General features: G+C 38.8%; 7 protein-coding genes across 13 annotated transcripts; 5 read left to right on the forward strand and 2 right to left on the reverse strand.

Annotated features, from left to right (window-relative positions):
- Positions 1-11,629: 11,629 nt before the first annotated feature.
- Positions 11,630-27,402, reverse strand: si:ch211-183d21.3 (serine/threonine-protein kinase SBK1). The gene is made up of 4 exons (XM_038300932.1): positions 26,776-27,402; positions 14,831-15,072; positions 13,325-13,527; positions 11,630-12,956 (listed from the first exon to the last, which is right to left on the reverse strand). The coding sequence occupies exons 1-4, from the start codon at positions 26,808-26,810 to the stop codon at positions 12,135-12,137; spliced, it is 1,302 nt and encodes a 433-aa protein (XP_038156860.1). The 5' UTR covers positions 26,811-27,402; the 3' UTR covers positions 11,630-12,134.
- Positions 27,403-36,403: 9,001 nt separating this feature from the next.
- LOC119793700 (retinol dehydrogenase 13-like) lies at positions 36,404-45,116 on the forward strand. Its single transcript, XM_038300931.1, has 7 exons — positions 36,404-36,540; positions 38,171-38,289; positions 38,360-38,515; positions 38,599-38,703; positions 41,103-41,315; positions 41,431-41,532; positions 43,354-45,116. The coding sequence occupies exons 1-7, from the start codon at positions 36,476-36,478 to the stop codon at positions 43,674-43,676; spliced, it is 1,083 nt and encodes a 360-aa protein (XP_038156859.1). The 5' UTR covers positions 36,404-36,475; the 3' UTR covers positions 43,677-45,116.
- A 2,440-nt stretch (positions 45,117-47,556) lies between these two features.
- decr2 (2,4-dienoyl CoA reductase 2, peroxisomal) lies at positions 47,557-56,224 on the forward strand. 5 transcript variants are annotated; one of them, XM_038300911.1, is made up of 10 exons: positions 47,557-47,618; positions 51,066-51,164; positions 51,272-51,340; positions 51,426-51,477; positions 51,563-51,698; positions 53,454-53,578; positions 55,152-55,245; positions 55,331-55,435; positions 55,558-55,746; positions 55,948-55,982. In XM_038300911.1, exons 2-10 carry the CDS (start codon positions 51,067-51,069, stop codon positions 55,980-55,982), a joined length of 903 nt encoding a protein of 300 aa, XP_038156839.1. In that variant the 5' UTR covers positions 47,557-47,618; position 51,066. The 5 variants fall into 5 exon arrangements, with proteins under 5 accessions (XP_038156839.1, XP_038156837.1, XP_038156836.1 ...); XM_038300909.1 differs by having other exon boundaries at positions 47,561-47,786; positions 51,063-51,164; XM_038300908.1 differs by having other exon boundaries at positions 47,561-47,786.
- A 3,425-nt stretch (positions 56,225-59,649) lies between these two features.
- rab11fip3 (RAB11 family interacting protein 3 (class II)) lies at positions 59,650-93,463 on the forward strand. Its single transcript, XM_038300978.1, has 14 exons — positions 59,650-62,267; positions 69,873-69,966; positions 74,286-74,356; positions 77,468-77,640; positions 80,754-80,951; positions 83,073-83,210; positions 86,116-86,151; positions 86,278-86,371; positions 86,496-86,740; positions 86,916-86,997; positions 87,121-87,258; positions 87,396-87,551; positions 87,648-87,788; positions 89,869-93,463. The coding sequence occupies exons 1-14, from the start codon at positions 60,687-60,689 to the stop codon at positions 89,980-89,982; spliced, it is 3,261 nt and encodes a 1,086-aa protein (XP_038156906.1). The 5' UTR covers positions 59,650-60,686; the 3' UTR covers positions 89,983-93,463.
- Positions 93,464-96,793: 3,330 nt separating this feature from the next.
- telo2 (TEL2, telomere maintenance 2, homolog (S. cerevisiae)) lies at positions 96,794-109,309 on the forward strand. 2 transcript variants are annotated; one of them, XR_005282134.1, is made up of 21 exons: positions 96,794-97,467; positions 99,121-99,392; positions 99,482-99,550; positions 102,813-102,960; positions 103,045-103,147; positions 103,233-103,301; positions 103,406-103,547; positions 103,661-103,797; positions 104,013-104,098; positions 105,084-105,191; positions 105,265-105,353; positions 105,445-105,536; positions 106,059-106,175; positions 106,277-106,348; positions 106,435-106,596; positions 107,460-107,551; positions 107,623-107,722; positions 107,846-107,910; positions 107,980-108,095; positions 108,638-108,920; positions 109,181-109,309. XR_005282134.1 is itself a non-coding variant. In XM_038301082.1 (20 exons), exons 1-20 carry the CDS (start codon positions 97,127-97,129, stop codon positions 108,757-108,759), a joined length of 2,502 nt encoding a protein of 833 aa, XP_038157010.1. In that variant the 5' UTR covers positions 96,794-97,126; the 3' UTR covers positions 108,760-109,302. The 2 variants fall into 2 exon arrangements, 1 of the variants encoding a protein (XP_038157010.1); XM_038301082.1 differs by having other exon boundaries at positions 108,638-109,302.
- Positions 109,310-111,971: 2,662 nt separating this feature from the next.
- Positions 111,972-140,434, forward strand: ift140 (intraflagellar transport 140 homolog (Chlamydomonas)). 2 transcript variants are annotated; one of them, XM_038300990.1, is made up of 30 exons: positions 111,972-112,100; positions 112,596-112,749; positions 112,869-113,090; positions 113,197-113,318; positions 114,997-115,127; positions 115,220-115,395; positions 115,547-115,638; positions 115,724-115,830; positions 115,948-116,099; positions 116,188-116,391; positions 116,475-116,547; positions 117,908-117,999; positions 118,100-118,227; positions 118,325-118,442; positions 118,559-118,680; positions 118,768-118,903; positions 119,063-119,194; positions 120,170-120,393; positions 134,693-134,870; positions 135,171-135,361; positions 135,444-135,539; positions 135,653-135,785; positions 135,915-136,058; positions 136,135-136,263; positions 136,397-136,579; positions 136,665-136,868; positions 137,265-137,477; positions 137,646-137,812; positions 139,579-139,720; positions 139,933-140,112. In XM_038300990.1, the coding sequence occupies exons 2-30, from the start codon at positions 112,603-112,605 to the stop codon at positions 140,110-140,112; spliced, it is 4,338 nt and encodes a 1,445-aa protein (XP_038156918.1). In that variant the 5' UTR covers positions 111,972-112,100; positions 112,596-112,602. The 2 variants fall into 2 exon arrangements, with proteins under 2 accessions (XP_038156918.1, XP_038156919.1); XM_038300991.1 differs by lacking the exon at positions 111,972-112,100 and having other exon boundaries at positions 112,603-112,749; positions 139,933-140,434.
- tmem204 (transmembrane protein 204) lies at positions 124,137-132,831 on the reverse strand. Its single transcript, XM_038300992.1, has 3 exons — positions 131,768-132,831; positions 130,802-130,957; positions 124,137-124,850 (listed from the first exon to the last, which is right to left on the reverse strand). The coding sequence occupies exons 1-3, from the start codon at positions 132,021-132,023 to the stop codon at positions 124,606-124,608; spliced, it is 657 nt and encodes a 218-aa protein (XP_038156920.1). The 5' UTR covers positions 132,024-132,831; the 3' UTR covers positions 124,137-124,605.
- Positions 140,435-143,050: the final 2,616 nt, after the last annotated feature.

A 143,050-nucleotide genomic window follows, 5' to 3' on the forward strand; every position in this document is an offset into this window, starting at 1 on the left:
AGAAGTTATTAGAGAAACTCCAGTGCAAAGATTGGAAAGCAGTCGAAAATGATGACCCATTGGCGGCAGAGCCGTTGTGTTACTGGATAAAAAACTACGGTTTTAATGGTAAATTGAGCACCACAAACATAAAGGAATTGCAGCAAAAAATAAAAACAAAAAGCAAAAATAAAGACACTTTGATGGCAAAAGAAGGTTACATGCAAACCATGGTCTGGATGAAATTGGCAGGACAGAGAGAAGAGGGAGAGTGCAGAGCTAACAGAGAGAGGGAGGAGAGACAAAGAAAAGCAGTAGAAGGAATTCCCTCTCCAAAGAAGGATGTGGAAGAATGTGTAATTCAAGAATGGGTAAATCGTCACCACATAGAGATGAGTGGTGCAACACTCCAAAAGTATATAAACCACGCCCTGCATGCAGAGAAAGTCATAAAAAGTAAAAAGAATCACAATAAAGAATCCACTGTGTTTTATCAGGAGGAAGAGGACACTGTGTTTTATCAGCAGTCCAGAGGTAGGGGCCGAGGCCGTGGAAAGGGAAGAGATTTTGGATCACGCTCAACTGATAATTCCAGAGCGTGTTGGTCATGTGGAAAAAAAGGCCACATAGCTAGACACTGTCAAAGTAAACCACAAAAGCAGGAAGCTCAGCATGACTAGATGATCAACCATTTTCTATTAGAGAGATAGAGGGTGAAAATATGGATGTCTTAAACCTAGAAGATTTTTTTTTTAAAGAAATGTTATAGACCAGAAATAGTTCTGATGGTCCAGGGCACTCCTGTTAAATTTTGTGTGATACAGGAGCCTGCAGAACCACAATAAAAGAACCCATACCCTTGCACATACCCATCGTAAAGATGATTTACCTGTAGGTCCATATTCAGCATTATTACAGCAAGCACAAGCAGCTGCACAAGCAGCTTTACAGCAAGACCCAAATGAACTTGGTGCTGCTGCTGCTGCTGCTTCTGCTTCAGCCCCAGTCTTGCCAGCTCCTAAAGTTGAGAATCTACCGGCTTATTCTCCTATGCCCAGCACCTCCACAAGGGTTACCCATTCTGGGGGACCTGTGGGGGCTTGGTCAAAAGATATGGGGGGAGGCTTAATCTCCCCACAGCCAGCCCCTGAACCCAAACCTGAAATTGAGTGTTTCCTTTAATTGAGCTGCCAAATCCTTTGGCGGGTCAGGGGCCAGCTGAAAATCCATTTTTTCCTGTCATGATGGTCTATAGGCAGGGGCGGATTTAGGAAATTTGGGGCCCTGGGCATGGATGGGCAGGGGGCCCCCCCTGACAAGAAAACCTATAAAACAGTCCTATTCTACAGATAGAGAAATGTTAATAGAATAGACATTCATTATTTGTTCTAGGTTTTGTCCCTCTGTTCTTGTCCTTTTTTCCTCTCTATTTATCAGCCTTCTGATGGCATTTTAGCCAAAGCATTTTTATCAAAAACATAATTAATATGCATAAATAAGGATTAGTTGTATTAACTATACATGTGAATAGCACCCCAACAGTTTTCCTGTGTGACAGTGGTGCATGCAGAACAACTGTTAAACAACAAATTCCAGGTGCTGGCCAAGGACCTGAGACTGTCATAGTCCGATTAGTTCAAGGTCATTTAAAGGCTGTGCAGAAGATCCAGCTTGTGTGGTTGAGAGACCCTGAAGGACTCTCCTGCCGGCTGTCTGTACTGACTTTACCTGAATGTCCAGTTAACCTCTTAGGCAGGGATGCTCTATGCTTTGCTTAGACAGAGGCTGGGCATCCCATCCCTGGTAGGGACACTATTGGTCTGGTGTCATTGGTACTATGCATTATGCATGCCTTTCTTTTTTTATGCTTGATATGAGCATCAGTACTGATGAGAGGAATTCATTGTTTAAAGAAAAAAGGAGCATTTTGCTACATTAATAAACATTTTTAAGCACTACACTAACTAGATGCTGTTTATCAATGTTGGAGTATCACCGGCTCTGATGAATGTGGAATTAGGACTGTTTTCCACTTTGTAAATGATTTTATTTGAACAACTGAGACAGACGGTAAATACAGTACTTTCTTCTAAATATATAGAATCGTGCAGAGTTAAACCCCACTCTTATATTTTTACCTACTATGCTTCATTAAAAATAATAACTTCACTATGAAAGTTGAACATCTGGGCTGTAGTTACTCTGTGTTGCCCATCTCATGTATTTTATCTGTGGCTGAAAACATGAATCATATTCATTGTTTATTTACATATTCGTAAACAAATTTAGTGATTCATCATTAAATGGAGTATAGAGACTCTAACACATAATATACATGTAAAATCTGGCTTTCTCCGACAGAGTAACCCACTTGGATCAGTAATCATACCAAAACTGTAAAATAAATTTATAAACATTTTGCAAATACGATATAAAATGTTTTTGTCTGTCAATAACTTCCGTCCGGAGCTCTTCAGGAGGAAATGTTTTGGTTTCACCTGGTTTAATGTCATTAGTAATCTTCTTTACAGAACTTTTGGCTAACCAATTAATCGAAATAATTAACGATAGACTGATCGATTTACGAAATAATTGTTAGTTGCTGTCCTAATTTCATCGTAACATTGCATTAAACATAACATTTCTTATTAAATACATGTGAAGTGGGGATGACATTCAACGAAACAAACATGTTATTCAGCCAAACTATCATAAAATCCATGATGGCCCCTATATGTGACCAGAACATGAACCAATCCTTCCAAATAAAAAAATTTCTTTGAATGAGCTGCTATATTGAGTCATGATTTCACTCATGTCTCAAACTGGGGGATTGTAGGATTGATTGAGCATTGAGCATCATTATACAGCATATGGATTTATATTTTATGCAAAAAACTTTTGTAAAGCATGTCTAATATGTGCTAAACATAATCTTCAAGGAAATTTAAGACCTAAAAAAGGTGCTTTCCCTAAACCTATTTATCCTTTCAATTCTGTTTGGTTATAATAGATTTGTTTTCTAAATGGATTGCAAGAAAGTGATAGTTAGATCAGATGAGTAATAAGTAAAATCACTTTCTTAATTATTCTGTGGAACCTTACCATACTGCTTAGCACTCTAGTAATTCTACTGTGGTACCTGTTATAGAATACGCATTTGGTCTCCTTCACCGACCTTCAGAGGAAGTCCATCGTACAAAGGGGGTTGTATTTTTAGTATACAACCGTCTCAAACTGGTGATGATTGTACACAACTCTGCCGAGAGGTCATAGGAAGTAGACCACTGTGTAAAAGATTACCCATAGGAAACTTTTTGAAGTTTGAACCTAGATGATGTTGCAACTTTTCATATTAGTTTTGTTTTTAGCTCTCACTCAGGGCAAGGATTCTTGTTGCCCCCATGAGCCAGCTATTTGTAAAAGGGACGTCTATCTCTGCTATAACTCTACTAGAGTAATCAGTGTAGTGACTATTCCTTTTCAAACATTCTCGCAAAGATTTAAAATTGACCCGGGAGATTGGCGAGGTTATGATTTCTACCTATATCCCCGTGTAGTTCAAAGAACTCAAAAGAGTTGGGGAGACGTTTTCAGAACCACTGGACAGTGGAAAAAAGGATCGTATGGATGGACATCTTTAGCTAAGAAATGGATGAGTAGAATATCAGGGTTCACTGTTAACCATGCCTCCAAAGTTTTCACTATGACAATAAACTCCACAGCAGAACCCCTTGAGAAGGAAGGCTGTTCTTCCTCATTTCTATGTGCACGGTCTAGTGAAACCGATCCATGTTGGACATTGTATCTGTGCTCTGCAAATGTTACACAAGAAGAAAATGAGATACAAGGGATTCTTACTTCTGCCCAAGGTGAACAGATAAAAATTCAAAATATTAATGACCCGCTTAAAACGGATGAATTGTTTCAAGTCACCACTGGAATCTCTGGGCAAACAAACAACTGGCTTTTAATGGCAGAACAAGCAGCTAAAACAGTGTCCACTGATTGTCTTGTGTGTATGGGAGCCAGGCCGCTGTTACGTGTGGTTCCTGCCACCATAACTCCTCAATGTCTTCTAAATATAATGAATTATACAGTTCCAACTGATAATTGCACCTATTGGGATAAGATCTATCCCCTGACCACAGATGAGAAGAAAAAACCAATCTTTTTGAAGAAAGTGGCTGTGGCAAATTTCACCTGTGTAAACAGGACCGGAGTGGGCCCAAAATTGGGTACACTAAATGAAAAACAATGTGCAAGCATTTTACTGGTATCCACCTTTTTTAAACCTCAATCCCGCAGTGACATCTGGTGGTGGTGTGGAGATGACAGATTGTTTGACAGACTTCCATGCAACACCACTGGATTGTGTGCTGCAGTCACCTTGATTTTACCTGTTTCTATTACTTCACTCACAATGGATGAATTGTTAACGACTGTAAACAGTATTTTACCACATACATGGCATACTAGAAGAAGGAGGGCATCTGAAAATGCGTGGAGTCCAGATGACCCTACTTATATTGACAGTATTGGAGTACCCAGAGGTGTTCTAGATGAGTATAAACTAGTGAATCAAGTTTCTGCAGGATTTGAATCTTTCTTATGCTGGTGGTGTACTATAAATAAAAATGTAGACAGGATCAACTACATCCACTATAACGTCCAGAGGCTGGGAAATAAAACAGAACAAGGCTTCTCCGCCATCCATGAACAATTGTCAGCTACCTCTCTGATGGCTTTCCAGAACCGTATTGCTGTTGACATGTTGTTAGCTGAAAAAGGTGGTGTGTGCTCTATTTTTGGAGATCAGTGTTGCACCTTTATTCCCAACAACACTGCTGCAGATGGCAGCCTCACAAAGGCCCTTGAAGGCCTTCGCTCTCTTAACAGCAAAATGAAAGACCATTCTGGAGTTGACACAAAAATGTGGGATGGATCTGGAGACATTTTTGGTAAATACAAACAACTGGTACTTTCTATTTTGATGTCTGTAGCTATATTTGCCGCCATCCTGACCTTATGTGGATGTTGTTGTATTCCATGTATTAGAGTGCTGCTAAATAGACTAATTACCACTGCAATACAACCCATTAAAACAGAAATGTATGCCCTTATGTCCACTGAGGAACACCTATCGGATGATGAAGACAGCGAAGAGGATGAATTCTCTTTACACTTTCCTGACTTTTATCCTAATCCCAACGACAATAACCCACCAGTTTAAAGTACCTCTGAGTGTACCCTTTACAGCTAAAAAAAGAAAAAAGAATGATTTCTTAGTTGAAAATCTGAAAAGAAGTAACTATTGAATGATAAAATAAATAGCTTAAAGTGAATAAACAGGAGGGAAATGTTGGGTTAATTAATTGAACATAAGTTATTCTACTTTAATCATATTACTTTAATCATATTATACTTACACATTTTGTTATCTCTATCTTACTCATATTACAAAGAGTGTTAAAACATTTAGTTTTGTTTGCTGTGTCATTAATGTTTTTTAAGTCTGTGCAGGAGGGATGTTGACTGCGACTGCTGTTAACAGATGTCGTTAAGGGTGTGGAGGAGAATGGAGAACTGTGCAACTAGATAAGGAGAGGGGTTCTCCTTATCCTCTGATGTTGTATGATGTTGTACGAAAATTCTGGTTTCAACTGGGTTCTGTTCCCTCCCCCTTTAGCGGTTGAAACCACATTGTAATCAGGGCGTTTTTTCAATAAAGGGCTTGGAGAGCAGATACTGCTTCAGAGTGGGTTTGAAGTTGTAACTGAATGCAGTTTCTGATCCCCTCTCCTTGCAAGTAAAATATACTAAATTCTCTGTGTCATTCTTTGTGCAGGTTGCTGAATAAGGTGTTTGGTGTTTAAACCTAACAGCCGTAGATGTAATAAGCCTCACCAGTTGGACTTCTCTACCCTGATCTACTGGGTTTATAGAAAATATCCTTAAATCCCAACATGATTCATATCATTATTGTATTCCAATCTGTCTGGCCTACAGGAATAATTTGACTTCCTTTACTCAAATCTGTAATCCCTATTTCAGTTTTCATTTGTAGTAGTAATCTTTCTTTTATTCCCATATTTTCATTTTTTTAAAGAACACATGGTGTTAAAATATTTCTGTGGTGCTCTTGTAAGATTTTCTGTTAGGAATAACCATCTTTCTTTCTCCCCCAAAATGTCTTTTTAATCTGTGGAGTTCCGTAAACTTTAGTTCATTATTATCTCTTTTTTTCAACATTTTGAATTAGCTGGAATCATTAAATTGTCTTTTAACATTAACCTTATATTTTTAAGCACAACTAGTTGCACAGGCTTATCAGTTTAACCTGGATTATTAACTGGCTTTCTAGCTTGTTATCTTAAAAGCCAACATGACAGAGTAATATAAACTCCATCAGAGTTCCATATAGAAATAAGTAAGGCTCAAACTCGCAGGCTCCAGAATGCATCCAATGACCCCACCTAATAGGCTGTTGCTTTTAGCTTTGGTCACAGGATCACAATCAATTAGTTCTTTTGGAAAACTGTAGAATTTACTTAGAGAATTTTTTTCAAAGATTTACAATTAAAACCGCATCATGACAAGCATTTAATTTAAGCCATTTTTCCTCCTTCCTAGGATCCTGGAACGAAACAGGACATTGAACGGCCTCCCAGTCACCTCATGTTACCCTCATCAGCAGCTGCTCAGAGGACTTAACACTTGATCTCAGGGAGACAGCTGATCCAGAGAGATCGCTTCCCTTGCTGTTCACTCTCATGGACCATCAACTGTAGGCTTAACGTCCAGCTTTCTCCAGCGCTGGGAAGCAATTAGGTTTAGCTGGCTGTCTTTTAAAAGCTGCAGCTAAGAAATAATCCAGCAGCAGTGTTGGACCTTACCGGGTCAGTTCAGCCCAGTCAGATAAAAATGATTCTTCTGTTAAAGGCTCTCGGTGTAACCTGACAGAAAGCTGTGGAAATGGCAAACCGCTGGTGAAAATCTGTTCAGATAATTTGCTGTAAATAAAATCTCCTGAGTTGTGAAACCTGCTGTATCATATTTTGTTGGTGTCTGACTGTAGCAGGACCTTGACTGTTACCACCAGGCTGCTGCAGCTGGCTAAGGTCAGAGAACAGGCATATCACAAAGGACAATCTTCTGCTCCCTACACAAACATGGTGTGTCATGGCTGACCTTTCCTTTCTCTGCCACTGTCTGAACCAATTAGCCTTCCTCAGTGGCATATACACCAGCACTTGCTCTCCTGCTGTCTAAACTCGCCTTGATAACAACTTTTGCTAACTCTTCCTTTCTGGCACATCAGCTGAGAGGCAGCAAAAAAAGGAAGCGCTGACGATGACGAGGACGGCAGATAACTCCTATCTACAGATGAGCTAATTGGGCTGTTTTCAGATGGAAGCTGGCACCATTAAACCAGTCTGGAGGCTCAGTGGCGAAACAGGCTCTGAGCCAAAGCCTTGGGAAATTATATGTGATTCACGCTGACCTTCATCTAATGGGATGGGGACTTCACAAGGCTCAGATGAGAGTTTGCATGGAAAAAAAAAAAAGAGTCACAGTATTTTTAAATATGCCTCAGAAAGACCCAGGAGCAATAGAGTTTGGTGCATTAATTTATTTCAACATATATTAACATTTCGTTGATACCTCTTTTGTCTTAAGGATACAGGCTGTACATTTTTTATACAAACTGGAGGGCAGAAATACCTTCAGAAATACCAAGCGTAAAGGGAAAGCTAGGAAGAGTGGATCATAAAATAATTGTACATCTATTCTTATTTAGCTTTTTCTTTTCCTGCGATAACAGTCCAGAAGAAACAAAAGTTCACATATTACCTAGTGGTAGTTGTCTGTTACAAAATGGTGCAGAGGAGAAACATATAAAAGAAAACCCAAAGCGAAACCTTTTATTTTAGTATGTGATGCAATGTTTTATGTGGTTCTACATCAGGTGAAATAGATGAAGATTTTAAAATGCCTTTAGGACTGGATGCTGTTTCTTTATATGTTGCACAAGAGTAAGACAAAACAGGTAAAGTTGGTGAGTTTTAACATTTTCAAGAGTTTGTTTTTTTTGCTTTTCTAATAAAGGCTGAAAAAATGAGTCTGGGTATTTTTTTTCTCTCTGTAGCCTCATTATGCAAGTAACCAGACTAAAATATCTTAAGTCAAAATATTGACGAAGAAAAGTCTCAAGCAGCCCCTAAAGCAACAGACAATATGGCTGCCATGCTAATAAAAACATAGTGAAAGTTCCGGGACTAAACGAGAGGAATAAAGGATAAGGAATAAAGGAAGAATAAAGGAAAGGATAAGGAATAAAGGATAAAATGCAGATCCTTCAGAGGATCTGCATTTTACTCTCTCTTGTTTGTTTTTTTTTTTTTTGTGAACTTTTCCCAAAACTTAAAAAATAAATAAATAAATAAAATGAGAGCAATTGATTATTATAGTTTTTTTGTTTTTTTACTGGAAAGATGTACCTCAGACTGTTTGGACCCGGCACAAACATTCCCCCAATTATCAAATTTTCCTCTCACCACCTTTTAAAGGCGATCTGAGACGCTTCAATCAGCATTGGTTTCTCAGCATTAGAACAGCAACATGTAGAGAAACACTGTTTAGATCCTCATGGCTAACTATAAAAAAATTACCCGCTAAGAAATAAATAATACACGCATCACCCTCATTTCTGGCTTCATGCTCCATGACAACATGAATTCAATTTTAATTTAAATGTAATTTCTCTTTGGGATTAATAAAAGTTTTTTATTCAATTGAATAGTAGTTTTATTCTCTGTCACAATATGAAGACAGAACAGGAAGTGAATGATGACAGAATTTAAGCTGCTGAAAAAGCACAAAAAACAAGCTTTCATGAAACACGTACAGACTTTAATAAGTTCAGTAACTCTAATGAAGAGATGAGTGTGGCTGGGAGGGAGGGGTGCATGCAACAAGTAGACTCATTAGTGTTCAATTAGGAATGATGCTCAAGATAAGGACAGACTTTAAGATGGGGTAGCTCCCAGTGGTGTCAACAAACTGACAGAGGGGATGAGCTGTCCTGGCTTGAACCAAGAAACAGACCAGACTGACATTAGTGAGAAACATAAAGGTAATGAGAAGCCTATACCATTTAGATGCATTTTATAATTAGAAGTGTCTGGATGAATTGAAAGCTGAAGCTGTTTTCACACGCTCTCCATCTATAAGTTCCTTTCACGATGTCAGCAGGGGACACAGTGATCGTCCTTCCGAGAGGGTCAACCTGATCAAACTGGCGGCAGAGACACCATGTTCAGACCATTAAGATGTCAGGCTGAGATAAAGACCTCATTAGCTTAACCCAAGTGAATAGGTTGAATAAGAGCTATTAGAAGGGGAATGGAGATTATGGTCACAGTTCAATGCAGAAATCTAGAGTTGAACCCAGATATTTACATCCATCCTACAAAAAGACAAAGTTATTCTCATCATTTACAATTAAAACATACTGAGGTTTCTAGTTTCAGGTCATTTATGAAAACCAATATTCATTCTTTTGGCCAAAAGCAAGATTGGAAACATAGTTTTTCTCCTAAATTAAGAAATTTACCTGAAGTCACTCTGCTTTTAAAGTATTTGGGAAACCCTGGATTATGATATGATGGCTGTTTGAATCTGGCGGATTAGCTTACAACTTTTGAGTTAAGTGAATTGATCATATGTGGAGACGTCTTAAGGCAACACCTCAAAATAATAAGATAGGCAAGATTTTTTGGAAGAGAATAGTTGACTTTCTTAACTGTTGTTTATCCTTTTAGATCCCTGAAGTTGCCATTTTTTATTCATTCAAACCCTTATTGGGATAAAAGCATTGAAACCCTGGGGATGTACGGCCATAATACTGTTTGGGAAGGAGGTGGATTCTGGTAAACTAATGGTTTTGAAGCTGCAGATGAGAGAGCATCACTATTCACTGCAAAAATACATTTGAACCAATATTGCTTAGAGGCCAGAAAGACAACAAAAAGACGGCATCATTGAAGGCAACGGAAATCACCATTTGAAAAAACAAACCATTTTTAGACAAGTGAGGTGCCCTGTTTAAAATAAAATGGAGGTTAAAAGGGGAAAAGTCTAACCCCCTCCCACTAGTGAAGTAAGGCAGTGGTGGCATTATGCCGTGGGGGTTATTTGCTGTAAGAGGGATTGGTTTACTTCATAGATTATGAAGTATAATAGTAAGATGAAGACAGATAAAGGGTAAATACTGAAGCAAAATCTAAAGAAATCGGACGTTAAAATGGGTCACAAAACGGGACCATGTTGCTGAGCGTGCAACTGTCATCAGTGTAGAGCAGCTCTGATTTTGGTCCCATTAAAAATGAGAGTAGAAACAGCAAAGGCTTTTTTGAAGCAGACGCGGTTTACAAACCTGACCCAGTTACACTCGTTCTGCCAAAGTTTCAAAAAAGTAATTATATATTCGAAAAATATCTCATTATCTGACATTTTGCAAGTAGAAATAATATTGTTAATTCAAATGGACCTAAAAGTAGGAAACGTTTAGTCTAAATTTAAAACAAGTGTATTAACAATGTCCTCGTAAATATCTGGTTTCAGCTGTGCTCATTAACCTGTGTGGAAAAACAAAAGGTGCAGTTCAAACAAAAGAAGCATAAATGATCAAAGTAATGGAAGACACTACAGTTATACAAAGCAAATGGTCTAAGTCACGAATCTTCTTATTTCTATCTATGATATTCCATTTGATCATGTTCTGTTGCTACATAGACTCCATGAACTGAAAAAGCCTCCACTGTCATACAAAGAGTCCAGCTACATCGAACTACCTGATTACATGATGAACTCCTGCAAATATCGACTTATGTACAAAGTGTTTTCTAACAGTAATTAACCTTTACAAATAGAAAAGATATTGTGCTTTTGAAACTTTTTACACTCACACACACTCACACACTAAATTCATTTTCTCCACCTCCTCTTGTTCATTTAGAGAAAGCCTGTTTTTTTTTCCTAGCATCTCACTAAAAAACTCGAGTCCCACTGAGAGTCATTCAAAAGTGCCAGATGCAACTTCCAGCCTCCACATGTGTTTGAGTCAGTGATTAAACAGGAAGTTTTTCCACTGAAGTGTCCTGAGTTGATTCTTATTACAGAGAATCCGTCTCTCGAGTCTAAATACCGTCATAAAGACACGTCTCATCCACACTGCTACATTAAGGGTTTTATTTTTTATTCATCTTTTCTTTTGTATATTTCTCTTAAATAGTCTGGTTTTCTTTACTGGAAGTCAATGGGAAAATGCAGCCAAATGCAGGATCTAATTAGTGGCTTCTTTCTCACTCATCTATCCAATTATTTAAGCTAAATCTCCTTTTGCTCTGCAAAAATATTCCCAACCTGTGAATTTTCTTCCACAGTTAATCATGTCACAGCAACATATTTCAATGTAATCCTTTTTTTTTCTTTTTTAGATTTTATGGAAATGATTGCTCAAGTTCACATAGAGGTGGTGGCATCATAGTGTGGAGATATGCTCTTCTCGAAAAAAGAAACGAAAGAAAAGCAATCCCGAAAAGCAGTAGATTGCTTTCAGTTTACTTTTTTTTTTACTAACTTCGTATGATCAATCACATCAAATCCCATTAAAATACATTGAAGTTTGTGGCTACAACGTGAAAAATGTGAAATGGTTTATTAAGTGTGGTGATTACCACACTATGTAACTTTAGCTAAGTAAACATTGAAGTTCTGCAACATGGAGGGAATCTAAATTTAGAGTAATTAGCACCAGCACAGATTGTTTTGGGGGGTAATGGGTGATGTGGAGCATTGAGGAGCATCAGTGGCCTGCTAAACGCCGTCTGCAAGGCTTCTCTGCTCGGGAAGCAGTCTTTGGTCACAAATCAACCCCTAAGTGGAATTGACTTTCATTGACAGGCTGTCCAAATGTGTACCGCTGATTGATGGTGTCCATTTAACAGAATGGTACTGGACCCTGAGCTTCTCTTTTAAGGTTTGAGTACCTCTTTTGTTTCACCGTGTCTCTGTGGAAGTCATTAACGCCTTTTCTCAGCTTTATACAACTATAAGAAGCCATCTGCTTCTCAGCTCTCACATCAGAATGTTCAAACGCAGATTTCTATGGCTGTCGCCATGACCATCTGGCTTTTGTTCTTGTCTCGGCCCACAGTCTGGTGCTGTCCCGACTCATCTCTGGGAGAGAGTGGGTCGGAGAGGACGCTACGTTTAAGTGGTGCTGGGCGGAGACAGGAGGTTCCTGGAGGGGTGGAGGGCTCCTGATGTCTGAGGGAGGAGCGTGTGGATGACGAGGACGACGTGCAGCTGCCCGTACAGACTCCAGAGCTTGACCTCTCTCCTCTTTTCGCTCTGTATGATGCTCGGCGCCTCAGTTCGCTGACAAGCTCGTACTTGATAAAGCAAAAGACGTCCTTGACCCCGCAGCGTTTTTCTGGTTCAGCAGCCAGCAGCCTCTGAAACATGCGTAGGGCGTCGTCGGTGAAGCGGCGCCACTGAGAAGGGTACGTTCCCACAGGACAGCCTGCCTTCTGCCAGCGCCGGAACTCCTCGTAGAAGGCGTCGGCCTGCATTGCCGCCTCCCAGGGGAAATTGCCCGTGAGCATGCAGAAGACCAGCACTCCAAACGCCCACACATCCATACTGGTGGTAACCAGGAAGCCTTCGGCACGGTTAGCGCGACAAACCTCTGGTGCCGTGTAGGGGATGGTTCCGCTTACCCGTTTCACACGGCAACCCACACGTCGGGTCATGCCGAAATCAGCCAGCTTGATGCGCCGACACTCGCGGTCAAAAAGAAGCACGTTCTCGGGTTTGACATCCCGATGAACCAGGTTTTTACTGTGCATGAAATCCAGAGCCAAACCGAGCTGCTGCATGCAGCGTTTCACCATCTCCTCTGGCAGACCCACCTGCAGGAGACACCAAAGAAAAAACTTTAACCCTTATCCTACTGGTATTAATCTTATGTTTTCCTTTCACATCTTGAAGATCGTTAATCTCATTTAAGCTTCAAAAAGAGATAACCTAAGTAAATGAAAACTGTTGAAAACTGACTGTAACATGACTCAGCAGAAATAATAAACACTCATTGTTGTCACAAACACTTGATGGTAGTCGATAAAAAACAAGAGTTTATGTTTTTTTGTTTAGGTTTTTTTCCTTTGTTTTTTTTTATGCAGCATATTGTGAAAATAATATTTAGCATGTTATGTTATGGAAAGATCTACTTGAAACAAGAGAAAATTCAGTTTTTGTTCTTGACATCATACATATGTACCTGCGGCGGAATGATGTCAAAAAGGTCCCCGGAGGGGGCATATTCCTGTCCAAAAACATAGCTGTCCTCCGTCTCAAACAGCACGTCCAGGACTTTGATGATGAAAGGGCTGCAGTTGAGAGAGCCGGTTAAACTGTACTCCCGCAGAAAGCTTTTCAGCTTCGTCTTGCTCTTGGTGACAAACTTCAGCGCGATTTTGGTGCCTGAAAAAAAGAGAGCCTGTTGGATCTTTGAAGTCAACATGTTGCTACTAAATATAGCCTTATTTTCTTGGAGAACTACTAGAACGTTTAGAAAATGTTTTTTCACAGTCGCCACTTAATCTGAGTGAAATTGGACAGATTTCATCCTCTAAGGAAACTTCCCATGAAAGAAACGACTTTGTGTTGGTCTATTATGCAAAATCTACCTACGATACTTTAATGCTCATAGCTAAAACCTTTTTATTAAAACAATTAAGTATTAAAATACATTGAGAGAACATCTAAAGTGGTACAGAATAAAAGGAGTAGAAGTACTAATTTTGCTAAAGATATATAGATAATTAATAATTGATTTAAAAATGCTGACATTTCCAAAATATAGAAATATTTACATCTGGTTGTGATGCCAACATAAGCATGAAATGATTCTGCACCAATAAGATAAGTGGCTTGAAGTTCAGGAGTTGCCAGATCCTAACGTCTCTGTGATGGCCTTGAGAAAGGGCTTTTTACTGCGTTATATTTCTAAAATTCAAGCCAAAAAATAAACAAAGTAGAAGCAAAGTTAGGGTTTTTAAGCATTGGTGTTAACCAGGCTCGGACTGGTAATCTGTGATACCAGCCGGTCAAACTTTCAGCGTGCGAGGGCCGGCCCTCCTTAAATCATATCGGCCCCAACACTTCCCAACAGTGAAATTATGTTGGAATATTTTGCAAAAATTTGTTGCGGTGCATGATGGGGTTTTGCATCTATACGCTAACGTTTCCCATCTTCCGCGCTAGTTTAAGATAAAGAATGTTTTTCTTTACATTTATGGCCTTAGAAATCAATAGACTTTGGTACTAACTAGGCAAGATTTTGCAAATCCAGGCGGTTTATGGCGGCACTGTAATAGATGGAAAAATGCCAGGGCAGAAAATCATTCCCAGTCCGAGTCTGGTGTTAACTTAAAGAAGCAAAAGGAGCTTAAAATTCACACTTAGGTTTCTGACTGCCATTTTTCTTCTGATCAAGTAGGTTAAATGTTTGCTAATTAGCATTAACTGATCTGGCAACTTGCTGGTAAACAGTATGGAATGAGAACGGCAAGCAGGACTGCTCCACTTACTGGCCGGGAAGAAAGTTTGTGGTTGTAAAATCAGAAGATAAGGACATTTTTAGATAAATCTATTTTTTCAAGGCACCGTGTTATGCATAAAATGGTACATCGGACAATTACAGCGTGTCGTAGATCTCCAAATGAGTGATTCTGACTAAGAATATAGGTGGATCGCATATCTTTTGCATTTCAAGCGGACTCACCGTGTGTCCTGTGTGCCACCAGGTCCACCTTGCCGTACGTGCCCTTCCCCAGCTCTCTGATGTGCTCATACTGTTTGGCTACATCAGCTGCAGATAGCGAGGTGATGGCCAGTGCCTGCATGTCCTCCACCGGGACCCCACCACAGCAGCTGGTTTTAGATGTCGGGGACCCCCCACCGCTGCCTGCCCGCCCCGGTCCGGATGGAGATAGGGACAGGCTCGCCTTAACATTCTGTGGCACACTGGTGAACAACAGTGATAAGAATAAAGTCAGACTGTGACGACGAAAGAAAGTTTTCCTATTTATAAAGCAGTGGTAGGAGTTTTATTTTTTAAGCACAATGGTCTGACATGAGAGACCCTCAGCATTAATGCAATCGATCTGGGGTAAGCATCAATATGAGGGGAACTTTCAGGAAATGTATCAGACTTCCTGCTGCAGAAAGATGACTCCCCTCAGCTTTTACATCTAGCAGATCTCAGACAGCACTTACTGGCAAGCAGCTATGGAAAAATCAATAGGCAGAAAGACGAACAAATGGCAACAAATCCAAAGCCGACAACTTAATACATGCTTGCAAGAAGACCACCTACATATGTAGTTACCGTGATCGCTGTAGAAACAGGGGAAGCAACAAAAGAGGAGCTGCTCGGTTTTAACTCTTCCCCCACTTGTTTTAAGCATAAATTATTGAAGCAGAGAAATATTATCAGAATGCTTAAAGTGAACTCAGACGTGATTGTTTTCATCGCGGCTACTGTTTCAACAATAGCTAAACTAAAACAAATGACACACATCCCGCTAATGATATTTCAAACCATCTCCGTCTCTTCATGCACCTTTCCTACACACCCAATTAAATATAATCATCCAATCATGCACAGCATGCACGCACACAATACTAATAGGCACCAAATCAGCACAGTCCATTCTGCAGATAGCATTTTTTCATCCCATCATTCAAAGCTAAAAGCTTTGCTTTTGTTCCTCTTCTTTCCCTGCAGCCAATTTCACAGCAGCGCTGCTTTAAAGCAGTTTCAAAGCTCCTAAGAAGTGTTGTAAATGTGTCTGCCACTCACTGGGTACCTCTGGTGGAAAAAATTGAAATAACGATGCGCTATGGAAGTGAATGTGGATGGGAAAACATGGATAAGAAAGTTTTATTCAGGAGTTTAGAGAGTAAAGATCAGGTAGGAGGAAGGAGATAAATATAGTGAAGGGACGGAATCTAAAAGAAGATCCAATCCTTCACAGCTTTGTGTTCTTATTATAAAATCAGAAATCTGTAAATAGGAAGGATGTTCTGGGAACGGGAGTCCGCTACTCTTGGCCAACAATGCAGAGGATTATATAAGACAGGATGAACTTTTCCACCAACTCATTCTAAGGTTTCTTTAACTGTATTGTGGCTCAAGAAAACCTGATCACTGCCCCAGTTTACTACTGGTTCCAGTTTGGTGATTAAACATTTAAACAGGCAAACACAGTGCTAGTTTCCTTTCAATCCACCTCATGTGGCCCTGTGAACTAATTCATCGCAACCTGAGTGGAGTGCAGGGGCCACTTCATTACCAGCAGAGCTGCCTTTCACTCAGCTGCATGAGTACAATGTTCAACACTTACCGTAAGCAGGCCTCCTAATCACATTACTAGCTCTGACAAAGACAATTCCCACTCCTCCATTTCCTTCTAAAAACTGCATTAGGAGTCCTAAAATGTAATAAAAAGGTTAGTCCTCTACATACCCTGGCCAAAAAAGTGGAGCAAAGTGCCTCAGAGGTACACCAATGTAGTGATGTTATATCTAAGGGATGATTGTGTGGAAGCATTTGGCAGAAGAGCCAGGGGTGTTCTGGTGTACCAGTCCCACAGAGACACTTCATCGAAGGCCCTTTGTGCTCTCGCCTCTCAGAGGAAGCAGCTGCAGGCTGCAGCACAACTGCAGCATTTGTGCCTAACTGCTGCTTCATGCCCCAGTGGTCTGCACACAGTCCTCCACTCCGCTTCTGTGCTCTCAGGCGACCAAGAAGAGGTAGCAATCACACGCTCCACATACGGATGAGACTCACCGTTTTATACCTGAGCTTGAGCGATTCGCTCAGCGCACCCCTCCTCCTCCGCTGAACTGTTGAACCAGATCTGTTAATGTTGCCAATGTCATCAAATGGGAGGAATGCTCACTAAGCCATTTTCAGTATTTTTATTACAACACAATGGGGTGCCCTTCATAGTTACAGAAATTGCTTATTTTGTGAATTTAATTTGTGACTCTGTTGGAGATGAACGTCTAAAAGATGCTTTATAAACAAAGATTAAACAATTTCAAATCATTCCTTTCAGTAGTGATTATAAAAATGAGCCAATGAAAAAATTATCTATTTTTTGTTCCTAAATCTTTGCAAAGCGTAGCAACAGATTATTTTCCACCCACGGTTGAATACATGGTATCAAAGAGTTTGGGCCTGATCTTCTACATAAGGAACGTAATATTTCTCTTGCAAAAGATCACATATAATAAGAAGGAACTATCATGAGCTGGGTCAGACCAACCTGTTCACATTAAGAGGTTGTGAAAGTTTGAAGCCATGGATTTGGACATAATAATGATAATTATAACAATATTTATAAAACCAAATAGAAAATATAATGAACTTTAAAAATAAAGTAGTCAAAGTACTTAATGCAACAGTAAATATACTAAAAATATGGAAATAGTGAGAGTTAAAGACGAAAATGTAAATATTTATCATAATAAAGGTGCATGAAAAAAATCATAAAAACTGGTCTCCGTCGCCAATTTAACCACTATTGTGAATTTTGGCATCTATTAAAACATACAACATTTTTTGCTGTAAAAGCCCCGAACTTCTAGAATTAATTTGAAGCCTGTTTGATGTTGGTAAACAAAAGAGAATAAATGGTGCAGCCGGGATGGATTTAAGCAAAATTGTATTAAAATAAAGAATGAATATTTCTTGCTAACTAAGCTATGAAAGCCACTGCCTTTGTTTCCCATCGAGTTTAATTTTAGCTGAAAATCTCCAATTGGCTCAGAGAAGTCAAGAGCCAGTTTGCTTTTGGCAACGACAACAGAGTAAATGATGCCGCTTCCAAAGCCCTGAGGCCAAGATTCATGGAAGTAAATTTAGATCTCAAAGAATATAATCAAAATCCATTTTCTGTAGATTCGGAAAAAAACATTTTGACGTATGCAGAGAATACATGACTGGGATGCAGACTGAAATCAGCAGCTACTGGTTCATTCCTTCCACTTTTCATCCTTTTCTGCCTGTTGCAAACACAAACAAGCAACTAATGAAAGAAATAAATAGACTGCAGATCCTTGCTTCATCTTTACCCCTCTTTGCTAAAAGATTAGCCATTTTGCTCTTAGGAGAAGAGCCACTATGGAGAAAAACTGATTTCTCAATTTGTCAAAACGCCGAATATACTCTGCCTCCAGGTCAAAGAGAGAAACCCAGCGTGACCAGAGCCCTTTCTCTCTCTGTCCTTCTGTAAATAAAATAACTGGATGCAGCGGAAAAAGCCCCGTAGATATCTATTTCTGTCTGCTTGTCTTTTTTTGTTTGGTTAGAGCACATCAGTCAAACATAACTGGGATTTTCTCAAGCTGTCATTTTTAGCTAAAAAAAAAAAAAACCTTTTCCCACTGAAAAAAAATGTAGATTTAAAAATAAAAGTGTTTCTGTCAATCAAAGTAAGAAAACAAAAAAAAAACTCTGCAGCACTCTGAACAATCAGGCCGGGCAACAGAAGCTCACTTTGACAAATCAGCTGTTCTTTGCTCTGTCAGGCTCCCGTATGGATCCCTGCTGTTTTACAGCGCTCCAGATTCACCTTGCCTCTACTCTCCTACTCATCACACTTCTGTCTCACACTCTATTGTGTACCTCCTGCTGGGATGACCAACGATCCAGGAAGGACTCGACTCAAGGTGAAACGCTCCCAAACTTTGAAAGTAGAGCCTAAATATATGCAGGGACAGTCGAAGGACAAAGTAGAGGGCACAGGTGACTCATATTGGACGGTGTTTGCTTTCAGTAATTAGTGTCACTACGAAAACGCCTCCCCTCTCCCGTAGGATGACGTGCATTTGCAAATTTGTTAATCTTTTGAATGAATGCAGGAACTGGTAAACCCCTTATGGACACATATGGCTGATATAATGGCTGACAAGATATAGAGACCCAGAAATGATCCCAGGCAGCAGTAGCAGGTGTGTTACTTGTCGACAAACTTAAACTATAAGCATCTGTGACATCATGGTGGCCCAGATTTATCCTTGTACATGGCCACAGACTTGCATAATTGGCCTTTTGCTCCTATTCCCTCAGTTTGTAATGCAATTAGGGAATGGCATTTAACAGACACTGCAAAGGTCAAACTGAGATTTTGCAAAAAAACTTCATGAGATAACTCGAAGTCAAATCAGTCCCTCATCCCTCCAGAATGAATGGAGAGCAGGCATCATTATATGCTGTGCAGCAAAACTTAGATTCATGTGACCTTCGTTATTTAAAAAATTCATGAATACATGGAAATTCTTTAGCTGCTTTTATTTGGCTTTTATTCTGCTGCAACCTAAATGCAACAGGGAGCGTTATCACAGATCCTTCCTCCCAGCAGCTGCAAGACTCAATAACCATCACTGTTCCCAACAACCACAATAAGTTGTTAAATTAATGCTAATTTTGCACAGCTTTTATCTTATTCAGTTAAATAACTTGCTGCTGTCATTTTGTCATCTCTGATGTTGCTGCTATTTTTCAAATATCCTTTACTGTAAAAATGTCCATATCTATATGGTGTTGGGATCTGGAGGTCTGTCCATTTTTCTCCACCAGAGGGCGTTCTAGGTCTTCTGGAGCTGGAGCTGACTTCACCACCTGCGGCTCGTTTGCTCATCAGGAGACCAGTATATAAGGAGGCAGAGGACATCACTCCGACGCCAGAGTGTTTTGCCAGTTATGGTTAGCAAGCCTGAGCCAACCTGCCTGTCTGAATCTCTGACGCCCAGAAAGCCTGAACCTGAACCTAATCCGTTTTGTCCTCTCTGCTTCCCAGGTTGAACCTGCCTGAAACCTGAAACCTGGAAGAGTTTCTCTGCTGGAAATCTGTCAGTCTGATCTCTGAAGAACCCTGGAGAATCAAACCTGTCAAAGACCTGCCTGCCCGCTCTCAGAAGAATCTGAAAGGGAAACTCAAACCTGTTAACTGCAAACTCTCAAACCAAGCTCTGCCTCTGCCAAGCCCTCAGCCTGCCGACAGCCTCTGGACCCTCCTGGTTCCCCCTCTCTGCCGATCTGCTCAACTCCAGATCAGGTACAGACCTGCACTCTCTAACTCTGCAAATTACCTGGACTTCAGCTAACCACTCTGTCCCCCTCTGCAGTGAACCCAGTCGTGACCAGTCCTGGTTCAAATAACCCCTTGGATCAGTTCTTTATTCTCTGTGTTGTTCAATAAACCTTTGAACTTTTTCCCTTGAGTCCGTGTGTTCTGCATGTGGGTTAGAAACCTTTAACCAAACATGAAATGTTGGTTATTTATTCTCCAGCTGCACAATTTGATATTGTTTAAACACTTTACAATACAGTATTTTATTGTTTACCTTTTAACTCTTCACTATTATGTTATTCTTATACATTTTTCTAAGGTCCACATTTGTGTGAAAATTTTCTCTATAATTTTTTGCCTGCCTTAAACACCAGAATTTCCTCATTGTAGTACAATAAAGGAATTTTCTATTCCGCTGTATTCTATTTTGTGTTCACCTATATCATTGAATGTTGGATCTGAATGAGCCTGATATCCTTCATGTTTCAGATGCGTCACTGCTCCTGCACATTTGATTCAACTCTTCCTCATTAAAAAAAAGAAAAGATCTGAAGAAATCTGCTCAAGTCAGGGCTGGGAAACATCAAAACATCCTGGAGAGTGATCATCACTCAGGACCTTAAGAAACACCTGAAGAACATCTGGGCCAGAAACAAAACATCTGGATTTATAGTGAGACTGCATTGATATCACAGTCAAGATCAGCCACTTCTGTAAATTACATTGGTAGCAGGTTTTGTAAAACTATTGAGATTTTTTCTTTTTCTCCATTCATGCACAACTTTAAATTAATTTAGCCCATAAAATATTAATAAAATATAACAAAGTTTCACAACATATAAGAATGCTAAACTGAAATAAGAAGAAAAGTTAGTCCAGCTAGAGAGAAAGTACTTTTTCGCCATAAGGATAACTTAAAGCTTTCTTGAAATTAGGTCATCTTTCACAATTTGATCCCCTCTGATTAGAAGATGTTATGAGAGTTTTTTTTTCCAGTGATTTGCATCCCACTGCATTTCCTCCGGCAGTTTCCATCATCGTCAGACTTTAAGATTAAGGCTACAGCTACCAAAATGTCCCCTTAGGCACCTGATTATGAATGCCAATCATAATAAGAGTCATCACCATCACCCTCGGTTTGTTTTGCTGCACTGGCATCAGCTATCTGCAGAACACACTATCCCACCCCATCCCCCAACACCATTATATTTGCACAACCCACTAACCTCCGCCTATAATAGAGAGCCTTCGTCCGAGGAAGAGGAGATGAAGGAGAGGAAGTGTGGAAATCCAGCGAGACGAGAACAGAAGCACCCCTTCCTTATAGCACATGGAAAGTCTCCCTTTGATGTGAAATGCATAAGGGGGGGGAGTTCTGATGCCAATATTAATTCAATAATATGGGGGTGTCGCTAAATGATGTAAGAGCAGTATAAGGTTATTAGTTATGCTGCTCGTACACAGTGGGCTCCAGATATAAAGTAGCTAATGTTGATTAGTTAAGCTGCTCCCTCTTTCTCTTTGAAACTAAAACAACTGTCCTGGGTTAAGTCTGAAGCTGCCTCTGCTATGGAGAGCTGTTTTTAATCAATCAATTCAATTCAGATCATTCACTTAGTAACAATTCACTAAAAATTATACCATCAGACATTTTACAAACAGGCCCAATTCATATTGGCACGGTCCAATCATAGAGTCCAGTTTAGTCTTAAGAGTCAAATTGACTAAACTGTGCAGTTTTCATATGTTGTATACCAAACAAAATCCTTAAGGTCAGTTTGTTAAAAAAACTCATTTATTTTTGCTTCAAATTGCATAGACTAAAGCCCTTTGCATACTTACGAATACCCAATAATTAACTGGATCAATTATATGTGTAAATAAAATACCTAGTATTATACCAACTAATTAACTGGGGCCATTCTAGTGTGAATAAAGCAAGTTAAGGCATTCATTTGCATGTTTATCCAAAGACTTCGTAGTGAAGCTACCCAATAATGACCCCTGCTACATGTTTGTTAACCTTTGGAACAACAGCGTGCCTGACGAATGGGTTGGCAACGTTTTATCAAGCAAGCAGCCAAGTTTTTAATGATGGCTGGAAACTTGTTGGACCTAAAAAAAGAAGATTTTCTCTGCCTGCGTGGAGTGTAATAGGACAGTAGATGTTTAAATCTTTCCCTGGTGTCTACCACTTGCTTCTCTGTAAAATGCACTAAGATGAATTAATGAATTTCTTCTGTAGCTTTCTTCTTATAGCTACTAAGACTGTAAGAAATACTGATCGGTTTTTACTAATCAGCTGTTTGACGGACGGGCTTTCAATCTAAAATTCCTCTTTAGAGGTTAGCTTGATCAGTTAAAGCTATATCCCCTGTATTACCGCCACCTGCAGGTGATGTTTGGTAAATCAATCACATCAAGCTGTTAAAAAGCTAAACAGACAGGTACTGGGACTGGATTGCATTTATGACACACATTAAATAAAATTTGGACTGAGATCCCAGGCAATTTACTGGGACTTATGTGTGAAAGGGGCTTAAGACTATGAATTCTGAGAATATAGAAATGCCTTGGAATGATATTATGGCTTTGAAACCTTCTTATAGGTTAACACTTAACATCCAAGTTACATTGAGCCAATTGTCTTGATCAAGCCTATTTGTCCTGTCATGCAAAGGACTATGGGCAACTGTAGGTTATAATGCTAAATGAATTGGCACTAGGGAGCATACTGTTCTGGTCCTAGCTCCTTGTAACTGCCATCACTATTCAGATAGAACTTATTATGGGGGCCGTCGAAGATCTTCCCCTACGGCTGAAGTGTCCTTTCCAATTTAGAGTATTGAGATCCTGCCAATATCTCTAAACAGCCAGTTTGCAAAAACACTCCTGGAGAAAGACCTTTGTTTAGATGGGAACAGAAAAGAAGTTTGATTTTCTTGTGACTCAGGATTTCTGATCGGGAGCTCGTCTTTCGGTGCCAATCACCTTTCGTGACCTAGCCTGGGTGCCATTCCGAACTTAGTCCCGCCCACAAGGTTTGAGGTCGGGAAGTTCGGTCTGGCTCTGCTCCATAGTAGCGCGAGTATGATCGCCCACCCTCTGGCGATCCAATCAAATTGTCAGGGCGGGCTTTATAAGATGATGGATCAACAGTAACGTAATCAACCACGTGACCAAAGCGCGCTTTGGTGACAACAACAATGGCTGCCGCTGGAGAGTTGAGGTAAGTAGATTCTGCTATTAGGTCTGTTCTAGAAGATATCGACAGCAAATTAATTTTAAAAGAGGAACAGAGAAACGCGATCAAGGCTCATCTTCTTATTCTAGGCGTGCAACTGCACGCTTTGATTTTTGTTGACAACAACTATGCATCACTTAACATACGTCACGCACTCCGTTGCTCTTATTGGTTGTAGGTCTATCCAATTGAGTGCAGAGGCATTTTTTTTCCTGGTTCGTTCAAAACACGCCCCATAATCACAGCTCTATGGAGCAGTATCAGACTCATATTCTGACTAGAATTGAGTAGGACTACGTCAGGCTACTCGTGACCCCCTTGTATTCTGCACGACACACAACACGAGATTTTACCAAGATTCCGCCTGATCCACAAATCGTCCTAAAAACGTCCAATAATCGCACAGTGCATGCAGCGCGTAACCAATACCTCCAAGCTGTTTACAAAACTGATCAAGGACAGTGTTTTGGTGTGCCCATTACAAAGCCCTAATCTTAACAGTAGAGAAATGTACGCAGAGGTGAAAAAGATGTGTGAAAGAAGTGGTCAACAAACCTGACCAACTTACATCAGCTCTGTGAGGAATGGGACAAAATTCCAGCAAACTGATTGAAGGAAACCCAAAACATTTGAACCACATTCAGTCCTTTTACCCCTTGGTTGCACTGGAATTGCTTTCAGAGCCGAGCGACTGCATGGTTGGACTCAGATCACATCAGTACTGGATTATCATGTTATATAGTGTACTTGTATGCTTTAAATAGAACAATAAACCAGTAAAGTGTTTATTTTGCCAGTACTAAAAGCAACTTTTGTGACTGCTTTTATCCAATAACCTCATCATTTTTCCTTTGGATATTTTGTTGAACTCTTTGTGAGTGAAAATATTTAGTTAATTTTAGTTATTTTTTAATTCTATGGTCATATTTATTATCGCTGTTTACTCACTGTATGAACAAAATTTATTAATTACTAAAACTTAGAAAATGCAATCCAGTTTTCTTTTACTTGTGAACTCGACCGGATCCACTTTTTTTCCCATCAACTGACTTCCTGCCAGAACGATCCGCTTTGCTATAGACTGTCACAGAGATCGAGTAGTAAAAATAAAACAGGCTCCTATTTTAAAGAAGCGGTTACACGCTCAGAAACTGCCGCAACTGGAGCCACTCTGACTATAATGTCTGCAATCAGGAGTGACTGCGATCAGGAGCAATCGCATACAGTAGAACCATGGAACCGGGAGGTTATTATTTCAGACGGTAAAAAAATTTTACAGTTGTGGTCCATTTTATACAGCAAATCTAAACATTTGGTTCCTAAGAAATTTGGATTTATTCATGCAACATAAAATCATTTAAATTGGATCTTGCTGTTGTGCACTGCTAGGTAGCTGAGTAAAAAAATTAACAAAATCAATATTTGGCTTATAGCTATAAAATCCCAAAGCACGATTGAAGATTTTTCGGGCTATATTGGAAATTTATTTCAAAATCTTCCATTAGTGTTTCTCTCATTTAAACTTCATCTAATGAAGATACCCGAAAATATGCCAATCAGCTGGCTTATCGAAAACTTTTCGCAAGCGTTTAAAATTATATAAGCATCAATCATCATTCCTCCTAAAGGTACAACAGTTTATACAAAAGGTAATAGACAATGATAGAAGTTCTTGATACAAATGAAAGTGCAAACAAAGTGATAATGTCAAAATGTATTATCTTTACTTGTGGTTATCATACCATGATAAACATACCGAACCATTCTTTAGTCTATGTATGACGTCAGCATCATCTGTCTCAGGAAGCCGAGCTAATTGCATTGAGTTATTGACTTTACAAAGAGGTTAAGATTTAATTTAAAAGAAGCCCCAATGGTGTAGAAGCACAATAAATGCTTAAAATATTTCATGTTTATGACAAAAATAAGGTGGCAGTTGTTGATGTAGTTCAGTAAGACTTGTTTTCACTGTTCATAACTTATTTACATGGGTTCGTTTATTTCCACCCTGCAAAGTGAGTCAGGTACTGCATTTAAACAGCCTACAGCCAGGAAGTCTGTGCAAAAGGCTCATTGCATTATTAATAAAATAAAAAATATTTTATGTTCAACTAATATTCATAAACATTTAAGTTCAGTATGTAAATATTCATTTCTTTTGAAGGGCTATGGGTTGTTTATTCCTGCTGAAGCAGGTCAATTTTCTCCTTATTAGTCTGAAACTCATTTTTTTCCTGCTATATGTACCATCTCCTTTGAACATTCAAGCTACAATTGGAGAAGACAATTTCTGGTAATATGAAATCATGTTTTTCTGAGCAAATAGAGATTAACCTGCTGCTCCTCAACAGTAACATGTAGATTATTGTTGTGAACTCATAAACATTCTTAAATGTAAATTATTTATGTAGCATCAGGGAGGGGCTGCCTAGTGAGAGCGACTTTGCCTATGAATTGCATTAGACTGACCTTTTTTGCACTCGTTTAACAAAACAAGGTCTGCAGGACCAAAGAAAATATGAACCATTATGCTTGTGCTCCCTCTGCAATGTTTTCATGATTGTCAGTGTGCAGAGCCATTACCAGCCTTCAAGGTTTTACTCTTACAGGATTTGCAAGTCAGCTGCTTAGTTAAATGCATCAGACATGAGGAAGTACCTGTCTGGTCTGGATTAAAGTATTACTGGTCCATTATTCTGTAAGTCCATCCATCCTAATCATTTAGGAACAGACATGGGCAATCACAAAGCAGGCAAAAGAAAATGTGTATTTTGTTTAGAAATAAATAAAGTCTTAGCAAAGAGGTCATTAAAGATAAGAATGTGTAAAATGTCTATTGATTGGTAAACAAATCAGATTTTTGTTTCTGTTTATTAAATGTATCAAAATTGGGATTTTACACCATTTTTGGTATGTAGATATTGCATAACTGATGTGCTTTCTTATTTAAATAAAAATGCTTATAGCCTATACTTTCACACCACCCCTCACTGACATAAACAGATTTCATCTTTGAATTCCTTCATTTTCTGTTCTGTCTCTCTTATGGGTTATAGCCTATTTAGGAACATGTGCAAATTCACCAAAATTTGTGTCCTGGAAGAAAACCCAGATTATTGCATTTTTTGCACCCTATGAAGAGTATAAATTCACATTAAAATAAAGAAATACGTTTTAAAATGGGGGCTGATTAAAGGTTATTGGATTGTACTTAATAATAGGGAGAATCCTGGTATGTTATATTATACATTAAATGATCTATATTTTCCAGATTTTGTTTTTCTTGACGGTTTCCTCTGACCTAGTTTGAGGCGCCTCGGGGCGCATCGGGGTGTTGCTCACCTGCTGGCGACCTGTCTCTCTCCATGGTCCTGCATCCGCTCGGTGAGCAGAGCTTCTGCGCTCTGCTCGGATCAGCCTCCACCCGATCGGAAACGACAGATGGATCTTGGCTTTCAAATAGCAACAAAAAAAAAAAAAATGTATTCGGAATTGAAATGAAGAAAACAAAAGTTCTTATCCCTGTTTTCCCTACTTCTTTGAGACTTTCTTTGAAGAAATCAAAGCCACATGTGGGGCTTTGAGCTGCAGGACGCGGAACCCGTTCCGTCCACCGTTTCAACCTGCCAAGCAGCAGCCAGAGGGGGCTGCGTGTTTATCTTCCGCTCCTCCAGTGGTCTGCATGACCCACTTCCACTTCAGCAGCAGGAACAAACATGCATAAACAAGAAGAGGAGCCCATTCATTCACATCGGCGCTCCGCAGGAGTGCAGCTCTGATGTCGGTTGCGCGCTCAAACAAGTCCGCATGCTTTCCTGCTCATATTGAACCCTGTGTTTCTGTCACCGGCTCGTCCGTCCTGCAGGACTTCACAGGTGGGGAGGGCTCTGATTTAGATGATCTACCTCTACTGGTCCTACCATTTAGCTCTCTCATTGTTCTCCGTCTCCACCCTCTGGCCAACTACATGCGCTCCATGCGCTCACGTGTCCTGGGTCCTAGCGCCGGGTTACATCAGTCCTTCAATGGATTTTATCTTGTAGGACAAGAAGCCTCTCCAGTGGTTCTAGGTTAAATTTACAAGGGGGGTCAGGGCGGGGACTACGGAAGCGTATGAGGTCACGGAACAAAAAGAATAAAAAAAAAAAAAACAAGAAAAGAGTGCATCACCAAAGAGGTTGCAGACTACTTAGATGCAAACTGTGATCCTATATTAGCATGACTGAAGCTTAACTGCATGTTGTATATATTAATATGGGACCTATGGGGACAAATCATTTCCTTCTCTTCTGCACATATTATAACTTCAGTATTATAATATTAAAACTTGTCTAAAAAGTAACATTTTTTTAGAATAAGTGTATTAAAGTTAATTGGGCTGCTCAGTGGCGCAGTGGATAGCACTGCTGCCTTGCAGCAAAAAGGGTCTTTCTGCATGGAGTTTACATGTTCTCCCTGAGCATGCATGGGTTTTCTCTGGGTACTCCGGCTTCCTCCCACAGTCCGAAAACATGACTGTTAGGTTAATTGGCTTCTCTAAAGTCCGCATAGGTGTATATGTGTGTGTGAATAAGTCCTATTTGTCTCTGTGTTGCCCTGCGATGGACTGGCGACCTGTCAAGGGTGTACCCCGCCTCTCGCCCATTGACAGCTGGAGATAGGCGCCAACACCCCTCATGACCCCACTTGGGATAAGCGTGTAAGAAAATGGATGGATCGATGGAAGTTAATTGGGATTTTTTTATAATTATCATTTTAAATCATCATATTTCATTGGCAAATTGTTTAATTTAACTCAATTCAGTTTATTTCTACAGCGCCAATTCACAACACATGTCATCTCAAGGCACTTTACAGTTCACCAGATCATACAAACAAATTGATTCAAAGTTTTCTATCTAAGGAAAACCAGATGATTGCAGCGACAGTGGAGAGAAAAAACTCCCATTTAACAGGAAGCAACTTCCAGCTGAACCAGTCTCAGTGTGGCCATCTGTCGAGGCCGATCGGGGTTTCAAGGAGACGGAAGCAGAGATACAAAAAGCAGGAAACACACAGCCAGGCAGACGAGCTCTGAGCCAACTCCCATGTCAGAGGATGAAGAGAGCACATCCAGCCTGTCACAGTCAGAGAAACAGGACTACACTGGAAAAACAGGCCAATCTCCAACATCTATAAATAAAGGTGTTGATGGCAGCAGCACAGCTGATATTTCTCTCCAGGATGGAGTCACAGCCAAACTGAAACAGACGAGGCAAAGATACTATTAACTTGATCAAATCAGAGAAAATAGACTTATTTCAAGAAACATTTGCTTCATTATACAGTAGTTCTAGCTTTGTAGTGTATGTTTTCAGACAAGGGGTGTGATGGCATCATGTGCAGCCCCTCAGTAAATGTCTGATAATTATTTTCATTTAAATGCATCACTTTATATTAGTTCACAGTACTAGTATTTACATAGCATTTCATTATTTTTACGTATGTGATTTGGATTTGGGCTGCTCAGTGGAGCAGGGGGTAGCACTGCTGCCGTGCAGAAAGAAGGTTCAGGGTTTGATTCCTGGCCTTGGGTCTTTCTGCCTGGAATTTGCATGTTCTTCATGTGCATGTGCGGGTTCACTCTGGGTACTTTTGGTTCTCCAAAAAATCATGACTGTTTGGTTAATTGGCTTTTCTAAATACTCCTTAGCTGTGAATGTTGTTTGTCCTGTTTGTCTCTGTGTTGACCTGTAATGGACTGGTGACCTGTCCAGGGTGAACCCCGCCTCTCACCCATAGACAACTGGAGGTACCAGCACCCTTCACAGCGCAGCTTAAGATAAGCGTGATGGAAAATGGATGGATGGATGGATTTGGTCTTGTTAACTATTTGGGTGCACACATTTGGATGACTCATTTTGCCATTTTCGTTTGTGTGGTTTATTTTAAACTAATATATTTTTCTCTTGAGTTGCCACTTGCTGGGAGGCTGCCATGTGGGCTTGGCCGCGCCAGAGTCCCAGCTGCAAACAGTCTCCTAAATGGCTCTGAGACTTGATTGGACTCTTCCATTTATTTTAGAAGAGGTGTGGTAGGTTAAATTTGTTCATCTTGTTAGGCTTTTTATAATTAAAATTGGAGAGTTTAATTACTTAAGTTATTTTCTCTCATATGTTGCTGATTTTGTATTAGTTTGATTTTTGTATTTGTTTTATTAGGGTGACCATATTTTCATTTGGGAAAACCAGGACACCTTGGAGCGGGGTGGGGGGGGGGGGGATTTGATTGAAAGAACAAATGTCTCATCATCGTGATTTGAGGAAATGTTACTTGGCGCAGAACAGTGGTGAAAATTGGAAGTTCAGTTTAATATAATACAACTCTGTGAATAGTTCCGTCTGAAATGAATGAAAATAGTTGTTTTAATGATTATAGAGTCAGATATGTGGCGGTAATGTTTGGTTTATCTAAAGGTTTTTATCTGTTACTGTGTAAATTAGTTTGGCTGTATAATTTAAGGACAGATTCTAATAGATCTGCAGAGTGGGGACTATAAATCTGATAGGAGTTAAATTTTTTTATTGTTGTTTTGCACAATATGCTTAACTAAGTATTTTTTGTTGTTGAATATTAGAGATTTTGCAGATATATTTTGTAGATACATTGTTTAGATTTACTTATATATTTCTAACCCTTTTATAGAATAGAATAGAAAATCCCTTTATTGTCCCACAATGGGCAAATTTACAGCATCAGAAAGATTATTGAAAATGGTCACACAAATGAGGACCTTAGAAAAATGTATAAGAATAACATAATAGGGCAGAGTTAAAATATAAACAATACAATTCTGTAGTGTTTTAACAATATAAAACTGGAGAATTAATAACCAATATGCAGCTATGGACATTTTTACAATAATGGATATTTGAAAATAGCAGCAACATCAGAGCTGTGCAGAATGACAGCAGCAGGTTATTTAACTGACTAAGGTTTCTATCATTACATTTGATTTTATTTGTTCCTGCTCCCGGTGGTTGGAACCTTTATTCCACTCTGGATTCTTGTGAGAGTAGTCTTTGTTCACTTTAACTTTAAAAAAATAAATAAATAAACAAACAGTTTTGAAAACCTCGGTATTCATTCTTTTCCTGCTTTGTGTGTAAACTTTCACGGTTGCTAGGCAACAGAGCATACGGCGGTAAAACCCGCTGAAGGGTGGACCTGTTCGAATTTACAGCCAAAACTCTTCCGGCCTCCTTATTTTCAAGGACTTCGAAGGATCCAGTCTAGGTAGACCGCGTCCTTGGAGGACACGTCCTAGGTTTTCGAACAGAGCCTCTGATTAAGAACAGGGCTGCCCGCTCTGATGCGGCTCAGGGATTACGTCACACAGAGCGTCGTGCGCAGTGAAATCAGGACATTTCCTCACTTTCTAAAAAAAACCCGGGACGCCCAGGACAGGACGTGAAATACGGATATGTCCCGGGAAATACGGACGTTTGGTCACCCTAGTTTTATAAAAGTATATAATGTTCTCTTGTTTCGAAATGGCCTGGTCAGCCAGTTTATAATGTTCCCCTTGTGCATCAGTTTGTTAGATCAGTTAATACTTAAGTTTGGTTTTGTTTACCTCATTTTCTTTTTGTGCCCAGATATATGTTTACAGGTGCTGGTCATAAAATTTGAATATCATGAAAAAGTAGATTGATTTCAGTAATTCCATTTAAAAAGTGAAACTTGTATATTATATTCATACATTACATACAAACTCATATATTTTAGATGTTTATTTTGTTTAATTTTGATGATTACAAATGACAACAAATGAAAATCTCAAATTCATCATATCAGAAAATTAGAATATTGTGAAAAGGTTCAAAATTGATGGCCCCTGGTGCCACACTCTAATCAGCTAATTAACTCAAACCACCTGCAAAAGCCTTTAAATGGTCTTTCAGACTAGTTCTATAGGCTACACAATCATGGGGAAGACTGCTGACTTGACAGTTGTCCAAAAGACGACCATCGACACCTTGCACAAGGAGGGCAAGACACAAAAGGTCATCGCTAAAGAGGCTGGCTGTTCACAGAGCTCAGTGTCCAAGCACATTAATAGAGAGGCGAAGGGAAGGAAAAGATGTGGTCGAAAAAAGTGTACAAGCAAGAGAGATAACCGCACCCTGGAGAGGATTGTGAAACAAAACCCATTCAAAAATGTGGGGGAGATTCACAAAGAGTGGACTGCAGCTGGAGTGAGTGCTTCAAGAACCACCACACACAGACGTATGAAAGACATGGGTTTCTGCTGTCGCATTCCTTGTGTCAAGCCACTCTTGAACCACAGACAGCGTCAGAAGCGTCTTGCCTGGGCTAAAGAGAAACAGGACTGGACTGCTGGTGAGTGGTCCAAAGTCATGTTCTCTGATGAAAGTAAATTTTGCATTTCCTTTGGAAATCAAGGTCCCAGAGTCTGGAGGAAAAGAAGAGAGGCACTTCATCCACGTTGCTTGAAGTCCAGTGTAAAGTTTCCACAGTCAGTGATGGTTTGGGGTGCCATGTCATCTGCTGGTGTTGGTCCATTGTGTTTTCTGAGGTCCAGGGTCAACGCAGCCACATACCAGGAAGTTTTAGAGCACTTCATGCTTCCTGCAGCTGACCAACTTTTTGGAGATGCAGATTTCATTTTCCAACAGGACTTGGCACCTGCACACAGTGCCAAAGCTACCAGTACCTGGTTGAAGGACCATGGTATCCCTGTTCTTAATTGGCCAGCAAACTCTCCTGACCTTAACCCCATAGAAAATCTATGGGGTATTGTGAAGAAGAAGATGCAATACACCAGACCCAACAATTCAGAAGAGCTAAAAGCCACTATTAGAGCAACCTGGGCTATCATAACACCTGAGCAGTGCCACAGACTGATCGACTCCATGCCACGCCGCATTGCTGCAGTAATACAGGCCAAAGGAGGCCCAACTAAATACTGAGTGCTGTACATGCTCATACTTTTCATGTTCATACTTTTCAGTTGGCCAACATTTCTATAAATCCTTTGTTTTTATTGGTCTTCAGTAATATTCTAATTTTCTGATATGATGAATTTGAGATTTTCATTTGTTGTCATTTGTAATCATCAAAATTAAACAAAATAAACATCTGAAATATATGAGTTTGTATGTAATGTATGAATATAATATACAAGTTTCACTTTTTAAATGGAATTACTGAAATCAATCTACTTTTTCATGATATTCTAATTTTATGACCAGCACCTGTATTTTGCAAATAAATTTTCTACTATTACTTTTCTCAAACTTGCCCGTGCTTCTTTGATTTCTTTTGGCTTGGTCTCTTATGAGGGGCCAGGACCAGTTCTACAGGGGCACTGGCCCCTGTTAGCCTCTGTCTAGAACCGCCCATGCCAAATGGTGTATAAACTTTGTCATTAAAATAAATTTGATTTGCATTACACAACATTTTCGTTTTCTTCATGTTTTTCGTCATGAAGAAAAATAACTTTTTATAATTTTGCTCTGTGTTTTTTATTTTCTTTAAAAAAGCAATAAATTTACTTTCATAAAATGGGTAAACCAGTTATAATTACATAATGGCGATAAAACCAGACATGTTGTTGTTAAAGTTCCAACAAGTTATAAAAGTATTTAAAAAGGCTAAATATTTTTCACTGACTTCTTCGGCTTCAAATATTATTTTTATAAGTATTAATTGTAATATAAATACTGCAGCTTTTTTACTCTTATTTATGAATCCATTTATGATCACACAATTCTGAACCCATAGAAAATCTTCTCCTTCAGATGATCTGTTTTCTACAATTTGTTTCAAAACAGATCTGTGTGATATTTTAAACAAGCTGCTGAAGTGAGAAAATATTCTAGCTTTAAATCTGAAAGCATTAATGATGTTTGTCCTGTTTTCTCACCTGTACATCGACTACATGAGTTCACCACCAAGTCCCACCATACCCCCAGCTGCATTCTGACAGGTCTTATAATAGTCACTGAATTTATTGATTTATAAAGCCATCAGTTTAACCAAATCTGCCTGTATGCTTCAGTTACATTGAAATATTTTGTTATTTTTTACTGAAAATAAACTGGATTCATTTAACTGTTTTGTGAATAGTATTATTTATATCTATATAACTGAATTACCATAATAAATGGCTATTGTTGATCGATTTGATCATTGGTACTATGTGCAAAATAATTAACCAGCTGTTTCTTTCCACCTAACAAATATGGCTGCTGTTCTTATTGCTGCATTCAGGTCTTCCATGGTGGGGACAAACATGTGATGTTGGTAGAAAAGTTTTGCTTGGGTTATTGTACAAATAGGGCTGTCATAAATCATTCTGAAGGCAGAGCTTTGTACATTAGCTGGCACAAAGTGTCAGACCCATATAGGCAGACACACATATGCACATACACACAATCACACACATCTGCAGCAGCAAACCTTGCCAGTTTACTTTCTTCCTCTCCTTTTTTACTTTTTCCAGACACGGGACTCTTGTCCCAGTTTATACGTCTGTATGCCACCAACTTTCTCCACCGTTTGCATATAAAGAATGTCCTTGTTTTCAATTGTATCTCCAAGTTATGTTAGTCAGTGTGCTTATTGCACCAGAGCTATCAAGGTGGAAAGGATTTTCATGTCTTTCATGTCTTTTTTGCACCATAAAACTTTTTTTTTTCTTCTAATTTTAGCTTTGAATTGAAAAAAATGAAATGAAATTAATGGCAAAAAATAAAAAATAGAATTAGGAGCAAGAAACCATATTATTGTGGTTGAAAAAATACAAAGAGTATGTTTAGCATTATTCAATTCAAATCAATTGAGTTTATTTATATAGAGCTAATTCACAACACATGTCATCTCAAGGCACTTTACAGTTCAACAGATCATACAGTCAAATTGATTCAAAGTCTTCTATCTAAGGAAAACCAGCTGATTGCATCGACTCATTGACTCTGATGCAATCCCTCACACTCGGATGCAATCCCTCACACTAAGCATGCTTGTAGCAACAGTAGAGAGGAAAAACTCCCCTTTAACAGGAAGAAACCTCCAGCAGAACCAGGCTCAGTGTGAGTGGCCAATCTCTGAAGCGACTGGGGTTAAAGGAGACAGAAGCAGACATACAAAAAGCAGCTGTAAAAGGCAGCCCCTTCCAGGAAACACACAGCCAGGCAGACGAGCTCCAAGCCAACCCCCACGCCAGAGAACGTAGAGAGCACATCCAGCCAGTCACATCTAAAGAAACAGGACCACACCGGAAAAACAGGCCAATCTCCAACATCTATAAACAAAGGTGTTGATGGCAGCAGCACGGCTGATATTTCTCTCCAGGATGTCACAGCCAAACAGGAACAGACAAGGCAGAGAGAGCATAACATTAGAGATTAAACTAACAATTTTTGTAGAGTGGAGAATAGCGATAGAATGAAGCAGAATGATGAAATAGGGATCTCTATGTCCTCCAGCAGAGATAGCTCAGGATAACCTGAGCCACTCTAACTATAAGCTTTATCAAAAAGGAAAGTTTATCTGCATTTTGTTTAAAATCCTTACAAAAGCAGTTGGTCAGACCAAAATGTTGTCACTGAATCCTTTTTTAGAATTGTTGAAATAAAACATTAGATCACTCTTGAACAGCACACATGCAGCTGTAAAGAACTGGGGCTCCTTTAGTGACAGAATGATGCCTCCCAGGTGCACTAAGGAGCGTTAGATTGCTGCACCCAGCTGCTGTTAGACTTTATAACCTTCACTTCTCCAAGCAAGCATAGTGTTTATATTCTTGCTCTAATTTACAGTCTTCTGAAAAAATGCATATACCACAGTTTGTATACTTTTTTTAAAAGACTGTACCCAGTTAATACAAATCCCAAATATGAGCATGATATTAATTAAACTGTAACTACTGTTCCATTTTTCATATATGGTACCTTAATATTCACTCTATAGTGCTTTTGTATTGTTTTGTATGATTTTACACTTGTGGACTAGCAGCAGTCCCAATCTGCCCACCATAGTTTGGCCCCACTTTTTTTAGTGTTTCTCTCCTATAGAGATATTTAATGAATCAAAACTAAAAATTCTGAGGTTCTAAATATTTAAACCTGATCTTATGTCTCATTACTACGGAAGAGCGTTAGGGCCACTGAAAAAAACGAAAAAAGTTAACTGATTTTTACATTTTATTTCAGTATAATATGAGAAAAATGTCAGAATTCTGACTTTAATCTCAGAATTTTGGATCTTAATATAGATGGGCACCATAAGTGGGAGCACTCAGCTTCACTGACAAAGATGTGAGTTGTTTGGAAGGGCCAGTAACACATTGGTGAAAAATGACAAAATGAGTCAACTTTTTACATGCCCAAGGGGTCCAGGGTGATGCCATTTCATTAATGCAAGAACAAAAGGTCATTAAAAAGAGAGAGTTACTGTAGTCTCTAAAACAGACATGGCTACAGCTTGATTCTAACATGTTTGTTATTTGTCGGAATTCAGTCAGAATTCTGAGAACAAGTCAGAATAGGCTCTATGCACAGCTCCACTACTTCCTGAATTTAAGGCAGCTCCTTTGTTTCCTGTCTTTCATGATTGGATGCACTGATTAATCCAGGTGTGTATGACCTAAGTAACTGGCCAGACACACCTGGATTAATCAGTTCGTCCAGTAATGAAAGACAGGAAACAAAGGAGCTGCCTTAAATTCAGGAAGTAGTGGAGCTGTGCATAGAGCCCATTCTGACTTTTTTACCATATTAAACTGAAATAACATTTAAAAATCAGTTAACTTTTTTTATTTTTTTCAGTGCTCCTAATCTCTTCCGTACATTACTTAAAAGACTTTCAACAAAATCCTGAATCCAAATGCCCCATCAGCCAATGTGAAGTTTCAAGTTAGGAGGACTACGTTTCCCAGAAGGCCACTGTTAGGGCTCGCTGATGACGTAGAAACTGTGCGACTGTAACCTTGCGGCTGCGTTATGTATTTAAGTTTTAAGGGATTTTTTCCGCAGCAATGAGTAGATTTATTTTACCGGTTTCTGTGTTCGGAACAGTGGCCGGATGCGCTGTTTTACTTAAGTGAGTAACTCATAATAATGTGTCTGTTAGAGTAAGGAGTGGATGGAATCAATATACACATAATGTAGGCTGCCACATCTGTAGCTGATAGACTGATATATGCAGAAGTTCCCTTTAGACTGTTGTTCTTTTGCTCATTGTTTTAGTATGTTCTTGCCCCTTTAAGCACCAGCTCTTTATCTTTCAATTATTCTATTTTTAATAACGCCGGATATCAAAAGCATGTTTTAAAGATACTATCCTGTAAAGAAAAAAAGGTTTCATTGTTAGTTACCATATTTTATACGGAAGAGGATAAGGGCCAACGACGAAAAAATTAAAGTTTTTAAAATTTATTTCTGTATAATATAAGGAAAAAAGTCAGAATTCTGACTAAAATCTGAGAATTCTCCTTTTTTTCTCAGAATTCTGACTTTAATCTGAGAATTCTGATTTTTCTTAGAATTGTAACTTTTTTCTCAGAATTCTGAATTTTCTCAGAATTCTGACTTTTTTTTCTCAGAATTCTGATTTTAATCCCAGAGTTCTGACTGAATTCTGACAGCTAACAAACATATCAAGCTGTAGCCATGTCTGTTTTAGAGATTAGCTCTCTTGTTTCAATCACCTTTTCCTCTTCCATTAATGAAATAGCATCACCAGGGACCCCTGGTGCTCGTAAAAAGTTGACTCATTTTGTCATTTTCCACCAATGTGTTAATGGCCCTCCCAAACAACTCACATCTTTCTCTGTGAAGCTGAGTGCTCCCACTTATGGTGCCCATCTACATTAAAATCCAAAATTCTGAGATTAAAGTCAGAATTCTTAGAAAAAAAAGAATTCAGAATTTTTTCCCATATTAACCTGAAATAATATTTAAAAATCAGTTAACCTTTTTTTTCAATGCCCTTAATCCTCTTCCATAATTATAGGATCAATAAAGCCCTCTAACAGAACCTGTCTGACAACATGAAGTAGGCTAAAATTGATGAGAAACAAACTACTTGTTGTATATCAGGCTTTGATCAAAGAGCTGTTTCTGAGGTGCTGCACCTCAGCTTTAAGACTTCAGTTATTTTCTAACGTTTCTAATGTTTTATTACAACGTCCAACCTTTCTGTGTTAGCCAACACAGAACAATAGAAAATATGGAGGTGAATGATGCAATTAAATTATGATTTTCTGCCAACTTGTCACTTTTCATTGAAATTTGAATTGCAGCTTTTTAGGGATTATTTCTGCGAGATCCAGACATATTGAATAGGATTTTTTTTTTGCCATTTGTCTTTTTAATTAGTTCCAGTTTCATCTGATCGGCTGCAGATCCAATAAGATTTGAAACAAATTCTTACTGAAGTGTATATTTGGGCTTTGACTGTGTCTTTCTAACACATTCATATTTTTTCATCTAAACCATTCCATTGTTTTTCTGTATATTTTTGTAGTGTAGTAGTTTTGGCTATATTTGTAGTGTGGTTGTCTTCCACCCCAGTCCCAGGTCTTATGAAGCCTCTAGCAGGTTTTTCTTTTTTCCAGGAATGTCCTTGATTTGATGCAACCTTACAGTCAACACTGACCAGGTTGACTGTAAAAAAAAGAAAAAAGCACCATATTTTTTACATTCATTTGACATTTTAATTCATTTTACAGAAACCATGTGACAGGAGGCCGTTGTCCCAGTAAGGCTACAATCAAAGGAAAGACAGTAGTGATAACAGGAGCTAACACGGGCATCGGAAAGGCGACGGCTCAGGAACTTGCCACAAGAGGTCTGGTGACAGTTCTTCTCTGCCTTTTATATTTTTTTGTTTCCTGACGCTCTGTATCCTGCATCATCAGGGGGTCGTATCATTATGGGATGCCGTGACATGGAGAAGTGTGAAACGGCAGCGAAAGAGATCCGAGGAAAAACTCTGAACCCTCATGTTTATGCTTGTCACCTGGACCTGGCCTCCATGAAGTCCATCCGAGAGTTTGCAGAGAAAATAAACCAAGGTGCTGGAGATGCATATACTGGAGAATAAGCCAAACTTTATTATAAATGGTTAAATATATATTTATTTTTTATTTTACTGCAGAGGAGAAGCGGGTGGACATACTGATAAACAATGCAGGAGTCATGAGGTGTCCAGCGGGGAAGACGGAGGACGGCTTTGACATACAGTTCGGGGTTAATCATTTAGGTACTTTGCCTGACTCAGATCAGCTCCCACAGTGCTTTGCTAAGGTTTTAACATTTTCAAATTCAATTATATTAAATTTCTGCGCTGAGACTGCTGCCATGCCAACCCAGTCCGATAAAACAGAAGGAAACAAGTTTAAGCTCAAAGGTTTTTGTATTTTATGTGACATATAAACACACAGTGTTGGCTAATTCCTAAGTGGTGAGAAAAGGAGAAATGGATTTCCAGACTTTATTTTACTACAACTATTCTGAAAAGTGTGGCTTGCATTTAAATTCAACCCCTCTAGATGCACGCATCAAGAGTTACAAACATGGCTGCTGCTCATTGCATTCTGGGACGGCAGGCCCTAAAAAGTAAGCACCATATTTTTTGATTACAATGGCCAACTTTGATAAAAAGGAATCATTAAGCGTATAATTTGAAATGTAAGAATTGTGTCTTCCCAAAAAAGTTAAACAACGAACCACTGGACTTTGTTTTCCCAGTTTGAAGATATTTCGCTTCCCATCCAGAAAGCTTCCTCAATTCAAAATGTCTGGAGTAGCGTTTGAGTTCCCGGCTTATATAGTAGCCCAAACAAAAGCCAAAACATGCAAATTGAACCTAAAAACAGGTCTACCCCTTAGTAATATGGAGTCGTTTAGGTCGTTGGCCTGCAAAACCCGATACTGTCCCATGCCTCTGAAAATTGTGTGAATTGTGTCTTTTGTTTGTTTTTTTAACTTAAATTATGAGTTCAAAAGAATTGTGGACAAGGAGATTATGACGGAAGATTTCAGCTTTGTTAAACTTTTCACTGCTGTTTGTGCATCCAGTAACGATGCCGTTTTGATGTCCAAATCCTGTTTCTAAGTAACAGAAAAAACTGGTCATGCACTTAATATTAGGAATGCAACTTGTTGTTTTTGCCTATATTACATGGGAAAATATAATAAAGCTGCTTCATAGCACAGTTACAACTTAAGTCTGTGCACAAATGTTTACTAAAACTTGATTATGAATATTACAAATTAAAGCTCGAGTTTGCCAATTTTTAAATTCACAAAATAATGTAACACAGTAAACACAAACTTGGTTTTAGGTTAACTTTTTCCAAATATGTTTTAACTGGAACCTTTTGAGAGGGGAACTAAGCGTTCCTCATCCAGTGAACTGAGGCGCTTTGTACCTGCATCAGGGTGCTGCATTGTTTTGGTGCTCACTTTTTAGGGCTCCCTCTCCCAGAATGCTATGCGTGGAAGCCATTTTTTTTAAACTCTTGATGTCTGTATAGCATCGACTCTCAGCCTTTCTGGAAGACTGGAGTTTATCCTCTCTACTCCCATCATTCCGCAGATGGGAGTAGAGAGGACCTGAGGATATTAACTTTTAGTCTTGGCTCAGATTCTTAATCAGATTTAGTTCTGGGATTTGACTGGGCTGCTTCATCACGTGAAAATGATGAATATGCTTTGATCTCTAGACCCAAGGCTGTGATACAAGTACCACTAGGGGACCTTTGTTCACTTTAAATGGTACTCTGTTTTCATCATGTAAAGCAGGTGAATTGTAGGGTCGAGCCTGCTTGTGATAACAGTGCAGATTGCTACAAAAGCTTAAAAGGGAAATCCAGTGGAGGATGTTGATTTATTTATTTTTTTCTTAATTTCTAGGGGTTAAAAAAAATGAAAAAAGCAGCTTCTGTTTTTGTGCAGTTTTGAAATAATCTCACTCTCACACTTTGGTGGCATTTTGAAAGTTAAAATTCAGATTTTACTTGATAAAAACCATCTGAGGGGAGTGCTGGTGGCGCAGTGGTGCGCACGACCCATGTGCGGAGGCCTTAGTCCTTGACGCGGCTGACCCGGGTTTGAATCCAGTCTGTGGTCCTTTGCCGCATGTCTCTCCCCCTCTCTCATAGCCCCTTTCCTGTCAGCCTACTGTCAGAAAAACAAGCCACTAGTGCTTTATAAACTCCAAAAAACCATCTGAGATCCACTGATCTAACTCATCAGGTTGTAGCCCTGGCTGTGGAGGTCAATCAGCTGCGAGTCTTCTGCTACATCCAACAGATTTTCTTCCAGGATTATAATGGATTTACTTCTATCCATCTTCCTATCAAGCTAAAACCTGCTCCTGGTTAAGCATCTCCACAGCATGATGCTGCTGTTTCACTATTGGGATGGTGTGTTATTGAGAACTGCTGTGTGGGTGACTCAGTTTTATTTAAGCACATCAGTGTTAAGTAGTCTTAGCATAAGTGCATGCTACACTACTTATTCAATAGAAATCATCAATATGAATTTCTGAAACTAATTGAAATATTTATGTGGTAAGATTACTTTTGCAAAGCACTGAAAACTGTAAGAAAGAGCCTAAAGATTTCTGCTCACTCCTAACCTTTAGACTTCCTCCAGGCCACTTCTTATTGACAAACCTCCTGCTGGAGAAGCTGAAAGAGTCGGCCCCCAGCAGAGTGATCAACCTGGCCTCGCTCGCCCACATCGTTGGAAAGATCGACTTCAATGACCTGAACTGGGAGAAGAAGAAGTTCGACACGAAGCAGGCGTACTGTCAGAGCAAGCTCGCCAATGTTCTGTTCACCAGGGAGCTCGCCAAGCGGTTAGAAGGCGAGTCTGCGAGCTGCTGCATGTGTGGGAGGGAGTTGGGCCTGCTGTCCTGCTGGTGATCAGCTGTAGAATGCATTGTCCTAAATGCTGGTTTGTATGCGTGTACCTGCAACAGGCACCAGAGTGACCGTGAATGCTGTACACCCAGGAGTCGTAGCCACGGAGCTCGGGAGACACACCGGTCTGCACCAATCACAGTTCTCCAGCTCTGTGCTCAGTGAGTCATTACTGAACTTATGTAGATAAGATGGTGAATTCTCTTCTGATTCATATTAACAGCTCACTCAGGCTGTATAGACTCTGATTTGAAGGTTTGACAGGTAGTTCCTCTAATGTTTGGAACTGCAAAAGCAGAACTCTAAAACCATGTTTACTTTATTTAGTGATAGAGATTTTATTTAGGTAAAAAAACTGCAACGACTATCAAAATGTTTTTTTTTTTTTTTTTTTTTTGTAGAAAACTTTCTGATATGTACCATGCATTTGTTTTTAGACCTCTTTAGTCTGATACCCCTAAATAGAATGTAGTGCAAACAAATGCATTTAAAGATCTAAAAAAGCGCTTCATATTGTCAGATCAATAAACCGTTCTAACCCCTAAGTCTGTTGTAATATAAACTAGGGCTGCAACTGATTAATTTCCAAATTGATAAATCTGTCGATTTATTTATTGATCAATCAATAATCTGTCCAGGTTTGGTTGTGGTTTGAGGACCCAAGTGCAGGGACGCTGAGGATATTTCTTGCAGTTTAATGGGGAAAAAACAGTAAGCAAAGGCAGGAATCCAAAAAAACCATCTACTAATGTAAACCCAACCAGAACCATGGAGACATCAGGGGAAAATAATCACGAGGAGCCAGGGAGAGACGAGGTAGGACAAAAACAGCATTGAGATCCAGCAACGACAAGGAACCAACAAAGAGTGAGAGCAGAGGGAGAATATATGTAGCTGACTGAGACAAAGGCAGGGCTAACGAGCTGACAAGGAGCAGGTGTGAGAAGACAACGAGGGAGCCAAGGGGAAAGGAACACACACAAGAGGGCAACAGAGGAAAACAGAAAAACCTGAGGACATAAATCTAGAAACTACAACAAAATAGGAATTAAACCAATAAAACTAGAAAACAAGGAGCAAAGTAAAGCACAACAGAACCAAGACCATGACATAATCGAATATAAAAAGGTTCCTTAAAGAAGACATTTTGAAAAATTAAACCAGGTGAAACATATCATGTGGATAGACGAATAAGATTTTTATCTTAAATGCAAATCTTAACTTTTTTTTGCTCTAAGTGGGTTGCTCTCTCAGCTAAAGGAAGGTTTTAGAGTCTCTATACTCTAGTTAACGATAAATCAAATACTAAATTAGTTGATGATTATTAAAATAATCGATTAATCACGATTAATCCAATGAATTGTTTCATCTCTAGTGTAAACCTTGCAGTGTATCTCTGGCCGTATGTTTACAGTGGTTCTGCTGCAAGTTGCCCCTGTCTCCTGTTTTCTGCAGCTCTTAACAGGTCATTTTCATTGTTGATTTAGCGTTATCCATTTTCCCATAAACTCTGTAGGAATCCTGTCCTTCATGCATGATGCTGCCATCGCCGATGGTGTGTTCAGGGTGGCACAAAGTTTAGCATGAAAAATGCTGTGTTTAGAACACATATGTAAAGGTTCATGTATTTAGTGCTCCCTGCAATTACCCCCCCCCCCCCCCCCCACTCTGTATTAAAGAACAAATTTGTGTAGTTATTGGTTTTCCTGTCGCTGAATCACGCCGCCTCAGCCGTTGCTCTTTGCAGTCCCTCCTACGTTAATATGGGCCTTTTTTATTTTCCGTTTAAGGATAATCTACTATCTGCAAGGAGATTAAAAAAAAATATTTTACTTCTTTACAAGTCTGAACCACTTTGTGTTAAACTGTGTCCAATTCTAATAAAATCTGCTATAATTTGTAACTTTAAGGTACAGATTTGAAAAGCTAAAGGGTGTTTGGATACTATTGAAGTGATTGTAACCCTCTGATGTCCTTCACAGGCCCCTTCTTCTCTTTGCTGGTAAAGAGTCCAGAGCTGGGCGCTCAGCCCAGCGTCTTTCTGGCCGTGGCTGAGGAAATGGAGGGTGTGACGGGGCAGTACTACGATGTGATGACTGAAAAGGAACCGGCACCCCAGGCCCTCGATGATGAGGCGGCTCGTAGGTTGTGGGAGGTCAGCAGCAGGCTGGTGGGCCTGCAGGAAAGTGGACAGCCATGCGAGGCAAAGCCATCGGTGGACAGACAAAGCAAAGCCGGGCTGACAGATTCAGCACAGACACTGGGGCAGAAACTAGAGCAGGACGTCAGTACTGTTGGATCTTAGCTCTGCTTCAGCTTCAGGGGATAATCGATCTGGACCCACTTTCTGACATATGAACACTTTTCTCTCTGAGGATGTTAATATCTGTGTGTAAAGATGGCCCTTTGTTTCACAGAAGGAATACTTAAAATACTTGGACATATAAACTCAATAAAAAGACAAAAACAATCCAATGTTGATTCCAGACGTAAACTCAGGGATTTAGATCAGTACTTCCTCTGATTGTGTTTTCTCAATCTTTTTGTAGCAGAGAATTAAGAAGCATAAAGCTGGTAAAAACTGACTCAGCTTATGAAACATTTATTAAATAAAGACATTCTGGCTTCATAAGGAAATAAAAGCCAGATATCTTGAATAACTTCCATCACTATCATGGGAGGAAGGTTGGATTTTTATGCAATAGAAGAACACCTTGTTGCTCAAAGATATCAATGATCTCATTCTTAATGTGATTTAAATTGATCAACAAATCTAAAAAAAAGAAAATCCCTCAATCCAAATATGGAATAGTTTGTGATGAACTAAACACTCCAACAGTGGGGAAAAAGGGTTTATATGACATGTACTTCCTTTTTTTGCACATGTATGAGCGACAGTGGCCCAGAGGTAAACATTACTAGATGTCTTTTCAGCTGTTTAGATTGTAGCCTCCTGCTGCCACATCGTGGTGTGCAGCTGAGCAGGGCACCTTATCCTCAAGTGTCCTACTGCTCCTCCAATCACTGTATGAAGGACTCTCTAGTGTAAAGTGTTGGTATGAAACTAGAGGTTTTATATATATGTAAAGTTGCTGCCTTCAGCATCTTCCCATATTTTCTGTTATCAACGCTAAAAGTCTCAGTAACTGAATCTGTGAACCGTTCAAATTTTAGCAGCTGGATTTTTGTAACATTTTTGCCTCTTTTATGCAGAGGATTGCATCATGCGCTTCTGTTTGAGGCTATGTCTGACCACATTGTCACCTCCATGAACAATAGACAATTTTTACTAAAGCATTGGTAGTATTATTGTACTACAGTTTTCTCTTTCATTTATATATTTTTGTGTATTAAACAGGACTACAAAGGGTGGAGAGGTCTTATTTATATATTTATATATATTTTCCTTTCTAAGGAATTACACAAATTGAGATATCTTATACCATTAGTTTATATATCTGCAGTTAACTCACTCCACTGAAGCATAACTCACATTTCATTTTATTTTATTATTTTTTTTTTATTGCTCTCATTAAATCATCAATCAGACCATGAGTATGCAACCTATTCACCACCAAAGAGTCATTTTGTCCTGAATCCGGTAAAAGTCATTTAGAGACGTAATGTTTTACAGGATATTTTAATAAAAACAGCCTATTGTAAATAAATATCTGCCAAAAGAAATCTGTTTCCATCTAAACAAACAACAGTTTATTTGTATTTTTAGCTTTTAAAAATGAAAAAAGATGAAGCATGGATTTTTCTTCTATAGGGATTATTTGATGTAAAAAAAAAAAAAAAAAAAAAAAAAAAATATATATATATATATATATATATATATATATATATATATATATATATATATATATATATATACTATAAAAACAAGTTCAAAGCTAATTAAAAGGCAAATAGCTCTAAAACATATTTGTGGTTCTTTTAATGTCATTCTGTGATGAAAATTCAATTAAAATATTTACAAAGCTTCTAAGACTGGTGTTTGTTATCACAGTACATTAATGAGTTGTTTATATAATTTTTTTAGCCACTTTTAAGAGCCAGTGTGGAGGGTCCAAAGGGCCACATGCAGCTCTGGAGCCGCAGGTTGTAGACCCCTGGTTTAGATTGTATTACTATAAAGGTTTCTTCTTCAAATAAATGTGTCTGAACAAACTTAAAGAAGGTGAATATTGTGTTTCAGAGTCTCATTCTGTACTATATTTGCATGCAAAGCCAGTTTCTGTACAGATTCAATAAAATAGCGTTGGCCTACAGCGCCACCTGTCTGCAAAACATTAATTTCTCATACTTGGAAATAGATTGCATGAAACTTTAAATGCCTAAATTTTTTTCCTTTTTTTGGCTTAAATGACATGCCTTTTTACTTTGATCATTTTTTTTAGATAATTATTTAAGTGGGCTATTCAACATGCATCTAAAGATGACTGACTGTTTGAAATCCATCATGGCAGATAGGGGGCAAAGGAGACTTAAAAAGGCTAAAGAAATGGACGTCTAACATGGAGAGAGGCTGTCCAACAAATCTGTCTGAGTTCAAGACCTTAAAGTGCACAAACTGATGAGCACTTCTGCTCAGGATGAATTTTAATAGAATAAATCCATTTACAGAGGCACTCATCTTCCAACCCAGAACCTCTCAGACATGCAGCTGCTCACATCCTTGAACAGATTATCCCAGATATCCATTGCATGGAGCTATTTTTTTTTCCTCCCAGTGGTAACTCCCAAAGCACAGATCAATATGGATCATTGCACTAATGCAGACTGATGGGCATCGACCGGGTAACTGTAAACTCAGAATTGTTTGGTTCGGTGTCGGTTTACAGGTGGAGACCCTCTCTGGTGCCATGACGGAAGTTGGTTATTACTGGAGATGGAGGACACTGTTACTAAGTTTGCTTTCTTCCATCGACCCAGTGTTTTTGTGATTTGTTTGATGATACAATGTAACTTTATTCTAATATTTTTCAGCAATAAACATGATTCTGTTTTGCCTCATTTTGCTGTTTTATTACAAATTCAGCAGAAGGTTCAACAGTTTCCACAGACCTAATTTAATGTGACAGGACAGGTAAAGGTTATCTCAGAGATGTACCATTCTAATCAGGTTATAATATTTTTATAATATTTGACCATGATAATCGACTCCAGAACCTTTAAACTAATCAATGCAATTTAACTAATAAACAAAATGAATACATTTAAAATACTTAGTTTATCCTATAAATGCTTTTGTCAGCTTCTTACATCTGGACTTGGCAATATTTTCAGACTCAATCTCTCAGCAGCTCTCTGAATAATTCAGACGAAACACTTTTTAAATCTATAATCTCTGCAAGAAATTGCATGCATTTTTCACAAGTTCGTCCTATTAAGTCATTCTCTGGAGGAAAATAGGGGGAAAAAAGGTGCATGGATAAAATGCATCATTTTGAGGTTTAAGAAGCAAAGCCAATTCAGGGGCTTCAAGAGCCACCACACATATAGGTGGATCCATGAGCTGCAGCCGTCACATCCGAATTTCATCAGCTGCAGTATGACGTCTCCATTGACCATGATGATTTGTGGAACCATGTTCAAAAATCACTATATCAGGAAATCGCTGTATCTTGGCTTAACCTTAACTCCATAGGGAATCTATGAGGTTTTGTCAACAGAAAGATAACAAACAGCAGAATCAGCAATCCAGACAACATCAAGTCCATTTTTAAGACAACTTGGGGTTCTATTACACTTCAGCCGAACCACAGGCTAATAAACCCCATACTGCTTTGCATTCTTCCAGTAATTCATGAAAAAAGGCCCAAAACAAATACTGAGACAATTCTGTAATAAAAAAAAAATTGTTTTTCTAATGTTTTTACATTTAATCTTTTTTTTTTCTTTAGTAGAAACACACAACGTATTGGTTTTCATTTGGTTTTAAATCAACTAGATACGCCTAAATGTCCAAAAATCTTATTTTTTTATGATTATTAATTGCAGTTCTGCTGAACTGTTTCAGTTTTTAAATCATTTATGCTAACAAGCGTTAGTTGACTTTATTTTGTATTTTTTGTGGTTGTTTTTTTTTAGTTTTAGACGCAATTTAACATATCAGCTGGAGTTATATCAACATGTATGAATTTAAAGGAAAAAAAACTTCATTACCCACAATGCATTAGAAGGAAGGCTGTGAAAACACGTCCAAGGTCCATGTTGTGGAGGAGCTCCTGCAGAGCCTGAGGTCTGACTTTGTGAAGGTTTTTTGTGACCAAGTTGTGCTTTAGTTCTGTTTAAATTCACTTAAGTTAAATAAAAAAAAAAGCTTGTTTGGAAGCCGAAAACAAGCAAAAGAGTTTCACGTATTTCCTTAAACTAAACCGACAGAAACGTCTGGACCGAAAGGAGCTGTGTGAGTTTTAATATGTTGATTTTTAGCTTTTATTGTGACATTTTTACTCTAAAAACTCTCAGTGGAGATAAACTGCTGCAATGATTGGTGCGATCTGGTGGTTTTTCTTCTTTACATACAATAACAGACATAAAATGCCTCAGCAAATTGTTCTCCCTTTAAATCTTTTCCACATTTTCTATAATAACAGCTGTGATTTGTTGCTGATTTTAAGGTGATGCACACAATTTTAATTTTTTTATGTGTACTTCATTGTTATTTTTGTTTTTCTTTTACTCATTTTTTTCTCTTCTTTGCTGTGTTCTACTTTTTTCTAATCTTTGCACAGATTACCAGTTGGATTTAGGTCTGGACTTTGACCGAACCATTCTATCATCTAAATCTATGCTCTGATCCCTGAAACCACAGCTCCCTAAATGCTTTTCAGCAAGTGCCACCAGGGGCAGAGCTAGATGGGGAGCCAGGGGTGGCCATGGCCGCCCTTATGCTACCTTCACACCGACTAAACCACACTGTACGATTAAACCGCAGGGTTTAGTCGTACAGTGTGAGCTCACAACTCACGATTTACACTCACCGGCCACTTTATTAGGTACCCCATGCTAGTAACGGGTTGGACCCCTTTTTGCCTTCAGAACTGCCTCAATTCTTCGTGGCATAGATTCAACAAGGTGCTGGAAGCATTCCTCAGGGAGTTTGGTCCATATTGACATGATGGCATCACACAGTTGCCGCAGATTTGTCGGCTGCACATCCATGGTGCGAATCTCCCGTTCCACCACATCCCAAAGATGCTCTATTGGATTTAGATCTGCTGACTGTGGAGGCCATTTGAGTAGAGTGAACTCATTGTCATGTTCAAGAAACCAGTCTGAGATGATTCCAGCTTTATGACATGGCGCATTATCCTGCTGAAAGTAGCCATCAGAAGTTGGGTGCATTGTGGTCATAAAGGGATGGACATGGTCAGCAACAATACTCAGGTAGGCTGTGGCGTTGCAACGATGCTCAATTGGTACCAAGGGGCCCAAAGAGTGCCAAGAAAATATTCCCCACACCATGACACCACCACCACCAGCCTGAACCGTTGATACAAGGCAGGATGGATCGATGCTTTCATGTTGTAGACGCCAAATTCTGACCCTACCATCCGAATGTCGCAGCAGAAATCGAGACTCATCAGACCAGGCAACGTTTTTCCAATCTTCTATTGTCCAATTTCGATGAACTTGTGCAAATTGTAGCCTCAGTTTCCTGTTCTTAGCTGAAAGGAGTGGCACCCGGTGTGGTCTTCTGCTGCTGTAGCCCATCTTAGAGATGTCCCGATCCAGGTTTTTGCACTTCCGATCCGATACCGATATTGTTTTTGGACTTCCGATCCGATACCGATACTGGCCGATACCAGCCTATCTGAGCATGTATTTAAGTTTAAGTTAAAGTATTTTAGCCTTAGTTGTAAGACTCATGTTGAAAAGGGTTTTAGTACTCTTGATAACATCTAGCTAGCTAAATTAGGTGAGATTGAATAAAACACAATGCTTGGTAACAACAAACTTACCTGTTTATTAAGAGATAAACACAAACTGGACAAAATTACGAATAGCAATCTGAAATTGCACAGTGAACAGTAAAACCGTAAACAGTTAAAGGTGCAAGTATTACTGTAAGTTTTAATAAAAATGCAAAACAGGGGAACACTGGCGCAAAATAGTGGAATGGATCGTTTCAATCGGCGAAACTGGAAAATACGGACCGGATTAAAAAAAAAAAAACTGGATCGGCATTTTACATGCTTTGCCGATACGCATTTTTTTGCCAATATCGGCGTCCCGATCCGATACGTGGATCGGATCGGGACAAGCCTAGCCCATCTGCCTCAAAGTTCGACGTACTGTGCGTTCAGAGATGCTCTTCTGCCCACCTTGGTTGTAACGGGTGGTTATTTGAGTCACTGTTGCCCTTCTATCAGCTCCAACCAGTCTGGCCATTCTCCTCTGACCTCTGGCATCAACAAGGCATTTCCGCCCACAGAACTGCTGCTCACTGGATGTTTTTTCTTTTTCGGACCATTCTCTGTAAACCCTAGAGATGGTTGTGCGTGAAAATCCCAGTAGATCAGCAGTTTCTGAAATACTCAGACCAGCCCTTCTGGCACCAACAATCATGCCACATTCAAAGTCACTCAAATCACCTTTCTTCCCCATACTGATGCTCGGTTTGAACTGCAGGAGATTGTCTTGACCATGTCTACATGCCTAAATGCACTGAGTTGCCGCCATGTGATTGGGTGCTTAGAAATTAAGTGTTAACGAGCAGTTGGACAGGTGTACCTAATAAAGTGGCCGGTGAGTGTATATTTGGCCGGACGCTCTCATTGGATCTATCTGCTCACACTGTACAACTAAAAACCACGTCGGACTCAGCTTCGCAGTGAGATGGAGCTGCTCTTTAGCTCTCTATCCTGAAGCCAAATAATTGGAATGGGGATATAAATCTCACTATAAAAAAACAACTTATTTACAGAGTTTCTTAGGTAACTGTGTGGCTGTGTCTGCTTACCACAGCAATCGTAGCCCTGCAATCACAAATATTACTCTTGAAGAATACACACATTGAAATACAGCTTTTTCAGGACAACCGGTAAACAAATAAGTTTAATTTATATCACTTAACATCTCATAATAACCCCTTTTAAGCATCGTTAAAACAAGCTGACCATTCCCCCAGATTGTGGAGTTTTCACTCATCATGGATTCTAATTGCTCCTCCACGTTGAAAGGAGCCAGCTGAGGTGGGTCGGGCATCTGTTCCGGATGCCTCCTGGTCGCCTCCCTCAGGAGGTGTTCCAGACATGTCCCATTGGGAGGAGGCCTCGTGCAAGGCCCAGAACACGCTGGAGGGTGTATGTCTCTGAGCTGGCCTGGTGGCACCTCAGGGTCGCCCCAGAACAGCTGGAGGAGGTGTGTGTGGATCGGGAAGTCTGGGCATCTCTGCTTAGACTGCTGCCTCCGCGACTCGGCCCCGGATAATGCGGAACAAAATGGATGGATGGATTCTAATTAATCAAATTTCTTATTCTGACTAGAAACTTATCATGACTAAAGGATATGATAAATGCCCAACTCTTTCCTCCATCAAAATCTTATAGGATAAAATCTTAAAACATTTTGATTTGTAATGTATCAAATGTTGAGAGGGGTGTGAATACTTTGAAAGCTTCCGTATCTCCTGGATTTCGCATCTAATGAGATGAGTTAAGATTCCCTCTGTTTTCAGCAGCATGGCAGAGCTCAGAAAAAGAGAAGAGCTGCCTGAAGATGTGAGCTCAGATGACTGCTTGGCTTCCTACACACACATCTACAGTCCGGAATTACTCAAGTAAGCTTCTGAAATGTGCAGTTAACTGTCCTGATTGTTTTGCTTCACTCAGAAAGATGCTGAGGTTTTGTTAAACCATCTGATGGAGAGTCGGTTTTCTGTTTTAGAGATCAAGTGGCTTTCATCACCGGAGGCGGATCTGGAATCGGACTTCGTATAGCTGAGATCTTTATGAGGTGAAGGACTAAAGTCCTCACAGTATGTGGGCTTTCCCATTTGTTTCTTCAATGTCTCAATAAGTTATTTTCTTTCTTCTTACAGACATGGTTGTGATACAGTGATTGCCAGCAGAAACTTGGACAAGCTAAAAGAGGTTTTCTTCTACTTTGCACATTTCTGCTTGAATTTTATCTATGGGCCAAAAGCTTTGTGTTAAATAGATAAAAATGTGTTTCTAGGCGGCGGTAAAGCTGTCGGCTGCGTCAGGACGACGCTGCCTCCCTATGCGTATCGACGTGAGGCAGCCGGAGAGCATCATAGCAGCTGTGGATGAGACGCTGAAAGAGTTCGGCCGCTTAGACGTCCTGATCAACAGTTCGTAGCTTATCCTGCGTTGCCTTATTGTGACAGATCTACTTAGATTCTCAAAAGTTGATCAAATCTTAATGCAGTGCAGCGAGTTCACTAAGAAATGAGAGTAAAGTTATGAAAAGGAATTTATTTTAGACAATTTGACAAACAACAATAAATGGATTGAACATAAAACCAAACAATTTCCAAACTTACTAAATTCACCTAAACATAAATATAAACAAAACCTGTCAGTATATACAGCCAGAGAACTGACATCGATTAATCGAAATTGTCTGAAAAGAGGTATGGAGAAGTTAATCTTATTTTTCATACCCCCCTCCCTCTTTTTGCACTTAAATTAACTTAACTTACATCTGAACAGTTTTTGTTTGCCTATTTTTCCCAATCTGAACCTATATCTTCTATCATTATACCTTTGTTACCTCAAAAGACTATTACATAATCACAAGACTATTGTTTAAATAAAATTTTATACATTTTTATTAGTTCATAGTAAATAAATACTTGCTTTTTAACAAAAGAAACTTGCCACAGTAAGAGTCAACTCCTAATCTCATGTTTAACCCGATTGTGGTAAAAGGAAAACTTTTATTGTTCTTGTTTTAGCAGGTTAGAGCATAGAGAGAGGGATCTTTGACCTGCCCTCTTTGCACAATCTCTCCCTATCATCCCGAGTCCTGTCTTATTACTCTAACTCATAGAAGTTTCTTATTTGATTTACATCTGGTTTATATATATTTATTTCCTGGTTTATGAATGTAAACATTTATAGCAGTGGGACTGAAAATTTTCTTGTTGGTTGTTAATAAAACTAACCATTAAGGTCTAATGGTTGTTTAGACCCAATGACCCCATGATACCACTCTGACCTGCAGTTCTCCAGCAGTGAGCTTTGGACTACACATTTTTCCTTCATGTCTTCACAAGATCCAGCTCAGTTTTTCATAGTCCCAGTTACTTAGGACTTTTTAAAGTGCAGATACGGGAACTTTTAGGTACTAGTAGCAATTTTCTGACTAATAAAGATCAATGTGTGTATTTGCACATCTTGACCTTCTACTTTAAAGGTAAAAATAAGCTGCCCTCTGTCTCTGATCAAAAACAAGAAGTCATCTATTAAGCATTCAACCTGTGCCACTGGGGATTAGGTAGTAGCAAAAATAAGTAGAACTTAAGAACAATATTTTTAAAGTTAAGAAATACACTAAAAGAGAAAAATAAAATTCAGAAAAGGACAAAAATATAATGTATTCGTTAAAAAAAGACCTGTTTAGATAAAAATAAGAGATGTAAAAAGAAAAGAAAAACAGGAGCTGGTTGAAAAACAGTGCAAAAAGCATTATTGCATGGAGAAAAAGTAGGTCCAGAGTAGGTTGACAACTGAAACCAACCATTAACATCTGTGCAGATTAAGGGAATTGAGGTACAAAACACCTGTTTAATAAACGAGCAAAGGTGAAATCAGGGTATGCATGAGAAAAAAACAAACAAACCTTGACTTTACTTGTTGGATGGTTGTAAACATTTACTAAAACATTTTTTTACTGTGGCATCTTCCCACCAAATAAAAAGATCCAAATAGCACATCATGAGGGGTACCAATGCAGCACAATCTTTCATCAATTTCATTTCTGCATGCCTACTTTTAAAGTTACTTGAACATTTAAGCAAAGTAGTGTGATGTTCTGTTAGTTTTATTGTTAAAAGACCTGAAATGCCTTATTCTGACAGTAAAAAAAATGTTACTTAACACAGATGCTGCTGGAAACTTCCTCTGCCCTGCTTCTGCGCTCTCCTTTAATGCTTTCAAAACTGTGATGGAGATAGACACCATGGGGACATTCAACACCAGCAAGGTGGTGTATGAGAAGTGGTTCAAGGTACGTGACTGCCTCCCTTCCTTCTGATGCCTCACACATTGTTTCATAATAACAAAAACATTTTCAATACTTCAGAATAAAAAATACATAAATGTGCCTTTTTTCACCTAATAAGAGATGCTTTGGGAAATTGTTTAGTGACTGGAATCAGAAGATTTTTCAGCTTAATAAGCGATATGGAAACTAAAATATCCCATCATGTCTGTCCATTGAACACAACATATGTTAGTCCTGACAATAATAAATAAAGGAAACATTGTTAGATGATTTACTCGTATAGCAGTTAGGGGTTTAAAGTGAAACCAGGGGAAAAAGAAATCCAAGAAGGTATATTAAAATATATGTTCTTTGTATAGAACATTAAAACGTTGTTTGTTCAGTCTGCATGAGAGATTAAGGTTTTCAGCAGGGAACAGGAAGGCTAAGCAGAGTAGGGCTGCAACTAATGATTATTTTGGAAATCGAGTTATCTGACGATTATTTTTTCGATTGACATTCGGATAGCCAAAGGTTCCTTAAAGAAGATTTTTTTTACTAAATTAAACCGGGTAAAACAAAAGACATTTCTACTTGAGTTCTGGATAGAAGAAAATGTTTTTTTCATCTTAAATGCAATATATTTATTTATTTTTAATTATTTTACAATTGTTGTATAGTTACTACTCACTCTGTTAGCTAAAGGCATATTTTTGTTTCTATACTCCAGCTAACGGTTTATAGATTACTCTATTAGTTGAGTATTATTTTAATGATTGATTAATCATAATTAATTCGATTAATTGTTTCAGCCCTAAAGTAGAGTTCTCTTGTTTTATATTTTTAAAGTGTATTAAAATTTTTGAAGCGTTTTGGAAATGTCAAAGTTAAGGTATGGAGATATTCTCCATACATGCTAATCTTATATAGGATGCTGACAACAGTCTGAAATGTCGGCCCTTCACTAGGTATTATATTTATTTTGGTTTTCAATTATTTGTAAAGCCTTGTTTAAAAAATATTTCCATCTCACATAAACAATGTGGTGCTATCTTTCTGCTCCTGATATAAATGTTCAATGAGGTTCACAACAGGTAGAATGGATAAAAATAACTGGTGCCGTAAATAACCATGAGCAGAAATAAGAATCTATTAACACATTATTCTGGTCTATCTGTCAGAATCTGCCCTAATAAATGCATAAAATAAAATAAAAGCTTTTACAATGCAGGAAATTGACAGGCAACCTTCTGTGATCACAATAGTTTACAAACAGCAGTTTTCTGTTGCATAGTTTGAAAAAAGCGGTTATTTAAATATTGTTTTCTTTTAGCCTTTTTTCTATTTTGTTTTGGTTTTTTATGTACTTTTAGTTTTTTTCCGCTGTTTTTGTTTTCTATCTTCACTCACCGGTAATCTCAGCAAAGGTTGCGGCTTGATGTTAAAGAATACTGTCATTGAGGTAGACTCCATGAACTTCTCACTCTCACCAATAGAGGGCAGTAGATAGCTTGAATTGTTGAATGTTTTGCTACCATTAGATTAAGAGTTGAAGATCCCCTGATGTGATGTTAAACATGCTTTCCTCTGTGTGTAGGATCATGGAGGTAACATAGTCAACATCTCTGCCACGCTGGCGTACCGAGGACAGGCCCTTCAGGTGCATGCTGGCTCTGCCAAAGCTGCAAATGGTGAGAGCTTTTCTTTTATATCATTTTCTGCATTTATTTAAAAATCAGACACAGATTACTAGATGTTGCTTATCTGGTGTTTTAGATGCCATGACCAAACACTTGGCTGTAGAGTGGGGGCCCAGTGCAGTTAGGGTCAATGCTGTGGCCCCAGGACCAATCTCTGGTACTGAGGGTTTTCGGCGACTTGGTAAATATTGAAAACTTTTATATACATTTTTCTCAATCATAGTGAGTTTAAAAGCCCTACATTGAAATGTAATTTGTGAAGGGATTTTATGAATGTCTTTTAATGTTTTACTGAATGCCCAGGTGGTTCTGGTGCAGAGGCTGCAGGTTCTTTCCAGTCCATTCCTCTGCAGCGAGCTGGCAACAAGACAGAGATGGCCCACTGCACTCTTTTCCTGGCCAGTCGAGCCTCTTCTTACATGACCGGGGCCGTCCTGGTGGCGGATGGCGGGGCGTGGTTGACCTCGCCCAATGACATCTCTGCGCTGTTGGGTATAGCCTCCTCTAAATCTGCTAAGCTCTGAGCAGGAGCTCTCATGTCCTCCTGTCCTCCTCCTGGCCCAGGGGTGTAGGAGGAGGTACAGCTGGAGATCCATGTGGAGAAACAGTGTGACTGATGATGCTGTCTCTGATTTAGCATCAAGCAAGCAGAAGTGGGGATATTTATTAATCATGGTTATTGTATTCCTACAGGTTACTGGTCACCAGAAAAAAGGAAGGACAAGTGATCAGGAGAAATCAGGACCTTTCTATTATAATGATGCTGTTTTTGGACAATAGCAAATGTTTATTAAGCCTATAGGTGCCTTAGGTGTCTGTTGCTAGATTTAGAAAACAAATTAAATATATAAATATTATTTCATAATGGTACAAATGAATGAATGAATTGTTGATAAACATCATAGTGGACAGTATTGTAAAATATTTCCCTCACTTTTATTGCACTTATCAATAAAAGCCTTTCTAACCAGTTGTTGCTTATGACAGCATTCTTTTTTCCACCCATCCTTCTCAGGTTGTTAATAACTGAAACTTATTGTTTTTAATTAAAGCAACAAAAAGTGTATTAATTAATCAATTTATTATTTTACTAACTTATCAATTTAATCTAGAATTAAATAGAATTAAAGCTTAAATTAAATAGAACCGTCATAAGGGAAGTTTTGATATCCTTTTTTACCAGTTAGATTGTTTTTTTTAGAACATTCTGAATTACTTTTATTTCACTTGATTTTAACATTTGGCTTACTTTTAATAGACTGTTTTGTTTTATTAAAAATGCTGGAGAAGTAGATATGATTTATTGTTTGAAGGACTTTAAACTTGGGCAAAGAAGGTAAATCAGGAGAATCTTTATAAAAGTAAAATGCAAAATCAAAGAAATTACCATTTTACTTTTAGCCTTTGTCAGAAAGCCTGTAAACATTTCTTCAAAAGGATGACTTGATTAATAGTGAGAAGCTAGGTCAGTTTCAGAAGGTAAAATTTTATTTACTTGACGTGCAGTACAATGAACAGTCAGAAGGGGGTGCCAGAATGTTGTAAATATATAACATTAGATGTTGATTTTTATTTATACATTAACAACAATAACCAATCAAACTTGAATATCCAATAAATTTAGTCAAATATTTAAATCTTGACTATTTTATAATTTGAGGACCTTCTAATTCAACCTTTAACTGTGATTTCAATGCTTAAAGATCTGAACTTGGCGCATCCTTTCTTTAAAGGTGGTCAGACATTTGTATATTTTTTCCATTTTGGGAAATGGAGAAGTGATACAGTGAGACTTAACAGGATATGTATTTTTGAACTATTTAGAGGATCCAGTTACATCCTAAGAGAAAGCAGAATCTAGCTGATTACCAACTGTTAGTTAACCAGAAGGAAGACATGCATCTTTTCACTGATTCTGTGGCTTTTGTGTCACATTTCGGTTCCAGGGGGCTCCACGTTACTTTGCCGTAAGGAAAACGGCCACGAATGGTGAGGCTGTAACCATAGTGATGTCTTTAACTTTTTTTTTTTTTTTCAAAACTTATAACTGTATTTTTATATTGTTTTGTAACAGATTCCTCCTTGCTTAGAGGCTCCTTTGTGTTCATTACTTGTTTTACGTTGCATAAAAAAATGTTCTCTTACCAGCTTCAGCCAGTATCTTAGGTGTTACACTTCTTTTCAGGTTGATTCGTACATTTTAAACTAAAAATGTTTTTTCGTGGGCAGAATCTCTCTTATTCCTGAATAATATGGCCTGAAATTCCATTTCTTTTTAAACTGAGTATAATTATTTAAATAGATAAACATGGACCCTTCAAGGATCTGGAAGTAGTACCAAAAGGAATAAGCAGATCCAAAAAAATCCACTTTTTTTCATGATATCTTGGATGAATTTTTTGGATTTTTATCATCATCTTACAGAAGAAAGCAGTGATATTTAGATGCTCTATTAAAATATATATACAGGACTGTCCATGTTTAAATTAATGCTGTAATCCAACCTACCAGTGGCTTACAATCTCATAATAATATATCAGGGTTTGCAATTGTTTAAAAGCATTTTATTCTTAATTTCTTTTAAATTGTTATTGGATGTAGTAATAAAGTTGCATTATCACATATAATTCTTGAGAATGATTATAAAAAATAACATCTAATCATGATCCCAGAAAATCCTGTTCTCCTTTTATTAGTACTCCATCTGTCCAGAGAAAAGTGGGTAATTACTGTAGTTAAAGGTTGTTGGCTGCCGACTCCTCACACTTAAAGAAATTCAGAGTTTTCCCTCCCTCACTCATAAAATAAATAACACTTGTCACTTAGTTCATGGTCTGTATTAAATGCTCCTGTTAAGAAGATGTTACAGATCAACTAAAGCAAGAAATGGAAGATTCAACAACATTTACTCTATCAAACAGCAGTAGCTGAACTCAAATATGCCAGAATATAAAGGAAGATGAAATACGGTAATAAGGATTCTGCAATCAGTATGAATATGTGTTCATGTCCTTTTTTCATGTCTTTTACAAATTGCTTCTGTTTTTGTATTTATCATAATTTATTTCTTTGTCTAACCAGATACATTTTTTTATGGCTTAAAAATCTATCCTGAATTTTTCTACCCAATATGATTCAATTTTTTTTTTTTTTTTTTTTTTGCACACTTGTTCCAGATCAAAAATCACAAATGACACACATTACCTTAAAAAATAGATTTTATTTTAATAACTCCCATTAGGATATGACCTAAATAAAAATAAAAAATGTTTGAAGTTAGTGGTGTTACATAATGAGATAATTTATTAGTTATTAGTACACATCAAAGAACAAAAAAGGATGAATTGATTTCAATCTCAGCTATGGAAGCCCATGAACTACATTGGTGAAAAATAAATTCAGATTTTTCACAAATTAAATCTTTAACAGAAAATTTTACTAATCTCTATCATCAACTAATTGCCAAGCAATACAAGCAGCTGGACCTGTGTTAAAAAAGTGTATTTTCTAATCTAAATCAATTCTCATATGAGAGCTCAGTAAAACCAGAGATCTATTTTAATAAAATATATTTGTTTTTTCACTGTCCTTACAGTCTTCATTAACTATTATCAGGAATTTGCAGTTGATCGTTGATATAACACAAATATCAATATGTTCCACCATCACACAGTAATAACTCAGGTAACAGCTAAACAAAATATTTTTTTAATAACAGCGATTCAATATAATATCATACCAGATCATATCAGATCAAAAATAATTTATATATATATATCCTACATATATATATATATCTATATCTATAGATATATCTATAGATATCTATATCTATAGATATAGATAGATATCTATATCTATATATATATATAGAGAGAGAGGGAGAGCGAGAGAGAAAGATTATATATATATATATATATATGTATCTATATCTGTATATATGTATATATACCCCTATATATCTATATAGATATAGATATCTATACATATACATTTCTCTCTCTATATATACACAAATACACACATGTATGTATATATATATATATATATATATATATATATATATATATATATATATATATATATATATATATATATATATATATATATATACACATATATATATTCACTCTCTATATCAAATATCTGATCAAATATTAGATTAAACCCACCCTGGACCCCCTTGGAAATTTGAGAACCGCCACTGATATAGTTCAAGCCTAAATTAAACTACCTGATACAGCAAAAAAATATATATAGTCTGGTTTAAAGTCATATGGTGAGTGGAAAAAAGGTTCCGTTTCCCCTAGAGCCTCTGACACTGCGGGGTATTTGTACGCTTGCGTCACACGTCAGCGATGAGTGTATGCGGCTGGAGGAGGAGGAGGAGGAGGAGGAGGAGGAGGATGGGACGCTGCTGATGCTGATGCGAGAGCTCTCGGTGTCTGTGATCAACATCGACCGAGCGAACCTCCTATAATTCAGCCATTTGGTCTTATTTGAACTGCCCACTGGTTCGGTTTATGTCTAACTAAACGAGAAGCGGCGATACGGAGAACGACGCTGGAATTAAAGGGAGGAAATAACGGTTTCTACTCGTCACTCTTCTCCTGGCCTGTGACTGACACAGGTGGACTGACGCTGCGAGGGAGGAAAAAAAAAGAGAAACGAAATGAAGACATAAAATTGGACTATAAGTCTCGGATTAACCTGATACCGAACGGACAAAACCAACATTTTTTTTTTCTCATACGGGTTTAAAAGGCTGAACTCTTTATCGTGTCAGTTGGCTAGTGAGCTAATTCTGTAGCTAGCCGGCTAACAGCTGCCTCGACCGACGGCCGGAAGGTAGATGCTGGAAGGAGGAGTTAGCATTTAGCAGCCCTCTTTAGATCCTATTGACCAAACACAGCTTCAGCCTACATTTAGATTAGATTTAAACCCAACAGCTGGAGCTCGTTACGGCTTTAATTAACAGCTTTTTACGTGGATTCTTCTGTCGGCTTCATAGCTAATGTTGACAAACACCCGCAGCTGAGGTTATTTACTCATTCAGAGGTGGATGGTTCCCATGTTTTAGGTGGTTTAACAGTGAAAGTTTGCTGAAATTGGATGTGCTGAGTCTGACACCCAGCAGCGAACCTGCCATGACAGAAAAACACATTGTGAGTCAAATGCCACCATTGTTAACTTAAAATCCACTGAACGTGTCTTCTGTTTTAAGGTGACATTGTAGATTTGTTGGTTTATACTACTTGTTTATATCAAAACCACTGATATTAATGTTTTATTTGGGATATTCTGTTCTTTTGATGGCGTAAAGAGATTTCTGATATTTACTAGAAATGCAAAGTCCCAAATAACATCATGGCAGTGAAGCTAAAAAGCTGTTTCCTAACCACTGCAGTCAGATAAGTTTCTGGGCGGTGTTCATGGAGCCAACAGTTGTATCTGGCCCTCTGGGGCACACTCAGTGGGAGCCAGAGCAGCCATTTCCTCTGGGATTTCAAACAGGGAATTCAGACAGTGGAGGTGTGCTTAGTCCGAGCGAGACTGGTCAGGTGGGTTTGGACTTCAGGAAAGGAGCTCAGGATGAAACTCTCCAGAAATGTGTGGAAAATCCTGCTGCACTGGAAGACCTCTTCCAAGTCTCTGCCTTTTCTTGTGAGAATTTAAAGTTTGAAGGACAGCCTAGCATTTCCCAAACTAACTCCTACTTGCAAGGTTTGACTTTCAAAGAAAATTTTGAAGGACTGGATGAAATTACTGACAGTACTTTGTCATGGCTCTTCTCTCCAGCTTTGGCTGATGTAATAGAGAAAAGCTCTGCTAGTAAAGAATTGACTTTAGAACCAGAGTCCCCTGCTGAGAACTCTGATGCGCCCAATGATCAGGGTGACCTAATAAGCCTCAGTGCATCAACCTCTCCTCTAAATATCTCAAGGAGGAATTCTGAATCTAATGAAGGAGATCAATTTCTGCTGGTTGATCTTTCGGATGTACTTTCCGGTCTCTCTCAGGATTCCTCAAATGAGCTAAACCCCCAGGTTGTTGCACACGAGCTGCCTGAAGTGCAGCAGGCAGATCTCCCTCCCTCACAGAGCAGGAAGACTTTATCACCTGAAACCAGAGACAAAGGTTTATTCCCTGATCAAGTGACTGATCTGCCTATAACCTGCAGCGCTGCTGAGCGAGGTTTATCTGAGAACTGCCATGCGCCTGATCACATCAGCAAACCTTCGGAGGGTTTTGGAGGACCTGTGCCTTTGTTGGATTTAGAGGTGCCAGATTTTGACGGCAGCCTGTGCCCTGCCACCCCTTCCTCTGTTGTCTCACCTGATTTACCAAATGTATTGACTGGCGTTTCAGCAGAAGCTCCTGTTTTTGGACCTAGTCCGTCAGAAGAGCAAACTCAAAATGAGTCGCGTGCTTTGGGTTTGTTGGATGGACCCTCTTTCCTGACACTGCCTGTGGATGAGGATGCCTGCGTTCCCAATGATCTCGCCAGTGAGAGTCAATCTGTGGAAAACGTTTCTCTGGATTTGATGGAAAACCAAAATTTCTTTGATGCTAAAACTCAGTCAGACCAGAAGGAAATGGCTTTGGATCTGTGCTTGACTGGAGAAGAGGTTCAAGAAGACTTATGCAACTTCCAACAGCAGGAGGCTGTGAAGGGAGATACCATTCTCAGTACAAGAGCAGAGGAGAGGCTGGTGGACACAAACCCGCCTGAGCTTTCAGAGCCAAATCAGGTGGCGTCTTTTAAACCGCCAGTTCAGGACATAAACAGTTCTTCTCCAGAGGCTGGGTGGATGAGCAAACAGACTGTGGAGAAGATCCCTCCCTCTGAGATGGTGAGAGATGACTCACTACCAGTGGTCCCAGCTGTTAATACGAGACAAGAAGACGCTTCTCCGCTGAAAGCTGTGTTCGACGCCTTAGACCAAGATGGAGACGGCTTTGTTCGTATTGAGGAGTTTATGGAGTTTGCGGCCGCCTATGGGGCGGATCAGGTGAGAGAGCTTTGTGTTTGTGCTGATTTTCTTTTCAGGGCCTCGTCTGAGCCTTGCATGTAGAGTGGAGCGCCATGTAAGATGATCCACAGCTCCATTTATTATTGATTTCTGAGTGAGTCTAAAGGCTCTACTGCAAGAAGTCTGTTTTATTCAGTCTCTTAAAATTAATCAGTGGCTTTCTGCAGTTTTATTGGACCAAATATCTACATCATTACATGTAATATTTAAAATCTTTTATTGTTTTTTTTTTTTTTTTTCTTTTTTTTTTTTTTTTGGACTGATAATACTGCTGCATATTTGGGAAATCGGTTATTATTAGCAGGGTATATATATATATATAATTTTTTTTTTAAAGTTACAATCTGGGTTGAAGTTCAGATAAATCTGCCAAGTATATTGTTAGTCATGAATAGAGTCAGGCCCAACACTTCTTAATATGTCTCCTGACAAAGACTCATCTTTTCCTTTCATTCCGTGCTCTGGAATAATCTCTTACGGTGTGACAAGGATTAATCTTCCCATCTACTGCCCTCAGCCATTTCTTCTTTTTTTATCAGACTAAATTTATTTTTATTACTCCAAATCTGTAAAATACCTGCTTATTTTAGGCTGGCTTCAAATCAAAACTAGCAGGTCACACGATCTTCAGTTTCATTTCCCTTGTTATTGTGGCTGAATTTACAGTAATATGGAGGATATTGCAGATTTTGGAAAGGCAATGAGAAAATGTATGTAATCTAAAACAAAGCTTCATGTAAGGATTTAAGTTTTGTTTTTTATATCTTTGATACTTTGAAAATCTTTGACCCACCTGATTTTGTTTTTTTGTTGTTTTTTTTTTTTTTGTAAGCAACTCTCATTTAATTCTCTCTTTGAGAATCATAATACTGCTAGATAGAACATCATTCCAAACAAAAAAAAAAATGTTTGAGCCTTTCTGCCTTATTAGTTGATGTTATTTATATTCTGGATAAAATCACACAGATTTTTGAAGGGTTATTGTAAAACAGATTGTTAATATGACATCTGAAACTAATAATGATTAGCACGGTTAGGACAGAGAAAATGGCCGCCCCCTTGTTTATACCTACCACCTCAGATTAATTAAAGCCTGCATTTTATGCTACAGAAGATGGTAGGAAATATAACATCTTTGCTATTTTCTGCTCTGCCTTTTTATTTTTTGAAAGGGATTTTTCTCTCCTTCAGCCAGAATAAACGAAAGGCACAAAATAATGACATTTTGTTGTTTCCCCTGAGTTTTAACACATTCGAGGAAAGTCTTAACTGTGTCTCCCTGACTCGGTAACAGCGTTTTTATTTAGTTGTCAGTGTAACATGATGTGACTCGTGTTGGTGTATTGGCTAATCTAAAATAAAAATAAAAACAACTAGCCAGCTAACAATCAGACTTTTAAGCTAAAACTCAGTGAGATGAATTGGATTCCTAAGCCTCAACTAGTTATTTAACACACTTTGGTCACCCACTAAAGTTTTTTAATCCCCTCTCCTGGTTGAAAGCACCGGGGGGGCTAATTTGGCCCCACTTTAGACATACTTCTCAGTAGTGTCAACCAGCATCTCTGGACAGCAAAGCTTTTACCGTCATAGTTTAATGTAAATGGAGGGGGGTAAGTATGGATTTACGTTTCCTCTGTATGGGTGTCGTCCTGCTTTAGTTCCAAATGCTTTCTTTTTTTGGTTCCCTCCATCTACAAGTCAGACCTTAGTCTGTTAAAGAGATTGACTATTTGTTCTATAGTTAATGTGTTGGTTTTACAACATACATTTTAAGCATGTTAGTGTTTTCTCTTTTTATTTTTTTACATTTAAAGGCCAACAAGTTTTGTTCAGAATTTCTGGAATCTGCCTGACATCTTTGGCACTCTTCATCCAGACATGCAGATCACAGCAGAGTCCGCTCTGGTCCGCAAAAAAGGTTGGCACTTTGCACGGAGATTGCATCTTTGCTTTCACATTTATTCCAGCTGATGGAAGAGGAGGGAGGCATTTGCTGCTACAGCACTCTTCATATTTGACTAGGCTTTGCCCTCATATGTCCTTGTAGTGCATTAATCTGATGATAACAACAGTTTTGAATAACATCAGTACCGAAGCATGTCCTAAGCATGTCCTATCTACAAAATTATGCTTTGGGCAGTTGAGGTAGCAGAAACACGTTGGCGAGTGATTCAGGAAAATCATAGGGAACTGTAATGAACACTCGTATAAACTGATGGATGCTGATCAAAGCAAGCCCTTGGTGGTGAAAGAACTTTCAAATATAATTTACACTTTAGTAGATGTTTTTTTTTCTTGTTAGGTGGAAATGCTATCTTAAATCTTTTTGCGAATTTCCCTGTAACCTGTCAGGCTGCATGAAATTATTCATCCAGTATTTGCATGAATTTGAGATGGTTCTGTTGGGATAAATATGCAAATGTTTCCTTTGGAATTAAGCTCAGGATGTGTTTGGGAATTATGGAAGCTATATTTATGCTTCACGTACTCTATTTTTAATATTTCGTTCGAATATGATTATCATGTAACCTCCTGGTGCATTTGAAATATTGTTTGTCTGCTGTTAGGCTTTTCCAAAGCACCCATGATGTCCAACATGTGTTAATTTATTGCTCTACTATGAATTACTCAACAGAATCTTAACCAGCATAGTCAACAGAACAAATCTGTATTTTCTGTTCATTTTGTAAGAGTGAAACAACCCTAATTATTGTAGTTTGGTGATGCTGGGGGGTAGATCAATCTTTTGACCTCATCTTTTGTAGATGACCCTCATATGAAAGTTAGCCCCCCTCTGCAGCGGGAAAATATCCTGCAGCTTGCATCTCGTTAGTGCATTTATCTGCTGGTAAAACCTTTCCAGCCACCAGTCTCACCAGTTTGACCTCAGCCATTCACAAAAGCTAGTGAACTGAATTGTGGCAGAGTCTCCCCTTTGATTAGTCTCTGCCGCCCCAACTACGGCCAGCATGCCCCCTCACCCGCTGCACCTCTAATCCACAGTGGAATGTCCCATAGTTACTAACATCTTCTTTGTGGTTTATTTTGAGTTATTTTCCCTCAGTGGTTTACATTTTTTTCTGCCTTTTGTTCCAACATTGCAGTCATTTTCTCCAGCCTTTGATTATAGTTATCAGATTTTCATGTCGGAACTAATTAGAAATCCCCTCTCTGGAAGCCTCTTGCTTCAGGTTATTCCTCTCGGTGAGGTTTTGCACAGCAGCGGTCTGTGTGGAGGCATTCAGGCGTGCCCCGGCACCGATTAGACACAAATAGAGGAAACAGAAAAACCACAATGCTTTTGCTGCTCCTCTAACCAATAGACCCGCCTGCTGTATTTGAGTTAAGTTCTCATCCGTCTAAAACTAAAAGCCTATTTTACTTCTGAACATATTATTCTGTAATGGGCCATTCTCACCATATAACCTTAACAAAAAAAAAACAAAACAAACATTTGAAACAAAATGTGAATGTATAACTTTCTTTTATTTACAACGGTCATCTTTCTGCTTGCAAAAGCAGTAAACAAAATAATTTTGCAACAGTGGTAAAATATTTAAAAATGGTAACCAGAGATGTAGAATAATTTGCTGCTAAATTATCTTTTTGTGCAGTTCTGAGAGTCAGGCTGCCTGCTCCTGTGTTTGGCCCTCTGAACATTAGGCTATGCTGCTCTTAACTTTAGAACTGAGTTGCTTTCTTTAGATCGTGGTCTTAAACAGGGGGTCCGTGACCCCTTGGGGACCCGTGGAGGTACTGCTTGGAGGTTGCAATAGTTGCAGGGTTTTTTTTGTATATTCCCCCCTGCGATTTTTTTCCACTCATTGAAATGTCTTTAAATACACATTAACATGAATTGGACACTGTAGTAAACAGATAAATGGAGGCAGAAGATGTTTTTCAGTCATCAATGCACACTCTCAGCGACACACAGGAGCTCTTTCAAGCTGGGCACCGTTTCATTCACAACACCTGTCCCATCAACCAGGAATCAGAATCATATAAACTTTAATAATCCCAGGGAAAAATTACTTTCGTTACATTACTCCATATGTAATAGAGTTACTATAAAACATTTTGATATAACACAATTTCATGAAAAATATATATAATAAAGGGGTCCCCGCGTCATCTCGCCATCAGTTTGGGGGTCCTTGGCCTGGAAAAAGTTGAAGACCTCTGCTTTAGATGATGTAAGGCATGTTTTCTGGGGATCATTTTCTGTCATCCCTCCTTCAACTGCAGGAATCAAGGCTTGATTTGGGGGGGCGATAAAGAATCGACCGCCTCTGTTGTGACGCAGTGCTTTCTGGATGGACCCTGAACTGTAGCCGAAGTTTTGTGCTGTTGAGCTGCTAAACATTTACTAGTGGAATAATCCCCTCAGTTTACTTCAAATAAATGACAAACTTTAACTTACCTATATTAAAAAATAGCTTAACATTCAGGTTTGTTTAAAATAATACCCCTTTGTAAAAATGTTAGATATCTGAAATTGCAGACTTTTTGTACCGTCAGAGTAGAGAATTGATCTAAAACCATTGTAATTTTAAGGGATCTAAACCAATAATTTGACAGAACATTTTGGTTTATAGTCCTAAACATTTGCAGCCTTTTTAGAATTGTTCACATTAATCATTGCTTCAGTGTTAAACAAACCAAACCCTGAAGCACCTTCAGCTTTGTTGGCTTTGATAGGTAAGTAAACATTGGTGTCTACTTTGGTGACATTTATTTAGGGTTTGTTTCATTTCGACCTTTGCTTCAGCGTTTAGTGACTTTAAAGTGAAGCCAATGTCATACAATATACCTGGTGGTTATGGGTTGTTTTTTTTGTTTTTATTGCAGGATTTATTTTATTTTTTGTAATTCTTTGTTGTTTTTTTTCCCCCCAATACTTGACATCCTCTCCTCTCTGCCACATACAGTCAGTAGTTAAGAGAGAAGTTCAATTGAAATATGTTTACACAAGTTTGAAGTGGAAATCTGTGGCTTTTTAAACCCTAACCACTATGAAACGGTTTATGCTGCTTTTATCTGGTGTCTCTATTTTAAATTCAATTCTTAATTCAGCTGTAGTAGTAGGCGTACATCTGCGCCCCCAGAGTGTTAGACAATGTCAGGGACCATCTTTTTTAACAGTCTGGTGTTGGATCAATGGTGGAAAAAATTATAGTCCTTGCTTACGGGAACGTTTTTTAAAGCTGTAGTGAATTAAATCAGAAATGGAAACAAATTTATGAATGAAATTTTTTTGAGATGTAGGGCCTTCCAGAAATCATTCCAGACTTATTAAGTAATCATTTTGACTTAAAAACTAGATACAAAAAAATAATTTCTTGTTTAGTAGAGGTTAAAGGGATGAAATGAAGGGGAAACGAATGTAGTCAGTGACTGAGCTCTACAGTGTTACAATAAAAGAACATAGTTGTATATTTGACCCAGGTCTGCCCTCCCTGTGTCCCTGTTATTTGGTGTGCCTTTGGGATTCTGGGGCTGGCATCTCCTCTCTATCGATCCTGGGCCCCGTAGGGCAAGTCTGGGGCTGCACACACCTCCTGTTAATCATATTTTCCTTCTGGAGAAGCTTTGTAAATCCTTTATACATGAGCATGCCCATGCATACACACCCCTGAGTTTGGTTCTGTGGATACACACTTATACTAAATGCTAAGCTCTAGTTACATATTTAGGCCACCCTAAATAATAATGTGTAATCATCATAGGTTTGGCCATCCACACATGAATATCTAAGGGAAACCTGCTGCTCTGGAAGCTTTTTTTTTTTAATGTTTTTTTTGGTTGTCTTCATTTTGCTGTTATCTTCTGTTTTCTTTCACCTCTTAGCTCATACAGGTGTGGAAGCAGACTTCTAGGAAGTACTTCTGTGTTCTGTTTTTCTGTCTCTCTCTCCACTAAGCTCCTATCCCCTCTTTCTTTCTCAACTCTTTATGTCTCCCTGTCTGTTGTGCTCGATTTTACTCCCTAAATCATTTTCAATAAAGTTTCATATACGCCTACCAAGCTGAACCTGGTAACGGTCATAAATGATCTGCTTGTGAAAGCAAATTTGTTGGGCTTTCATATATCTCTGGGACATCTATTCCCGCAGCTATATTGGCAAAACGCGACACAAAAAAGCTTGTATTTACCTCAAGGTTTTAAATTCAAATGCAGGAGAAATGCCCAGCTGTGTTGTAGTGGGACCTGATGCTGCTGTATTCTCTTAATAACTTGGATGTAGGCCATGGTCGGTTTCTACACTGTAATTGCTTAACACTGTTATGTTGAGCTTCCTGGAAGCTTTTGCATTATAGAGAACTGACCTAGTATCTATAGAAAAAGAGCTAGTCTAACTGTATGCTAATTATACCGGATTGTTTTGATAAAGAAAAAACAACTAAACTGTCACCAGGGTGTCATGTTCTCACCTCACAGCAGAGGTGTTTCTGAACAGGAACATGTTGACTCATCCTTGTAAGGTGGAAAACTAAGTGCTAAATGCAGACGGTTATTGCTGACCTCAGTCATACATTGCTTTGGTTTGTTTTAGCCCTTAATTTAGCCCACATGATATAAACTGAACCTAAAGCAGTTTACTTCAGCAGATTTGTCACTTGATTCCAGCTGAAGCCTAAAACCACCAAACGCAGATCAAAAGCTTTGCTTGTTAATTTATTAGGATTTTAAGCCCTTTGCCCTCTTTGAGTCGGAGCTCAGCGTTGCTAAGGCGATCAGCTTGTTTTTATTTGTAACTGATATAAGGAACCTAGAAGAGGAGAGGCATATGTTTGGTTCAGGTTTGTTAGGGAGCTATATCTTAATCTAATGGTTTTAAATATTCCCCCCCCCCCCCCCCCCTTTTTTTTATGAATATACTTTAAGCCCTCAAAGGTTGTTAGATATGACTTCCCAGGTGGCGTCTTTGGGGGATTAATTCCCATATCCATGTAGAAAATAACTGTAGGGATCGGTTGCCTGGATACTGGTGGAAGGAAGATGCAGTATGTAGGTGCTCTTATGTAACCCATTTTCTGCAGCCTCTGCTTCTTCAGTGCTCAGTTTATGGCAGGAATTGGAAGTCAGGCAGCTGTGTGTGAATGGTTCTTTTCTTTGGGTAATTCCACTTCTGGAGACTTCTTCCTAGCAGCTTGTTTTTATGCAACTGTTGAAATTTCAAATGTGTCTATCATCCGTTTTCTTGCCCCAATGTAACTGGTTTAAAGCCCTTGCCCTTTGAACAGTGTAAACATATTTTTATGATGTCACCATTACACCCAATTCAGTAGAATCAGCAAATTCTGATCTTCTCGAGGCTAACAGCCTTTTATTGGTGACTTTCTGCTCTGTAATCAGAATATATTGCTATCTAAGTGAAATGATGTAGAGTTTGAACATTTTATATCTTACAGCCTGATCTTATGGAAAGATGTTTACAATGTGATCTTTGCTGATGACTTACCTGTAGTAGCATTATTTCATGAAAAAATGCTTAGATAATTTACATAATCTGAAAATGATATAATTTTTTTTCTACTGCTGCTTTGTTGATGCTATAAATCATTTTTTTTTTCTTTTCAGGTGAAGGATCTAACAAAGTTTTTGGATCCCAGTGGTCTTGGAGTCATCAGTTTTGAAGACTTCCACCGAGGAATCACTGCTATTAGTAATGGAGGTGAGATCAATGGACCCTGTCTCAGTTTCTGATTTACAGTTTGTAGTTTCATTTAATGTTCCAGTTTTCTTTACAAAAATGGAGCAGTGTGTTTTGTTTTTTTTTCTTGATCAAAACTGAAAGATTTTTATGACTGCTTTGGGAAAAAAAACAATCTCACCGCACTGATGCTTAAAGTGCTTTTGAGTTGTTTGAAATAAAGTTGGAGGAAATTCAGAAGGTCAAAGAGCTTTATAGTAGTTCTTCAGTGATTAATTACGGCTGCTACTGCTACCTTAGCTAAATGCCCAGATCTACCCCACTGCCATTAGGCGCTCCTTTCCTCTTTCAAATATGTAGCGATCCAGATTTCCTCTGTCACACTCTGGTGTTTCTCTACAGCATCACTAGGTGTTTGGCCCACAGCAATATGCCCCTGCTACAGTATGTCTGAATCAACCCATCCTATTGATTTCTAGGATTCCATTCCAAGGCTTTCTGGGTTGAATAGCTCTGGTTACTAAGAGCATGAATAAGTCATGATCTGGAAAGTGTGAGCTGCAGAGACACATGGTCTGATTGGCAAGATTTCAGGGGGGAGTGGCAGAGAAGAGGTTTGGACAGCGTGTCCCTTTCTGCTTTAATTATTTACCCTCCTCTCTGCAGCCTGGCTTCTGAGTCAACTCTGTCTTAAAATCACTGTTGGATCTTACAGCCGTATGTTAATGCATGAATGTTAGTGGTTTGGCCAGAGTACAAATATGAAACTAGAATAGGGTTTCAGCTTTGGATTGTCCTATGACCACTGTTACTGCATCGGAACAAGCTGCTTCCACTTAGCTGACAAATACTCCTTTCCTTTAACCTGTAGCTGAACAAACACTCACTAAATCTTCTGGATCACTTTACCCCCATCGTTCCCTCCTCCAAAGGCAAAAGAATAGTAAAATGAGCCAAAACCAGTACTTCCAGCCTGAGCTGTTGTTTAAGTATCGACATCATGTACTCCCTCCCCTACTTAATTTTATCCCTGAAAAGCTTTCTTTTAATAAAAACGTTGCTACAGGCCGTGGAAATGCCTTACACCCTGCTGTGACTGTGGAATGTCTGAAATAGTGAAATCTGCGGCCTCTTAGTTTGATGGATGCCAAGAATTTGCAGGTGTTGTTCAGACGACCGGTTCTCTAGTACCGTTTCAGTTTCCCAGCCTGCAGTGCCTTTGTGCCTTGAAAAGCAAAGGGTTGCATAAGACCCAGGGACAAAAACGCCCTCGGGTCTGCGGGCACACTGGAATCACTGTCTGTTTGTGTTCTTTTCTCCCAGCAAGGTGCTATTCAAAGCTCTGTTTACTATATACAGCAGCCGCAGTGGCTGATGGAACTTTCATTGGTGCCGGTCAGGTTACCTCCTCAGTTCCTTTCAGTGTAAGGCCTTTATTGACAAATAAAAAGCTGATGGGGGATTTCTTCTCATCACATTTCTGCAGTTATTGTGCCTCAGATCTTATTGCTGGGCTCTGTGGTTCTCTTGAAACACAAACATAAAAGTTATAAAAGGTTTGCCGTCATGCTGCCGACTGTAAATATGTCAAGTAAGACTTTTAGTACCCAACCTATTACAGTGTGTTGTAAAGTGTTCATGGTGGCCTTTTCACATTACAGCCCAAAACTTCAGTGTGTTTATTTGCTATTTAATGCAATGGACCTGCATAAAGGTTTGCATAATAATGTGAAAGGAAATTGTTTTAAAACATTTTTTTCCCATTAACCTCAATAAGTGTACTCTACATTAACTTTTTTTTTTTTTTTTTTTTTTTTTCTGTTTTTTTTTTTTTTTTTTTTTGTTTTCTGTGGGTTTTTTTTTCTTTTTTACAAACCAGCTAATTCTCAGATGGGAAGGATAGCGTCTTTAATGAAAAATTAACACCCTGTCGATATCGTCAGATTTAGGCTTTGCCAGGGTCATTTTAACATCACATTCTACTGTAACCCGTGCTGTACGCTTAGGATTAAAGCTTTGCAAAAAGATGAACCTGCTCTGCAGATTTTCAAGTGTTTGTCTTTTGCTACCAGGAACTCGGTAGATCCAATAACATTCAGGGTTATACAGGTGCTGGTCATAAAATTAGAATATCATGAAAAAGTAGATTGATTTCAGTAATTCCATTTAAAAAGTGAAACTTGTATATTATATTCATACATTACATACAAACTCATATATTTCAGATGTTTATTTTGTTTAATTTTGATGATTACAAATGACAACAAATGAAAATCTCAAATTCATCATATCAGAAAATTAGAATATTGTGAAAAGGTTCAAAATTGATGGCCCCTGGTGCCACACTCTAATCAGCTAATTAACTCAAACCACCTGCAAAAGCCTTTAAATGTTCTTTCAGTCTAGTTCTATAGGCTACACAATCATGGGGAAGACTGCTGACTTGACAGTTGTCCAAAAGACGACCATCGACACCTTGCACAAGGAGGGCAAGACACAAAAGGTCATCGCTAAAGAGGCTGGCTGTTCACAGAGCTCAGTGTCCAAGCACATTAATAGAGAGGCGAAGGGAAGGAAAAGATGTGGTCGAAAAAAGTGTACAAGCAAGAGAGATAACCGCACCCTGGAGAGGATTGTGAAACAAAACCCATTCAAAAATGTGGGGGAGATTCACAAAGAGTGGACTGCAGCTGGAGTGAGTGCTTCAAGAACCACCACACACAGACGTATGAAAGACATGGGTTTCTGCTGTCGCATTCCTTGTGTCAAGCCACTCTTGAACCACAGACAGCGTCAGAAGCGTCTAAAGAGAAACAGGACTGGACTGCTGGTGAGTGGTCCAAAGTCATGTTCTCTGATGAAAGTAAATTTTGCATTTCCTTTGGAAATCAAGGTCCCAGAGTCTGGAGGAAAAGAAGAGAGGCACTTCATCCACGTTGCTTGAAGTCCAGTGTAAAGTTTCCACAGTCAGTGATGGTTTGGGGTGCCATGTCATCTGCTGGTGTTGGTCCATTGTGTTTTCTGAGGTCCAGGGTCAACGCAGCCACATACCAGGAAGTTTTAGAGCACTTCATGCTTCCTGCAGCTGACCAACTTTTTGGAGATGCAGATTTCATTTTCCAACAGGACTTGGCACCTGCACACAGTGCCAAAGCTACCAGTACCTGGTTGAAGGACCATGGTATCCCTGTTCTTAATTGGCCAGCAAACTCTCCTGACCTTAACCCCATAGAAAATCTATGGGGTATTTTGAAGAAGAAGATGCAATACACCAGACCCAACAATTCAGAAGAGCTAAAAGCCACTATTAGAGCAACCTGGGCTATCATAACACCTGAGCAGTGCCACAGACTGATCGACTCCATGCCACGCCGCATTGCTGCAGTAATACAGGCCAAAGGAGGCCCAACTAAATACTGAGTGCTGTACATGCTCATACTTTTCATGTTCATACTTTTCAGTTGGCCAACATTTCTATAAATCCTTTGTTTTTATTGGTCTTCAGTAATATTCTAATTTTCTGATATGATGAATTTGAGATTTTCATTTGTTGTCATTTGTAATCATCAAAATTAAACAAAATAAACATCTGAAATATATGTGTTTGTATGTAATGTATGAATATAATATACAAGTTTCACTTTTTAAATGGAATTACTGAAATCAATCTACTTTTTCATGATATTCTAATTTTATGACCAGCACCTGTAAAGTGGCAAACTGCAAAGCGTGTGACTACTTTAACATGGCAGTAAATTTATTGCTTGCATACTAGTTGAGATCACTAAAGAAAGCATTTCAGAAATATTTAGCAATATTTTCATGGTGGAGAGAAAAGCTGTTGACAAATATAAAGGTTTAAATTGAATATGATGGCTCCAAAACATACAGGACATTTTAAATTTTTTTGTTTTTTGTTTTTCAACTGGTCCACATGAAAACTTAGTTAGCTTTAAGGTTGGATTTATGTTGATAAAGGGTAGAGTAGGGGTCTGGCCATTAAAAATGAAATGTGAATGTGAATAAAAACAGTTCAAAGCAAAGTCCTCACAAAGATGGCAGGGCAAAATGTAGGTGTGTGTATTATGGGCTAAAGATGAAGCATATTTAAAGAGACAGAAGTTTTAAAATATGTTCTGCTGCCTTTAATGCTTTTCTCTTATGTTTAATAACAAACAGAAAGTAAACAGTCTAGGATTCTGGACTAGAACACTCTCCTGTCTTCATATTACCTGTTTGCACATCAACAACCGGTCCCTATGTTTGCTTAGCCTCTTTTACGGTTTGACTCTGTTGATTCTGCACACATTAAACCTGCTTCCCTCCACTCATATCACCAGGCCCAGAACCACCGCTCTACAGCTACACTCCAGGGGACGGAGCCGTGGGCTGTCCGGAGGAGTACGACGAGGTGAGCCATCTCCAGGTCTTATTTCCCAGAGGTACCTACAGCGTGTGTAGGCCATGGGCTGAACTCCCTGTGCACTCTTGATTCTGCCTGCTGTAATTCACCGAGCGACTTTCAGGGCTATCATTACCCCTCTGAGGGCTCCGCAGAATGAACATGCGGGTTTTCCCGACACTGAATACCAACTGGAAGTCGAGCCTCTGTGTATTCCTTGAAAAAAGCTGAACTGGCAAGAATGTGCAGCTTCTGAAAGTGTTTTTACAGTTGTGGATAACATAGCTGGAATTCCTGCTTCCTCTTGTGTGCAAAAACCTGTATATTTAACCTGGATTATTGCTGGCTTCTTCAGGGATATAAGTTTCTGCTCTCCTGTTCTTAGTGAGTTGTTGTGACCTGTTTTTAGTGGCTTAACTCTCCATGGTGCTGCTGCCCCCTGTCGTCATCAGTTTGAACTGCAACTCTGTAAATTCTTTTCCAACCTCAGCCTGGAACCGTTAGAAAAAGTTTAAAGATTTCAATTTTTGTTAAAAATGTGCATTGCTGATCATCTGCATTTAATCTTATTTTTCTGTTGCTGATATCAACATTTTAAATTTGAAGTGTATATAGCATATCTTCTGCTGAATACCCCATTATACCTGTTCATTTTGTATGTTTCTTGGATAATAACTATTAATTGTTTCTCACTTTGAGACCCATAACTAGAATTTCTCAGCAAATTATGTCAAATCAGGACCTTTTTTAATTCATAGATTTAGTTTGCATAAATATTTTAAATTTAATGCAATACTCAGAGCAAATAAAAACATTAACGTTTCAAAAATGTACATAATGAACCATTACGAGAATGTTTTTTCCGAAATAAAGACTAAAGTGCAGCATGTTATTCGGGTGATCAGCTTATATAATAATGGTTCTCATTCTGCTGATGTGTTTAGAAAACCCAGGTTGCTTTATTAGTAATGCTCAGCTGGGTTTCAGTCGGGTCAATTCGCTGGCGTTACTATGGTGATTGAAGCATTTGTTGGTACCAAATCCTGGTGGAAAATGAAATATTCTCTATTTTTCATTAAAAGGAAGCATGACGGGTTATAATGCTAATACTGGTAGTCAGGCATTCTGACTGGTTTGATGAAGCCCAGTGGATCAGCAACGTTAGAAGTTTCTACACCCACTGACGATTTGAAGAACAACATTTCTAACTACGCCCGATGACACTTGGATGCTGTTCTTCTCCTCTTTTCCATTACTACAGTTGGCCTGGACGTGTTGTGGCTCTTAAAGCTCGGACTGATCATTTTATCTCCACGCTTGAAGAGCTATCTTCCAAAGGTTGCAACTCTCTCTGCTGTTCATGAAACTTTCACTCATTTCGTTTAAATGCTTGGATACACCCAACTTATCTAGAAATGATCCACAGACTTCCAGATGATTGTGGATTATAACAGAACGTTTTTGTGGTTAAAATATTCAGTTTTTATCAGGCGCAACATTCTGTTTTTCTCAGAAGAACTTGGCGTTTATTAGATACACGCTTTAATCAGGATCGTTCAAAGCAGGTTGTTTCTGTTTAACTAAAATAAAATTTATTGGAGTGCAAACTAAAAATGTGGCACACCCCGTTGTGTATGATGTTGTGCTCCTCTGTAAATGTTCCAGCTGCTCAGGTTGCTATTTACCAGAACACATCAGAGTTTTTAAGAAGCTTCTAAACTTTTGAAGTACAGCCCACACCTGTGTTCGCGGCCTTGCTTTTTTTTTTTTTTTTTTTTTGGCAGACGAAGGGCTTCGCTGTCAATGGCTGAGCTGTTCTGTTGCTGTTTGCTTTCAAAACAGCAAGGTGAGTGTGTTCAGAAGCGTAGCGGGAAAGCCTCACCGAGCGCGTTCTTTCCTTCCATGTTCACATGTTAAGATGGAGAGGAAAAATAATGTCACTGTACTTTTGAAAATGCCACTTAGTAAAATAACCAGCATCTGTTATTTGAATAATACACACCACTGTGCTCTGCACTACCTCTCACAGCTTTAAAGCATATTGTTTAGGTATTATATGTATTTTTTGGGTGCACAGCAATGATCAGACTGGTCAGTGGGACGTATGGTCCTCATTCAGAACAAGGCTTAATGATTTATATCAGCGGGCGACCTGGAAGTGTAGCAGCAGGGAAGATTAAACAGCCATCCAGCTGATTGGGCCAGAAGCTGGCAGGAGTTGATATAATGCTGCAGCTGACTTGTGTTAGTCTTTGGACTTTGTTCCAGTCTCCACCCTCTGACCACCCAGTGGAGCTGAACGAGGTGTGACAGGGTTGTCTGTTCTTTATTTTATTTTTATTTTTTTATCGTCTATGCTCAGTCACTCTCTGGGAGGGGAAGGTAAAGAAGCTTTGTTAGGATTTATTTGGTTGGTAAAACTGGACAGAGAATGATTCTGGATATTGTGGACCTCCCTTTGAGCCCTGGTTCTTCTGGTACTTCAAGCAAACTGGTAGGTTTTTGATTCATTCCTTATACTGGAGGATCCGTCTGTAGTTGCTTCCAGTGCTTTTGGCCATCAGTCAGTATTTAGCTTCTGGCATTAGTCGGTTGGTCAGGCGACACCTTGCAGTTGTTGTTTGAACTTTTTGCCTAGAGGTGTTAAGGTTTTGCTCTGAGCTTCCCTCTGAAGAACAACCTGCTGAAGGTTTGTTTGATAATCGGCTTAACCTGTGTCTATATCCACTGCCGGTGTATGACTTCAGACACCATGATATATTAACTTTTCTTAATCGATCCAAACCGAAAAAGTTTGTCAAAGAAAGGAGGATTTTAACAGCATTGAAGGGCTTAATTTGAAATTAACAACTTTAATAAATTAATCAAAACTAAAGTCTTTGTTTTCCTTCTATAGATGGAGTCAATAACCTGTATAACTCTAACACTCACTAAAATAAAACATATGCAAGTTTAAAAGTGTTTGTCAGAACATCAAACATCAAAAAGGGCCAATGAGGAATTCATATTGGCCTGGATTGGTCCAGAAAATCTGATCTTTTTACAAATTATGTGTAAATAATTGTAAAAACACTATTTAGTAATCCACTGATTCAATGTTTCTGATCACTGTTTCTGCAGCAAAATGAGGTAACAGACAGCGCATACCTGGGCTCAGAGAGCACATACAGCGAGTGTGAAACCTTCACCGATGAAGACACGGGGGCTCTTGTTCCTCCTGAGATGCACGAGGAGGTGGAGACGGACAGCGGCATCGAAGCCACGCTGCATGATCCTGAGGATGGTGGCAGCAGGTCTGTATGAAACCACTGTAAATGACTCTATTTGTTTTTGGTGTTCTAGATTTTGATCTAGTTTTGCTTGTTGAAAGCGGCTGAAGCTTGCTGTAGAATCCCTGCTGGCCGCATGAGATGCAAACGTTCTGTCTTGTAATCTCCAGCTGAAGGCTTGCTCTGCAGCTTCTCAGCTCTGACCTTTTACACCAGATAACACGACTTATGACTGCAGGCCCGATCCAGGATCACTTTAGTTCTATTTGGGTCACTGGACAGATAAAACCAAGGCAGGAGACTGCCAACAATATATTGACTTAATTCCCCTGTGTGCTCTGATCTGTAGATGCTTGCATTAATATATTACAGCCTTTTTATTTGGTCACTAGTTTTATAGTCGATCAGAACATATTTTACCAGAACCTCAGAAGTTTTTCAAAAGTCTTTACTGAGTTTAGGGTTTTACGCAGAGCTGTTGGAACGCTGCTTAAATGATGTCAATTCAAAATTACATGAGTGCGTTAGTGTTTAGTATGTTAGCCTTCGTAGATTGACTGCCTTGCTTTTTTTTTTTTTTTTTGGTCAGCATATGGGTGAAGGGGCTGATGGAGTTGTTTTGTTCAGCATCAGGAGGAAGTGCGGTGTACCCGCTATCTGCTGACTGTGTGACCTGTCTGTCCGGCCTCCTGACAGATTGCAGTGGTCTGCTCGACAGGGATGTGTTTGGACTTCCCATTCCATGTGTGAGCCTTGAATTCCAGGAAGTGTTGATTTGGCTTTTTTTTTTTTTTTTTTTGTCACACTCTGGCAAAAGCTAATCTTCTTTATTCCTCTCCTATTTACTAATATTTGGACCTGCGAGGTCTGCCACTGCTCCCTGGAATTGAACCATCATACTGCTCTCTTTCCAGCAGCCTGTTTACCAAACGCTTCTCACTGGAAGGTCTGAGCTTTTGTTGTTTCAGCAGCTTTGTCGGTTTCAGTCTTGAATCGGAAGCACTTCATACTTCCTGACGTTTTTCACATTCATTTATGTTACAAACATCAGTAAGTTTTATTAAGATTGAATGCTACGATACAGTGGATTGGATGAAAATGTACTCGCATGTTACGAAGGTCTGATGTTCACAAAGGTTCTGCTGCCAAGTATCGACTCAGAGGGGCTGAATACATGGCAGCCACTTTTGGGAAATGGGGAAAAATGCTTATGTGAAAACTTTTCCTCCAACTGATGAACAAATGCGAAGTTCAACCATGGAGCCTTGTTAGATGAACTAACAACATTCAGAGAGGTATTACAAATAGGAGTATATGCACTGAGCTCAGGATTAGCAATCTAACAGGATTAGTCCCTCCTCCCTCCACTGTCCTAACGGTGTGTCCCCACACACACTCATTTGGCCCCGGGGACAGTCAGCAGGACTGTCTATTGGTTATCACTTAGCCTCAAATCTGATTAAGACAATCGGTGAAGCCTTCGCCGCTACAGCCTCAAATCTTTGTTCTGGACACATCCTTCATGTAGCAGCCTGGTCGTTCAGTCGTCTCCAACAGGAGAGTTGATGATTTCCTTCTTATTGCTGTGACCTGTGAGACTTCAGGATTCCACTCTGGCTGTCAGGAGTTTTGACTCCCGTTGCCCCGAGGCTTTCACGCCAGGGCAGCGGAGGGCGTTCAAAGATGCGTTCTCACTCCTCACCGGCCCTCAGCGTGAGGGACCTCAGTGTGGGGCCCAGTGGTAAGACAATGGGTAGAGGGTAAGTGGCAGTGTTGCTGACTGTTACTAATCAAACTAGTTTTAATCTATTAAATTTGTTACATTATTGGCAAAGAAAGTGACTCATGTTGAGAAAATATTTTTTTGTATTTTCAAAATATTTTTTCTGATTTTTGACGTTCTCATCCTGCATGGGTTTTAAAATTTCCTCAGAAAATGAAAAACAATGAACTGATGAATTGATCTTTATTGAACCTCTTCTAACTCGTACAGGGGTGATGTTCATTTTAAAGTACACATCAGCTTTTATAAGGAGTCACTTTTTAGTTTCAATCTACACCAATTTTAAATATCCTGTACTTGTAATGTGTGTATATATAATGCACTATAGACTCACTGAACAAACCTCTACCCCCATAACCACTGACCCTAAACTCAACTAGATCAGATTATTTTACTGTGATCACAAAGGTTGAGATTTACAAAAAAAAGTGGCAGACTGAAGGAGCCCATTGGATTAGTTTGAATTAACAGATTACCTTAAAAGAGGAGCTATGGGACAGATCGCTGCTGTTCCTGGGAAAGATTATTTCTACTCGTCTGGTTTTTAGTCTTAAACCTGACCATTCCAAAGTTGCTGAACCTAAATAAAGTTTTCTCTCTATTAACACTGTGGTCTGCAGAGGTTTTAGCTCCCATGAGTCTGTTCTGAACCTTTCTCTACATCTCCAGGTATTTTATGTCTCTACCAGGTAGGGCTGGACAATTGATCAAATATTCTGTTTATTAAGATACATTTCTTTAGGGTTGGATTCAATTGTTTTTTTTTTTTTTGCACTCTTTGGGCTTCCGTAGCTCAGTGAATTCCATTCAACGCTTTTGGTTCTTTGATGTGTACTACTAGCTGCGTAATGCCACTAGTGGCGAACATTTGGTGCTGTTTTCTAATATTGTTTTTGTTTTAAACATTTTAAACGGTTTTAGTTTCACCTCCCAGAGGAGAAGATTAAAGCAAAATGTAGTTTTTGAAAGTAACGTAGGTCATTTGTTATTTTTATAAGGAAACTTGAGGGAGAAAAACGTCTATTCATTGGATTTGGTTGAAAACAAATCTTGAGGTTTTTATTTATAAGAATCATCAGCCAGGTTTGTACATCTAGACATGGTACCACACTAAACTGAGATCCATTCCACTAATATTTTCTTTATACAGTTCATGGTGAAGTGCTACTTTGGTTTCTTGGCAGTACACCAACAAATAAGATCGACTTAATGTGGAAAGACTTTGGGGTGTAAATACCTGACCTTGTTGCTTAATTTGATGAGTTACTGTGAACGCAGGTCTGCATTTTTAAAAACGCTCCACTTTCGATCACATTTGTCGTTTAATCTAATTTATCCATTGCCTCCTCCCCAGGTTTTCCCTGAACTCGGAGCTCCACAGCCACTCAGTGACGGTCATCAGTGGAGAGGAGGAACACTTTGAGGACTTTGGGGAGAGCAACACATCAGAGCTTCTGCTGGAAAGCAGTGTGGAAGGCTCCATGGTAGAGGGGGACTCCTCTCTCTCCCAGCCGCCGGAGCAGAGCAATGGCTCGGCTGTCGTTTCTCCCAGGTATGAGGCTGGTTTAGACTGCCGCAATTGCCAGAACAGGATGCCATTTTTAATTTGAAACACAGAAAAGGTTAGACTTATGAAGACGTATTTTTCCACCGGGTTGAAAAATGACACATTTTTTGTCATCCTCACTGATAAGAGGTGCAACACTGTCGCATTCCCAGCTGCAATGTCCAACCTAGGATGTTTCCTGATGTTCCTCTGAGGAAAAGAATGTTTCTGTTTCAGCAAAAATTCCAATGTCAAATGTAGATAAGATCTTCCCAGAAACAATCCTCCTACTCTTTTCTGCCCAATGCCCAGCAGGACTGAGAGACCTTAGACTTATCCCATCTGGAAATGCTGAGAAAGCAGAAACGTGTTGAAGTTTTTAACTATCCTGTTTTAGATTTTCTGTTATGGTTCCAGTAATAAATTAAGTCACCGTTAGATTGTATATCCGTTATAGTTTGGAACCAACGACAGGGACCATTTGGTTTTCTCTGATATAGATTCAGAGACATGCTGTCATCTGTCTGCTGAAAACAAATATACTGAAAAGGAAACATGATTACATTTAATTTTAAATTATCTTTTATTCTAGCTGTTTCTGACCCAATCTTCTCCCTCGCTTTTCTTTTGTTTCTTAGCCTGTAAGCCATATTATACATAATTCCCACTTGGATGATCTTTCTCACATCTATCTTGCTGGGAAACTCTAAATGACCAAATGTCTGGTTGTTGTAGCCCCCCTAATCATACAGGAATAAGCTGCTGTAACGGGATTGTTGCTAATCACACTTTCTTGGAAATTGCTTTGAAATCTTACTCTATGCCGTCTTTGTTCGTTCTGTGGTTTGTTGAAATCCTTGTTGTCATCAGAGCCTCATTGAGTCTTTGAATAAAATTCAGATTTGGATCATTTAGCCTGTTCAGTCCCGAGTCTTACCACCAAGCAAGCTTTTCTAAAAAGCTCATCTTTTTCTAGATATTGGCAGGTCAATTTGTGCCAGCTTTTAAATAACACTTGTGTCTTGCTGTGTCTTTGTTGGATAAGAATAACTAGTCTCTGCCACCACCGTGCTTTTCTGTTGGTACAGTCGGATATTTGAAAGCCTCATCTTGAGTTTTTCAAACATGTCGCTGTGACAGGCGGTTAAAATTTATACAGATCAAAAATAATACAACAATTATCCTCAAAGAAACTTCATACTAGCTTTGATGTAGACAAAGTAGGCTAGCTGTAGGTCTCTGGAATTTCTCCTGTAGTTGAAATGTCAGGAACCAATCTGCCAAGAAAATGGTCACAGATCCATCCGGAACTATGTTTATAGTTTAAAATTTTTTAAATTTTGACTCCAACTCAAAGAACATTTAGCCAAATAAAAGTACGGATGAATTTTTTTATTCAAGTCTCTTGGTAAGTTGCTGACTCTGAGGGGATCACAATTTCCTCAACAAAATCCAACCAAGTTGTTTGTTTTAAAAAAGATTGAAGATTAATATCATTTAATTATTCAACCATTGAATAAAGGAGCAGTCCAAATATGTTTTCAAAAGCCCCCCAAAAAGTTTGATCATTAAATTCTTTGGCTAGTTTGTGAGGTAAAAAAACCTACCATAAAAACAAGCATTCCACAGGCTTCACCCACTCGGTGTGAATGCGTCACCGTTGTGATACACTCATTCTCACTGCTGTGCATGTAGCAGCACTGCTCCCACACACACCCACGCTTATTCCAGCTCTGAGGACATGTGCAAACACTGCTGGGTTCCTTCTGTTCTGTCCTACCACCATTTACCAAAACGTTCCTTCCTTGTGGGGATAGACTCTGTGATGTGTGTGTGTGTGTGTGGGGGGGGGGGGGGGGTTAGGGAACTCGGATCAGACTATGAATCGATGGATAAAAACACACTTATCACTCCAGTAATCCTCCTACTTTTTATCTCAGGAACGTCTGGTTTCCTTACATTGTCCAGAACACAAACCACAGCCGATTTTCTCTGTTTCATGTCTCCTTTCACTTTAACTGTTTCAGGCTCTCCTGTTTGGGGACCTCCTATCACACCTGAATGCACCCCCACCTCTACTTGTCTGTCACTCACCACAACCTCCTCCTCTTTCCTTCCTCTTTCCAGCGCACCCGCTTCTCTCCCTGACTGCTTTCAGAGCTTCCTCAGGGAGGAGGCTCTGGACTTTTTCTGTAGCCAGTGTCACAAACAAATAAGTCGTCTCGAAGACCTCTCCACTCGCCTCAATTTCCTAGAGATGACTAGGTAACACGCTGTGCACCCCCTGCTGTGATTAGGAGCTGTGTGATTGTCTGTACAGTGCTGATTAGACACAGTATCACGCATGTCCTCTTGATGTGTGCATGTTGTAAAGAACTAGAGATACGTTTGTTTTGGTGGCATGTACTTGCACACACATTGCTTTATTGTACAGACCAATCTCCAGTACAGATGGCACTCATCTTCCCATTCAGGCCTTTTCTTTGCAGCTTTCAGTTTTTATGTTCAGTACATAAACTGGTATGGAGTGGAAGTGGGGTTGTACAAACCCTGTTTAGTTTGTTTCTTGTAATGAAGCAATTTTTTTTTTTACCATTCTGTCTTATTTTTCATATTAAATTTGTTCTAAAGGTAGGTTTTTGGGTTTTCTTTTTATTTTTTGTGAGTTTTTGACTGATTTCTGACTTAAATATTTAACAGAAGCTTTATTGGAGCAGATTTGATGAGCTTGGATTGAAGGGACTGGGACTTTTTTAATTTTTTATTTTTTTTTGCAGAAACTTGGTTTAGTGTTCCCAAAGACTATCTTCAAATTCTACTTTCCAAATTCCATTGTTGGAATATAGTTTGTTCCTTTTTTTTTGTTTTGTTTTTCTCCCTCAATGTTTTTTTTTTTATAAATTACCTATTTATATTTTTTCCTTCCTGCTTTTCCATTTTTGTTTCCAGGTTTTCTTCCTCTAAACTCTGTCTCCTTGCTTCATTTTTCTTTATCCTTTTACTTCCGTCGTTGTTTTGTTTTTTAATGTTTTTGTTTATATATTACTTCTTGATTCTTTCCTTACTCTCTTGTGCCTCCTAGTTCCTTGCTTCCTTCCTTCTTCTGCCCTACAGTCTTCCTTTTTTTTTTTTTTTTTTTTTTTTTTTTTTAAAGTTCTTTGATTTTGTTTCTTAAATACAGGTGCTGGTCATAAAATTAGAATATCATGAAAAAGTAGATTGATTTCAGTAATTCCATTTAAAAAGTGAAACTTGTATATTATATTCATACATTACATACAAACTCATATATTTCAGATGTTTATTTTGTTTAATTTTGATGATTACAAATGACAACAAATGAAAATCTCAAATTCATCATATCAGAAAATTAGAATATTGTGAAAAGGTTCAAAATTGATGGCCCCTGGTGCCACACTCTAATCAGCTAATTAACTCAAACCACCTGCAAAAGTCTTTCAGTCTAGTTCTATAGGCTACACAATCATGGGGAAGACTGCTGACTTGACAGTTGTCCAAAAGACGACCATCGACACCTTGCACAAGGAGGGCAAGACACAAAAGGTTATCGCTAAAGAGGCTGGCTGTTCACAGAGCTCAGTGTCCAAGCACATTAATAGAGAGGCGAAGGGAAGGAAAAGATGTGGTCGAAAAAAGTGTACAAGCAAGAGAGATAACCGCACCCTGGAGAGGATTGTGAAACAAAACCCCTTCAAAAATGTGGGGGAGATTCACAAAGAGTGGACTGCAGCTGGAGTGAGTGCTTCAAGAACCACCACACACAGACGTATGAAAGACATGGGTTTCTGCTGTCGCATTCCTTGTGTCAAGCCACTCTTGAACCACAGACAGCGTCAGAAGCGTCTTGCCTGGGCTAAAGAGAAACAGGACTGGACTGCTGGTGAGTGGTCCAAAGTCATGTTCTCTGATGAAAGTAAATTTTGCATTTCCTTTGGAAATCAAGGTCCCAGAGTCTGGAGGAAAAGAAGAGAGGCACTTCATCCACGTTGCTTGAAGTCCAGTGTAAAGTTTCCACAGTCAGTGATGGTTTGGGGTGCCATGTCATCTGCTGGTGTTGGTCCATTGTGTTTTCTGAGGTCCAGGGTCAACGCAGCCACATACCAGGAAGTTTTAGAGCATTTCATGCTTCCTGCAGCTGACCAACTTTTTGGAGATGCAGATTTCATTTTCCAACAGGACTTGGCACCTGCACACAGTGCCAAAGCTACCAGTACCTGGTTGAAGGACCATGGTATCCCTGTTCTTAATTGGCCAGCAAACTCTCCTGACCTTAACCCCATAGAAAATCTATGGGGTATTTTGAAGAAGAAGATGCAATACACCAGACCCAACAATTCAGAAGAGCTAAAAGCCACTATTAGAGCAACCTGGGCTATCATAACACCTGAGCAGTGCCACAGACTGATCGACTCCATGCCACGCCGCATTGCTGCAGTAATACAGGCCAAAGGAGGCCCAACTAAATACTGAGTGCTGTACATGCTCATACTTTTCATGTTCATACTTTTCAGTTGGCCAACATTTCTATAAATCCTTTGTTTTTATTGGTCTTCAGTAATATTCTAATTTTCTGATATGATGAATTTGAGATTTTCATTTGTTGTCATTTGTAATCATCAAAATTAAACAAAATAAACATCTGAAATATGAGTTTGTATGTAATGTATGAATATAATATACAAGTTTCACTTTTTAAATGGAATTACTGAAATCAATCTACTTTTTCATGATATTCTAATTTTATGACCAGCACCTGTATCTGCAGTAAGTGGATCTTGGTCTTTTGGACCCAGTAGTAAAGTCACAGCAGGGATTGTAAAAGTCCTTGAAATGATGGAGTAAAAATATTAAAGCTTTAAATGAACCCTGTTGGTGACATTAATAAACAGAAGAAGGCTTTTAGTTTTTAATCTTCTTTCCGATTCCTAAAATTATATTTGAAAGTTTGCTGCTTTTATTTTGTTACTGTAAATCCTGTCATGCAAAGCTGCTCCAACAGAAGTGCTTTCTAAAACTTTTTAAACCATGCTGCTGCTATGTTTGTTGGACTGCTGTGTATTTTAAGTTACTGAACCTCCGTCGACGATGGCTTTAGAGGAGTCATCTTTTCCTAACTTTTTTTCCTGTTGGTCTGTCTGTCCTAATTTAGTGCCGGCAAGAGGCTTTCCAGCAAGAAGGTGGCGAGGTAAATGAAACGCTCTCATTTCTGTAGAGGAGAAGTATTTGCATCCGTGATGCCATCTGAAATCTGCAGCTTATCAGGGTTTTGTTAACACTTCAGTGACCTCTGTTTTTCTTTCTTTGCACTCAGGCATCTGCTCCAAAACAGCTCAATGACTCTGGACACCATGAGTGACTTAACACGGGACATCCTGGAGCTCGCTGATAATGACATCACAGACAAAGTAAACAAGCAGAATGGAGCCCAGTTATGCTTCAGAAGTTTCTCAGATGCACTTTAAGGACATGTTTGTTTATGCAACAAATCACCTTTTAATTCTGGTGACCATAAGCATCCATCTTTTTCAGGTCCTGCTCCTGGAGCGCCGAGTAGCCGAGCTGGAGAAGGAGTCTGAGGCTTCGGGAGAGCAGCATGCTCGGCTGCGTCAGGAGAATCTCCAGCTGGTGCATCGGGCCAACGCCCTGGAAGAGCAGCTGAAAGAGCAGGAGCTCCAAGCTGATGAGGAGCTGCAGCAGGAGACCCGACGTCACAAGGAGTCCTTGAACAAGCTGGAGAGGGAGAAGGGGCTGGAGCTGGAAAACCTCCAGGCCAGGTGAGGAGGCAAGAAGACTAGAAAAAATGTTCAATTTGACTGATTGTTTTGAGTTAATTTAGTTTAAATGGTTTGAAGCATGCTGCTGAATTAGCGTTTAACCAGTTTAATGCATTCAGGCTCTTTGCTAATTAGACGTGCTTCTAAAAACAAGGAACATCTGTCTGTTACTTAGGCTCCAACAGCTGGATGATGAGAACAGCGAACTGAGGTCGTGTGTCCCTTGTCTTCGAGCAAACATCGAGAGATTAGAGGAGGTAAACCATGAGTTTCTTTTTTTTAATTTCTACCTTTGCGTATTACTTATTCTGAATAGTCTGTTTCCGTTTCTCTTTCCCCTGCTACCCTGTTTATTTTTATAATTTTTCTTAATTTTTTAGGAGAAAAGAAAACTCCAGGATGAGGTGGAAACGATGTCTGACAGATTGGATGAGGAGACCGAATCTCGCAGGAAGATGGCTGACAAGCTGAGTCACGAGCGTCATCAAAACCAGAAGGAGAAGGAGAGCACTCAGGAGGTGAGAGGCTTTTCCCTGTGAAAAGAAAAACCATAAATACACTTTGATGCAAAACTGTTATATCTGTTGGATATTAGTGCATTTTAAAGCGTCATAAGATTATTTTCTTCTTTCCTTTTGATGCATTTGTACCTCAGCTTATAGAAGACCTGAGGAAGCAGCTTGAGCATCTTCAGCTGTACAAGCTGGAGGCGGAGGCGAAGCGAGGTCGATCCCTCAGCGCCGGGCTGCAGGAGTATCAGACCCGAACCCGTGAAGCAGAGCTGGAACAGGAGATCAAACGACTCAAACAGGTAATAATCCGCCCCCCCCCCACCATCTGTTTAAATTATTTTTCTTAATGTTCTACTTTAGTCTGGGTTGTTTTAAAATTTGACTCTTATTTTTAGGACAACCGAACTCTGAAAGAGCAGAATGATGAATTGAACGGGCAAATCATCAACCTGAGCATCCAGGGAGCCAAGAATTTGATGTCTGCCTCCTTCTCAGATTCCCTGGCAGCTGAGATTAACTCTGTGTCTCGAGCAGAGGTAAGTTTACCAAACAAACCTATAGTCTCATATCCGTGAGGACGGTGCTGCTTCTGAAGCTCCTCAGAAATGTAATTGGCACACAGAACAGTAATGAGAAGTTTGGAATCCACTCTTTGCCAGCTTTATGAATAAACGTTCACGGTTGCTAGGTAACAGATCATACGCTGAGTGAGGGGCGGCGGAAAACCAGAGAAGGCTGAACCTTCTTGAATCTACAGGTGCTGGTCATAAAATTAGAATATCATGAAAAAGTAGATTGATTTCAGTAATTCCATTTAAAAAGTGAAACTTGTATATTATATTCATACATTACATACAAACTCATATATTTCAGATGTTTATTTTGTTTAATTTTGATGATTACAAATGACAACAAATGAAAATCTCAAATTCATCATATCAGAAAATTAGAATATTGTGAAAAGGTTCAAAATTGATGGCCCCTGGTGCCACACTCTAATCAGCTAATTAACTCAAACCACCTGCAAAAGCCTTTAAATGGTCTTTCAGTCTAGTTCTATAGGCTACACAATCATGGGGAAGACTGCTGACTTGACAGTTGTCCAAAAGACGACCATCGACACCTTGCACAAGGAGGGCAAGACACAAAAGGTCATCGCTAAAGAGGCTGGCTGTTCACAGAGCTCAGTGTCCAAGCACATTAATAGAGAAGCGAAGGGAAGGAAAAGATGTGGTCGAAAAAAGTGTACAAGCAAGAGAGATAACCGCACCCTGGAGAGGATTGTGAAACAAAACCCATTCAAAAATGTGGGGGAGATTCACAAAGAGTGGACTGCAGCTGGAGTGAGTGCTTCAAGAACCACCACACACAGACGTATGAAAGACATGGGTTTCTGCTGTCGCATTCCTTGTGTCAAGCCACTCTTGAACCACAGACAGCGTCAGAAGCGTCTTGCCTGGGCTAAAGAGAAACAGGACTGGACTGCTGGTGAGTGGTCCAAAGTCATGTTCTCTGATGAAAGTAAATTTTGCATTTCCTTTGGAAATCAAGGTCCCAGAGTCTGGAGGAAAAGAAGAGAGGCACTTCATCCACGTTGCTTGAAGTCCAGTGTAAAGTTTCCACAGTCAGTGATGGTTTGGGGTGCCATGTCATCTGCTGGTGTTGGTCCATTGTGTTTTCTGAGGTCCAGGGTCAACGCAGCCACATACCAGGAAGTTTTAGAGCACTTCATGCTTCCTGCAGCTGACCAACTTTTTGGAGATGCAGATTTCATTTTCCAACAGGACTTGGCACCTGCACACAGTGCCAAAGCTACCAGTACCTGGTTGAAGGACCATGGTGTCCCTGTTCTTAATTGGCCAGCAAACTCTCCTGACCTTAACCCCATAGAAAATCTATGGGGTATTGTGAAGAAGAAGATGCAATACACCAGACCCAACAATTCAGAAGAGCTAAAAGCCACTATTAGAGCAACCTGGGCTATCATAACACCTGAGCAGTGCCACAGACTGATCGACTCCATGCCACGCCGCATCGCTGCAGTAATACAGGCCAAAGGAGGCCCAACTAAATACTGAGTGCTGTACATGCTCATACTTTTCATGTTCATACTTTTCAGTTGGCCAACATTTCTATAAATCCTTTGTTTTTATTGGTCTTCAGTAATATTCTAATTTTCTGATATGATGAATTTGAGATTTTCATTTGTTGTCATTTGTAATCATCAAAATTAAACAAAATAAACATCTGAAATATATGAGTTTGTATGTAATGTATGAATATAATATACAAGTTTCACTTTTTAAATGGAATTACTGAAATCAATCTACTTTTTCATGATATTCTAATTTTATGACCAGCACCTGTATAGCCGACCTCTTCTGGCCTCCTTCTTTTCATGAACCTGGAAGGACCCAGCCTACCTGGACTGGGTCCTTCAAAGACACCGCTAATGACCTCAGCCACTTTCTCCTCATTTTGAAAACGGAACGTTTTTTCTTCCTCTTATCTTAGATGTCTAGATACCAATTTTCAGAAACCTTAATTTCTCAAAGTGGGAAGTCAGAAATCAATCTGGTGTTTCTCACAGACTTCTGTTTATTTTTGGATTTCTAGTTAATGGAGGCTGTTCACAAGCAAGAAGAGATCAACTATCGACTCCAGGATTACATCGACAAGATTATTGTGGCCATCATGGAGTCCAACCCATCTATCCTGGAGGTCAAATAGATGGCATACAGCCTGAGGAGGTGCCACTGGCTCCGTCTCACAGGCTGTAAACATATTTATAATAAAGACCTGGCAAGAGGGAAAAGGAGGACGGGATGTAAAAAGTAATTTATTTGGACTTCTTTGCAACGCTCACAACTCCAAGGAGAAAGACTGAGAAGTAAAAAAAACCGTCAGTAAAATAAAGAATAAGCTTGTTTTTCATGTTTCTGTTCAGTTTGTATGTTGGCCTACTGAGATCCCTTGGGTTCTGGTGACTTCCATGAATCTGGCTAGAGGAACCCAAGTCCCCCCCCCCCCATTGTGTGGATACATGTGAAAATATAAGAAGTTGTTCTCATTTTTCCTCCAGTTTCTGCAATCAGCTTTGATTTGAGCTTAAAAACATCAGCTAGTTCTACCAAAAGGCCTTAAGAGTTTTTTTTGAAGTATTTCACTTTACAAAATGCTCGATATGTGACCCAGTCAAAGGCCACCAGAACCAGGTGGAATCGTGTTTGAATCACAAGCCGCATGAAGCGCTGGTTTTTTTGTTAAAAAAAACTGTTTATCTTGAACGTTTTCAGAGCTTGACTTGCTGCCTACACGGCCCTCTGCGTGCTCTGTGCTTTCCACCAGGCTCGGCTGTCATTCCAACCTAAGTGAGGGACGTTTCTCCCTGCTTCCAGATGAGAAATTCCTGCAGGGTTTTGTGTGTGTGTGTTGGGAGTGTTTGACATTCCCTTGCTTTTTCTATGTTTGTGTGAATCAGAAAGGCAACACTAAAATGGGACTAAAAATATAAAGCAATCATTCTTGTAGGATGTTGGGTTATTTTGCAATGAAACAGGGTCCTGGGTTTCACGTGGGCTGGAAAAACACTAAATGTTTTTAACATTGAGGGAATCTACTCAGATTCTTTAGGTAAGGTTAAGATAAGTCTACAGTAGTCCTCATTCTGGGATAGTTTTTCATTTTAGTAAAAAGTTGCTCCAAGAAGCTAAATTCTAACGGCTATCTGAGGGTTCATGGTTCAGATGAACTGTCTCATATAAAACTAAAACGATGCAAGAAACTTTAAATCTATATAAACTGCCTTACTTGGATATCTTGTATTTGAGCTTTGCAACAGTTCCCTGCAGGAAGATCATTGGCGATACACTTATGAGCTTCCCTGCATGGCGGTGTAGCTTCTAAGACTAACTGATCTGGATTTACACTTATGCAGTTACTCTTCGGTAGGTAAGATATGAGCTGCTCATGTTCATGTCTTACATGAGCAACAGAACCTCAAACTTGTTAATTCTGAGCTATTCCTTAAAAGAAAAGCCCACTTGATCCCAGTGTTATCTTGCTGAGTATAACAGGGAATTGAGTTTTTTTTTTTTTTTCCTGCAAAAATGATTTAGTTATTGCAACTATAAAATGCCGGCATTTGATAAGTTGTATGTGAAGAATTTATTGATTGTATTTTGCACTATATGTGTTTTTTTTTTGGTTTGAATTAGACGTGTTATGAAGACTAAAGAGAAACTGGGAAACATTTTACAGCCTGTGGAATCTGGAGGCTGTTTGAGCGGGAGAAAAAAAAAAAAACATCACACTACGATGACGCCATTTTTAATCAAACATATCCAGATGATTCTACAACCATCTCTAAAAGTTATCTTACTGGGATCATTTAGCTAGCTTAGATATGGAAGACGTTTTTGTAGCAATAACGCTGAGTAAGAAATCATTTCAACGGGTCTGCATTTTCCTCTGCTGGTTGAGGAAGACGTCGCGCACCATGGACATTTTTTGGACTAACTGGTACTGTGCAAACATCTTGTCTGGACACTAATACCTACCTGCATGTCAGGAATTTGTCCTGGCATCTTGAAGGATTTATATCATGACCTTTGACACCATTTTTTTCTTGGATACTTTTCTTTTTTTTCTCACTGTTCGCCTCTTTCTCACTGCTCTTCACTTGCCACTCCATGGAGGAGAAAAATGGCCTTTGATGTAAATGACTTGTAAAATGTTTTTTTTTTCTACACTCATTCTAGATTCTAGGTATTTTTATAGTCACAGCAGAGGAAAAATTATTTCTTTAGTCTTACACAGAGAAACATTTGCCTGTGCTCTTTAGCATGTAGCGTGTACAGTATCTAAGAGGTTTTCATTTTACACGCAGATATTTATTCGACAGCTCACACTGACCTGTTCTGCTGAAAATGTTTGTGCATTATTGAAATCACCCGAGATTTGTTGACACTGATCAGATCTGTGGGGGAAATTATTCTTAACGTTTATCTAAGAATTGTGTGCACAAAGCTTGACTGAGTGGCACAGGATGTCAGATTAAGATATGTTCTCTTCCATGATGCGGATGTTGCTTTGACCCGATCTAGCCTTGTGATGCCAATAATGCTGAGTCGGCTTTTTCTTTCTTTTTTTTCTGTCCCCATTGTCTTCCCAGATGAGGTCAGGTACTGCATGGTTACAGATTTCTTGTTGTACATTTCTGATCAACATGTTAGACTTAGCGGGCAGTTTCACTCACTAGAACCGGCACTGTTTGAGATCTGGAACCTCATGTTGATTAGATTACATCTTAATACTTGCAGACTTTTATTAGAACAAAAAAGAGCTTTCAAATGTCTTAATTCCTCCTTTTTTATAAGCAAAAGTATGATATAGACACAAGAAGGCTGTATTATGCCAAATCAGATGCGTTCTTCAGCTTGGCATCCTGATTTAAAGATGACCAAAGACTGATTCTCTGCTGGAAACTATTCTGATAGCAGGGCCGGTCCGATGCCATCTATGGTTTTAAACAGAGTTTGATATTTGGGCCCTCAAAATACAGTCGCTGCTAGAGTAATTTACAAGTTGGCCTATTGAACCAAAAAAATATTGATCTCAGAAAGGTCTCTGCAGTGTGACTGCACTGATTCAGGACCAGGTTTTAGTGCAAGTCTCACTTTTACAAGCTAAATGCTCTTACACCCCCTGTTGGTTTTGAGAGTCTAAGCTGTCGCTGTTTGCTTCTGGCTCTCTGGCTGTTGTCTATACACTGTTTCTCAAACTTTAATAATGAGCCCTGGATAAAGTCTGTTGGTTTTTGAATTATACAATAACGGCTGTAAATATAAACTTTATTTTTAGGTGGGACTTCTTTCTTTTTTCTGTCTCCCTCAGACACTCTTCCAATGTCCAAAGAAAGTTTGCTGAAGGAATCCCCACTGGAATAGTGCACAGTGTAACATTGTGTAACATGGGAAGTTGGAAAGAAATACTGTAGAAAAGAGAATCTGTAAGAAGTAAATTTATTCCTATTTTCAGAGATAAATGTATAAATTATAACAGTATTGGGTACATCTGTATAATATTTTTGGAGGTCCCTAAAATGATTAGCTCCTAACTGTTTCTGGGGAAATGTCATTTATTGTAAAAAGAGAAAATTTTAAGGTAAGAAGTGGAAGTAAGAATAGAATAAATAAATGGAATAAAAGAACTTGTGTTTCTTTGTTTTTGTATTGTGTTTATGGCATTTAAGGTTGCAGAAAATAACCATTTTCTGAATTTATTCTTTTATGTTTATGATTACATCCTCCTATTTTTATCAGCTTATGTCAACATTATCACTGTACTGATTAGACATTCACAGTGGTGATCATACTTACTGCATTCAGACAATATCGCTACCTGCTGGTTAGAAGTAAACATTGCATTATTCATAACCTAAATTGTCTCAATTTAAAAAAAGTTAAAATTGCATCATCTGTGATGACATCCTCATTAGGGTGAGAGACAGTTTAATGGTTGAATTTGATTATTGCACAAATTTAATAATTTGAGTTACTAAAGATGTTAGAGTATTTAATACTGTTTATTGTCAACCATTAAAGAATGTTAATCAGTTTTCCTCATCAGTATAAACACAATTAGACTTTTTCAAAGGGCTGGCCATGTGAAGGCTATTAATGATCTGAGGAGAGGCACAGCAAATGTCTGCGTTAAGGATTCTGTAAATATGTTGCAGTGATTCTGATTGCAGAAGGAAAAAAAGACCAGGGGCCTGTTTCAGAAAGGAGGTTAAGTGAAAACTCTGAGTTTGTTAACCCTGAAATGAGGGAAACTCTGGGTTTTCTGTTTCAGAAAGGGAGGTAAGTTAAACCTGAGAAAGCAGAGTAAGTCAAGCCCGTTTCTGAAAGAGAGGTAACTTATACTCAGAGTCAGTTACCATGGCAATTTACTCTGTGAACCTAACCTGGTCGGGAGCAGGTTTTCTTCAGAAAATCCGGAGTTTATTTTGGTCTCCTCCCCTTTTTTAAAGAGGAAGTGGTGTTTAAACACCTCATTGATTCTTTGGGGACATACAGTATTCATTGCACACATTTCAGTCACGTAGAGCGCATCAAAGGGAATGAAATGGCATGTCCTTTTATGGATGATCCTGTTTGTAAAGCCAGGTAGCTACTCTACTCCCATGATGTGCTCAAGGCTTACCTGCTTGAAGTATGTTTTTATATTTCATTTTCAGCTGCTGCAATGTTCTTTTGATGCCTGCAGGATTGCACCTATCCATGAAAACTAAATTAGGTTTAATAAAATACTGTTCTTCCAGTTTCACCTCTGATATAACAGTTGGGTAAGTTACTCTAAAATAGTTCTTAATTACTAACTTCAAATTTTATCTTCAACAAGTCTAATTAGATTAATGTAATAATTACTGTCTCTACAAAGTATTGGTCTACTTACTAATTTGTTTTACTTACTTATTAATTACTTTTTCTAAATCCCAAATCAACCTCAACAACTTGAACAATACAAGGAGAGACAAGAAACTGCACTTCTAATGCTTTCAAATAAACAATATTCAATTGCATGAATTAATCTTAAATTGACCAAAGTGTGTAACTAGAGGGAGAAAGTTCAAATCAAAATATACCTTTTAAAATTTGATATTAAATCCACTATTGTTTTATAGTCTTTAATTTAATTACAGTATTTATGACTTAAGTAACTTAATTCATTACACCCAACACTGTATAAAAGTAATTAAAATGTAAACTTACACATTGACTCGAGCAGCTATTTTCACCCAAGCTAACTCTCTCTCCTTCGCCGCTGCAGCCGTGTTGCTTTTTTTTTTAAAATACATGTTCAAATTCTGCATATGCTTGCATAAGCACATCCAGTTCTGCTGGTGAGAAATTTGCACACCTTTTTTTGTCTGACGCTGTTGCCATGGTGACTCGTAATATCTGTGCTCCATTGATAATGGCTTTTTATAGTTGTGGTGCACGCGCTTAATTCAGTCAGTCAATTTAGGGTTGATTGAACTAACTCATTTCAGCTGTCCTGAAACCCAAAACTCAGAGTTTCCAATCTCAGGATAAGTCAACTCAGAGTTCAAGTTTTAACTCAGAGTTGGTTGAACTTCCTTATAGAAACAGGCCCCAGGTAAACTGAATGAATTAAATGTGGTTTTCAAATGAATTTGTTTACTACAGGAATATATATTCGTTTTAGCATGATGCCAAAAAAAAGTAACCAGCCTGCTTGTTTAATGTAGTATTGAGATTTTTTAAAAGGTATTTAATTCCACATACCACATTTGGCTGATTTGTCACATTTTTAGAATAGAGAAATCACTTTAACATGTTTAACAACATGATATCCTAAATTATCTAAAAATGAATGCCCCATATCCTGTTCTAAACATTGAAGAAGTAGAAACCATTGACTTCATCAATTTGGAAAGGCTTCCAAAAGGCATTTCTGTAGTTCTGGGCCTCAAGATCAATAATGAAAACTATTGTCTTCAAATAACACACAAAACATAGGAGCTCCTTCTCGGGAGCAGCAGGTTAAGTAAACATAAACACCTAAACCAAGAGCTTACAGAGGAACAGAGAGCATCTAAACATCTGTAAAGAAACTGTGCAAAATTGCTTCAGAGGTAAGGTTGGAATCACTATGGATGCCAGGGAATGACCCTCTAGACTCACATTTCTCGAAACATCTTGATGATCCCCAATATTTTGGACAAAATATTCTCAGGAGGATGTGTTTCAATAAGCTGCTTTGCCACAAGAGTCCAATAATCACCAATTTAAAAAAAAAATCTTTTTGTTATACAACTTAATTTTTCTCTTTGTGTTGACTTAATACCAATAAAATTGTTTTTCCCCCCTCATGTACTTTGAATTCACTTTGAATTTATTGCTATTTAAATGTGCTATATAAATAAAATCACCTTTGAGTTTTTGAGATTTTTCATGACTCATGGCATCTTGTTCAGGCTTATTTCTTTTACACAGCAGGCAAATGACCCAAATCCCCTTTAGTCTTCTTCTACATAGAAATGAAACAGGAAGATTTTGAAGTGGCATAGTCAAAATCTTAAACCCACTTGAGTGAAATCACTTGAATTACTGTAGATGGTGTATTAAAACAGATTTTTAAAGGATTTAATATACATGCATGTTAGAAAAGAGCACAGGAAACAATTTATCTGTGTATTAAGTTATAATTATTAGCTGTAATTTTATGGTTTTCTACATTGCTCTACTCGTGTGCATTACCCAATAAACTTAAGGTCAAAATGAATAAATAAATGCTGATTAAAAAATTTGTTCCTTAAAAAAGAATTATATATATATATATATATATATATATATATATATATATATATATATATATATATATATATATATATATATATATATATATATATATATATATATATATAATCTCATAAGAACAGAAGTTAACGAGGAAATTAGTCATCACATCTCAGCGGAACCAAAGTGAGAAGTATTGAGCATTCCGTTCTTATTTTGATGAAGCACACCAAGGATTCCAATGCTCTCCGGTTTACCGCGTTGCTCTTCGTTAAACCTTAAATATAAGCTGGTTAAAAAAAAATGTGTTGTAACTATATGACTAAACAAGTTCCCTGTGCTGGGTTTAGGGTTCGTGGCTGATTAATTAGATTGAATTTATTCTCGTTTGTCTCTTATAGCAAATTGAAACGATTAAGCTAATATTTCACCTGAACTTTCCGGACATTATAATTTAAAAAATTCAATTTCACTAAATGATTTATGTTAGTATTTTTGTTGGGATCTATTCTTCAACAGAAGGTTATGCTTTCTGCTATCGTGCATAAATGGAGTTCGGATCGACCCATTCGGAGGTTCGGCTGAAGGTGGCCCAGTGTTTCAGGACGCTTTCCACCTCCACGGATAATAAAGATGTTACTGAAGCGTTGAAAACGCTGAACTCCTTTCTAGATGATGGAGCCGAAAGCGGCACCACCTCAGCTGAGCGGGAGGAGTTCCGGAGGGCCCATTACAGCCGAACCCTCCGGGTTCTGGTGGGTCACCTCCAGGCTGACTGGATGCACGCTCTCTCCCCCACGCAGCGCTCACAGCTGTGGGACCCTCTGTTCCTTAGAGGCCCCCCAGACCAGACGCTGCTGGTGCTGATGGAGGCGGTGACTCAGCTCAGGTGAGAGATGTAGGCTTAGTTTATTTATTATCTGTTATGTCTAGACATTTAGAATAGAACATGAAGAACCTTTACCCTGAAAATGAATGCTTAAAAAACCTATGACAGAAACATGCAAAAAATAAAAAAGACAGAAGACTTGCACAGCATCTTACATTCTGGAGGGAGGAGTGGCTGTTATAAATTCAGACAGCTGCTGGGAGGAAGGATCTGTGATAATGCTCCTTTGTGCATCAAGGATGCAACAGTCTGTCATAGAAGGAGCTTTTCAGTTTTGCATAGCTTCATGCATGATTTTTGAGACGTTGCCCAAAGTGATGTTATTATTGCCACAGCTCACTCTGCACTGCATCCAGGGAGCATCCAGAGCTTGTCTTCCAAATGCTGTTGGAGATTCTCAGTCATCCAGTTCACAGTCATTCTGGCTCCAGGAAGCTTTCTCAATGACATTGGAATTGAGAAAGCTTCCTGGAGAGGAAGCGAAACGTCTTCAAACCTTGGAAACAAAGTCAAGTGAATTGTTTTTAAACTTTTACAGATTTGTTTCCAAATGCTTAACTATCTCAGTGATGGTTAAGCTGCTCCATGGAAGATGGCTGATGCCACCACAGAGTCCTTAGCAGGTGGAATCTTCTTTAACCCTTTCTGTAAACAACTCTGCACACTAGCACGATTATTTACCTGAGAACATCCCTGGAAAACATGATGTTCCTCCTCACAGGGACTGGAAAAACCAACAGTGATGATCCTCATGTTGCTTTAGGTCTGTTTTATGGCCTTCTGTGAAATCCTCTCCGAGTTTAGTGAATCAGCCAAACATCTGTAATCTGGTCAGAGCCTCCTGTCCAAATCATTTCCTTAAAGCTTGTACTGAAAAATATTGTTGAATTTCTCAAATCTGAATAAAATGATGCAGAGACACAGCCGTGACTGTTAAACTCTACAAAACTGTCCACCACCCGGGGTTAAAGATTATCAGAGGAAACATTAACATCCTTCCAATTAAATTTCTTCTTTTTTTAAAAAAACAAGAAGCTTCTTTCTGTTTTTTTCAAGGCTGTTTAACAATGGCAACACAGTTGTTTTCTTAAACCTTTATGATGATTAAAACAAACAAGCAAAAAACAGTGTAGACACATTAACCTTTCTATCAATGTTAAGTAGATCTTTTTTTTTCTGAAATAATATGGATGGTGGCTGAATGGTGGAGCAGTGGGTAGTTTTATTGCATTGCAGCAAGATAGTTTGGGGTTCGATTCCTTGTGCATGCAGGAGTTCTCTCCAGGTACTCCGGCTTCCTCCCACAATCCAAAAACATGACTGTTAGGTTAATTAGCTTCTCTAAATTGTCATTAGATGTGAGTGTGTGTGCATCTTTGTGTATCTCTGTTGCCCTGCGACAGACTGGCGATCTGTTCAGGATGCACTCCACCTGTCGCCTGTAGAAAGCTGGAGATGGCCACCGGCCAAATTGGGACCCTGACAAGGACTGAGCGGGAGAAAATGGGTGGATTAAATAATATGGACGGTTGTTTGAGGCTTATTTTACTTGCCTGATATTTGAATTTCTGTGGCCATCCTTATATAGACCTGCAGATGGTGTTTTGGGTTTGATTTCAGCTTCTTCAGTGTCATTCATTCTCTCCACTGCAGCTCCAGTAGCGGTTTGGAGCGCCTCGTCAGCATCACAGAGCGGTTCCTGCAGAGCGGTCGCCTGGCCGACCTGTTGTGGTCCTTCTGTCTTCATTCAGCAGCCTCACCTCAGCTCAGGGAAACCCTGCTAGCTCGTTTAACTGCGCTGCCAGATATCACCGCCAACAAGTTACACCCCAACAACAGACCCATCTTCGCTCCTCAGCAGTACTACCCGCTCCTGGCCTCAGAGATGCTCGCTGCTCTGGAGAGAACCTGCCAGGCCCTCAGAGGTGACAGTGAGAGCATGTTGGTGGAGATCTACACCTGTATCCGTCACTTCTCGTTCACTCAGATGTTCTTTTAATTTTGTCATTCCCAGGTGGCACAGACTGCTCTTTAACGTTTGTAGCTCAGACACTTGGGAAAGTTTGTATCCAAGGGCACAGTGGTGAGTTTGATTCCTACTCTTAAATCAAATACGTCCACAAGTAGACAGATCTATCTGCACCTCTTGCTAAAGACAAGCGAAAGGCTGAGAAAATGAATGCATATTTTATTTCATCAACAAAAATAAATCACGTAAATTAAAGTTTATCTAAAATAAAGTAATTTTTAATTAAAACAATTGTATCTGTTATTGACTCCACTCCTGAAACCTGTCATCTATGACTTCCCACCTTTATATCAGGGGTAACCAATTAAAAATCAGCAAGGTCCGAATAAAGAAAATCATCCTCCAGTAAAGATCCGGAGACATTTTTTATTATAATCCGTTACTTTAAACAGACTTTTAACAGTGAATAAAATGAGGTGTTTATGTATCCATGTTTTACATTGCCTTTTTAAATAAAAAAAAATAAAAAAATTCCATTTTAAAATCAAAATTGTTTTTAAAGTAGCAAACAACATTGTTCAGTTTGGTATAAAGACAATTTCCTGATTCACATATTTAATAAAACACCTCAACTGACCGTTTTTTTTCTTTCTTATTTTTTTATTTTTTATGGCTTAATGAGAGCCGTGGGCTTTATGCTGCCCTGCAAGGCTTTAAACCTGGGTTTGAATGAAGACAAATTCATTGTAAAGCACATATCAAGAGCTCATTTTGAGCCTGGATTCATATTTATTTTTGATTGTGTTCATGGCGGAGAATCCTGCTTCACAGCAGCAGGTTGAGCCAAACATCCTCTAAATCTGCAGGGTCACCTTTGAGCACAACATTTCACTTTTCTTTCACCAGTTCACCGCAGTTCTTCCAGCAGTCCACATTTTCTCTGCTCTCTTTTTCTCATTGTCTTCTCCTTCTTTCCCATCACCCGGCTTGCCACAGGTTTGCCTGCTGTGTCTAGAAGTAGCTCATAGCTGCATCCCAGACTGACTCAGCTCATTGGCTAATTTGTATCATGTGCAGCCTGGTGCTGGGCACTCTGGAGGGCTTTACCATATACACAGCAGAAGCGTGCAAGTGAAGTTAGACACTGCCATTGGACAACATGCAGTAATGTATAAATGTTTTAAATCAGGTTAGATCTGGACCGCGGTCCGCTAATCCATTACCTCTGCTTTATGTTGTCACAAAGGGCCTTTTAGGACAAGGATCCAAGCTGATCTTGTCTCTATGAACAGCAAAGGGTTTTGGATATACAAGCTAAAATATCTCCTAAGATCCCTGTTAAAGAGCAGCTGCCCACAGATACATTATAGAATCCCCAAGTCTCCATAGCAACCCTCATTTATCTACTTTATAGTTGAGTAATGCCTGAAGAAAGTTCAAACCCTCATAAATATAAAAAAGCAGAGTAAACTGGAACCATTTATTTTGGTCAGATCGAACTAAGACAGAATTAAAAATGAGTGACTTAAAAAACAAAACAAACAAAAAACCTTCATGCCCTCACTGTAAAGCACCTGACAGAGTTCATGTTGAGATGAGTTCACACAAAAACAACAGATAAATTAGTTAAAACTGAACAGAAAACTGAGAATGGGTCATTTTAAAGCAAGATTACTATCTACAATATATCACCATATCCAGAAGGATGAGTTTATCTGGGCTATTTTTGTGCCCTTGCAGTTCATGGACCCAATTCTAATAAAAATGTGTCGAGTCAGCTGATGAGAGGAAGGGACTCGAGTCACATGACTAGCACTCAAGTCAGACTGTCATTTATTTAATGATTTAGACTTGATGTTACACTTACATTGGAAAAATGCTCAGAGACTTGTAACTTGTAACTTTTAGACCAGTGAATCTGGTCTCCAAGTGTAAAAAAAAAAATTTTAAATGTTTTTTGTTTTAAACTACACACTGTTGCTTAATTTCACTCATCCTATATTAACAAACGCATAGAGTCTCTGACTCTCCACGTCGTACATATGTGGGCATGAGCTATAGCACGGCCAATCAGATTTATCTTTCTTTATTATAAACACATATCTGCTCCAAATAGCAAATTTTTTTCCCCTTTGGCATTTAACTTCAAAGAACTCCACACAAAGAAATAAGTAAGAAGAGAATCATAGACTGAGACAAAACAACTTTGTCTGACATTTAAAGTTGCATAAATAATGCTGCACTCATAACCATAACAGTTATGAGTGCAGCTACAATGCTTTTAGTGATGCCCTTTATGTCCTAAAAGAGCAGTTTATAGCTTGAAAACTTCAACATTTGGCTGCTGTTAAACATTTTCTTTAAAAAAACAAAGTTTTTGCATCACATCCGTTCTTATTGATTGTTTCTGAGTGTTTTCATCCACCCTGTTAGTCTCTCCTTTAAAATCAGGCTCTATCTTTGCAGTCTACCTGGCCAAGCTACCTTTTCTTTTTCTACAATACAAACGTTGACTAAAGCTAGTATCATCTTCTTAGCAAATGTTCAGTTGTACTGATGTCATCATGTGCTGAGGAAAACAGATTTTAGAAAGCACACATTGGCAATTATATACATTTAACTAGTGTTGCACTGATACCGATACCAGTTTTGGGCGGGGCCCCGATACTGCACTAAAATTGTGGTATCGGTATCGGTGAGTACCAACGAATAGGGCACCGATTCCATTTTGAGCCAAAAGTTTCACGCATTCAACTATTGTTGAATGCGTGACCATTCCAGGTAGGTGATAAAAAGTGCTACTGGATTCACTTTGTATTAGTCTTTTTCCTGCTTCACAAAGGTAGGCAGCAGCTTGACAAAGCCATGATGGCAATTATTTACATCCAAGTAGTATGCAGTTCTTCATATATAGACACACACACATCAATTTCAGATTGTATCTGTATGGTATCGGTATCGGCCAATACTGCACAGCCAGGTATCTATGTATCGGTATTGGGGACAAAAAATGGCATCGGCATAACACTACATTTAACTTGTATATTAAACTTTCTTTAAAAGACTCAAAAGAACTTGAATTTTTAAGTTTCAGAGTTGGGACTTGACTTGAATTGAGTCAAGAATTGAGACTAAGCTTGCAAAACAACGACTGCTTCCCTCCATCTGGATTATGCTCCTGCAATAAAATATAAGTCAATAGGAAATCTTACATTTCTTTAATGGGTTACCAACAGTAAATGGGTTGAAATGCAGCAGTTTTGTCTCACAATTGTGGATCTATTGGACTCATTACACTTCTTGGTTGCTGTTCTGTTCATTATTCCTTTAGAGAACCACCTAGAACAAAAAAACATCTTTTTTTTTTTCTCTCCAGGCCCTGTCCTAGCGGTGATGTTCCCTCGGCTGGCTCTCTGCACGCGCTCAGACATGGTGTGGCAGAGGGTGTGCTGGAAGCTGCTGGAGAACGTTCCTGAGCGATGGATGGAGAGCGTGCTCACTGGGGTGGTTCAGGCTGCCAAAAGGTAAGTCCATCTTCATATGAAAACAAACACCAGGTAAGTTCACCACTCCTTTATGTTCTGATCTATTTAATTTCTTACTTCCAGCCCTGATGCCTTCAGTCGTGTTGTTGGAAATCTAGTGCTAACAAATAAAAAGGCTCATTTTGTGCTGACTCATAAAGTGCTGTTACTGCAGTATAAGTATGAGGTAAGTCAGTGCCGTCACCGTTCAGCTGGGAATTACCTACGCTGTTGGTGCGCAGGATGTATCATTGCTGCTGTGTTTTGTCCAGACTCCGGTCCTGAGAACGATTCTTGGTTACCTCGCCTCAGACAGGGAGCGACGGCCGCTGCTCATCCAGGTCTGTTTAACACATGAAGTGTTGGTGGTTGGATGTAGTAGATATTGTGATGTTTTTTTTGCACACTGTGCTGTTTTAAGTGTGATCCATGAATGTGTTTTCAGGTTTTACAGTCTGTGTTGCAGGCCTGGGCAAACCCCAGTGCAGTAAAACACACACCTCTAGAGCAGCAGCTCTACGTCAGTAAGGCCCTCGTGCTGACCGTGAGTCTGCTGAAGGACTCCGAGCTGCAAGAGCTGCGTTCAGGTGCAAAAAAAAAAAAATCTCTTCTTTTGGTGAAATGATCTGACCTTCTCATTTATGGTGATGTTAAACTTAAATCTATACTAATTTCTCAAATGTGATTATTTTAAATTCAGATTTGCTCCAGTGCATGCTTGGTGGCATGCAGAGCCATTTGGACAGCAGCGTGGTGCGCATCAGAACCATGGGCATGGTGGTGGGGGAGTGCCTGAGCTCTCGGATGGATATCAACGGCACCAAGCTCAAATTCGAGGTACAGAAGATGAATAACCAACACAAACAACAGCAGAGCTCTTCTCTTCATTCAGCACTTTCTGAACTTCTTCGTCTTTTGTCACATTAAAAGTCCCAATCGGGTCCCCTGAGGGCTCACCTTGCATTGTAACAGAAGAGAGGACGTTAAAGATGACAAAACCAATATCCTAACAAGGTAAACTGTAGCGTGATGAATCTATTTTTGTGTGATAGTATGAGCAGGATGAAGAAACCCGTGAGCTGCTGTCTCTCATGACCCCCAGCAGTGAGCCGGAGTCTGATCCAGAGCCTGCAGATGGGTACGTTTTAGAAGGAGCATAAAGCTCCTCCATTACGTAAATGAAATGGAATTTAAATTATGGGAAACTATAGCAGAACACTGGGGGCTTTTTTTCAGTAGTTAGATGGCAATAAAACAATAAATCCAGTCTGGAATGAAGTAGATCCATTAAGTGGGAAAATTAAACTCCCATGATTGTTACAGTTATTGAGTCTCCTGCTGCCAACGCTGCCCGTTAGATGAGATCTGGACTTCTATTTAAAATTAGAAAAGGTTGGATCAGATCAGAAATCTTTGAGCATTTCTGCCTCCAATCATTTCCTCTTCTTTGGGGATGATTTCTGATTTTGGTCTTGAAACAACTTCGTCTTCTTTTTTATTTATTTTATTTATTTATTTTTATTTATGCTTTTTTGTTGAGCAAATAAAAAAAAAATAAAAAAAGAAGGAACAACTACTTGACTTTATTTGTTTTGGAACCCGCTGAAAGACCCCGTGAGAACCTGTTTTCATTTTTCGGACAAGATCATGGGTTTCCACCATTTGTAATCATGATAATTTTAAATTAAAAGATGTCATAGCTTCACTCTATGTCTAATGGGTCTATAAAAGGTGGGTTTTAGGTTTAGAAATAAGTGATATAAAAAAAGGAAAGCTGTACCTGTGTAGAGCACTCGGGTCTAAGGTGCTTCCCGAAAGGTTAAAGCCAGATGGACGGCGGCTAAAAGACAAAACGGTCTCTGTGTCACATCATATTTATCCCCCAGGAAAATAAGAATAAATGAGCTATGATAAGTTAGTGGAAAATCTCACCAGCTTAACAGTTCTTTAAGCTTATTTATTCATAAAAGGATAATTAGAGGTCTGAAAACTTCACCTCTGAATATTTTCCTGACATGCATTTTATTCCCTCTTTGAATAAAGCCACTAAACTCAGAGGTTGAATTAGATTTCATGGCTTTCGGGGAGTGATGTGTATATTTAATGTTCTCTGCTACCTGCAGAGCCCCCCATGCTGAGGAGATCAGAGAACCATCCGATCCTACTGCGGCGTCAGGAAGCACACCAGCATCTCCGCGATCAAAAACTGATCCAGACTCAGATCTTGATAGGTAGGTAGCCACTCATTTAACCCCATTAGGATTCAATGAATTCATGTTTTCATTGCGTGTGTTATCAACGCAGCGATGATGACCTGACTCCATATGACATGTCTGGAGACCAGGCGATGAGTCAGGCGTCTCCACCTCGTTACCTGCGGGACTGTCTGGAAAGTACGGCTCTTTTCGTTTATTCTTTAAAATAAATCTAAATGTGTTTGTCTGGTTGCAACTCCAATATTTTCCCGTCTGTTAATTAACGCAGCTCTGATATCCTCTGAGGACTCGGAGCGAGTGGAGCTCAGTTTGAGAGCTGCAGCTGGTTTGGTGCGGAGGAACGTCTTTGCAGCGAAGGAGGTGAAATAAAAAGGATTTCTTCTTTTTTAAGCGTCTTGTCTCGATGCTTCAGGCATTTTAATATGGAGAGGCTGGTTGCTAATATGTAGCATGTCAGCGGGAGTCTGGAGATGGCATCCTATGCACTTCCTTGATGCACTTCCTGTTTACAGTTTATTTATTTATGTTTATTGAATGATTCATTGATATCTACTGTATTTTAGTGTTTTCTTGCTTTTTTCTTCTGGACTTCTGAGGGACTAGATATTGGAAGTAGCCTTCAGGCTAATTCTCTCATATTGAAATATTCCTGGATGTGCACTGTCCCTTTTTTAAATACATAAATAATAAATATAATAGTTAAAATAGACCTTTTGCATTCATGAAATATTTATATATCTGTGTTAGAACGACCTCCATGTTTCTACATAAGTTCCTTTGTAGGTTTGTGCTAGTCTGCTTCATCCTAGTTTGTTCTTGCTGTTAATCCCTCTGGAAGTTTCTGATTATTCTTACATCAGGTGTGATATTTCTTACTTTCAGATCAGCGTCCAGATGACCAAAGTGCTTTTGCACATGGAGGATAAATACAGCATTAATGGCTTCCTGGCTCTACGACAGGCAGCTATGGTGGCTCTCACTGTCATTGACGCCATTCCTGTATGATATTTAATAATCATCACAAAATTATCATTCTCTTATTTCTTTAACTATCACAAATGTTGTTGTTTTTTCTAAATGGGACTGTGTCCTCTGCTTAGGTGACTCAGTACCTGACTACAGAGTTTTACTCCTTAAACTACAGCCTCCGGCAGCGAATGGACATCTTAGAGGTGAGACCGGCTGTTATCCTATTTTTAAAGTGGTCTGATTCTGTAGTTTCCTGTATTCATAAAGCAATCGTGTGTTTGTACTGCAGGTGTTGGCCTTGGCAGCTCAGGAGCTCTCTAAGCCGGTTGCTGATAAAGTAACCGGTGCTGCTACCACCTCAGAGCTGACATCGTACCGTTCCAGCGATCCCGCCGACTGGAGACAGGTGGTGGAAAAGAGGATCCAAAGCAAGACAAAACGCATATCTAAGGTAAATAAAGCTGATCAGTGTTTTTCTCTCCAATCCCTGCATTTCCAGGCTCTTTTAAACCTTTTCAAATTGGCTTTTTAGTAGGAATCAGTGCACCCTGTACATAAATTCCAGTGCCAACTGCTGTTTTCACATTTTACCTCATCAGTAAGTAGAGTCCGCAAGGTTGGGATTTAATCTCAGTATAGATAGCTGTTCTGTGAGGACCTCAGACATTTTCTCAGCACATTAACTAAAAACAAAACTAATAATCATACAAGCGCCGCTTTGTTTTTAAAACATATAAATATAAAAAATATAACCGCAGATGTCTTGGGGACAGGGATTCACCTACATGTTATGAATGCTGGCGTACCATAAAGAATAAATTATGAACAGTTTAGTTTGTGCCTTTAACTCTTTGCCTATAGGAAGACGTTACTTGGATATAACCTAATGGAATATCTTCAGAACGGCTCCAAATGTCACAAAACTTATATGGCTGAGTAGAAAATGATGTATGGTGGTAATATAAAATCAAGGGCCAAATGTAAAAAAAAATGGCGCTCCCCATTAAAGCTATTCTAGCTGCAAAGGGTGGACGGATGTCACATTAAACCCCTAGACATTAGGAATGGGATGTCACTTTAACTCTTATGTGAATCAAGACAGGGGAGCAAATACTTTTGGCATAATTCTCAGTGCTCTTTAAAAATAAATCTTAATATTCTCAATACTGGTGATTCAGCAAAGGCTTTCCAAAAAAGTTTTTTGGAAAAAACTACTGGACCACTTTGGAATGACTTTGACCTGGATGTCTGAGAATCTTCATAACTATGAAGGGGAAGGATACGTCTTCTCAGGTTGTAATGATTTTCCTGCAGGGTTCCACCCAGCCTGTATCTAAAGCTGCTCCAAACCGTTATGCTCCTGTTGCTGGATACTTCTTTTTTCCTCTGCTGAAAAATTACGACAGGTAGGTGTTTTATTTTAAGCATGAAGGTTTTAATGTTACCTGCTCCTAACTGTCAACACTTTTTCCTGTAGGCCGGAGGTGACCTTTGACCTGTTGGGCAGTGACCAGCTGGTTCTTGGCCGCTTGATTCACACTCTGGGCCTCTTCATGCACCTGGCTCTCAATGCACCGGTTCTTTGATCCACATTTTTATTATTGCTTTCCTTTTAACTTTATTACTGTTATATGCTGGTTAGAAAGAAGTCAGAGACTTTCAATGTTTACGTGAAGTGTGAACGTCTGCTGCTTTTCCAGATTGCTGCACAGATGGGCGCTGCATTGCTGGACTTTGTGAGGGCAGTTCGGTACCATGTTGACCAGTACGTCTGATTCCTGTCACCTCTTTAGATGTTTGGATTTAGGCTTCTAATTGGTTTGTCTTTGTTAAGGATGGTGAGGCGAGGAGTCCTCTTCGCCGTCTGCTCCGTGTTCCTGAGCATGCCCAGTCAAAGTCTGCTGGTGGACCTCGGCGAACAGCTGTTTGAAACCAGGACTTGGCTGGCAGGTAAGACTTGGCTGACATGATGGACAAAAAAAATGTATTCAAACATCCAGTTTTTCACTGAATTTTGAATTTTAGGAATTTCCAGATCTAAAAAAAGACAAAGCGGATGGAAAAACCTTTAATCAGATCACAGCATTTAATAGCCTTTTTCATTGCTTTTCTTCCTCTCTTATTTTCTTGTTTCCGTCCCTCCTGTCCCTCTGTCTTTCCTTCCTTGTACCCCTTCTCAACGCGTAATAAGTCTATATGACCTTTAGTTCACATCTACACCCACATCGTGTATTTCTGTTTCCCATCAGTGACAGATTTCTGAACAAACACATGTACAGCTGCACTGGGCATTTATGGGAAGAGAAGGGGAACCAGGATGTCCTGTCCTGCGGGGTCTTGCTGTGACGTGATCCATTGAGTTTAAGTTTATTTTCTCCTTGCCTTGAGCATAAACTGAAAGACAAAATGCAATAGAACAGAGAGAGAATCTATTGAAAGAAATGTGGAGCATGAATATAAAAGTTGTCTTTTCGTGTTTTCTCTGTCCATAGATGTGGCGGAAGGAGACCCGGACGCAGACTGCCGCAGTTTAGCCCTGCAGAGCCTGGTTCTGCTTGACAAGAGCCTCAAGAAGCAGCTACAGGATCCAAAGGCCCTGAGCCTAGAATCCTGATATACTAAATGTGAACATTTTAATGTATAAGGAAATGAAATGCTTTGCAGCCAATTAGATGTGGTGGAGATGATGTTCACTGGTATAAATGAACGGATCTGTCGGAAATCAGTCCGGATCATTGAAGAAGGATGTCCTTTGAACTCCAGATTGACTCACAGGTGCTTTGCTTTTTTTATTACACATCCTGCTGCATACAGGAAAAAGAAGGGAACACTGGTGAACAATGTTTTGAACAATTATGATGAAATAGGAGCTTTGCAGAAGGCATTCCTGGTGTCTGTTCCAAAACATTGTGTAAGAATTTCATATTTTGCTTTCCGTTTTTATAGCTTAAAATATCAGCGTTTAACGAGAACTTCCTTTGATCATCATCTTTCCTGTGCAAACAACAATTTTTTCCCCCTCTTTGTTTCCAAAGGACATCCTGTGAATGTTCCAGTGTATCTATGCATTTTGAAATAACGGAAGCTCAACTGTTACCAGTTCCGGCGGTGACTGGTGCTGATGTTTTCCAAAAATAAAATGTTTTTTTTTTTTTTACAAACAACTTGAACATTTCTAATTTATTTTCTATATCAAAATAAGAATTGGGGTTATTTTAGCACATGTATTGCTTTGGTTGGATCTAGAAATCCAGCTTTTAGACCTTCATAAACATGAGTCGTTATGAGATCTTCATAATACTCATACGATACACTGCAAAAAATCTAAATCTAGATAAGTCATTTTTTCTTAAAATAAGTGCATTTGTTCTTGAATTGAGGAGGTAAAAGAGACATTTTGCCAATGGAACAAGACAATTTACACTTAAAATAAGAAAAAAACAATTGCATTGTCTTATTTCAAGTGCATATTATCTAATTATCTAATTTTAAGAGTAAAAATACTCATTCCATTGGCAAACTATCTCATTTACCTACTCAAATTAAGGGTAAATACACTTAATTTAAGAAATTTTAACTTATTTCTAGATCGTTTTTGCAGTGTACACAGACAGAAATTATTATTACAAATAGAAAAGAGAAAAATAAGAATCCTTTAGTGCTTGTTGAAGTAAAATTCTGAAATATTAAATGTTAATCACCCTGAATTCTTTAAAAAAAAGTTTAAAACATTCATATAAACATCCATGGTGGAAAAAAATGGGTACATAGAGATGTAGCATGTGTGTTCACATAAAGTGCAACTTGGGAGAAAACCTCCTGAGAAAGATGAGCCTTGTTGGTCCTTCCTAGCTCTGCTGGTGGTAATAAAAAAATAAAAAAATCATATATTGTAAGGAGGTCAACAGCACCAAATTCCTGGGGGTGCACATCACTAGACACCTTCAACTGGAATGTAAACACCACCTCACTGGTCAAAAGGGCACAGAAGCACTTGTACTTCCTGCAGAAGATGAGAAGAGCCCACCCATCCTCACCACCTTCTACAGAAGCACCATAGAGAGCGTTCTGACCAGCTGTCTCACTGTGTGGCATGGAGGCTGCCTCAGACTGGAAGAAGGTGAGAGCAGCAGAGAAGATCATCGGTGCTCCTCTTCCTTCCATTAAATACATTTCCTCCCAGCGTTGCGTGTCCCGAGCCCGTAACACCTCCCACCCCCAACATGGACTGTTCTCCCTGCTGCCCTCTGGGAAGAGACTTTGCAGCATCCACTGCAGGGCCAGCAGGTTCTGCAACAGCTTCTTCTCACCTGCCATTTGACTGCAAAATTTAGAATAAAACAGGGGAGGGGGACGAATGAAAGAATTGTGATTTCTTTTAAAATGTAGCTTTGAGATATTCAAATTGACTGTCAAACTGTCTGAATATCATAACCTTGTGGAACAGTAGAGCCATTACAGTTTATATGAAAATATTTTCATCCAAAGATGGTACAGGGGAATAATTCTTAGATTTACAAAGCATTTTTCTTTGATCCTCAGATTAAATTAAATAGTCAAAGAATGCAATTAGGTCTAAAGCAATTTTTAATAAAGTGTGTATATATATATGCATTATTAAAAATTGCTTCTGATATATAACATCTGCACTGCACTGCACTGCAACGTCAGGGAAAAAGAACATGAGAAGAGCAGGAGTAAAACTGGAAGATCAATGCATTAGTGATACCCGTGGCCATTGGGGCACTCGAGACAGTGACCCCGAAACTTGAAGAGTGGTTACAGCAGATCCCTGAAAAAAAAAATCAAACATCTCAGTCCAGAAGAGTGCAGTTTTAGGAACAGAAAAGTTACCGTGCTCTCTCTCTCTCTCTCTCTCTCTCTCTCTCTCTCTCTCTCTCTCTCTCTCTCTCTCTCTCTCTCTCTCTCTCTATATATATATATATATATATATATATATTCAAAATGATAAATGAATTGCCCACAATTTTGATTAGAAACTATTTCATGATAGTATGAAATAATAAAAATGAAAGATATCAAATTCAATGTACTAAAATGGTAATATCCTGCTGTTGCCTAGCAGTTAGAAAAAACAAACATGGGAAGAACTACAGATCTGGTGCAAAAATTGATAAAATGACACAGTTTGACTTGGACGTTATACTTTATGGTAATGACAGAGTATCTAATGAAATATATAACATTGGCAATATAATTATACTCATGGGCAAATAACATCCATAAATGCCGATGGCAAAAAAGTCTTTCCCTAACACTGTTTAAAACTGAAATACAAGAATATTTTCAATTCTGTCACTTCTCAAAGACTCGTCTGTAAAACATAAAAGAATGCTGTTGAATTATTGACATTTTAAATGCACATCTTTATGACTTTTATGGAAGAATATTAGTGCCGCTGGAAAAAAAAAAAGTTTTTAAAAATGTTTTATTAAAAAAAAATAATAATTGGCTCAGTCCTTTTTTCCCCATATTAAACTGAAATAAAATGTAAAAATCTGTTAACTTTTTTTGTTTGCAGTGGCCGTAATCCTCTTCCGTATGGCCGTAATCCTCTTCCGTAGACTTATAACCTAATTAAACTTTAATTTAAACGGTTCTTCATGCTACATGCATGTATGAGACATTTTTGCCTGAACTTCTGGGCTGTTCTGTACTATGGCAGGCCGGGAGTGCCTCTAGTGAATTTCAATTTTAACCTGATAATTCTTGGCTTGCCAAACTACTGCACACAACATTGGGATAGCCCGCGTGCCGATTTAAGGTATTCGGATCGAGCCTTCGGCTCCCTTCGTTGTTTTCCGTCACCCCGCCCCTTTACGTAGACTGTGAGGTTGTCATGGGCAACCGAGGAAGACGCTTTTCACTGTTTGAAGTAACGGTCCTACGCTCCATTAATTGTGACTAAACGAAGTGTAGCAAATTGAAAAGAAGGTAAAGTAATATTCATTACTAAATATTTTCCGAAATTATGTTTTGTTTGTTTTTGTTTTCGCGAGAGGGCGACCAAAGACGCTAACTTTAGCTAGCTAAGCTAATGCTAGCAGCTAATTGATGCTGTAAAGTTTGTCATTTTTTACCCATAACGTATCTAACATTCATGTCAGCTGACTGTTTTATATTAAGGAAAAACAAAACACGTCGTTTTAATCCGTCCGAGTTCGCGCTAGACCTTGTAAATTAAATCCTTTGGTAAAATTACATTGAATGACATAATAACAAACATAGACCCTTCAGTAAAGGTAAATGTAAAACACAAGAAACAAAGACAGTAAGTTCTTGGGCTTTAGCTTGCAAATAGCAGCCTATAGTAGCACCAAACGGCCACACATTAGCTGTATGGTTATACTGCTGTGCTGCATCATACTTAAAATAGATAACTGCATCTTATCTTCTTTGAACATCTTTGTATCCCCTTCCGTCCTACAGGGGAGTCATGTCTGTGTATTTCGATCACCGTATTAAGGCCCCTGAAAACAGCAATCATCCCTCTTATCTGACATGGCACTCAACTCTTCCCATCCTGGCTGTGGCCTCAAGCAGTCCTGGTTCCGGTGGCAGCGTTGACCTTTACCTACAACAGGTAAACTCTGGGCTAAGTGTTACACACTATGTAACATGTCACTGTTTTATTTTCCTATAGCTAGGTGAATCAGGCGTAGAAAACCTCATACACTTATAAGTGGATCTGTCCAAACACAGGGTGACTGTGTGGAGGACTGCCACGTAGAGCGAGCTCACCAGGCCACTGTGCTGCGCTGGCATCCCTTAAAGCCAGTCCTGGCATTGGGATGGGAGAATGGAGAGGTGATGCTCCTCACACACCCATCTGGAGATCAAACTTTGCTAACCAGTGCACATACAGGCAGCATTGCACTTCTGGAATGGAGTGGTTCTGGAAGCCGCCTGGTAACCGGAGACCAGGTATGCAGCTCTTATTCATTTCCATAGCCTCCATTCAAATATAAAAAAATAATAAATCATAAACGCATAATTTGTTCTAAATATTTTACATTTTCTTTTTGGACAGAATGGAGCTCTAGCAGTCTGGAAATTAGATGCCAGAGGGCGACTAATAGGAAATTCCCTAGCCAAGTATGATTTCAGCAAACCTTTAACATGCTGCATTTTCAAGCCTGCCTCTCCTGGAGAGTAAGTAGTTCAGTTTCTGTTTTTCTGAAGTCGCTCTTAAAATCATTCATGTATTACTGCCTTAGATCAGATTTGTAAACTAATTGGATTTATTTATATGCCGCCTTTCTAATCATATTGACCACACAAGTTCTTAACTGTATAGCTACAGTAAAACTTTCACACACTGATACACAGATCGATAGGCAACTGCCACTTAAAAAGGAACAGAGATGTATGGATAAATCTTTTATGTTGGAGACTGAGGTACACCGGATATTTTTAGCTCATCTTTTTTTTTAATATGGTTTGTATGTACAACATCAAACTATAGTGTAAATAATGGTAAAATATGCCATTGGACCAGATTATTGGTCCTTTACATGCACTGTGATATCCTCATCTGGCGCAGATACTTACGATTGCCAAGATAATTTAGGTCCGTTATATATAATTATACTATTGCAGATTACGGTTGTGTGCACCAGAGTTTGGCTGGAGCCAAACCGGGACCACCTCTTCATGCCACTATAGTTTGGTGCACTTTAGAGTCAGATTGTGCTTTCACACTGACAAAAACAAAATAGAATTTGGGGTTGATCTAAATTAAGATTGACATAAAGCTGCAGGTGTAAAAACACCCTTAAAGAATAAATAATGTAAGCGATAGTTTCTGTGTGTGTTGAGAGTCCTGATAGCACTAGGAAAAGAACTGTCTCTGAATCTTGTCGTACTGGGAATAGGCAATGCTGTCCAGTGAGGGCAGAGGGGTGCAGATGATTTTTTCTGCAGAGCGAATGACTCTGCTAGGTTTTTTCCTTTAAAGTAATACAGTTTGTGCACCATACTGTAATGCCATCTGTTAAAATGCTTTCCTCCCTTACCCTCCTCTTCCAATGTAGTCTATCTATCATTACTTTCAAATATATTTCTTTTCTAGATCTGAAGAATTAGTGTACTTAATGTATTCAGAACTCTTAGTCAATCCTCTTTAGAATCCCTGACTACTCGATGTCTCACTGAAAGGTGAACCTCTTTTCAGGTCTCAAGCCTCTTATGGATTTTCCCTAAGGATTGATTTGTATTCCTCTCCATCCATCAGACCATCAGTTCTAAAATTCTTTAAAACCATCCCCACACCATAACACTGACTCTACTGTTGGACTGGAGTATTACCCATCTCCACCAACAAAATGATGTACCATTTTTATTTCCATGTAACATGCACTACCTTTTTTTTCTCTATCAAATAAAATAAAAATAAAAGACATAAAGTTATTTTTTTTATGTAATATGAGATCATGTGGACAGTTTCAGGTTTAGGAGGGTTTGTCTTAGTTTCCAGCATTTATTAGAAGACATGTTGTGTTGAAAAGGGAAACCATAAAAATTCAATTGTCCCACAAACCTTTGTGGTGACGATCATTGCATTAAAAATCCTGATTTATTGGATTTTCTTTAATGCTTGAATATTATATTTTAAATTCATAAACACCTCTTCTAGTTAGGATCAATTTGTTATTTTTGTATTTTTGAGAACTCAACCCAGGCACAATGTCCCGTTTAAATATTGTAGTCTTGAAATTAAAGATTATTTTAATTCAAAGTCAATAAGAACAATGTTTAATACGAAGAACAGCCTCTTTTACTTACTTTGAAACTCAGAGACCCTGATAGTGGAGCTGTAATCTTCCAACAGTGATGTGGCAATGTTGGCTCGAGCATCAGTGAGTGGAGATGAATCTGCTCTGGAGAAGTTCAGCTGGAAGGGAGCGCCTCTGAAGATGGGTCCTCAGGAGGGACTTGGATTCTATGTTAGTACTTCAGATGGTGAGGTTTTTCTGCTGTACTTCAAAAACATTTGAATTAGATCTGTTCTTTAAAATGTTATTAACCTTGTATTAAACATTTATATTACTCAGGAAATGTCTATGCTATGGATGAACAGTGTAAACCAAGCCAACTTTTTAGGGCAGAAAGCCCCATCAAGAAACTTCTCTACATTGAAAACAAAGATGCACTGGTAGTCATCACAGACACCCTGACGTTGTCGCAGTACACAGTGTTACGTGAAGGTGGCGCACATGAGTTTATGAAGGTACGCTGCATTCAAACTTTTTTAGTGTAACTCGGTATCAACAAAGGTGAAAATAAGTAATTTTTGGTTCTCTTGGTATTAAATATATATAAGAATCATTATTTTTTGAAACCAAATGCAAGCCACTATACAAAGATGTTTGATGTTACAGGTTAAGTTAAGCAGCAAAGCCGGGCAGAACGTTGACATCGTTTGCACAGAGAACAGCCTCCTAATTGCAGCAACAGGGGAACCAACTGTTAGGTCAGTTTTTGTAATGCTGTGTCTGTAAATACAAAAAGGTACATGATTGTTTTTAACTAGTCTTATTTTCCCTTACACCTGTCAGAATATGGGACCTAGAGAGAGATGACAACTATGCTTTGTCTCTTAATGAGAATATGGGATTTGAGAGAGGGGAGATAATCAGCTGTATTTCTTACTGTGCACCCAAAGGTAAAAACAAAATGCCAATACTGAACATTGCTTTCTTTCCTCTACTTTAGAGGAAAAGTTTTTAAACCAGTCTGGAACTGGATTCTTATTTCCTTTCTAATAATGTGAAATCTGCAGAAATCCTGGCGGCTGGAACCTCCCATGGCCGCATAGCAATGTGGAAGATGGTGATGCAGCACAGCAGCATCGGCAGCTACAGAGCAGACATTAAAGCCCTGTGGAAATTACAGACGCCTACGGAAGTAGATGGGAATGTCATCCAGCTGCAGGTATTTCCTCAATTTTAATGGAACTCTAAAATGCAGCAAACAGACTATATGAAAATGTCCCTTCAAAAAATTATTCATTTAATTTCAGTGGGGCTCCAATCAGAACCTGTTGGCTGCGAACAACTCAAAAACGGTTCTGATCCTATGTGAGCATGTGATGTCGGCCCACTTCAGTCAGCAGGTGGCAGCAGTGCAGCTTACTCCAACTCAGCTGAGCATCACTCAGTTCACCACAGGAGTGACGCTACCTCTTCAGTCTATAATGCAAATCAAAGGAGTGTGTGTTAGCAAGGTAAACCCAAACAAAGGACAAGGACTCTACAGAGCTCTACTCTTACATTGGGAACTGAATTAGTGTGTTTGTCCCTCTGACAGGACTCAGTGACCGTCTGGGACGGGAAAAAGGTCTCTGTGTATGAGCTCTCACCCACGGGTCTGCACATGACAGGTATAATACTGGACTATAATCTTCATTATCACTCAGGATATTTAATATTCCAAGTTATAATCTATCCTTATCTCTTAAACTACCTCTTTAACAATTACATTTTTTTTCACATGTAGAATATTATTAGAATGGAATTCAATTTAAATGTCATTACACTGTCAAAAGTACAAGGCAACGAAATTAACTCTGCATTTAACCCATTCTCTTGGGGAGCAGTGGGCTGCCATTGTGCAGCACCCAGGGAGCATTGTGGGGGTTAAGGGTCTTGCTCAGGGACCCAGAGTGGTAGTCCGTGGGAGTGGGGCTTGAACTCAGAACCTCTGGGATCCAAGGACAATACCCTAACCACTAGGCCACCACTCCCCCATATGACATGGTCATCATGGTAATTCTTTGACTAATAAAAAAAAAAAAAAGATTACTAAGCACAATCTAAAAAAGATTGAAATGATTGAAACTGAAGCTAAAAATTCTTGGTACTTTTTTGCGTTCTCTAGAACCAGAGACTAAAATCCTCGCCCATTCCTCTTTGCTAAGCAGCTCCAGCTCAGTCACAGATCAAACAAAGATGTTTTTTAGTCTTATGGTAAAGATGTTATAGCTCTGATCTTTGACTAGACCATTGTGAAACATGAATCTGCTCTGGCTGCATTCGACCAACAATGTCTTCCAGGTGTTCTCTGTGCCTCCCTACATGGCCTGTGGAAATCACAAACAACAACTATCTTCTTACTATTCTTCCTTAAACATAGAATCTTTGGAGTGTATGAATTATAGTTGTCAAATCAACAGGTCCACCTGAGCTTTGGACCTCTGCAGCTTCTTGAAGGTTACCGTTATCTTGGCTGCTTCTCTGGTTAAAGCTTTCTTTGCCCAGCCTGGTCCATCCTCTCTTCAGCCAGATTATGGATTGAACAGAGCTTTGTGGGATGTTATTTTAGACCCTAACCCTGCTTTAAACTTCTCTTTTTGTGATGTAGGTTATCTTTTAGAAAGCCTTTGGGACCATAAACAAATTTGCTGCATTTATGCAAAGGATACATGTCACACAGTTGGACTTCATCTTGACTAATATTTCTGAGGGCAGTTGGTTGCCCTGGATTTTTTTTAGGGGTAGCAGGGTAAATGAAGCTGGATATAAACGCATGCTGCACTTTTCAGACTTTCATTGAAACATTTGTAATTTCCTTTCTGATTGATAATTATGCACTAATTATTGTTTATGTATGATAATAAATAAATCCCAATTGAATCCATTGAAACTTGTAGTTGTGCCTTCAGAAAGTTCCAACAGCTTTCATTCAGATTCATCACTTTGCCTTCCATCCATCATCATCATCATGGTCTCCTTCCATTGCAGGATCCTTTGCTTGTGACTCTCAAGTTGTTGTTGTACACGATCAGAACATTTACACTGTCGAAACGAACAAAGTTCAAATTCACACCCCTCAGGTATGTTCCCACAAACTTAACCTGCCGTCTGATGCTCAAACTGGTTTTGTAGTCGTGGGGTTGCCATGTTTTTGAACCTCTGATAATCTCCCTTATTCAGGGCACAGTGAAGCAGCTTTTAACTTTCTCCAAAGCAGAGGGCAACCCTGTCCTACTCAGTGTGTGCCAGTCATACCTTGTTGTCGGTACCGACGCAGCAAACATTAGAGTTTTCAACCTCTCCAGAAGGTAAGCAGTTCACATGGAACGCTTTTCAGATTTCAATAACGTACAAACTGAGAATAACTGCTGCATTTCATGAGCACTGTTTTCTCTGTTTTTATAGAAATGCCAAACCTCTCTGCGATGCTAAAAATTTGGCAGAACACATCACCAATTTAGGAGCCCTGAGGTCTGTCAAGTGCAATGCCAATGGCAGCCAAGTTAGCATCCTAATCTCTCAGGTTAATAAACATCATACAGTCACACTTTGTTCTTTTAAATCATAATCTTCCAAAAGAAATGGGCTCTTCATATTATAAACTCTTGCTTCAAACCAACCTTTTATTTTTCCTCTCAGGTAAACGGGCGACCAGATCACAAAGTGTATTTCTATCACATTGAGATGCACACTGTGACACACTTTGACTTCTTCACTGGCAGACCTTCCTCTGGTTTCTCTCAGCGAGATGAAAGTGATAAGTAAAGACATTGTTTTTCCGTATTGTATCAGCTCTGATTTCATTTTGTCCCACACAGTAATTTACACTTTTTTTCCTTTTATTTCAGGCAGAAGTTTCAAGAACATGAATTCAGTGGTCGCTTTCCTGTGTCTCACTTCTGGGATGAAAGTGAACCTCGTCTCTTTGTTTGTGAGACCGCGCCAGTCGGTTCTGAAAAATCCGCAAATGGTCATTCAGATTTGGTAAACAACACTTTTCTAAATCGATGTGACCTGTTGGATATATGATGTGTTCTTATAGTAACTTGTTAAAAGCTTAAAACTGAGCATCCAGCAGCGTTTGGCAGGACTGATCAGGAACACGAACAGATTTTGACATTGTGTTTGTGTCCCGTCTCTCAGGAGAACTTGTCCGTGGTGACGCTCTTCTGTACACAGGAGCATGGGATCATGCTGCTGGACTGCTTCTCCGAACCTTCAGGCGTTCAAGCCCTCCTCGCCCTCGATGTGCCGTACTATTACTTTAGCTGCAAGGTGACGACAGCCACACTCTTTGTTACCACATTTTGATATAGGAACCATTTTATTCATTTCTTTTTACTTATCAAAGTAATTTGAAGGTGTTCTGTTTCTGTTAGGGTTCTATTTAATAGCACATTAATGCTTTTTTTTAACGGTTCTTATGTGGACGTTTTTGTCTGATCTAACACACCCCAGCTATTGTATCGGATAGGTGGTGTGTTTCTTCCACAAGTAAGTGCTTGGCCATTTAGAGCGCTTCTGTGTTTGTAATTCCCATCTTTCAGCTGCTGTGATCGTGTTTGTCTTTATAATGCATCAAGTCAAAACAAACATGTTTGCTCCCTTTCAAATATTTCTTCAGACCAACATGTTTCTCGGTTTGGAGGATTGTCAAAGAAAGACCTTTGGGCTTTATTCTGGGTTTTCTTTCAAATATACACAGGGTCCAAATTATCCTAACAGGATGTCATATATGAATTCAGGCCTCTACTCTGATTTTTATCCATTAAAAAGCTCTGATTAGGTTATAAAACCTCCTACAACCTTTATCATTGCTTAACAAAGTTTCAAATGAATGTATGTATATATCTGAAGCCTGAAGGATAATTTTAAACCTGATCATTTATGATCAGTTTTTCATTTTTAATGACCCTCTGATGTCCTATCCCCATCTCAACATGAAGAAAAGTACGGTTTAATTAAATTAATATGAGTTGATGTACATTTCTGACAAACAGATGGAGATATTTTCAGTTATTTTTCTTTTTTTTGTTTAGTTTTCTTGTTTCTTGATTGTTGAGTTTGTTACATGATACATGGTTGTTTAGCATCCTCCTCTCCTGCCTACTTCATCCCTAGTATTATTGCTCTTCCTGGGTTTTCTATGTATAAATGTTTCCTGTAAAATAACATTAATACTTTACAGTAATTCTCCAAAGTGTCCTCACTTAAATTGCTTTGCTGTGTGACTTTACATGTAATCCTAAGCCTGGTGAGGGGATCACCGAGGCTTCGTTACCCTCAGTTCAGAGTGAGCCAAAAGCAGGGGCCCCTACTCCATCCCCTCAAATGGTGTCCAGACGACCTCTAAGAGACTTTGTGGGCCTGGAGAATTGTGAGAAGCGTACCCATGATGCCATGCTGAACTTCAGCTTCTACCTGACGGTGGGGGACATGGATGAAGCCTTCAAGTCGATCAAGCTCATCAAAAGGTCAGTGTCGACGTGATAGCGTTGTATTCTCAGTTAAAGGCCAGGTCAGGTCTTAAATAGAGGAGACATGGAGACTAGTGTAGCGACAAGGGACTCATTGAGCTGTTTTATTTCTTTCATCACATCTTCATGAGTCTTTTTCGACGGGCCTCAGTTCAGAAGAAAAGCAGATCTCATGGGGTCAGCATTGTTATCACAGCCTTGAGCTGTTCACAAAAAGCTTTTTATCGTTTTAACACTTGATGTTTCTTAGTCTCATTCATGACCTTCAGTTGTGAGTGAAGTAAAACATTGACAGCTGCTTTTTAATTCAGTTCAGTTCAGAAATACCTTATTAATTCCAAAGGGAAATTTTAAACCCTTTTTAACCACATATTAATTATTTTAATGTATTTATTCTAATTCATAGGTATTAATTTTAAATTGTGAGAAATAGTGCTGTGGCCAAAATAGATCCATCTAGTGCCATCCTTTATTTTTTGGTTTTATTTAGATGCCTATAAAAGCCTTTATGGCACAGGACATAATTAAGGGTTTTCTGTACATCTCCTCCTAATAAAGGGAAGGAACCCTTCAGATTGTATACAAGTGACTTTGTTTGCTAGAATGATTGTGTATCCCGGGGGGATGTATATTTCTAAACACGTTGCGACAAAGAGACAGGCAGTGAGTCGCCAGATTAGTCAAAAACGGTCCCACTTCCATTTATACAAACATTACATGGTTTCGGCATTAGGGTGGGTCACTTGCATCTGATTGTGTGTCTGTGGGTGTGTGTGCGCGCTTGGTCATCGGGGAAAGTATCAGGGATTTCAGAGCATCACCAAACACGATCCTGCAGAGAATACGTGATTCCGTGCACTCATTCAGATTTTTGTAGCGTTGTTAGTTTCTCACGTACAAACATTGTGTAAAAGGAAATGGCATAAAAGCAAACACATGGTAGAACAGCATGACCAGCCGGATATTCCAGCCATTTTAATAGGCCTGATGACAGCTTTAGTAAGCTGAACACCAGTGGCTATTTATAAGACCGCCTGTTTTTTTAAAAAAAACATTATTTATTAAATACAGGTATTGTGTTTGATTCCTGCAAATCTACACCCACAGGACTGAGTTTCCTGCAGAAATAACCTGGATACTCTGAGACCCGATTCTGGAAGTAACAAAGGTTTTCATCGAGGTTTACAGTTTGCCTGCATCACCTTTCACAGTTTAAACAGGTTATTTTAGCCTGTTTTTTATATCAGTTAAATGTTTTGAATAATCAAAGAATCTGTAAATTTAGACAATCTATAACATTTAAATTTGACAGTAAATGACGAAAGTCTGTAAAAGAGAAAACATTTCATTTTCAAAATTATAGATTTCGTCCCCATTGTTTATTTGTCTTCAATTTAAGGGGCTCTTAACGCTGGCTTGAGATCAGAAAGTGTACAGATGATGATAATAATTTTGTTTTGTTTGTCAGAAATGTTCTTGTACGCTTCATGAATGGCTCTTTGGACCTGGTAGAATGGCCTTTCATGATGTTTACTAAATAGTTTATACTTTTTAAATAAAGATATGATAACAAATGCAGGTTTTAAAATTTTTTTCATGAAGTAATAGCATTTAACTTTCACAACAAATATCACAACAATTACAACGGAGTATTAGTGCCAGGCTAGAGATGTTTTTTCTTATATTTCGAGAATTAAGTCGTAATATTAAGAAAATAAAGTCTTAAAATTACAAGAATAAAGTCACAGCGAGAATAGTCATAAAATTATGAGAATAAAGTCATAACATTACGAGAATAAAGTCGTAAAATTATGAGAATAAAGTTGTAAAATTACAAGAATAAAGTCGCAACGAAAGTAGTCATAAAATTACGAGAATAAAGTCATAATATTACCAGAATAAAGTCTTAAAATTACGAGAATAAAGTCGTAAAATTACGAGAATACAGTCTTAAAATTACGAGAATAAAGTCGTAAAATTACGAGAATAAAGTCTTAAAATTACGAGAATAAAGTCGAAGCGAGAATAGTCATAAAATTATGAGAATAAAGTCGTAAAATTACGAGATTAAAGTCTTAAAATTACAAGAATGAAGTCATACAATTATTAGAATAAAGATTTAAAGTTACAAGAATAAAGACACAACGAGAATAATCATAAAATTTCCAGAATAAAGTCATAAAATTACGAGAATAAAGTAATATTTAGAGAATAAAGTCTTAAAATTACGAGAAACAAGTTGTATTTTATGACAACTATTAGAAGAAGCACTTTCTTACCTAAAATGAGGAACGTCGAACATTATGTTAAGTTATACTTCAGCATAGATTTGACAAATAAGGAAATATTTTGGCACAACGGCATCAAATTAGTCAAAGTGGACTCAAGTAGCTGTTTGGTGACGCTGGTCGGCTGTCATATGCTGGTCAGAGCTCAAAGCTTTCTTTCTGAAACAGGTTGTTGTATGATGACCTCATTCTTGTATTTTTACTGCTTTATTCTCGTATTGCTACGACTTTATTCTCGTAATGTTATGACTTTATTCTCGTAATGTTACGACTTTATTCTCATAATATTACGACTTTATTCTCATAATGTTACGACTTTATTCTCCTAATGTTATGACTTTATTGTCAAAATGAAAAATAAAAAGATCTCTAGCTTGGCCCTAATACTATACAAAAATAAATTTTTATTACCGTATATCTTTTTTTGTGGTCTTCATTTTTAAAACTGATTTTATAAATTTTTTTTGCATAATTTTCCACATGTTACCATGCCATTGAAGAAAATGTATCTACCTTTGTTTGTCGTTGTTTTGTCATTTAAAAACTTAAAACAAAAAGAAAATGGTGCTCTTTTAAAATTTGGTACAAAGGTAACAACAATGGATACATATTTAATATCTTTTTAAAATAATTAATAAAATTGATTCCTTAATTGTCTTTTCCTATGGATTTAATTTTTCTTTTTTTTCCCCCTTGCACAATTAAAATTATGTCGGAGTATCAGAAAAAGGCTCATTCTAAACTATTCTAATATAAAAACAAGCATTGATAGTATTATAGCATTGTTTTTTATTTGACCATCTTGACTTAATAATCAGTACAAGTCTATCAGTGGACATAATAAATGTGGGGTATGTTGTTAAACTTTATCCCTAATGCTTTAATTGCCCTTTTATCGGCTGTACGTAGTAATAATGTCAACAATAAGAACAACAGTAGCCAACGAGTTCATATATTTAGAAATATATTTATTGAATTTACAATAGTATTTAGTTGATGTGCCTCTTTGCTTGCTACCCTGTTGGACTCATACATAACTTAAATATTGGTCCCAATCTCCCATGTCTAATGGTAGCGCTGTTCTAGTCTCTTAATTTAAGGTGTATAGTATGTACCACAAGCAAGCAGAATTTGATAAGGAAAGCGATATATCAAATAAATGTAATATTCAGTCTTTTTTTTCTTTCTTTTAAAAATCCAAATGAATTCACAATATGTCAATATGTTTTCTCTCAATGTGTCAGTGACTGGAATAAATTCTGTTTCATCTTTTGCTTCTACCGATAGGATCTAATTTAGCTTTTTTGTTTACTAAGATCAAAACAATAGCTCTTAGTTTCTGTTTAGAACTGTTATTGATATAGAAAAGCACAGTTAAAAACTTGCTTTACTTTAGCACCTTGTTAGTTTACCACCTTACCTTGAAGATATGCTAATAGTAACAATATGTAATTACATTATAAGACACTTTAATGGATGGAGACAAGTATGAGGTAATCTGGTATTATCATTCCCAATTCTTAATTCTGTCAGGGAGCATTCAATAAGTGCGTTTTATAAAAATATGTCAAGTTCCAGCTTGATCTCTTTACAAAGATGCATTGAAAGCAGTCCACACCCAGGTTTCCATGTTAGCAACCATTTAGCTCACCTTAGGGTGATTTTAATGACAAACGGTATGAATGTATGTTTTAGGGCTGCTTCGCGGTATTTTGGGATAAATATGTGCTTGTGCTTTAAGCAGCAATAATTTGGTTATATTTAAAGGGATGGGAGCAGAAGAAACCATTTGCTGTAAGAACAAGTATCCAGCCTCTGTGGAGCCACAGGGATGCATGTAGTCTTTAGAGTCCCATCACAGACATCTAGCCAAAGTGTAACAGGAGCTATGGAGAACACGCTCTGGTCCATTAGTCGCGACTCAGCATGGTGACTCTACATAGTCGTTATCTAAACGTGGATGAAAATGTGATGCCAGCGAAGGAGGGAAGATTATAACCCGTGGAGCTAGGCAGTCATCTCGTCGGTGTAAAATGTTCCAGATGAGCATGGCTGCTGCCATTGTGGCCAGGAGGCAGGCTGCAATGTTCACGTAGCAAGAGTAGGAAAGGTGTGTGTAGGGCCCGATCCTGTAGAAGGTAACTAGACCAATCACCAGCACAAAACCTGTAGGAGCACAAGAAGGGGAACAAAAACAGGTCAGTTAAAATGCATATTAGATATTAAATGCAGTAAATATGCATACATTTCTACAAAATGTTGTTACAGTTGTAAGATCTCAAAATTAAAGGGTTTAGAATCATTTACATTTGAGCCATAATTGCTTTTTTTTTTTACCCATTTCAGGAAAAAAATGGCTGAAGTGGTTCATAAAAAAGTCGTAACAAAGGATCAAATCAATTAAAGACGCATATCTTTGCTGCCTCAAATTTCTAAAATACTTAAAAAAACATATTTTTTGATAGAGGCCATGGCTTTATCTAGAATTATGAGTTAATTTATTTAAAGGTAATTTATTTAGAGTATTTATCATTGTTTATCATTCTTTTCTTTTGCTAAAGACAGGACCCCATGGAAGCCAAATACGTTCTATTTCTTTAAATGGTATGAATTTTAAAAGTGCAGCTTTGGAAAGGTTCTAAATTTTTAAGCACTAATGTTTGATTGGGACATTTCTGCCCTGTTTAGAAATCATCTGTCAAATAGCAGCCTTTGCAGAATGATTTTTAGTTTTCAGCAGTTCAGCCGGTTAGCATATTTACCATCTACAGGGTTTCATTATTAACCATTATGTCGCTGCCAATTTTCCAGGAAACATGTTCATACATTTCCAGGACCACGAAAAAGAAAGGCTACTCCATTCCAAGCAATCTAAAATGTTCCTGTTCTATGAGTGTTTCCTTATTTATTAGTGTTTACTAAATATTTGGGGAAATCCTAAATAGACAGAAGTTCCTTTGCTATTTTAACATGGCGTTGGGGCTCTGTGTGGGGTCTTTGAATTAGAAAATCTGTTTCCTCTTCGGAAGAACTTCTGAGATTAGTCCTCAAAAGCACAAAAATATCAGGGCAGAGAATTTATTTTCAGAAAGGTCTTTGATATGTTTTGTCTCCTGATTTCCTTGTTCCACAGGAGTTTAACTCACGCAATAAGGATCTCTTGTTTGCATGCAAAGTTAGAAAGCCCCAGCCTTCGAAATGCTGCTATTTGTTTGATCTTTACTTTCATTTAGACTTATTTCTCCTGTGTATAAAGACAACAGTGTTCTCCAATGCTTCCTTTGACTTAATCTCCAACTTCAGGTGTGGTCTGTAGCTGTTCAATTGTTCCGCACAAATACATGACAGAAAAAGTAGCCCATCCTCAGTGGTCTAAAAAAGGGACCCAAGATAATGACTGGAAATAGGGATGTTGGTACTTTAGGATATGAATCAGTTTGTTTCCTGGAGTGGTCAGCGGCCACAGTTCATTTATATTTCTCTCTCCACTTCTACAAAAAGATGGCAGTCATTGTTTTAAGTAAGGATGTGGATAATTGTCTGTATATCATTGCGTGTCTGCCTTTATTTGGATGTAAAGAATGCAAGTGTTTGCTCGATCCGGTCATGTTTAACCTGTCTGGCTCCTTGTTCAGGATAATGAATAATCTCCTGTTAGTGGGGCTGTGTGAACCTCTCTTTTTGGCACAGACTTATCTCTCAAACTTCCTTCCCCATCTTCCCCTTTCCATCCTTCCTTCCTTCCCTCCTCACCACACCCTCCATGCCTTGAGGTTGATATATTTTCTGGAAATTTGACATGAACATCTAAATAATTCCCATGTTTGGCTGAGTTTTGTAAATGTATTCATCCCCACCAGTTTCCTTCCATTTGAATATAATGTTTTGTTTATTATTTAATGTCAAATCAGACCCTTATTATTGTTAGACCCTTATATTAAACATAGATGTCAGAAGAGTGAAAACCAGAGATTTTTCTTCTAAATCAGTCCCTCTTATTAAAAACAAAGGCTGCAGGCTGAATTTCTTTTGCTGTGCGGGACATAACAATGCATTTATTTTCGGTGTTGTAATCTGGAGGTGGAAAGGCCAGCACTGAGCCTTGAATCTCGACCAACTACTACTGATTAGATATCACTCTGTGGAGGTTAATATTGTTGTCCCACCCTTGCACACTTCATGAGCAGTTCCAAAGAATTTTGGCACGTCTGGAAATGAAAACATTCCACAGAAAAAGAGCAAAGGGTAAAAATATCTCCATTCATTCAGAACTGAAGCCCATTGACTGAGTCACTGGGGAATGGCTTGGTTAGGAATGGACTGGTTAATGGTGGCAGCTTTTACACTGGAATTATGGAAACTCATCACTGTTTCTTTTTGCCATCTTCACTTCAACTTAGAAGGAAAAAAAAGTTGTTCCTCTGAGTTAATACTTTGTCGCTCAGCTGTTTACCGCTGCTCTTCACATCACTGTCTGCTTTGCAGATCCAGAATCAATTTTTTTGCTCATTATATCAAGCTCAATCAGATTGAAGGCATCTATGAAATAATTTCTTAATGGCGTGGACGTGAACTTTTCCTTTCTAATAGCAAGCACTACTTTGATATGAACCCTCTCCTTGTATCTCTGGTGAAAGGTTTACTATCACCATGCTGGAAGGGGAACCTTCACCTCTAACAGGTTTCCCTCCAGGACCTCCCTGTGTTTAACTCTGCCCAGCTTCCAATCAGCTCTGACCTGCTTCCCTGTCCCTACATCCCCACAGCATGATGTTGCCACTTCCATGTTTCTTACAGTGGATGCATGCCCATGCAAGCACTTATGAATTTATTTCAGCACTGACTTTCATTTTGCTTCTCTTCCATAAATGTCAGATTTGCAGTCAGGTCGTACTCTTTGAACAACACTCAACATTTCTACTTCAGCTACACCCTGATTCGTGTCGCTCCGACTCAATAATTCCAAGAAAAGTATGTTAAAGTTTAGGGTTTCAAAGGGAAATAGTTCAAGTGGTCTTGATACTACATAAAGACTAAAACATCTGATTAGAATTTTAATATATTAAGGTTTGAATAATAATGTTAAAAAGCTTAAATACATCCTAATTACTTTCCTTTCTGTTAATAATACTTAGAACAGAAAGATTTAAAGGGGTAGTCACATTATATGACCTTTTAAATTTTATACACCGGTCACTAAAATCTGGTCACATGCAAAGTTTTTATGAAAGGTTATCATCTCCGGCCGATGTATTATATCTTTTTTTTGCTTTTTATGCTTTGTTTTTACTGTTTTCATCATAAAACAGGCCTATCTGTTTCTATTTACAATAAGGGCACAATGTAACCAGAGATATAATGTTGTTTTCAGTGGGTGAACAAAGAAATAATGGGGCTAAGAAAGAGTTGGGAAAATATTAAGAAATGTCAAAGATCCAGTTTGAATAAGTGTTTAAAAAAAAAAAAGAAAAAAAAAAGATTCCAAGAAAGAAAGGATAACAGTCTAACAACACTTGCATTACAGTATGAGCATTAGTGTTCACTGAAGAGGGAGTTTAAGCTGAGAAGGCATTCAGATGTGGTTTATTTGCATTAATTCTAATGGACAGGTTTTAGCCTTTGACTCTTTTATTTAATTTAAATATATTTTACTTTGATCATGCTTTACTTATTTTCGTTTGGAAGGAGTAGAAATCATCTTTTACCTTGATGTTTTATTAAGAGGATCTGGGGAGGATAAACTAGTACTTAGATTTGCTTTAGATTGGTTTGAAAAATTCATATCAGTCGGTATTTGACCAACCCTCAGCTGTTGCTTTACTGTGAGGTTTTTTGGACAGTTGGACTCTATTAGGCAGCTTATGAGATCACGTATGTTAATGTCTGCTCACACTGCTGGGTCCTTGATTTCTATTTAGGATTTTAAAAAGTATTATCAGGATGGATGCTTGGTGTGTATAAACTTATTTTATTGTGATCAAATGGATTTAGGTCTTTAATATAGGCATGTTATTTCTATAAGAAAGACCTAAATCTGACTGCATCTTTAATTCTAGACATGGAGAATATAAATAAAACAGCTGCATTTGAACCCTTCAACTGATCTTTACTGTTTGATTATGAGTTTATTCTGCATTGTTTTTAACAATTGGAGACATCTGATCTATTAGATTTATCTCATCTTGTTTCTTAATAGGTTTGTTGAACTTCTATGGTCAGTTTGCAGAACTGGCAAGAGACATTCTTTCCACTGAAAATCGTTATTTTTAGATGTCTAACCATGACTGGGACAAATTCTTGGTCGTTGAAGTCTGAGATATTTCTGTCTAATATGGAAAAATACAGTGACTTTGGGAGGACCTTGATCCTTTCTCCAAGGCCTTTAGATAAAGGCAGGCACGCGCTGTAATTGGAGTCCAAGTCACCAACAATAAGGAGGATGCTTTATTTGCTGCTTCACAAACACAGACATAAAAGGCCCATCTTATCTGGACTGAAGCAATTCCCACCCTGCTGTCATGTGTACTGCAGGATATTTTTCCAGCAAAGCAAACTATAAACACATAAACACTAAAGTTGTATGTGCACAGTCCCCCTCATGCAAGCCCCCCACACAAACATACGGTCCCTGTCGAAAACTATCTTTCCCGTTCATTACCCCTCCCCTTTTTTTCCTTCTTCAGCTCAGGGGTTTGCATAACAGGTAGTCACAGACATTTCCTCGTCCTGAGCAGGGATATCCTGGCGCCCAACAGTCGCTCCCTGGTCCGCTGCAGCTCTTGCCCGTGGATTCTGGACTAGGACTAAATTTAGATCCAGAGCAGATCCCTTCATTCTCCACTATTGCAGCCCATGCTACTGAAAAACTACTTCCCACAACACGATCCTCTTTTATTTCATTAGAGCAGGCTATGGCAGAAACAGTTTAAAGCTTGATTATTAATTAGTAATGCTAGTAATGGATTAAATGAATGATCTGTAATGACCACATCAGCTGATGTCTGTCTGTAATCATTTCATAGAGCATTAGAGTTGAGAGAGAATCCCCCTCTGTTTTTTTTTAAATAAGTAATTGCACATCAATCTAATACCTGACTACCCCTCTCTGCAGAACTGCTGCCAAACTGGAAAAAATTGAAATCTAAATAACAGCATTTTTTCTAGACTTTAGGAGGTAAGTGAGACACTTTGCCGATGGAACAAGACAGTTTGCATTTAAAAGAAGAAAGAAACAGTTGCAATGTCTTATTGCAAGAAGTTAATATTATATAATTATCTTATTTTAAGAGTAAAAAAACGAATTCCATTGAAAAGTCATCTTATTTACTTACTAAAATTAAGGGGAAATACACTCAATTTTTACTTAATTGTAGATTCTTTTGCAGTGCATATCTGTGAAAACAGATGCTTTCTGCCAGTGTGGGTGACTTCTGGCCTACTCGTCTTTGCAGACTTGTTCAATGAAGCATGGACAGTTTTTTTGCTAAATTATACAATATAAATATGAATGATTGTACATTCTTTCTCAGGATTTTCAGATAAAGGCCAGAATGAATGGTTTTATCAATTAAAGCAAGTTTTCCCAGTCCTCAAACAGCAAACCAACCCCAAACAATCACACTCCCACCTCCATGTTTAACTATTGGCATGCTGTACATTTTGCTAAAGTGCTGCATTCGTTTTACTACAGAATGTTTGTCCTGAAGTTCTAATGATTGTCATGACCATTTTTAGTCAATGTGAGACAAGGCCTTTGTGTTATTTTCGGTCTGCGGTTGTTCTGGCCTGTTTTGTAAACTCCTGCTGGTGTTTAATGCTTTCCTGGAGTAATTCTGGTTGGCAGGCCTCTGTTGGGAGGGGCTGTGCTGTGCATAAAGTATGAAAAGAAATGTTCCTGATTTTAATGCGTTTATTCTATATTCCTCCTTTTTGTACCTCTGTGGATTAAAAAAAAGAACAAAAAAAGGTCTAAACCTTAAAATTATTATTCTAGATTTAATAACAAAAGCTTTGATGCTTTGTCAAGTTTTTCATCCAGCCTATTTATTCACCCATTCCTGAATATATTTTTGCATAGTTTGTTGGACCATTGCAAGTGGCTCCATGCAGATACTCACTAGCTAGTTGGAAGAGCGCAGCGATGGCTTCCTCCCACCACTGGGACTCCTGTGTAATAAAGGGCAGCTCCATCAGGCCGAGAAGGAAGATCAGCTGACCAACAGTCAGCGCCACGGTCGCTATCAGGTTGCACGCTCGCATCATGTTAAACTGCACTTTGGGAGCAGAAGAAAACCGATGTCAAATCTCTGGGCTAGTAATGCAAAACATTAGTGCTTGACAAGCATTATCATTTTCATTGTTAAACAGGTGGCATTGTTTTTTTCTTTTCTTCTTTTTTTTTTTTTTAATGAATGGTGGACTGCCACTCTGTCAAACATGGGGAGGCAGTACTTCCAGTAGTACACACTGGACTTGCCAGTGGAAGTCAAGCATTTCCCAGATATGTACTTGAATGGCAGCTTCTCAATAGAGTAATTTAGGAAAGCGTTTGAATGTTCGTTTTTACCAGTCTTCTCAAAGGCTTGGAGAAAACAAGTAATCTTAAAATGTAGTTGTTGGGAACATTCTTGAATTCTTTGGTCAAATACAAACAGCTAGACTTCTTTCGGTGCATCATTTCTACATGACTGAAATTTGGATTTTGTGTTATATAATTTGCATTAAACTGAACTGCATGTGTTTGGTTCTAGTGTTGACCTTATGGTTGGATCATGATGGAAAGGCTGGTAATGAATTGGACACCTGTTTGTTACAGTTAAAATGACTGAGCAGATTTGAGCTAAAGTAAATGAAGTTGCCATAGAATTGTTGCATTAGAAAAACACCTGGTTAAGTTCTGGGTTCGAACTATTGATGCAGCGCCAAGTTTCAAATTTGTTTTCCATTGAAAAAATGTCAACTACAGAAATAAAAGCGAAAAAAAAACAAATACCATTAAGTACAGAAAGAGCTTATTACTGCTTTCCTCTTCAATTACTACAGGTAATTGTTGTTATTGAGTTTTTTGCAAAGTAGAGCCTTACATTTAACAGTGCTGTGGGATTCTTGGTAGCCTGCATAATCGGACCCCCATCCGAGGCTCTGACACTGCCTTTGACTCGCACCCTGGAGGTCATCACGGCCCCCGACGGGGCACATTTTCCATAGTCCCACATTCCTCTTGCGTCCGTCCTCCAGAGCTTGAAGGACCCAGCTTGGGGTGAAGGCTGCAATGTTGTTTAGGACTAAGGACAGCAGTGCCACCAACACTGCTGCCGCAACCAGCCTCTGGACGGCCATGCGTCGCCTGACGCCTGCCACCTCTTCCCCTCCGTGATGTCCCTCCTCAGTGTACCGTTCACTTCTGTCCTCTGGGCCAGAGTCGCCGGCGGTGCTCAGGGCCCCCTGACTCCCCTCCACGACCTCCTCCACGTCCAGCTGTGACCTCGGTTCTTCTGCAGCTCACTCAGACGATTTAGTAGGAGTGTTGCTTTACCTAAAGAACATCTCCATTCATCCTCATTCAGGGGTTGGTTGTCGTGGCAGCAGATTCTCAGCCCTCCTCCTCAGACAGCAGTGCAGGTACTTGGGGATTGATCCAACTGGCACCTGGGTCCATCCCACTGGCTTCCTCTGGCTGCAGCTTGACTCCTGGATCTCAACCCAGCTTTAGTTTGCCTGTGTTTAAACTTAAACTTTTTCTTTTCTTGCTACTCTTTTTGTGGAGCCTTTTGGTCTAGTTTCTTTTTTCCCAAAGTAAATTTAGCATTTTTTTAAATAGTAAATAAAAAAATACAAAGATTTTTTGGACAGTGTTGCTAGGAACTGACTTGCTAAAGACTTTGCTTAGACTAACTTCAACCCTCTTGATTTGGAGCGTCTCCACTGTCTGACTGGAACAAGAAGTCCTCTGGTCCACCTCCTGCTGCTTCTCTCTGTCTCCTGCCAACTGCTCTCTCTCTCTCTCTTTCTCTCTCTTGCACTCTGCAAACGCTTTAGGTCAGAGTTGAAATGTGGGAGAGCTGCTTTTCGTTACGGTCCGAGGCATCAGTGTGCAGATGCTGAGAGCTCAATACTAGTTGTACCCTCCTCCAGGATCACTTTAAAAACCATGATTCTATTTGCGAGTGTCTAAAAAAAAAAAAAAAAACCTGTTCTAGACGTCACAGCATGCTGGATTCTTTTGTCTGAAGACCAGGGGGCGTGTGCTAAAGTCCTCTCTCCCATGTGCAACAAACAGACTGGCAGCCAAAGTCAGCCAGCAACAGGATGTGTTTCCTGAGAGGAAAAGAGGATTGGAAAAGGGGCCAAATGTAGACCTGTCTCTTCTCTTGTCTTTCCTTTTCTGGCTCTGTGAATCTGTCCATGTCTTGCTCTGCAGCTTGATCTTTTAATCAGTGAATTCTGTGACCATAAAAAGTATGACTTGGCCGGCTTGTACTAACCTTCATTTATTTCTGTTGGCCTCAATCAGTGTACTTTTAGCAGGGCCCCCAAAGATTTGGGGTATTTCCTGTTGCTTGACTTTTAATAAACAACCCACATCTGTATCTGCTAAAGAAAAGAGGAGGGAGGTGATGCAAATAGAGACCAGATGGTTTTGGAATTTTCACTTAGGAGTTGAAGCTAAAGTTAAAAGAGTCGAGGGATCAATTTACATCAGAGAGGCCAACGGGGGGAAAAAGAAAATGGAAAGACATTTTAAAATGCTTATCCCACATCAAAATGTTTCATTTGATTTGTAATGTGACAAATACCATTAAATAAAAACAAAAACATATTTTTTTGGGATATATTGAAAATAACATAAATAATGGATTGTTTAAACTTTTTTTTTTTACACCTTCCAGCAGGATTGGGAATTCCAAGTGGGAACTGGAAGGGTTACGCATCATCAATGCTGACTTTCAAACCCAATATGGTGGCCTTGTGCATGAAACTTCTAAGAAGGCACAAAGAAACGCAAGAAACATTTATTAGCATTTGTTATTATTCTATCTTATGTTTTCCACACAGTAGGGAACAACCTATGTTAGTAAGTATGTTGCTATAAATATTGACAGATAAAAGGATGCTGTTAGATGGCCTTGTTGGTAGTTATCTTGGGGACTGAGCATATCAGTCAGGAAATCCCACTCCCTTTAAATGCTTATTTTCAACTGCAAGATTTTTTCTAATTGGTTTATACCATTTTTTTCTGTTATATGTTCTGCTGGGATCGGTGAATGTAAAATTTTGGTGGATAAATTAAGTTGAAATCAATCAGTCAAAGGGTGGTTTATTTTCCAGTCCTCACCTAAGGTGTCAACTAAACACAGCCAAAATATCTACCAGTATTTTTTGGTTCTCTGTGCTTATTGGCTCTGTAATACAGTTAATTTATCCCTGTTTACTATACTTGTAGTTGTCCCAAAGTTTGTCTGAACTTAAAGCTTTAAAATGCCCACATTGAAGACCAAAGTTTATTTAACTAAGGACTCTAGATGTGCAAAGCTAAGAGACAATTGTTACATTCCAAATAAATGTGTAATTGCAGCTGTTACTAATGTTGAAAGGGGGGATTAATGCACAATGCAATGCAAAATGTATGAAAACTTGATAATGTCCTCCCTCCATCTGATTCATTAGCTTTTTTTGAATTCTTTTTTTTTGTAAGTTTTTTTTTTAAACTCTCTTCCAGAAACTTCCAGTAAAAAATGTTACCTTCTTGCTCGTAAGTCAACTAAATATAAAAACTTTCAGGGAAATTAGGAGTAAACTGACTTTGGAACAAAATCAAAGGCTTAAAATACACAGAAAAATAGCTCTAATATGCATCATTGTTGCATTTTTCTTTGAACAAACAGGAAATCAGCGGATGTACGTACATCCACCATAGTTTTCACTGCTGAATAATAAATACCATAAGAATGAGCAGCAGCTCCTCGATGCAAACACTCCTTTCTCTTTCTTTTTTTTTTTTTCTGTAGTAAAGCGGTGTGGGAAAACATGGCACGGATGTGTGTGAAGACTCACCGGCTTGACGTTGCCCGAGTGTGCCTTGGGAATATGGGAAATGCCAGGGCAGCAAAAGCCGTGAAGGATGCCGAGGCCGAGCCTGAACCAGAAGCCCAGGTGGCCATGTTGGCCATTCAGCTTGGCATGCTGGTGAGAAATGTAAATTATCTTATTAACAAACTGTTGTTTAGAAACCCGTAGCGAGTCTGGCCTTATGTTATCTTTACATGCTTATTTGGAATGTAACTATTGTCTCGCTTCAGTATCCCAACTCCTTGTTAAGTAAAGTTTCAGTTATGTTTTCTGCTACAGAATCCGCTGTTCAGCATTCGGTGCGGCTGCATCCTCTGGCTACAAATAACACATCCTCCTTTTAGGTCCAAGCATGTCGCGGGACTTTCCTGACTGAAACTATCTATCCTTCCATCAACCTTTCCTGTCCTTTTACAGGAAGATGCGGAAAAGCTTTACAAGAGCTGTCAACGCTTTGACCTGCTGAACGCCTTCTACCAGGCTTCCAACAAATGGAATCAAGCTTTGGAGACGGCCGAGACGCATGATCGCATCAATATGCACACCACCTTCTACGAATATGCCAAATACCTGGAGTTCAGGGGCAAGAAGGATTTGGCTCTTGATTTGTAAGATGCATTGTTTTAACTGGAGGTTTTGTGTTTTACGTTTCATAGATTTTCTCTGGAATAAGAAGCTTTTCTGTTACAGCTATGAGAAATCAGACACACACCGAGCCGAGGTGCCCAGAATGCTCCAGGAGGACCCGGCGTCTCTGGAGATTTATGTTAACAAAGCCAAAGATAAGTCAGTTCACAGCCGAGGCCTGACGCTTTTTCATTATTTAAGTCTAACAAAATCCCTAAACTGTCTGCATGACATAGTGTTTAAAAATCACCCGTGTCTCCTTATTAAAACAGGAAAATCTATAAGTGGTGGGCCCAGTACCTGGAGAGCCAATCAGACATGGAGAGAGCGCTGCAGTACTATGAGCATGCTGAGGACTACCTGTCCCTGGTTCGAGTTCACTGCTACATGGGGAACATTCAGGAGGTTGGCATTTTAAAATCATGCCCAGAGAACATTGGAGAGCAATCTGTCCTGCAGGGAAATATTCTTATATCCTTATTGTTTTCAGCTGAGTAAGCTCGTATTGATGCGTTTAATTCTTCGGCTCCCCAGGCCTCCCAGATAGCCAACAGCACAGGTGACAGAGCAGCATCGTACCACCTGGCAAGGCACTACGAGAGTCACGATGATATTATGCAAGCAGTCCACTTCTACACCCAAGCCCAGGCCTACAACAATGCTATACGACTTTGTAAGGTAAAGTATGCCACTGGAATCCCCGACTCTTGAGTTTTTCTGGGCAATTTGTTCATTTTCTTTTTTTTCTGCACAGGAGAACAACCTAGATTTCCAGCTGATGAATCTGGCTCTACTTAGTAACCCAGAGGACATGATGGAGGCTGCATGTTACTATGAGGAGAAGGGCAAACACATGGATCGAGCAGTCACACTCTACCACAAGGTCAGTTCAGCGTACACAAGGTGGCAGCGTTGCAACAAATATCCAAGCTGAGTGCTTTCTGGTTTCAAGAAGCCATTTCTCAGGCAGGAGGCAGAGCTTTGTCAGTGTGCTGATGATTTCTTTCCTCATGTAGGCTGGTTACGTCTCCAGAGCTTTAGAGTTGGCAATCGCCACTGAGCAGTTTGATGCCCTTCAGCTCATCGCAGAGGAGCTGAACGAAAACTCTGACCCTGCTCTCTTCTCTCGCTGCTCTGAATTTTTCATCCAACATTCCCAGTATGACAAGGCGGTGCAGATGCTGGCGGCAAGCAGGAAGGTAGCTATGTGACGCATCTATATCTACCCAGGTGTGGATCAGCTCAATATTTCCTACGCTGACGTGTCTTTTTGATAATGTTCAGTACTCTCAAGCCGTGGAGCTTTGTTTGAGCCAGAACCTGAATATCACAGAGGACCTCCTGGAGAGAATACATCTCACTGAATCAAAGGATCTGTCTAAAGAGGCCTGCAATAAACTGCTGGAGAAGATAGCGGACTGCTGCATGAGTCAGGGCAGCTACCATCTGGCATCCAAGTTGTACACACAAGCAGGCAACAAACACAGGGTACGATATGATGGATTTTCTAGTTATTTAGTTGAAAATCTGGTCCTGATCCATTCATGAAAAAAGATTAGTACCTCAGATGTTTATCTATACAAAAACAAGGTTAGTTCATTAGCCCCTTATTCTTAATGACCACTTTGAAGGTTTAAAGTTTAAAGCCTTTAGATATAATTTCTTTAATGAGTTCTATAACGTCATCAAAAGTATTTATATCCACTCATCTTCTATATTTTGTCACATAACTGCAAAACTTCAATAGATGTAACTCAGATTTTATGTGAATGATAAAAAAGGGGAGACTCCTTTAAAATAGGTGAAGAGTGTTTGCTTTACATAACTACAGATAATTGTTTTTTTTATTTCAATTCCTTTTCCATGTATCTGTTTCTTTTAAAGGCCATGAAGGCACTCCTGAAATCGGGCGACAGAGAAAAAATAGCCTTCTATGCCAACCTCTCCCGAAAGAAAGAGCTTTTCATAATGGCTGCCAACTATTTCCAGTCCCTGGACTGGCAGAAGAACCCGGAAAACCTGAAGTATATTATTGAATTCTACACTAAGGGCGATGCTCCGCACCTGCTTGGTGGCTTCTATGAAGCTTGTGCTCAGGTAGATCACCACTTTACAAATGGTTTTATTTCCTGTTTGAGAAATTATTTGCATTTGTATAGTAGTAATGCATGTATCTCCTTAAATAATATTTCTGATTCAAAAAGATACAAAAAAAAAGTTCACTTAAAACCTGAAGTTATTAATTATTTGGTCCCATTGATTTAGGTGGAAATTGATGATTACCAGAACTATGAAAAGGCTCTGGATGCTTTAGCCGATGCTATCAAGTGTCTGTCCAAAGCAAAGCAACTTCCAAGAGGACAGCAGGAAGGGAGGTTGGCTGAACTGCAGCAAAAGATCAACCTCATCAAGAAGTTTGTCCACATACGGAGGTATGATTATGTTTTAGTGCAAATAAATTTTAAAAAGAAGATTCCATCTTCTACAACACAAAATACACTGCCTGGCCAAATAAAGTCGCCTCCTTGATTTAACTAAGCAAATAGGTATTGGTTTCCCATTGGATAATTGCTGCATGGGTTTAACTGGTAACAAGTTATTTAACCTCAACTGGGACTTGAGTTGAACGACACATCCTGCGGTCATGAAAAATATGGCCGTCTGTGTTTCAGGACAGACAGATCATTGAGCTGCATTAAGAAGAGAAAACATTTAAGTAGATTGTAGAAACTGCCAAAACTCGGTGAAGAACTGACCAACGCACTAAACTGGAAGGATAATGGGGACCCATTGTCTTCAAGGAAAAAAATGCTGAGAAAAAATCATCAATCATCACAATCAGCAATCATTTTAAAGCTATATTTTCGCGGATTTTTGTAAAGATCAGCCCTTTCCACTTAAAAAGAATGCACATGCACAACCCTGTACCCTCTCCTGATAGGGAACACCTATTAAACCCGTGCGAGAGCGTGCACGAGCCATTTCTCCTTGTGCATGCTATGTTTAAAAGTTGCTGTTTGCATCACTCATACAAGCTTACTTTCCAAAAGAAGATTTACAATTTTCCACTATGTCAGACCCACCACCGCTAAGTGAAAATGAGTACGAGCACGTAAGACGGCCTTATGTAAACATAAGGATAGACAATTAGGATGACCACTTATTTTGATGATCCACCTGGAAAAAGAACATCCTCCACTATACCTTTAATTTTTGGTGAAACCAGATTGGATAAAAACAACAGTTGAAGTCTGGACTGTTTAATAGTAAAAGTAAGAACATTTCTTCAAGCATAATGCAAAGAAATTCAACGGATTGGGAGCAATGAAGCCTTAAGAAAACCACTGATCAGTGATGCTAATGTGAAAAAAAGGTTTAAATTTCCTACAGAGCATAAAGATTGAACTCTAGCAGAAGGAAAGAAGATTATATCGTCTGACGAGTCCAGATTTTCCCAGTTCCAGAGTGATGGCCGTATCAGAGTAAGAAGAGAGGCAGGTGAAGAGATGCTCCCATCATGTCTATTGTCTACTGTTCAAACCTGTGGGGGAAGTGCTATAATGTGGGGTACTGCCATTGGTCAGGTCTGGGTTCAGCAGCAGTATTCAAGGAATGAGGTCAGCTACCTGAATATACTGAACGGCCAGGTTAGTCCTTCAATGAATTTTTTTCTTCAGGGACGATTCATAGATATTCCAAGATGCCAAAATTCACTTGGCTTGAAATGTTGAAGAGTGGATCATTTTCACACATGGAGTCCAGACATTATCCTCACTGAGAATCTTTGGGCGTTTCACCCTGTTCTTATGTCATCAATGAAAGATCTTGGTTAAGATTTAATACAACACTGAATGGAAATGAGTTTGGTGTCATTGCAGAAGCTTATCGAAGCACAAATGCCACTGTGAATGTGTGCTGCAGATGTCCACTATGTAGAGTGGATATTTTATTATATTTTAACTAATATCATCTCCAAATGTATCTTTAATAATCTGGCAAAAACATTTCGGTATTTTAGGCATTTTTATTTTATACCTTATTATTTGCATATATCAGCACATAATAGATTAAAGTTGAAATCAATGGAAACTGATGGGTACTTTTAAAACTGGAACTTAATTTAAGATGTTTAGTAATGAAAGCATGAACTGAACAGCTTTTATCAATGTAGCTGCATTATTTTGAAATTTCTCTGCAGGTTATATCCTGAGGATCCAGCTGAGGCAGTGAAGTTATGCGAAGCCTTGCTGGAGGAACCAGAGTTAGACCCACCTGTCAGGATTGGAGATGCATTCGGTTTCTTGATTGACCATTACTGCCAGCAAGGCCACTTTCAAATGGTGACTATCAGCAACCACTTCAACAGTGCATAAAAGCCAAGGCTAGAAATATTGGAAATCATTCACACTGCGTTAGAAGCTGTAACTGTGAGCTGTTTTAAACAAGGAGTTCCACAGATATTAGATCTCCATTGTCCTCTGGGACTAAATGTGTTTGAGAAGAAATAAAAACTGAAACCAACATATAATTAAATTTATTTGTTTCCCTCCAGGCCTACAAGAAGTTAGAGGAGCTCCAAAAGTTGCTGCCATCCCAGAGCATCAGATATTACATCAGCCAGGACAGCCTAAACACCTTGCAGAAGGAGATGGGTGTTCACTTAGACAGTGACGAATATAAACATGTACTGGAGGGAAACGACGACGAGGTGGAGGAGGATCTTACTGTTTAATATTTCTCTATTTATCTGAACCAGATGTGTGCAGCAGGCCTTTTATTTCTATAGTAGCCTAAAACACAGAAGCTGGTTGCATATAAAAGCAAACAAAACAGAGAAAACCAAATATTTAACAACGTTTCAAGGTTATCCAGATTAAGTGAAAGAAGGGGAATGGTTTTAATAATAAAAACAAACTACCTGAAAAATATTTTTACCTTTTAATGCAAATTTGTTCCAAAAGGACAAATTTTAACCTTTATATTTTTAACAGATGGAAGAAAAACTGTATTACTGTTGATTAAGCCTGAAAACTTGGATCGATCTCTTAATGTCATGATTCATGTTTAGATTACAGGTGCTGGTCATAAAATTAGAATATCATGAAAAAGTAGATTGATTTCAGTAATTCCATTTAAAAAGTGAAACTTGTATATTATATTCATACATTACATACAAACTCATATATTTCAGATGTTTATTTTGTTTAATTTTGATGATTACAAATGACAACAAATGAAAATCCCAAATTCATCATATCAGAAAATTAGAATATTACTGAAGACCAATAAAAACAAAGGATTTATAGAAATGTTGGCCAACTGAAAAGTATGAACATGAAAAGTATGAGCATGTACAGCACTCAGTATTTAGTTGGGCCTCCTTTGGCCTGTATTACTGCAGCAATGCGGCGTGGCATGGAGTCGATCAGTCTGTGGCACTGCTCAGGTGTTATGATAGCCCAGGTTGCTCTAATAGTGGCTTTTAGCTCTTCTGAATTGTTGGGTCTGGTGTATTGCATCTTCTTCTTCACAATACCCCATAGATTTTCTATGGGGTTAAGGTCAGGAGAGTTTGCTGGCCAATTAAGAACAGGGATACCATGGTCCTTCAACCAGGTACTGGTAGCTTTGGCACTGTGTGCAGGTGCCAAGTCCTGTTGGAAAATGAAATCTGCATCTCCAAAAAGTTGGTCAGCTGCAGGAAGCATGAAGTGCTCTAAAACTTCCTGGTATGTGGCTGCGTTGACCCTGGACCTCAGAAAACACAATGGACCAACACCAGCAGATGACATGGCACCCCAAACCATCACTGACTGTGGAAACTTTACACTGGACTTCAAGCAACGTGGATGAAGTGCCTCTCTTCTTTTCCTCCAGACTCTGGGACCTTGATTTCCAAAGGAAATGCAAAATTTACTTTCATCAGAGAACATGACTTTGGACCACTCACCAGCAGTCCAGTCCTGTTTCTCTTTAGCCCAGGCAAGACGCTTCTGACGCTGTCTGTGGTTCAAGAGTGGCTTGACACAAGGAATGCGACAGCAGAAACCCATGTCTTTCATACGTCTGTGTGTGGTGGTTCTTGAAGCACTCACTCCAGCTGCAGTCCACTCTTTGTGAATCTCCCCCACATTTTTGAATGGGTTTTGTTTCACAATCCTCTCCGGGGTGCGGTTATCTCTCTTGCTTGTACACTTTTTTCGACCACATCTTTTCCTTCCCTTCGCCTCTCTATTAATGTGCTTGGACACTGAGCTCTGTGAACAGCCAGCCTCTTTAGCGATGACCTTTTGTGTCTTGCCCTCCTTGTGCAAGGTGTCGATGGTCGTCTTTTGGACAACTGTCAAGTCAGCAGTCTTCCCCATGATTGTGTAGCCTATAGAACTAGACTGAAAGACCATTTAAAGGCTTTTGCAGGTGGTTTGAGTTAATTAGCTGATTAGAGTGTGGCACCAGGGGCCATCAATTTTGAACCTTTTCACAATATTCTAATTTTCTGATATGATGAATTTGAGATTTTCATTTGTTGTCATTTGTAATCATCAAAATTAAACAAAATAAACATCTGAAATATATGAGTTTGTATGTAATGTATGAATATAATATACAAGTTTCACTTTTTAAATGGAATTACTGAAATCAATCTACTTTTTCATGATATTCTAATTTTATGACCAGCACCTGTAGTTTCTGTTGTTTTCATGTATTTTGTACAAAGTATTTAAGCTCATGATGGGAGCATGTTCTCCATGTTAAAAGCTTATTTTGGAGTAATGTACAGCTATTTCTGATAAAACGAATTCTAGTATCTCTCTTGCTATGTTATTCTAAATAAAATGTTTAGCATGAAAGTAAATAGTTTTGTTTTTTGTTATTAGTAGGATCCAGACCTGTGAAAACCTGATATAGACAAAGATAAACTCAACAGATTTGATTTAATTAGATGGGGTTAGCCAACAAAAGCCACTATTTAGACCGTGATAGCAGCTTAGTTTAAAAACAATTTCTAAAATAGTAGTGGAAAGGTTACCCTCCATTAGAAACATCTAGAAACTGAAAGGAAGATGGAACAGTCACACCCTCCTAGGAGTTGCAGACCTACCCAAACTAAGAAGGTTGTGGAAGAATGCCAAACTACATATGAAGCTCTGCAGGCCTCATGTAAGATCATAGTTAATGACTCAGCAATTATAAATGGTCTCCATCAGAAAATTCCAGGACCAGAACCACTACTGATCCAAAAAACAAAGGGACTACTCACAATTACACAAAAGACGTTTTGATGATCCCAGAGGCTTCAAAGAGGATACCCTGTCCTAACACAGCTTTTCAGATCTACAATTAAACATGGTAGTGGTATTGTGATTTTAAGTCTGCTTCAGGATACCACTAACCCAAAAAAAGAAAAAAAAACATGCGCTGGAGGACAATTCAATTCAGTTTATTTATATAGCACCAATTCACAACACACTTTACAGAGACAATTCAACCACATCAAACAGTCAAATTGATTCAAAGTTTTCTATCTATCCCTGACACCAAACATGCATGTAGCGACAGTGGAGAGGAAAACTCTCCTTTGACAGGAAGAAACCTCCAGCAGAAGCAGGCTCAGTGTGAGCAGCCATCTGTATAGGCCACCTGAGGTTCAAGAAGACAGAATCAGACAT

Source organism: Cyprinodon tularosa, unplaced genomic scaffold (genome assembly GCF_016077235.1).
Source record: "Cyprinodon tularosa strain WSP-4 unplaced genomic scaffold, ASM1607723v1 ctg46, whole genome shotgun sequence".
Classification (NCBI taxonomy): Eukaryota; Metazoa; Chordata; class Actinopteri; order Cyprinodontiformes; family Cyprinodontidae; genus Cyprinodon; species Cyprinodon tularosa.

Bases quoted from the DNA above. Each gene is read 5' to 3' on its own strand.
- LOC119793700 (XM_038300931.1), top strand. From the start codon at position 36,476: ATGAGTAGATTTATTTTACCGGTTTCTGTGTTCGGAACAGTGGCCGGA. The intron at 38,516-38,598 runs GTGCTGGAGATG...ATTTTACTGCAG, and splicing joins TGCAGAGAAAATAAACCAAG to AGGAGAAGCGGGTGGACATA. The intron at 38,704-41,102 runs GTACTTTGCCTG...GACTTCCTCCAG, and splicing joins GTTCGGGGTTAATCATTTAG to GCCACTTCTTATTGACAAAC.
- rab11fip3 (XM_038300978.1), top strand. From the start codon at position 60,687: ATGGAGCCAACAGTTGTATCTGGCCCTCTGGGGCACACTCAGTGGGAG. The intron at 86,152-86,277 runs GTAAATGAAACG...CTTTGCACTCAG, and splicing joins TCCAGCAAGAAGGTGGCGAG to GCATCTGCTCCAAAACAGCT. The intron at 86,998-87,120 runs GTAAACCATGAG...TTAATTTTTTAG, and splicing joins ACATCGAGAGATTAGAGGAG to GAGAAAAGAAAACTCCAGGA.
- decr2 (XM_038300911.1), top strand. From the start codon at position 51,067: ATGGCAGAGCTCAGAAAAAGAGAAGAGCTGCCTGAAGATGTGAGCTCA. The intron at 51,165-51,271 runs GTAAGCTTCTGA...TTTCTGTTTTAG, and splicing joins TACAGTCCGGAATTACTCAA to AGATCAAGTGGCTTTCATCA. The intron at 51,699-53,453 runs GTTCGTAGCTTA...TACTTAACACAG, and splicing joins CTTAGACGTCCTGATCAACA to ATGCTGCTGGAAACTTCCTC.
- ift140 (XM_038300990.1), top strand. From the start codon at position 112,603: ATGTCTGTGTATTTCGATCACCGTATTAAGGCCCCTGAAAACAGCAAT. The intron at 135,540-135,652 runs GTCAGTTCACAG...TTATTAAAACAG, and splicing joins GTTAACAAAGCCAAAGATAA to GAAAATCTATAAGTGGTGGG. The intron at 137,813-139,578 runs GTATGATTATGT...ATTTCTCTGCAG, and splicing joins AAGTTTGTCCACATACGGAG to GTTATATCCTGAGGATCCAG.
- tmem204 (XM_038300992.1), bottom strand. From the start codon at position 132,023: ATGGCCGTCCAGAGGCTGGTTGCGGCAGCAGTGTTGGTGGCACTGCTG. The intron at 130,958-131,767 runs GTAAGGCTCTAC...CTGCTCCCAAAG, and splicing joins ATCCCACAGCACTGTTAAAT to TGCAGTTTAACATGATGCGA. The intron at 124,851-130,801 runs GTGAGTATCTGC...GTGCTCCTACAG, and splicing joins TGCGCTCTTCCAACTAGCTA to GTTTTGTGCTGGTGATTGGT.
- telo2 (XM_038301082.1), top strand. From the start codon at position 97,127: ATGGAGTTCGGATCGACCCATTCGGAGGTTCGGCTGAAGGTGGCCCAG. The intron at 99,551-102,812 runs GTGAGTTTGATT...TTTTCTCTCCAG, and splicing joins TTGTATCCAAGGGCACAGTG to GCCCTGTCCTAGCGGTGATG. The intron at 107,723-107,845 runs GTTCTTTGATCC...CTGCTTTTCCAG, and splicing joins ACCTGGCTCTCAATGCACCG to ATTGCTGCACAGATGGGCGC.
- si:ch211-183d21.3 (XM_038300932.1), bottom strand. From the start codon at position 26,810: ATGCAGGACCATGGAGAGAGACAGGTCGCCAGCAG. The intron at 15,073-26,775 runs GTGAGCAACACC...GTTGTTCACCAG, and splicing joins GAGAGACAGGTCGCCAGCAG to TGTGCCACAGAATGTTAAGG. The intron at 13,528-14,830 runs GTGAGTCCGCTT...TCTTTTTTTCAG, and splicing joins GGTGGCACACAGGACACACG to GCACCAAAATCGCGCTGAAG.